This window comes from Arthrobotrys flagrans (genome assembly GCF_004000055.1).
Source record: "Arthrobotrys flagrans strain CBS H-5679 chromosome Unknown unitig_9, whole genome shotgun sequence".
NCBI classification, from domain to species: domain Eukaryota; kingdom Fungi; phylum Ascomycota; class Orbiliomycetes; order Orbiliales; family Orbiliaceae; genus Arthrobotrys; species Arthrobotrys flagrans.
The window spans coordinates 1,278,323-1,417,421 of NW_027137551.1; the positions used below are offsets into that span (position 1 = coordinate 1,278,323).

General features: G+C 45.3%; 36 protein-coding genes across 37 annotated transcripts in view; 16 read left to right on the forward strand and 20 right to left on the reverse strand.

Moving 5' to 3' along the window:
* Positions 1-2,400: 2,400 nt before the first annotated feature.
* DFL_005742 (uncharacterized protein) lies at positions 2,401-3,686 on the reverse strand (the record flags this gene model as incomplete). Its single annotated transcript, XM_067635048.1, has 3 exons — positions 2,401-2,808; positions 2,875-3,268; positions 3,412-3,686. The coding sequence occupies 3 exons, from the start codon at positions 3,684-3,686 to the stop codon at positions 2,401-2,403; spliced, it is 1,077 nt and encodes a 358-aa protein (XP_067489518.1).
* A 1,215-nt stretch (positions 3,687-4,901) lies between these two features.
* DFL_005743 (uncharacterized protein) lies at positions 4,902-5,335 on the forward strand (the record flags this gene model as incomplete). The annotated part of the gene is made up of 2 exons (XM_067635049.1): positions 4,902-4,909; positions 4,993-5,335. 2 exons carry the CDS (start codon positions 4,902-4,904, stop codon positions 5,333-5,335), a joined length of 351 nt encoding a protein of 116 aa, XP_067489519.1.
* An 863-nt stretch (positions 5,336-6,198) lies between these two features.
* On the forward strand, positions 6,199-6,801 carry DFL_005744 (uncharacterized protein; the record flags this gene model as incomplete). Its single annotated transcript, XM_067635050.1, has 3 exons — positions 6,199-6,498; positions 6,558-6,576; positions 6,647-6,801. The coding sequence occupies 3 exons, from the start codon at positions 6,199-6,201 to the stop codon at positions 6,799-6,801; spliced, it is 474 nt and encodes a 157-aa protein (XP_067489520.1).
* Positions 6,802-7,224: 423 nt separating this feature from the next.
* Positions 7,225-8,879, reverse strand: DFL_005745 (uncharacterized protein; the record flags this gene model as incomplete). Its single annotated transcript, XM_067635051.1, has 5 exons — positions 7,225-7,948; positions 8,025-8,288; positions 8,362-8,464; positions 8,528-8,592; positions 8,716-8,879. 5 exons carry the CDS (start codon positions 8,877-8,879, stop codon positions 7,225-7,227), a joined length of 1,320 nt encoding a protein of 439 aa, XP_067489521.1.
* Positions 8,880-10,292: 1,413 nt separating this feature from the next.
* On the forward strand, positions 10,293-12,644 carry DFL_005746 (uncharacterized protein; the record flags this gene model as incomplete). The annotated part of the gene is made up of 4 exons (XM_067635052.1): positions 10,293-10,340; positions 10,424-10,483; positions 11,079-11,097; positions 11,161-12,644. 4 exons carry the CDS (start codon positions 10,293-10,295, stop codon positions 12,642-12,644), a joined length of 1,611 nt encoding a protein of 536 aa, XP_067489522.1.
* Positions 12,645-13,272: 628 nt separating this feature from the next.
* Positions 13,273-14,271, reverse strand: DFL_005747 (uncharacterized protein; the record flags this gene model as incomplete). Its single annotated transcript, XM_067635053.1, has 1 exon — positions 13,273-14,271. The coding sequence occupies one exon, from the start codon at positions 14,269-14,271 to the stop codon at positions 13,273-13,275; it is 999 nt and encodes a 332-aa protein (XP_067489523.1).
* A 5,201-nt stretch (positions 14,272-19,472) lies between these two features.
* On the forward strand, positions 19,473-20,032 carry DFL_005748 (uncharacterized protein; the record flags this gene model as incomplete). The annotated part of the gene is made up of 4 exons (XM_067635054.1): positions 19,473-19,488; positions 19,563-19,677; positions 19,783-19,878; positions 19,945-20,032. 4 exons carry the CDS (start codon positions 19,473-19,475, stop codon positions 20,030-20,032), a joined length of 315 nt encoding a protein of 104 aa, XP_067489524.1.
* Positions 20,033-21,236: 1,204 nt separating this feature from the next.
* On the reverse strand, positions 21,237-22,437 carry DFL_005749 (uncharacterized protein; the record flags this gene model as incomplete). Its single annotated transcript, XM_067635055.1, has 3 exons — positions 21,237-21,947; positions 22,028-22,193; positions 22,421-22,437. 3 exons carry the CDS (start codon positions 22,435-22,437, stop codon positions 21,237-21,239), a joined length of 894 nt encoding a protein of 297 aa, XP_067489525.1.
* Positions 22,438-22,827: 390 nt separating this feature from the next.
* DFL_005750 (uncharacterized protein) lies at positions 22,828-24,026 on the forward strand (the record flags this gene model as incomplete). Its single annotated transcript, XM_067635057.1, has 4 exons — positions 22,828-22,884; positions 22,942-22,990; positions 23,169-23,696; positions 23,758-24,026. 4 exons carry the CDS (start codon positions 22,828-22,830, stop codon positions 24,024-24,026), a joined length of 903 nt encoding a protein of 300 aa, XP_067489526.1.
* A 695-nt stretch (positions 24,027-24,721) lies between these two features.
* DFL_005751 (uncharacterized protein) lies at positions 24,722-24,990 on the reverse strand (the record flags this gene model as incomplete). Its single annotated transcript, XM_067635058.1, has 2 exons — positions 24,722-24,892; positions 24,955-24,990. The coding sequence occupies 2 exons, from the start codon at positions 24,988-24,990 to the stop codon at positions 24,722-24,724; spliced, it is 207 nt and encodes a 68-aa protein (XP_067489527.1).
* A 388-nt stretch (positions 24,991-25,378) lies between these two features.
* Positions 25,379-27,223, reverse strand: DFL_005752 (uncharacterized protein; the record flags this gene model as incomplete). Its single annotated transcript, XM_067635059.1, has 5 exons — positions 25,379-25,419; positions 25,496-26,004; positions 26,061-26,435; positions 26,490-26,584; positions 26,786-27,223. The coding sequence occupies 5 exons, from the start codon at positions 27,221-27,223 to the stop codon at positions 25,379-25,381; spliced, it is 1,458 nt and encodes a 485-aa protein (XP_067489528.1).
* Positions 27,224-29,064: 1,841 nt separating this feature from the next.
* DFL_005753 (uncharacterized protein) lies at positions 29,065-31,323 on the forward strand (the record flags this gene model as incomplete). Its single annotated transcript, XM_067635060.1, has 5 exons — positions 29,065-29,241; positions 29,313-29,603; positions 29,657-30,752; positions 30,816-31,066; positions 31,135-31,323. 5 exons carry the CDS (start codon positions 29,065-29,067, stop codon positions 31,321-31,323), a joined length of 2,004 nt encoding a protein of 667 aa, XP_067489529.1.
* Positions 31,324-36,971: 5,648 nt separating this feature from the next.
* Positions 36,972-37,997, forward strand: DFL_005754 (uncharacterized protein; the record flags this gene model as incomplete). Its single annotated transcript, XM_067635061.1, has 3 exons — positions 36,972-37,376; positions 37,429-37,516; positions 37,609-37,997. 3 exons carry the CDS (start codon positions 36,972-36,974, stop codon positions 37,995-37,997), a joined length of 882 nt encoding a protein of 293 aa, XP_067489530.1.
* Positions 37,998-38,141: 144 nt separating this feature from the next.
* DFL_005755 (uncharacterized protein) lies at positions 38,142-38,791 on the reverse strand (the record flags this gene model as incomplete). The annotated part of the gene is made up of 3 exons (XM_067635062.1): positions 38,142-38,479; positions 38,543-38,674; positions 38,737-38,791. 3 exons carry the CDS (start codon positions 38,789-38,791, stop codon positions 38,142-38,144), a joined length of 525 nt encoding a protein of 174 aa, XP_067489531.1.
* A 506-nt stretch (positions 38,792-39,297) lies between these two features.
* On the forward strand, positions 39,298-44,590 carry DFL_005756 (uncharacterized protein; the record flags this gene model as incomplete). Its single annotated transcript, XM_067635063.1, has 9 exons — positions 39,298-39,586; positions 39,662-40,291; positions 40,357-40,386; positions 40,544-40,573; positions 40,628-40,829; positions 40,913-41,467; positions 41,533-44,070; positions 44,329-44,435; positions 44,508-44,590. 9 exons carry the CDS (start codon positions 39,298-39,300, stop codon positions 44,588-44,590), a joined length of 4,464 nt encoding a protein of 1,487 aa, XP_067489532.1.
* Positions 44,591-48,342: 3,752 nt separating this feature from the next.
* DFL_005757 (uncharacterized protein) lies at positions 48,343-49,041 on the forward strand (the record flags this gene model as incomplete). The annotated part of the gene is made up of 1 exon (XM_067635064.1): positions 48,343-49,041. The coding sequence occupies one exon, from the start codon at positions 48,343-48,345 to the stop codon at positions 49,039-49,041; it is 699 nt and encodes a 232-aa protein (XP_067489533.1).
* Positions 49,042-52,957: 3,916 nt separating this feature from the next.
* On the reverse strand, positions 52,958-57,770 carry DFL_005758 (uncharacterized protein; the record flags this gene model as incomplete). 2 transcript variants are annotated; one of them, XM_067635066.1, is made up of 2 exons in its annotated part: positions 52,958-56,681; positions 56,743-57,770. In XM_067635066.1, 2 exons carry the CDS (start codon positions 57,768-57,770, stop codon positions 52,958-52,960), a joined length of 4,752 nt encoding a protein of 1,583 aa, XP_067489535.1. The 2 variants fall into 2 exon arrangements, with proteins under 2 accessions (XP_067489535.1, XP_067489534.1); XM_067635065.1 differs by lacking the exon at positions 56,743-57,770 and having other exon boundaries at positions 52,958-55,402.
* A 559-nt stretch (positions 57,771-58,329) lies between these two features.
* Positions 58,330-58,572, reverse strand: DFL_005759 (uncharacterized protein; the record flags this gene model as incomplete). Its single annotated transcript, XM_067635067.1, has 1 exon — positions 58,330-58,572. The coding sequence occupies one exon, from the start codon at positions 58,570-58,572 to the stop codon at positions 58,330-58,332; it is 243 nt and encodes an 80-aa protein (XP_067489536.1).
* A 1,575-nt stretch (positions 58,573-60,147) lies between these two features.
* Positions 60,148-60,492, reverse strand: DFL_005760 (uncharacterized protein; the record flags this gene model as incomplete). The annotated part of the gene is made up of 1 exon (XM_067635069.1): positions 60,148-60,492. One exon carries the CDS (start codon positions 60,490-60,492, stop codon positions 60,148-60,150), a length of 345 nt encoding a protein of 114 aa, XP_067489537.1.
* Positions 60,493-61,335: 843 nt separating this feature from the next.
* DFL_005761 (uncharacterized protein) lies at positions 61,336-62,084 on the reverse strand (the record flags this gene model as incomplete). Its single annotated transcript, XM_067635070.1, has 2 exons — positions 61,336-61,771; positions 61,834-62,084. The coding sequence occupies 2 exons, from the start codon at positions 62,082-62,084 to the stop codon at positions 61,336-61,338; spliced, it is 687 nt and encodes a 228-aa protein (XP_067489538.1).
* Positions 62,085-65,812: 3,728 nt separating this feature from the next.
* On the reverse strand, positions 65,813-66,493 carry DFL_005762 (uncharacterized protein; the record flags this gene model as incomplete). The annotated part of the gene is made up of 3 exons (XM_067635071.1): positions 65,813-65,919; positions 65,974-66,098; positions 66,174-66,493. 3 exons carry the CDS (start codon positions 66,491-66,493, stop codon positions 65,813-65,815), a joined length of 552 nt encoding a protein of 183 aa, XP_067489539.1.
* A 4,985-nt stretch (positions 66,494-71,478) lies between these two features.
* On the reverse strand, positions 71,479-72,253 carry DFL_005763 (uncharacterized protein; the record flags this gene model as incomplete). Its single annotated transcript, XM_067635072.1, has 4 exons — positions 71,479-71,573; positions 71,672-71,680; positions 71,743-71,867; positions 71,946-72,253. 4 exons carry the CDS (start codon positions 72,251-72,253, stop codon positions 71,479-71,481), a joined length of 537 nt encoding a protein of 178 aa, XP_067489540.1.
* A 3,119-nt stretch (positions 72,254-75,372) lies between these two features.
* DFL_005764 (uncharacterized protein) lies at positions 75,373-75,930 on the reverse strand (the record flags this gene model as incomplete). Its single annotated transcript, XM_067635073.1, has 1 exon — positions 75,373-75,930. The coding sequence occupies one exon, from the start codon at positions 75,928-75,930 to the stop codon at positions 75,373-75,375; it is 558 nt and encodes a 185-aa protein (XP_067489541.1).
* A 3,572-nt stretch (positions 75,931-79,502) lies between these two features.
* On the forward strand, positions 79,503-79,949 carry DFL_005765 (uncharacterized protein; the record flags this gene model as incomplete). The annotated part of the gene is made up of 1 exon (XM_067635074.1): positions 79,503-79,949. One exon carries the CDS (start codon positions 79,503-79,505, stop codon positions 79,947-79,949), a length of 447 nt encoding a protein of 148 aa, XP_067489542.1.
* A 10,257-nt stretch (positions 79,950-90,206) lies between these two features.
* DFL_005766 (uncharacterized protein) lies at positions 90,207-91,371 on the reverse strand (the record flags this gene model as incomplete). Its single annotated transcript, XM_067635075.1, has 2 exons — positions 90,207-90,367; positions 90,489-91,371. The coding sequence occupies 2 exons, from the start codon at positions 91,369-91,371 to the stop codon at positions 90,207-90,209; spliced, it is 1,044 nt and encodes a 347-aa protein (XP_067489543.1).
* Positions 91,372-96,220: 4,849 nt separating this feature from the next.
* DFL_005767 (uncharacterized protein) lies at positions 96,221-100,412 on the forward strand (the record flags this gene model as incomplete). The annotated part of the gene is made up of 5 exons (XM_067635076.1): positions 96,221-97,172; positions 97,235-97,264; positions 97,354-98,043; positions 98,101-98,433; positions 98,488-100,412. The coding sequence occupies 5 exons, from the start codon at positions 96,221-96,223 to the stop codon at positions 100,410-100,412; spliced, it is 3,930 nt and encodes a 1,309-aa protein (XP_067489544.1).
* Positions 100,413-101,660: 1,248 nt separating this feature from the next.
* Positions 101,661-104,669, reverse strand: DFL_005768 (uncharacterized protein; the record flags this gene model as incomplete). The annotated part of the gene is made up of 6 exons (XM_067635077.1): positions 101,661-102,198; positions 102,397-103,108; positions 103,159-103,482; positions 103,634-103,972; positions 104,032-104,134; positions 104,187-104,669. 6 exons carry the CDS (start codon positions 104,667-104,669, stop codon positions 101,661-101,663), a joined length of 2,499 nt encoding a protein of 832 aa, XP_067489545.1.
* Positions 104,670-105,430: 761 nt separating this feature from the next.
* Positions 105,431-106,430, reverse strand: DFL_005769 (uncharacterized protein; the record flags this gene model as incomplete). Its single annotated transcript, XM_067635078.1, has 3 exons — positions 105,431-105,805; positions 105,879-106,209; positions 106,276-106,430. 3 exons carry the CDS (start codon positions 106,428-106,430, stop codon positions 105,431-105,433), a joined length of 861 nt encoding a protein of 286 aa, XP_067489546.1.
* A 2,264-nt stretch (positions 106,431-108,694) lies between these two features.
* DFL_005770 (uncharacterized protein) lies at positions 108,695-109,268 on the forward strand (the record flags this gene model as incomplete). The annotated part of the gene is made up of 2 exons (XM_067635080.1): positions 108,695-108,886; positions 108,942-109,268. 2 exons carry the CDS (start codon positions 108,695-108,697, stop codon positions 109,266-109,268), a joined length of 519 nt encoding a protein of 172 aa, XP_067489547.1.
* Positions 109,269-112,076: 2,808 nt separating this feature from the next.
* On the forward strand, positions 112,077-113,654 carry DFL_005771 (uncharacterized protein; the record flags this gene model as incomplete). Its single annotated transcript, XM_067635081.1, has 4 exons — positions 112,077-112,605; positions 112,812-112,980; positions 113,146-113,197; positions 113,283-113,654. The coding sequence occupies 4 exons, from the start codon at positions 112,077-112,079 to the stop codon at positions 113,652-113,654; spliced, it is 1,122 nt and encodes a 373-aa protein (XP_067489548.1).
* A 1,409-nt stretch (positions 113,655-115,063) lies between these two features.
* DFL_005772 (uncharacterized protein) lies at positions 115,064-116,631 on the forward strand (the record flags this gene model as incomplete). Its single annotated transcript, XM_067635082.1, has 4 exons — positions 115,064-115,546; positions 115,612-116,094; positions 116,154-116,210; positions 116,272-116,631. 4 exons carry the CDS (start codon positions 115,064-115,066, stop codon positions 116,629-116,631), a joined length of 1,383 nt encoding a protein of 460 aa, XP_067489549.1.
* A 2,919-nt stretch (positions 116,632-119,550) lies between these two features.
* On the forward strand, positions 119,551-120,970 carry DFL_005773 (uncharacterized protein; the record flags this gene model as incomplete). Its single annotated transcript, XM_067635083.1, has 2 exons — positions 119,551-120,314; positions 120,373-120,970. 2 exons carry the CDS (start codon positions 119,551-119,553, stop codon positions 120,968-120,970), a joined length of 1,362 nt encoding a protein of 453 aa, XP_067489550.1.
* A 1,318-nt stretch (positions 120,971-122,288) lies between these two features.
* Positions 122,289-122,835, reverse strand: DFL_005774 (uncharacterized protein; the record flags this gene model as incomplete). The annotated part of the gene is made up of 3 exons (XM_067635084.1): positions 122,289-122,342; positions 122,395-122,477; positions 122,550-122,835. The coding sequence occupies 3 exons, from the start codon at positions 122,833-122,835 to the stop codon at positions 122,289-122,291; spliced, it is 423 nt and encodes a 140-aa protein (XP_067489551.1).
* Positions 122,836-128,648: 5,813 nt separating this feature from the next.
* On the reverse strand, positions 128,649-129,264 carry DFL_005775 (uncharacterized protein; the record flags this gene model as incomplete). Its single annotated transcript, XM_067635085.1, has 3 exons — positions 128,649-128,741; positions 128,814-128,880; positions 128,942-129,264. 3 exons carry the CDS (start codon positions 129,262-129,264, stop codon positions 128,649-128,651), a joined length of 483 nt encoding a protein of 160 aa, XP_067489552.1.
* Positions 129,265-132,699: 3,435 nt separating this feature from the next.
* DFL_005776 (uncharacterized protein) lies at positions 132,700-134,130 on the reverse strand (the record flags this gene model as incomplete). The annotated part of the gene is made up of 3 exons (XM_067635086.1): positions 132,700-132,864; positions 133,015-133,744; positions 133,826-134,130. 3 exons carry the CDS (start codon positions 134,128-134,130, stop codon positions 132,700-132,702), a joined length of 1,200 nt encoding a protein of 399 aa, XP_067489553.1.
* Positions 134,131-138,216: 4,086 nt separating this feature from the next.
* Positions 138,217-139,099, forward strand: part of DFL_005777 (uncharacterized protein) — a gene marked incomplete at both ends in the record, with an annotated part of 1,307 nt that continues 424 nt past the window's right edge. The window contains 2 exons of the mRNA XM_067635087.1: positions 138,217-138,971; positions 139,028-139,099. The exon at positions 139,028-139,099 is cut by the window's right edge and continues 424 nt beyond it. Coding sequence (XP_067489554.1) covers positions 138,217-138,971; positions 139,028-139,099 — 827 coding nt within the window. The remainder of the gene's footprint in view (positions 138,972-139,027) is intronic.

A 139,099-nucleotide genomic window follows, 5' to 3' on the forward strand; every position in this document is an offset into this window, starting at 1 on the left:
TGGATTCATCTCAAACAGATATGATCCTGTGATAGTGCCTGTCATGATTCGTGACGATGTGCAGCGAGGCCGAAATTTCGCTGTTGTTTTTCTTTTTCATCACCAGCCGTGTTTGCATGAGAAAATATGCAAACTTGCAAAAGTGAGAATTGTGCCTTCCAATAGCGGGTTCATTTTCTAGGATCTTTCAGTCGAAAATTGTTTCTTGTGCCTTGAGGGGCTATCATGTCAAAAGAAGGGTTGTGGTGTGGTTGCAGGTCGTTTGGATCCTTCCGTAGCTCGAGAAGCGAGGCGCTAAAACTTCACGTATCAACATGACCAGGGTACTGCGAAGGCCTGCAAATCAAAAGTTGAGATGGTCTTAACCATCGGATTTTCTGCGGTTTTCGATGTCCCTGGCATCTCAAAATTCAGAGACGAAGAGGAGGAGAAGACTAGAGGTCAGTTTAAATTCCGAAATCCCTCGCGAGCGAGATACCAGACAATTATAGACGCTACAGAGAACAAAGTGCGACAAAAAAATTTTGTTTCTGAAACTCTTGCTCGGTAGGATGGTAGAAATGCAGCGAGTTCTTGTGATTAGATGGTATCAGAAACGACATTTCCAACAGGTAACGGGCAAACCAAGCATCCCAGATAAAAGATCAATGTGACTCACGGGAATTCACTTTGCACAAATATATCTGCAAGTGTATGCGCACCGCCATCCGGGGAAGCAGAGATGCTATACGCGCGGGAATCTCATTAGCTACTGTCCGGATCAGGGCTAGGATCTGTGGTCAGGTAGCCTTGTAAAGATATTAGTATCTAACGACTTCAGGCTTCATGTGGATCGAGTTTGCATCATCAGCTTCAGGGTTGCTTCTTTGAACCCCATCACTTTTTATGATAATTGTCGTCCTGACAGGTTTTCTGGATGCAATCTTTTGAGGGCATGATATATATAAAATAAAATAAAAACGGGCAGAGGCTTTCCGTCAAGTCTCAATGTAGGGATATCATAGAGCAAAAACGGCCTATCGTGAGGCTATGATATTGTTCGTAGTACTGGTTTTGCTTGATCTTCATGGAAGTTGCGCGTCTGTTGACGTATGAGCGGCAACTAGTAACTCTGGAATATTTGATGTAGATTTCCCACGAGCCGCCTGTCCATATCTGAGACCACCTGCCCGAAGTCCGACCCTAGTGCGTGCATGGTTGGCAAGACATGGGTCAATGTGTAAACTCTGTTACCAACTTTAATCCAACGATAGATTTTAGTCGGGATTCGGATGATGATCTGAGCTAGAAGAAAATTCCAAAAATCTGGTGATCATATTAGTTTCATATGACATTTATCATATCGGTCTCTAGATTCGCAAAGAATTTGTGAACGTTTCTTGTCAGTATATCGAATGTTCTCTATAGTAAAGCAATTCCCAATCGTTCTTTAATCGGTGCTTATGCGACCTACTTCACTCTTCCAAACTGCGCGCTCGAGCTCGAAGGCCTAGCCCCTTTAATTGAATCGGGCCCGCCTCTTGATCGATTGCTTTTTCTCAAATTCTCGTGAACAACCTATTTCTAGAACGGTGCACCTGCCCTCTTAATAATCTGCCCGACTTTCTCTCCGATAACTTCGGCTTCATGCCCGCAAGTTGACTAGCTTCGCGCATCTGCGGTTGCTTATCCATAGTAAGATAATTGGAGTAACCAGCTCATCGACACAATCAGGACCCAAAAGTATGCACATAACTGGGCGGAAAAAAAACCCCCCCGGACGGACTTTGGTGATACCAACGATTAATGATTCCCAGATACACTACATGTCCTCAAGATCCCTACATCCTCTAGTTACATCTAGTACTGGATTCGAGGCTAATCTAATACCTCGATTGTGTGAGTATACACATACATGTATACCTTGAGCTTGATACGTTTACTTCAAAACAAAACAAAAGGCCTTCAGGATAGATTTATGAAGAAATAGAGAAGTTGGCCAACATACCCGAATCTAACCCTCCTTGGTGACAAGGTACAACCTTATATTTATAAGGCCGGATCCTGGTAGCCCCTCCCAAATTACCCTTTCGTCTCGACACGTTCTTACACAGCACAATCTCCACCTTCATACGTCACAAATTGCAAGGCATCTATAGCATTATCCGCACCACACCATGCGTTTCAAACTTTTCGCCAGAAACATTAGCAGTAGCCCTAAATTAAATTTTCGAAGTATATACAATGACATATCTGTCCTCAACATCTAGGGTGTATTCTGTTATATATATACAATTAAACCGCACCGAACCGCCTGATATCGGTCGATGGCTAACTTTTCTTTAGAACGGCCTTTCTTCCACCCTAGTAACCTTACCCCGCAATACGTATCCACTTGATAATAGAGCTTACTGCTTACGCCTATGAAGTACATTGAGAGTAGTAGTCGTTCAAAACCTTACATGTATACCCACTAACGCAAGTAGTAGCGCCAGTATATCCAATACCTCCACATTGTCCCCATGCACCAACAGTACCAGTGCCAGTAGACCCAGTAGTAGTTTGAGGGGTTGTAGTTGTTGTAGCTAGAGTAGTTGTGCGAGTTGTGGTCACCAATGTGGTAGTTCTGGAAGTTGTTGCAGACGTAGCTGTAGTCGTAGCGGGTGCCGTAGCACCTCGGACAGATGGAGCAAATGAACTTGCGGTGTAGACTGATCCAGTGGCTGTTGCAGCTGTTTGGAGAGGGGCTGCGGCTTTCGACCAGACGGGACCACCCGGGGCGGTATATATCCTTTGACCTTGGTTGATTTGGTATAGAGAAATTAAGATCTGTAAAGGGTTTTTTTTTAGCTTTGAGTCTTTTAGTGTATATAAGACCGAGTATCAAGAACATACACCATCTCTGTCATTAGGATCATAGGCACCTGGCAGCGCTACACCGCTTGGGCTGTCACTTCCGCCCCCCGTAACTTTCAAATGCACACATGACGGATAGAACTGGGCGCCGTTAAGTTCGGATGCGACGTGCAGTCCCAAAATCTCATGACGGAGCAGGTACTCTCCGGACGAAATAGTTGGCGGAATAGTGACCCTCCACCAAGCTCCTTGGCGGGCAAGATAGTCAGAACCCCATGGTGGGTTTTTAGTAGAGTCATAGCCGAATTGATCAATCTTGAACCAAGGGGATCCAGTGTCACCCTTAAAGCTAGCGCAGTTCGGTGTGCACTTAGCCATATATGTCATGACAGGACCGGAATGGGATGAGCCCCATTGATCCCAAACGAGCTTCCTGTTCATTGCAGCAGTTTTGAGTTAGCACAAATGAAATACTTTGCTACATGGGTGGCTAGGTGGACTCCCATTGCACCCCGATTTTGGAACCGAGTATATAATATAGTGTATCGATATCCAATAGTCGAAAGTTTCACTTACAAGGTATCTCCAGCCGCCACTTCAATGATCCCAACATTGGCCGGATTGTTCCCACCGTTATTACAAGTGATATTAGAGCTCTGCATCCCTGTGACCGGGCCGTTATCGGCGATAGTTCGGTCATATCTTAGAGGAAGCGGGCTGTAGTACGGATCCGAGAATGGTTCCCATAATCCGTAAGCGATACCTTTATGGTCAACATATTTAAGGTAGCCGTGGGCGGAGACCGAGCCGCTGAGGGCCAGCGCTAGAGAAACTGCTGCAACCGAGCGCATCTTAAATTGAAAATATAGACAGAAAGAAAGAAGACGGTGTTGGGAGAAGATTATATTAGTTGAATCCAGTCAATGGAATCGAATGGGTGGTGAAGCAATACAATTCCACCACGATGCGTGGGAATAGAGGGAATATATACTTCAATCAATCTCCGCTTACTCCTTCCTACGAACTGATTCACATATTGGCCGCCTTCGCGTCGCCAAACCTGGAGCCAAAGATTGATCAAATGAGTTAAGCGGACCTCGTCCCCCGTACCCATGCTTGTGTTGACAGTGGGGCGTACCAAGACCAAGGTTAACCAGCCGAAGTTGTTCACATGGCTTGCCATCGACAATACCCTTGTTTCGTCTATAAATTTAAATTGAGAGGCGAATCGTGGAGCCGTCACACACTCTCTACCCTCAAATGTCGCTACCTCGGGGCGTCATAGCCCGAGCGCGAAGCGGGCGGTTGTGTCTCGAGAGGGTGTGTTGCTGTTACGCAGTCTGAAAAGGGAAATCGAATGTTTCAGGGAGCTACTTTATCGGGCCGCCGTCACGACAGCCGAACATTCCATAGCAGGCTCGAAACTATAGTTTTCGAATCTGGTAGGCATTTTTTGGCTTTGGATCTCAAAAATCTGGCCATCTGAAAGTAGCCGAGTCATGGTTCCGAGAACAGAATTATAAATTCCGTGGGTTTTAAGCTAATTTAACCAGGAGTCGAGCGACGGAACAGGGATCGAGGATTTGGCAAGGAGGATTTGGCAAGGAGGATTCCGTCGGTTCGTAACTGCAAAACCCGGATTCGACATGCTCTTGAATTACGTGCTAGATACCTATGTTTGTTTACTGTATCTACTTGCATACATGGAAAAACAATCGATTGAGAAATCGAGGGGCAGTTGCAGTAGTGCTGCAGCACGGGGTTTTTCATCCCGTGCACAGGTTCCGAATGCTTGACATCTGAATATTCTTTTCTGCTGACGTACCTCCCTGAAATTTTGACAGTCCCCTAACAGGATCTATATACCTCTTATAACCCTGTTTAGAGCTGTATCACGAGATTTTAAGATCGAGGAAAGGCTAGTCGGGCTTTGGGTACGAATCCATTGACGATAAAATTTTCCCTCAAACAACGGCTAACATGCTCGTTTGAGGACTACGCAAGAAAACGTGAAGGACCCATGGCATTCCACGGGCCTAGATAGGTTGCCCTTGCGCGCTTGACCCATGGAACCGTCAGAAGCTTTTCAAAACAAAACCGTTCCCTACATGTATCAATGTCATAACCGGCTGGTCATTATACTAAAAATGAAATCAGTGTCGACGTTCATCGCATTAGGTTCCATATCTTGGCAACTACCAATGCCATTCCTGTCGAAGGTATCGAAGGTGTCATGGTAGTACAAGGTGGGAATGCTGGTACTCGTTTCGGAATGTTTTTCAATCAGATCAAGAATGTCCTCGAAACAGCAGCCGAAGAAGAAGAAGAGAGTGCGACCGAGACCACTAATTCCGAGGACGGGGCCGGGGACTTGAATGACAACGATGCGTCCGAGGCTACCGAATCTGTGACCATTGTCGCGGAAGATCTTACTGAGCCTTCCGTTCTAGAGGAAAAAAGTGTAATCATGGAAACTATTCCTACGGCCCCGAACTCATAATGCCGGGCTTGAATATTCTATCCCCGCAACGAATTTCACTGCCCTCACCGGTTGAGCAGGCACTAGATGCTGTAGAAGAGGTTCTAGAAGGACTCAAACATACTAGATTTGCGGGGGAAACCAACTTGAATGTGTATGTATTGCCCCGACTTATTTCCATGAAGGCTCTAATGATTCATTGATAATAATCCGTCCCATAGAATCGAAGTCGATTTCGCCGATAGAGTACCAGGTCCCCCTTCGGGACTACCTAATCTATTCTCCATGCTGGAACCAATGATCGAACCTACTTTGCCAAGAATGAATGCGGGGGGAGCCATGATGATTGAAATTATCTAAGAAGATATCTATATAGGGATGGCCTTGACATCTCATATCTAGAACAGGGCCTCTTTTTTGAAGGGTTTGAGGATACGTACACTTTGTGTTGGCCGCGTTGGAGAATTTCCATGCGCCTGGATTTATTTTGTCATTATGGCTCGGTGTTCTAGGCTAGCTCGAGTTCAGATTGTAAATGGTTCTTGTATGCCTTTGCTAAATTAGATTTTTCATCGATGCCACAGGCCGAATTAATCAAATCATGCCTTGATGTTTCGGTGGGGGAACCTTCAAGAATCCAAGGTCGTAATCCATGCCCATGTTCTCGGCAGGTCGCATTCTATGGTTTCACATAATTCTAAATTAGATACGGGCAATCCCGAGCTCTGTTGCCCTTGATAGTTTCCCCTTCTCCTCATCCAGAAACCAGCCTTTTTTTCGCACCGTGATATCGAAGGTTTAAGCCTCAAGTATCTCACCGGAAGTTGGCGCTCATAAAAGCCCGATATCTGTCGCAAATTATCATCGATCACGAAACACAAAAAATGTCCGCCAAGGCTGTCGACCAAACCCGCCCTTCCGCTGCTCAAATCATATCTCCCGGTCAATCCACACCGTCATATCCAGACGGCGGGTACTTCTCCGTCAAATCCGCGCCCGTAACTATCAACGCTACCAAAGATCAAATCCTCACCGTCCTTCTCCGCTTTAGCGCATATCATACATGGAACAACTTTATCCCTCAAGTTACCGATATTGTTCATCCTTCGGAGACAACACCAGGATTAAATGAGTCGCCGCGGGATCCCGATTTGGGAGTCGTCGGCACTTCGTTCACATTCCAAGTGCGCATTTTCGCCTCGCTGCCGTTCATTAAAATTCCGACTAAAGAGACGATAACTAGGATATCAAAGACCGAGAATGTATACATGGTATCTTGGTATTCCGCAGAGAGCGGCGCCGAACGAGTGCATCTTATCACCGAGGGAGCAGACGGTTATGGCACATGTAAATATGAGGCGTGGGATACCTTTCAAAAGAGCTTTGGATCGGTAATCACACGGTGGGTTTTGGCGCCGGCGGTGAAGGGTGGGTTTAATGAGTGGTCGGCCGATTTGAAGAAGGCGGTTGAGGGACATAACTGGTAGAGCGGGAACTACGGAACTGGGTTGGAAACTACATACTGAGATTCTGAGCTGGCCTCAGGCAAGAGGGGAGTCTATTATACACGGGCGCAAAGTGTCCTCGTCCAAAATATGGAAGTTAGTAGTTTTAGGAAGGGTTGGACGGTTCGGCGGCTTTGAAATGTTCATACCCCTATATTAATTTACATAATTTATATTTTATTGTTACAGTCAGATGATATAAACAGATCCACCATGACGTTTACGAATGGAAGGGACCTCTGATATGTAAACCTGCTGGCGGTAATCGAAAGCTAAGCCATTCTATCCCGAAAATTTCCTGGGGTATACTATCCTACAGCCTCATGATAGTGCTAAAGTACATATGCTGCGTGCAATTTGCGTTATCCCGACTGGATCCAACCCTCTATGTTGATGCAAATGAATCTAATTCGTCCAATCTTGCTCTCCATCGTCATGCCATCTCATCCCACCTGTCAACAGTGGCGTCTGCTCTGTGGATCTGGCAGGACTAGTACTACCAGTCTCCGCTCTATGGTCGCTAATATCGCTACTAGTCTCCCAATCTCTTCGTCTACTCGACCAAACCATCCAAGCCAATAGAGTATCTTCCACTCCAACTACAAGATAGTCTAGGTATACCTGCGCTCCAACAACCCACAGCACTGGCAGATAGAAGTTTATATTTTCGTATAACCTCTGCCCAAACCATGTCGTCCATACCGCCGCTAAAAGGACCCACTTGACTGCATTAAAGGTTAAAAACCAGAACTCCATTCTTCTGGCTGTTGCGAGGTCTGCATCCTTCCTAGCCAGATTGTTACGTTTCCCGAAAAGGATGGTTCCGGTCAATGCTATCTGTGGGATTCCTTGAAGAAACGCCAGCCCCGCTGTAATGATGTTGAGTCCGAAGCTCCAGGCCTCCAGAGAACCCCAGTACGACTCATTGACAGCAAACAAAGGGATGATATAAGAAAGACTGATGGGCAGTATGCCTGCTGATGCTATGAAGCAGATTGTGGATATGAAACCAACGCCAGGTGTCCATGGTGGGTATAAGCTGAAAGGTCTGGAGAGGGCGAGCTCGCCTGACGGGTAGGAAAGAATATGTGGCGTATGGTCGTTATGTTTGAAGAGGAAGACAACCGTACTATATCACACCAAAGATTGAGTTGCAAGGGCAATAAAAGGGTAGGATTGCCTGGTATTTGACGTATTTAACATACCTGATAGCATTAGATCCCCATAGGACCGCTGCCTGAAGCACTACTAGCATGTTCAACATGCAGGACGGTACCGATAATCCGGAACTCTGACAACATTCCGTCGCCGCAAAGGTGTAGGGTATTGTGAGTGCATTACCCAGATTTGCAGTGCAATATAAGAATCGAAGCAAAACTGATGTGGGAGAGATCCCGGATGTGGACTTTTGGTGGGAGATACGGACGCATTGGATGATATCCGGGATTGGTATTAAGAAGAATGTAATTCTATTGATCGCAATTGTAATAATGTGAGTATGCGGCACTAGATAAATAAATGGGATTCGACTTTTGGACATACAATTGAAGGATAAGTGTTGGAGAGTTTGGGTGGATTTGGTCACATAACTTGTGACTACTGTGGAACATTTTTCGCGACTCTTCGACGTCGCGGATTAATTTACCTAAGTTAAACTTGACTTTAAGTATACGACTTGTAAACTGGGGTTTAGAATTTGTTAACATGCATTCTTGCATGTATCGAGTTTCCGCTGTTTGGTCGCGTGGACGGAAGCCTGCCGGAATTTGCTGACTGTCCAGCCCCGAGACCTCGACCTCGACCTATGCAGGTTACCGAGTGCAAGCAGGATGCCAGTGCCCAGATAGGGTAGTAGAACTAGGCAAGTAGACGGTTAGATGAACGGCCAACGCTTACAAACCGACGCGCCGTAGGTTTACGAGGTCTAAGGGGTGTTCGAGAAAGAACTTAAGATCCCATGAGATTTCAATCACTGCAAGGCCGCGCTGGCCGACCAGCAGAAACAAGTCGCATTGCATTTCACAGCTGTGCATAAGGTCACATGATCCAGGGGCTTCCATTTTCGGATTTCCAACAGTTTCAACACATAATCATGAACTCTCTCTTGGTTTTGCATTTCGTGTTGCGTCTGGCGGTGCAAGACCAGGCTTCGTCTTTTCAATTATCACAATCGACTTGCAGTGAACATCAGCGAATCTGACTCCGCCGTATTCAAGCAAGTGACCGAATTTTCTGTATATGATCATTTGCGGTGAGCATATGGTCCGCAGTATTAATACATATCTTAACTCGTGCTCAGCTAATAATCAACTGAGCTCAAGGGTGGACCCATGCCATGAAGGCCATGGAAGGTGTACTTGCGGGGTTTCTTCGGTTTATTGCCAAATCCTATTGTTCTACCAGAGTATCCGCCGTGCCTTTAGCTTTCGTGATTATTTTGTATGCAGGCAGCTTGTCTCATGTGGAACTCATCCCTCCCAAATGGCCACTCGGAGTCTTGCTTAGGACGGAGCAAAGAACCGAGACGGCTCATTGGTTCAATGTAACGGAACTCTTTTCACATGGCGTTGAATATATGCAGTGGCCGTTTCTCCTCGAGTTCTGCAGACTTTCCTGTGAGGCGGTATCCAATGGTTCTAGATGCTCATCGTCTCCCGTAGGCGCAGGCTGCAATACCCCGCCAACGCCACGCTAGTACTCGCACATGCAATAAACTATCCGCAATTATGTTATGAAAAAGGGTCGGGGGCGATTGGGCTTGATAGTTCCGAAACATTTATCGTAGGAGCTGCCGGGCTCTATCGATTGGATCGAGCTTGAGCTCCAAAGTCAGGTTATGGCTCCGCAGTTGCACTCACCGCGTTGTGTTGCGGGGGACACAATACCTGCTGCGGCCCTTTGCTTTGCTCAGCCTCCGCGGCTGTCAAAACCTTCCCATCCATTCCCTGCCCGCCAGCGAACAGGCATCAATATCCCAGAGGGATGGTAACAAGTATTAGGATTATCGATTCCCACAACCATGAATATTCGTACATGTCAGGCCGGTCGCATCGCTAGGCGATTGTTATGACCGTGATCCCAACCTTTTTTGTTTTTTTTGCTAACTTCACGACTCATTAGGCTAGGTCTAATATTCATGCGACTCGTCATCGTTCCTCGAAGGTATCCACAAGATAGCCGTGCTCTCGTTGGTTGCCTTGTCACAGGCAAGCATCTTTTCTCTGGCACAGAAGTAGCTGGCTAGCTGAAGCTCGAAGAATTCGTATCACAAAAGACGGAGCCGCCATCGCCGGAATACGCATCGAGCTGTATCAATCGTTCATTGCATCACTATCGATTAATTATTGTCAGTTGATTTGAATGTCAGGCTAATTGCCAAAATTCGCCTTGAAGGGTGGATGCACCTGAAGCAGCCCCAAATGATCTCATCCGACGGTGTGGTGGTGCGTGTGGGTGTTGGTGGATGCTAATCAATGAATTCCTGTCGCATATCCAAATTTTGCGATAGCACATGCTGCTGGGTAGGACAGCTCGTTAGGACGAGCTTAAACAGTTCAATCGACTTTTCGGCCTTTGCTAACAAAATCCCGTTTAAAACTTGCAGCAACATCGCATGAAAATGGGTGGCTTAGTCCACGACGCTACACCAAATTCTAGGGACCGAGTTCAAAGATTTTTGCTGGGGACTTGGATGGGTGGAACTTTCCGCTCACTGGCAGAGTCAGCCCTTTTTTCTGCCGGACCACACATAGCCTCATTTTCCCTCACTTGAACACCAAAGTGACCAGGGTGTTTGGCAAGCTTTCTCTTTCCTTCTTCGAAATTTGTATGAAGGATCTGCCAAGACTCTGTCTGACTAGCTCGAAAGAGTAACCTTGCACAAGCCCGGGCGGTGGTCTCGAGGTTTCGTTCGAGGTTCAAATACTGGCCGTGATCCTTCATTGTTGCGGCTTATTCTCTTCTCATCCATCAAACCATAACGACTATTTTGGACCCGATCCTTCACTTCACAAATATTGGGTGACAAGCAGTCTGTGCGACCGCTAACTCTCCGTTACACCACTGGCAAGAACAAACATTTTTGCCTTCGCCATTGCCCATTTCGGCTACATTAACGTCGGCTCTCGGAAGCCTGCTTCACACCCAGACGCAAGACATCGGCGTTGCTTGATTAGAGCCCCACTATCACCAGTCTAGCTTTGTTGTATAGAGCTCAGTTTCAGGCATTATTTGGAGCTATAACTGTGCCCTTGGAATAGGTTTACATATCTTTTCTTAGTAAGTTCATACAACAAAAAAACTTTAGCTTTCCGAAATTCAATCTAACACCGATGTATAAAGTTAGAAAGCAACAGCCAAGGGCGGTGCTTTATAGATCATACAGAAGGATACCCAGTCTACCTATCAAAATGACGAGCCATAAAGATACTCGTAGCGATGTTCCTACCGAACAATCCACCTCATACTTCAACGCCTCTTACTTTCCGGAATCCAGCACATACATCAATAATGAGGTGGACTTTAATGATGTCTTCAGCCATTTCGACGACGGAAACATCGCCGCTTTCGCCACCCCGGCATCCTATGATAACCTTCGCAGGCAGACAGCAGCGGAGAAGGGCACGTCGTCCGCCCAAGGGTTGATTTTGGGGAACTCCGATGCCCTATACCAACCTTACTACCCTACCAACGAAGAAGTGCCCATTACTGCAGGTCTTGGTACGGATTTGATCAACTGGAAGCTATGCTCTCGGAATAGTTCCAGCTATACCGGCACGAGGTCACAGACTTCCGGCCAAAGGACCTCAAGGCCATCCAAGAATGCGCAGACCCCGCCAACTATCTGCGAGACAGCAACCATCGTCAATGGCGGACAGGCCGAGTTCGAGAACGAAGATATCGATTTGGACAAGGCAGCAAAGGAAAACTTCGACCATCTTACTCGATTCAACAAACAAAAGAGTATTATGCAGCACGTCGACACGACCATCCAGTCTAAATCTTTCGAACAATATCCAAGCTTGCAATCCACCAAGGTGTTCTTCCCTAACTGGGAGATTGAGGCCTACCACCATACCACCCCTATCGACGTTGGAGCCATCGACAACATGGGTCTCCACTTCGAGGTGGACGCCGACTCAACTGTCAGCAAGTCGCAAACTCAGTCCTCGGTATTCACTGGCGACCACCGCCGGGCGGCCGGAACTGCTCCATCGGTGACTAGTTACACCGAAAGCAGCATTGCCGACTCCACCGTTTCCGAGCGATTCAAGTCTCGTATGGTGCCAACAAACTATACTCGCTATCTCGAAGATGATGCATTCACCTATCACTCCGGATACTCCGGCCACGAATCTATGTCTGCTGCCGAATACGCTCAAATTTCCATGGTTCCACCAAATCTGCAGTACGCCTTTGACACTGCTCTCGAACAATTCAATGCTTCACTCTCTCCTACCCAGCCAATGACCAGCATATCGCAAGTTGGGTATCCTCAACAAAAACGTACCGCATCTCTTTCCCCATCTCCACAGCCACCAAAGCGTCGTCTAAAGAGGGACCATATCTGCCCAACTTGCCATGCAAATTTCACTGAAAAGACCAATCTCACTCGTCATATTAAATCTCGAAAGTGCACTCAAAACGGCCCAGACATGTTTTACTGCCCAGTTTCTGGATGCACCCGATTTTACGAGGGCCGCAGCGATAACCTCAAAGCCCATATGAAGCGAGTTCACAGGAAGGAATGGGCCAGGCTCAAGACCTTCCAAGGAGACTGGAAGGAGAAGAGCTCGCTGGCGGGACACTTGTACATGCCTGCTTAAAAGGCCCTTGAATTGGGATATATACATGTGCATGCGAGATGATACAATGACAATGACGGATACCTAAACAAACGACATTTAGATTTTTTGTTTTGTTTTGTTTTGTTTTTTTCACGCTATCGCTCTTTACCCATCTAAAAGAACAATGTCTCATTTACAGTTTTCGCTTTGCTTTGGAGTTTCACAACATAGGCGTTGAGGTTTGCGGTTTCAAACGTTTTTCTGAATGTACTAAGGTATTTAGCAGGTCTCTTCTCTCTGGCGACGATATAAGCTTTCACTTCTTTTCTTTCTCTGTATATATATTATATTTCCTTTATCTGTTTTATCTTCAGTGCTTAATATTCTATATAACCGATTACCCACAGGCATATAAAAACTTAAATTAGCTAAATTTATCACTATTGAAGATCTGCAAAACCGAGTCCGTCTATAACTAAGGTAACTATTACTACTTGATTATTAAAACTTTATTGTGCTGGCTTAAGGCGTGGCTTAAGACGAGAACTAGAGTCGAATGCTAGATCGAAATTGCAGATATTAGGGACGGTTGAAAACGCCTGTTAGACACGCTGATAAGCAAAAGAAAAACGAGTCTGGCGACCCGGCGAGACCAAACGAACCCAATTTAGAAGAAAATCTTCAAACCCCCGTCCAATTCTCCCAACACTTCTCCGATTTCCTGGTAAACTTTTGCCCCCAATTTCTGTCCCTCCTCGCTGGTCACTGTATCAGCTGCCCTCTGCACCTCGCAGCTGCCGACATACTTCCCATGTGCTTCTCTCCCTGCCGTCGCAGCCCACAGATAGTTCCTACTTCCCTCTTCTGCGGTCCTAGCAAATATCCACTTGAACGCTTCGACAAACCACCTCACCGGCCCTGTTTCCCTGATCAACTCGCTATGGCACAGGCCGGGGTTAACACAGGTAATCACGACCTCTCCTCTATAATTCCTATCTACCCACTTCGAAAGCTCGCGGACGAAATAAATTTCCAACAATTTGGAAGTCATGTATTTATCCATTGAACCACCTGTTTCCTTCTCATTGTTCATTGCTTTCAAAATACCCAACTCCTGCCCTACCATCTTTCTTTGCTTAAAGTTTGCCCAGTAGTGTGTATCGCTTGTGACAATGACCAAGGTAGGCATTAATGTTGACGCGCTATCGTAGCTCTCCCTGATCTTCGGTACCAATAGCAATGATAAGTATGCCGTGGACAGAACATTCACTTGCAGTGTTTGCTCCCATCCGTCCTTGGTTACTGTCCAATCCATAGCGTTGATGCCTGCATTCAAGATCACAATGTCTAGCTTTGGTACCTCCGCGATAATCTTATCCGCAAACGCCTTGACAGATGCGAAACTAGAGTAGTCAACCGAGTATAAAGATATCGTGGTTTTGCTTTCTGGTTGGGATTTTAGAATGTTTTCTTTGGCGGCTTCGCCTTTGGAGAGGGTGCGGACGGCGATAATGACATGGGCGGCATTGAGGCGGACGCAATGTCTAGCGGCTTCAAGGCCGACACCTGTGTTGGCGCCCGTGATGAGGATGGTTTTCCCGTCAAGAGGTGCCGATGGGACTATGAGGTTTAGTCTTTGCTCTTTGAGGAAGCGGCCGACGCCCATTTTTCCGGTTTGGGTAGCCATCGCGGTGGAAGGGTCTGAGTGCGTTGAGGTTGTTGCGTTTCTTTGTTGTGTGACCTGAATGTTGAGTGCGAAGTTCAAAGCGCGAAGCTTTGGACGCAAAATCTTGGGGAAAGTCTCGAAAAAAAAAGGAACTAGGAAATTATTGTTCTTAGATAGATCTGAAGCTAAGGAATTGCCTTGTTATAGAATTGTGCTGGTTTCTTACTAAAAATTCCAAGTCACTCGAAGCTTGATCGCATGCATTTATAGTTTTTCATTTTCGTAGAAGGGCGTTGTTCGCTCTCGGCTTTTCGATGTTTGCCAAATCGGTCGTATCGGGTAGTTTTTGCGGGTTTTCACCGTTTATCTCCAGGTCAGGGCTATTGCATCCAACTAATCTGAGTGGCTACGTGATTATCGAACGAAGTCCTCAGTGGCGCGGGAGCACGCATGTACGTTTTTGGTAAACGGTATTGTGAATCTTTGTCATCAAGGTACATGTACCCTCCTGAGTCCTTACTCATGAACCGTCTCAGGCGTGGAGGCTTGTGTGGGCCGTGAGGCCGAATCATTCAAATTTCGCATAAGTTACACAGATTCCGATACTAACGTTCTAAGTACAACGAACAGTCTTGTAAAATGGCTATTTAGACGTAGATGTAAGCTCTAATATATATGTACTTAGGTAATATATATATATCGACGTATTGGCCCAACAAGCCATAGAATGTCCAGTTCAAGTCGAGCACTTGCACAGCACTTCATTGAGGCTAGAAATTTCCCAACTTTGCAAAAATCAAGATCGGGATATCTTGAACCGGGTCGGGAGAACACTATGTCGGCGGACCAAGAATTTCAAAATAATGAATTCCTAGATAACCAGTACTCGTGCAACTTTTATTACGCATCTCTTCAGCTGAAATAGAACTTCAAGTGAAGTCCTATGATGAAAACCCCTGTTCGGATCAACACATTGCAGGAACCCGCCGTTTGATATTGTTTACCATTTAAGGGAAAGCGCGGTGTTGGCGGGGTTGTTCGCACGAGTATGCCCCTCCGCTAACCATCTTCGATCTAGCTTCAAATTTGCAAAGCTTGGAATTCCGCAGCGCTAACACCGCTTCTAATTCCGATGCTTCGAAATATCCGAAATCGATATCGTAGTAGAAGCTCGAAGATGCATATGCTTTGAGACCTTGGCCGACCTTTGAGTTGCTATGATACTCTAAGCCTTCACAATCAAGACACCTGCTATACATTTTCAAAACCAACCCCGCAAAATCTTACCGTTGCGGCGACTCCAAGAATTGTGAACTACCCCTCTTCGCCCATAGCTAATTTTTCCGTGGCGTGACAAGAAACCGTTAGGCAAATGTACATACATGTCCACAGAAAATCGGGTTTCTATTCGACTACATACCCGATGCTCGAGTTTTGGAGTCTACGTGGCAATGCACAGTCAAGATCATGAGCTGCATGATGGAAAGGTGAGTAGGATAATCGAGTAAAAATGCAACAACCTTAAGGCTGTAAGAATTTGGCATGTTTATCGATAGGTTACTACTCTGATCGGGCTTCCCTTGGGCAGTAGAAGAAGTATATCATGGGGATTCTGGCTAATGTCATCGAAATTAAGATTCGGTCTTTTCTCTTCGAAATTTCTTTTATTCCCTTTTTTTTTTTTTTTTTTTTTTTTTTTGGCGATTTCTGTGTAATATTTTCAATGGTTACTGGTTTCTAAGGGAATTGACAATACTGGAAGTCCCTCTCGAAAAGTGAACATTTTTCCGTCTGTGCGTGTGTGCTTCGAGTGTTTCTGAACCAGCAATCCGATCCCAACTATTGTCTATATTGCCTTATTTTAAGCTTGGTATTATTCCGCATACCACACCCGTGCTTTCAGAGATCTAAGACAGCTACGTAGAATTGGAAAGTGAATTATTCGCCGTGGATATCGAACAAAACGTTCTTGTGTCGTACCAACGTACACACACAGCACTGCCAACACCAAATGTCCTATAAATGATTGAACTTGCAGCTTGACGCAGCTGACTACAATTACGACCTCTGAACAATGTAAAGGCGCTTCCTTCATGAGTTGTCATGCATAGGGTTTAATATTCGTGCTCCATAGACCCGGCTTCCGCCGCCGAATCCAAAGGTCCCCATATCCCACATCGTTTGTAGTGAATTAATTCTATAAATCCCGGCATATCTATCTCCTAGGGTATAGTCTTTCAATAGCATCTATCGTCGATATTTCAATAATTAGTCAAACTCCACAATCAAAATGCCCACAACCGCAGTATCCAGCCCGGCAATGGCTTCACAATGTTTAAATAGTGTAGGTATTCCACAAGCAGGGCTGTTGAATTAACAATGGTCCATATAAATTAACTCGCAATTTGGATGCGAAGCCACTAGGTGGACTCCGAAAATCAACAATTTTCTCAGCAGCTGGGAAACTTTCCGCTGTACTTTCATTGGCTGGTCCGATATATCCCCAAGTAAATAAAGAGGTAGAAAGAGTATGGGGGCAGAGGGTTGAAAGGTTAGGGACATGGTGGGCGTGTGTTACAGCCAAAGTAAGAATGTTCCCTTCGATAAGATTCCCAGTCAAAGATTCCCCTCAAAAAGCGATATTATAGACATGGGTTAAACATTTGCTAATTTGCGATCGTGAAATGTAGAATATTCAAAATAGTGAGGCCTGCCGAAAGCTCCTAGGTTTCGGCAAGGAACTCGTACGCTTCGGCCGGATCGTCGTACTTGTTCCAACCTTCCTCATCACAGTCGGAATGTTTAGCCTTATCTTAAACATATTTTCACTTTTGTGGGTACTTGGGAAGCGCATGCATACAGAGGCGGGGGCATCTACAGTACCCCAGGAAACGCCATCCCGAATATTTCCAGTGGAACCAAGCCCGAGAGTGGGGAAATTTCAGAGGCGGCATTCCGCTGCTTTCTGATGTAGTTATATGCATATCTGGCGTTATTACCATGTTCATGGGCTTTTCTTTTTATCAGGCCATCCTCCTATCCTGAGGTGGCTGCATGGGAGTTTATGGGAAGGTATCTGTTGGCGGGCGGGCCTGCGAGATGGAACACGATTAATGAAATTGATTATAATTATCTGATACCCTAAGATCTTGATAATTCTCAAAGCACTGTAGGCAGCAGAGCCGTAGAGTATCACAGGAAACTGCTCCAGAGTCGTGCATAGAATGAAGTTATTTCCCTTCAGATTCACAGATATATGTTAACATGAATCTGAGCTAAGACAATCGAAGATGTGGTTATTGAAAGCTTGCCACACTATCAATCTCTATACTAAGCCTCTAAATTCCTCGTCGATTGGCCCGGATCTTCAACACCAAAAACGCTACACAGTCTTGGGGTTTCAAAATTGATTACTAGGAATGAATTTCGACACTTAAAGGTCTTAACGTCGAAATTATTTTTGAGACCCAGCCATTGCCTAACACTTCATATGTGCATGTGTATGTGGAATTTGATAATAGCGGTATATGATTCCATGGTGTCGTGTGGGCCATAGGTGGTGGCCGGTGGGTGTTGAACATGCAAATGCACGGACGTGTAGTCACAAGACTACGTGTCAGTACTGATATCATTGATGTATCTCATATTTTTGCTTCTGAGAGATATCTATCCGGGGCCCCGGGTGGTCAGAGTCTCGGGTTAACACTTTTAAGTCCGCAGTACCGAGTACTTACATAGTAACTAAGACCTTTGGCAGAATGAGAGTACTGGTTCGCCAATCAAATTATGAGACATGGCGGCAGAGGCATTTGTGTGGCATTATATGGGGGCCATTTAATTAATCGTTTTCGTGACTACAGACTCGACTGAACAACAAAAGCATGAAATATTTCCTTTAGATTAACGACAAACTCTTGGATATGAATTTCAATAATGATTAGGCTCTATTCCTCTCTATTTAATTGATTAGAAATGGGGCCTTGATCGGTCAGGGTTACTTGTCGTTCAACCTCGTTGGGCTACTTTATGTCGGCCCAAAACACAAATCACTAATGTCGAAGCCTCGGAGCCATTGGATATACTAATAATAAAAGTACTATAGCTGACCCCGGGGAAGGATACATGGCAATTTTGTATGCAAGGCTTCCAAGTGGGGCCCCGCCCTGCAGATTACTTGCCTGAAACTATAAACGGGAACCCCACTGGTCACCACGCTATCGTTTTTCGGGGAAGCTTTCGAATTTCAAGAACACTCCATAACATGGGAAATAAGCTCGGCAGCGTCGATTAACTGAGATCATATGCTCCTTCGATTACTCATTTAACTTTCAGACAAAATAAAATATATTCATAGCCTACGTGGCAAACTTCCATCAAGTCAATTAACCTCGCTCGAGCTGGGTTTTGAACCTAAAAGCTAGCGCGGATTTGTGTTCTCGGTAGAATAGCTGAAGCCAAAGTTTAGGCCCGCGAGAATTCACGACATTTCGAAAGTGCGTATGCTCGTTACGATATGAATTTTCCAAAGTAGAGAATTATTATACCAATTCGGCTATGCTCTTCAAGCAGCATTTTCGTAAAAGAAAACTATTGGTTATCGATCTATCTGCTACTGGATACATGATCATTTGCTCCACCTTCACCCGGTCCAGACGTATATACGCACATATTTACAGCATGACAACTGTCAAACTCCCACAAACTTTAACTAACTATTACACCAACGTGGCCGGTCATATTCTCATATTTTAAGGCAAATGTAAACGAGTTAGCATTATTCTCCAAAGCCCCTAAATGCTGAGTTGTCATGAATTTGCTTTTACTACTTCTTCGAGACCGTGGAGCACTTATCATCGGTGTCTATACGGTTCGGTACCGGGCCGTAAATATGAATTCAATGTATAAATGGACTGCCTCACGCCCAGTTCGATTAGGGTTTCGTGTTAGTTTCATTACTTCATCAATTCATTTGCTATAGACAGGCCAACCATCCGTTCTAAATATTTAATCCTCAAAAAAAAAAAAAAAAAAAGAATGGCGAAAATTTGGACTTTCTGGAGATATCTTCGGTGGGGAATAACAACTATTGCTGTCGGACTTGTAGTATATTTCATAGAGTCACAGGTCCGCCTCTTCCAACAAAGGCAGGAGACGCGCCTACAAGTGGAAAAGAGGAATGAAGATATAGATCTGTGGAAAGAATGCTCACGAAACGAGGTAGATATTTCATACATCTTAAAAGAGGGTCTCTTTTCACATAGATCCGCTAACCCTAGACCTCTAAACCTTAGATTATTCGGGCTTCCGAGCGATGCCAAAGGGTCATAGACGGATCATGCTTCGATATCCGAAATTTGACGGAAGTGCAAGGGAACCAACTCTGGCTGGACAAAATGATGCTCAAAAGTAATCAGTTTCTCGAAGGTATGGTGCTTTGTACACACTCTGGGATTAAATGACCACACGAAAGTCTTTCTTGGAGTTTTACTAAGGTAAATTGCTATTTCCTAGATCACGCACACATGCTCGCAGAACACCCGTCAATTTTGCTGATCCGATTCGCGGAATGTGCTGTCTTGGTGTACTGTGCTTTTCGTATGGTCCAAGGTACCAAATTATCACGATCAAATTCTTCTAAAAAAGGGAACGAGACTGAGGCTAATAGGAAACTAGAGATGGCTGCAGGGATAGAGGAGCAGGTATCTCGCAGAGTACGAGAGCAAATGGTCGAGAGAGAGAGAGACCTGGATTTCAGGATTGAAAAACAGGTGCAGGCACGGGTATCGAGAGAGCTGCCTTCACGACGAGACGAAGAAAGAGCTTTTTTTGCCGGTCAACCATGGCCGCCAGTGCCAGAAATAGAAGCACCGAGAGCACCAGAACCGGAGACAAAAGCCGTGAGAAGGGCGTCTAGAGCCACGGCCAGGCGTTAACTCAGGCTCTTGGCTTGCGAGCTTTTGGCAGAAATACCAACATACCAAGCGTTACTATCGAATCCAAGGAATCCTAGGAAGCTGGATCCTAGATATTGACTTACAAGATTGTTAAATTTATATGTAGGTTAGAATTTTGGAACACAAATAAACTACAATATATCACCAAGAAAAACCTAAGTACTCGAGAATCTAGATCATGTTATAATATTGAAGTGTTTACAAGCCGTGAGGGACCTATCTTTATGAACTGAACGAGGGGATAATTACTTGGGAATCACTTGTACTAACTGCAGCTCCCGGGTATTGGAATAGCTATTCAGCCCTAATACCTCACTTCAACGAAGTTTCAGGGAGACGAACAAATACAATTGGTCCATTTCCCAAGCCAAGTCCATAAAAACAAGCATTGTTCCATTGAAACAATGACAAGCATACCCGTGCAGCAAGGCTGGCTTAGTAAAGTGACGGCTTGACACATGCATGCAAGGTAGCATTAGCTAGCCGTCCAGCTTCAAGACAGATTTGGTCTCATGTGCATACTAGCGAAAGGAAAAAACGTCTAGGCCAATCCTAGTGTCTGATGTGAGTTGCCATGCATAGGTATGGTCGGGAATTGCCTAGTCGGGGCCGTCCTTTGCGTGAGAATTTTTGAAACCAGGTAACCGTTGTCGTTGTATGCATGCTGTCGGTCTAGATGTCATGTTGTAGCGTCAAACGGCTTGAATAATGAAGCTGAGAGTTGATTCATTCATATAAATGAAACTACAACCCCCTAGGCCTGTTTCGATGTTCGGAGGCTATGATTGCTTAGCTTCGTAGTAACGATAATAGGAAGATCGAATCAATCCCCCTGGGGGGATTGAGTCGGATTAATGTCTACATCATGATGTTATTGTGTGCCTCGCAAGCAAAGAGGCCGTTAGAATGCCTCATATTAAAAGCCATTGTCTCATTTCTAGAAATACAAGTTGACGTGTATCATAGCCGCATCTTACCTCTAGCTAGGTACTTACTTGTCTAGCCATTTTATCACAGCGCCTGAATCCCATACCTGTCAAAATCAAATCCTTCCAAACTACCCCTCGTCTCACCCCACCCATCATCTACTTTCCTCAAAACCACTCCTTCCTTAACATCAGTCCTACCACTACTCCTATGTTCCTCATCCAAATGCTTACCCTCTCCGGTCAATCCCGCCAAAACCTCCCCTTCCTGTCCATTATACTGTTCCCTCAACCCTTCATGTGGAATCCATACACATCTCATACCAGCTCTTCGCCCAGCCTCAACACCAGGAACCGAGTCCTCAAACACCAAACACTCCATCGGCGATATCTTCGTTGCCAAGATTTGATCCTTACTAACACCCTTCTCGAGCATATCCTTCTCCCTCCTAGCATTTATCCTATCCAAAGCCAACAAGTAAATATCCGGTGCTGGCTTTCCACGGCCGCTTTTAATCCTTGGGTCGTCGCCTTTAATGATCATCTCTTCGGCAAAGTAAGAGAACAGTGTTTCTTGTAGGTGTTTTGTCTTGAGGTTGTACGAAAAGCTATTGGATGAGGTAGCGAGGGCGATGTATGGTTTAGACGGGGAAGTTTTGAGAGTGTTTAGGAGGGAGAGGACACCAGGGAGGGCTTGGGTGGTTGGGAAATAGGCTTCTTGGAGGGTACGAACTTCGCGGAGGTAGTCGTCTTGTGACAAGGGGAGGTTGGCCCAGGATTGGAAGAGGTCATAAGCCTGTATGCGTATTCAATATCCGTCGTCGGCTCATCAGTCATAATGCCTCACAAAAGACTAAGTGGAGGTCATAAACGAACCTGCTGTGTCGGACGACCCTGTAGCTGAGCTTTTATGGACCAAGGCAAGCGGCCTTTATTGTAACGGGCGAGAATCTCATCGGTAACTTTGGTGTAGATGTCCTCGGAATCGATCAACAGACCATCCATATCAAAGATACAAGCCCGAATGGGCGGGAACTCGAAGCTGATGATGTGACTTATAAGCATACCAATGATATTAAAATCCTTGTTAATAGAACCTTGTCGAGGAAAACAAACGAGATAAAGTATTAAGCGGGGAAACGAAACGAGCTATACGCTGACGATAGATCGTGGGGATTTTGGTAATTAAAGAAGCGAAAAGAGGACCGACCACAAGATCATGTGGGATCCACAAGGCGAACAGGTGCTAGGTGAGCCGACACAACTTACGTTTCTGCGTGCGCCATCGCTGCTTATTCTTCCTCCCCAAAGGCTTTCTATTTTGTATTTTTCTGTTTGTATGTCTGCTTCTACGATCTAATATCTAATGCGATAGCAAGACCAACAGCTGCATGAAAGCTGTGACCCGAAATTCTTGATATGTGCCTTTGGCGAAAATTCGTGAAGGAAAAGACTCGAATTCTGTCGGCTGGGGATTAAAGGATCCTTGCGGTAGAGCCCTCGAGCGAAGCTCTTCGAAGCCTAGGGCCGATGTCGTTGTATAGAGCCTTGTGTTGGCTGAAAAAACCTGTTGATGAACGTCGGTAGCCCAAGCCGGCGGCTTCCTCCCGAAACAGAACGGCTGGGGTTATCGATAAGAAAGGGGCTTTGGAGCTCTTTCCCAACAGCTGCTCGGTATGGATGATGCCGTAGAAATACCGTTTTCCAGCGGTGGATTGGATGCTTGCAAGTTAGTGCGGCAGGGCTAGTCCTTCGAGGTTAGTGTAGAGAATGGCTTGAGCGCATCGCAGGAATCAAATGTGTTGAGCCGACGTCGAACGTCACCGCACGTTTCCAGAGGTAAGGCTAAGTTGCCGTCGTCGTTTCCATTCATCTCCATTCCATTTTTCAATCATCCCATCAACCATGTCCGAAATACCTCCAAATCTCCTCCTTAACCCTCGTGCCCACGTCCTTAGCTCCTCGACGGCCCCTCTCTCCACTGTTCCTTCCGCTCTAACGGTAAACGAACCTGTAGACCCCACCGTTCGCCTCTCACCAGAGGAAGAACAAACAAGGCTCTCTGCTGCCCTAGCCGATAAAGCCACCGGAAACACTCACTTCACATCCACTCCACCGGACTACGAAACTGCCATTTCATACTACCGTTCCGCTCTTGAATCATGTCCGGCATACTTGACCGAACACACGACAATCCTACACGCGAATATAGCAGCAAGTTTCATTAAGCTTTCGAGATGGAAGGAAGCCGAAGAAGCGGCAACAGAGAGCTTAAAAGTCAGCGGGGAAGATGACGATGTACTACGGGAACGAGAGGCGATAAAACGACAAAAGGAAGAGAAGGAAAGGAAGGAGAAAGAAGGCAATAGCATTGAAGCTGGGGAGGGTGCCGGGATACAAGATACTTCCGATGGACGGATAGAAGAAGTGGGAGACGATGAAGAGGAAAGCATAGAGTGGGGTAAAAACTGGAAGGCCAGGCTACGGAGAGCAAAAGCAAGGGAGATGCAGAATACATGGCAGAGTCTTTCAGGGTCTCTCGAAGGTATAGTTCCTATTGTCGGTTCCTGTGATGGGTCAGGTATCATTAACTAATAATTTAACAGATTACAAAATCCTTTCCTCTCGCTCCCTGAAATTCCAGTCCATTCCTTCGATCGACCGTAAAACCGTAGAGCAGGCCTTGGTGCGGATCCCACCTATCCTCGAGGAGAAGAAACAAAAGGAAGTAGCAGAAATGATGGGCAAGCTAAAGGGCTTGGGAGATACAATACTTAAACCCTTCGGGTTGAGTACAAGTAACTTCCAAATGGTGAAGGATGAAAAGTCCGGCGGCTATAGTCTCAACTTCCAGCAGAACTCGGGAAAGAAGTGAAAGGCTATCCGGAATCGCGGTCGGACAACTATTCATGAAGGACGTGGGTTGAGATAATGTTGATATTGACGACATCTCTTAAGTCTTTCACACGCATTGGGATACGTGGGATGGCCTGACATTGAACTAGCTTCTGAAAAAGATCAAGCATTCATGTTGTTGACATGGAGTTCTTATTGGGATATCTAGCTAGTACTTAGACTATTTTTGACTGCGACATCGTGGGAAATTTAGCATAGCGAGGAAGATGTCGGATAATAGGCATATGAACTTCATACATACGAACGGTTTATCCGCTTTAAACTAGTCTCGTTTCTGGGTCTCCACTGTTCAATCAGCGATCCAATTGATAGCAATGATATATAATCCCATTCCCTTCTATCGCATCTCAGACCCAAGCCATCTCAATCTATCGTACACCACCACCATCACAACTTCCCAACCTCCACCGGCCTCCGATGTTCGATATACCGATACCCTTCAGCCACAATACTCCGCCCAGAACCCTCGCCCGGCTGTTGCTGCTGTCCTACCCCTCTCTGCGACTGCAAAGACGGCAATACTAATGGCTTACGAAGCCTTTCGGTGAAAAATACGGGATGTCGAAGTGATGGGTTATACAGTGGATTTTGGGGCAGTGACGTCATTTTTGCCTTGGAAGTGAGGCTGACGACGCCTTTAACTGGTGTTAGAGCCTAAGACTTAGGAATGGGGTCTTGAGCAGGCGATTTCGCCGTCGTAGTCGACTTTGTGTCTATTGTGGTTGTGGTTGTGGTTGTAGCGGATGGGGAAGACGATCGGTTGTTATCAGGCGCGGTTGATGAGGTTCGGGTGGTTGTCCGTGGTACTTGAGGAGTAGGTTTTGGCTGCACACACCCTCCTTATTAGTCAACTCCTTTCTAGCAAACCACCATATACGAGAACCTACGATAGTCGGCCGGTGAGGCTGCAGCGACGAGAACATTTGGCGATGTTAAGAGGAAAATCTGGGGTTGGAATGTAAACTAAATGGCGTGAGGTTGTCGCATCCGAAGGAACGAGTAGCTCCCTAGTTGGCTGGTAGGTTTGAGCCTCGGCCCGTTACAAGCTTGGCCTCGCGTGACAAGGCCTGTGCACTCTGCATAGAGAGCCAACTGCCTTCTTAATATGAACGAATGAAGGAAAGAATGAAGGAAGAAGCCTTTGGCTCAAGATTCTTTTTTTATTACAAACAAGGTATTGTCCTCAAGATGGGAAGACAGAAACGGCTTTTGCCATTCACAAGTCATTTTTCTATATATTTTGCCCCATCGCTCCGCCCGCACACGCTTGCTAGCTATAATAAAACCCCCACATTCAGAAATAAAATCTACTTAGATTTCGCCGTATTCCTTGACCTTGGTGGTAGCGCCAACTATAAAATTGACAGTCTTGTTAGCCGCGATCCAATATTTGAAGTATTAGAGAGAGGCGGGGGAAGAAAAACTTACGCAATGCTACCGGAACGATCTCTGCAACGCCCATCTCTGGTCCGTACACCTTGATATCTAGCTTCAACTCGTCTCCTGCAGCCTTGATATTCTTCAAACCTTCCTGGAAATTAGGACCGGCTCTTCGAACCCAGATCTTGGTCTTGTGCTCGATCAACTGCGGTGCGACTTCTCGCAACGCCCTGATCACACCCTTGAATGTGGATGCGACGTTTGTGAAGTTGGCGATACCACCGCCGATGAAGAGGACCTTGCCTTCCTCGCGCATAGGTGAGCGAAGGAGGAGATCGATGACTGTGCGAGCATAGTGGAAGGTCTGGGTTTCTGTAGGAGCGCCGGAGTATTCACCATAGTTGGCGAGCTCCTCGCCGAAGCCAGCGGCAGCAATGGCATCGGCATAAACGACAGAAGCACCACCCCCAGCTACGAGAGTCCAGATACGGCCATTAGAATTCAGGACTGTGAGCTTGAGGGAGGCACCGGTTTTAGCGTCTAGGGCAGCGATGTAACTAAAATCTCATGTTAGAACGGTAGATCCATGATTCGGATGGTAATAAAAACTCACGCTTCTTCCTTTGATAGCTCACGTCCGAACGGAGCTGGGAACTCTAGTGGTGGACCGGCATCGATAGCGACCTTTCCACCGCCAAGAGCCGCAGGGTTGATGCCCAATGCAGCAGGACCTCTTGCGATGGCCCATTTCGCACCACACTCGAACTCGGCGGTTTGATCAATCTTGGCCGCTAGATCTAGGAAGTGAACAGAGGCCGAAGTAGCATCCTCATTGGGGATAACAACCAATGGATTTATTTCGAGGTACGTGAATTGAGAGTCAACGTAGACGGCATAGAGACGGTTGATGAAGTCTACTAGGACGTTGTGGACGAATTCGGGGACATCTGGGAGGAGAGTAGATGCGATTTCTTCGTTCGAGGGATATCTTGAAGCATCATTAGCAGGTCGAAACCCGAGAGCTGGAGAGAGATGTGCTTACTCCTTTAGATCGACTGGGATCAGGATCTTCTTGGCTTTGGCATCGACATCACCGACATCGACACCTCCTTCGTGTGTGAAGAGAATGTAATCGCCCTATTATCTATTTGTTAGTAAGATGGCTCTCTCTCTCGTAAAGATATCGTAATATATCTGCATTGTGGACCCAGTATAGCCTAAGGATCACCAGGGCCCCCACCCTGCCCGCCCTAGCTTCCCTTCGTCCGGCCCAGCATTTTATATTTTAAATATCCATCGGTTCTTCTCTTTCAAAATGTCAAAATTTGCAGCTCTTACCTCTCTCAAACTGTGAATATTCACATAGTATTCCTCTTCCTGCTTGTGTGGTACGAACGGCTCGACAAGGAATTGTCTCAGTGTTCCCGTCACGGACTCAACCTTCACCGGCTTTCCAGCTCTCTCCAAAACCCACTGCCTGGCATCTTCCCAGGTCTTGTTTAGCGCCAGAAGACCGCTCTTACCCCTTCGCTTGATTAGCTGGTCGGGCTTTGCAACGAATCTGGCACCGGGAGCGAGGAGCCACGGGTATGTGGCCTCTGCAGTCTGAAGAACGGACTCTGGAGCGACATCCTCTGGGAAGTATAAGGAAGCAAGCTTTGGAGGGGCATTATGTGGTGGTGGAGGAAGGGTGGACTGGGTGATAGCTGGGGCGCGGGTGAGGTGGTAGTTAAGGATGGCCTTGCCGTCGGCCTCGAGGATGGATTTCGCAGACATGATGGAAGAAGGACAGCAAATAAGTTGAGAATAAACCTGTGCTAACGGTCCGTGAAGCTCGATTGAGGGTCAATTGGGAGGAAGTGGTGATGTTGTTATGAATGGAGAGGGAAGAGGAGGTCGACAAGGTTGGGTTTCGAGCTCGTTTTGTTGTGGTGTGGTGGAGGCCCACTTGAATTCAACTCCCAAGCTAAGTAGGTTTGGTTTGAGCCAACAGCACACTGCAAAAGCCCGTCTACGAAGCCCAGTACAGGATTTTTATGAGATGATGAAGATATGGGCTCAAGATGGAAGGAAATAAACTCTCAAAAGCAAATTACGGGTAAAATGGATATATCACGGCCTTTCAATGCCTTTGCTCACGATCGGAATTTCTGGATCCCCATTGGAAGGAGGATACGGTCAACGTTAATGTCAACGTCCCCACGACTTCGGAGGCCGACCAGCTCGAAAAACGCCGAAAACGTCTCGTCCTTTTGCATGATACAGAGAGGCCAAATGAAGAGAACAAGGGTGTCTCTGCGCGATCGCTGTCTTCTCCTCTCTTTTTTTCCCCCAACCTGTTCGCGAGCGAGACGTGGACTGCAGCGGCTTTCCTTCGTCTTCTCCACTAAGGAGTGGACTGGTTGTCTTAGTGTCTCTGGATGAGCTAAGATTGTTGAAGCTCCTGTCCCCAACAGCGCGGCCCATGCACAGGTTTGTGTACCTGTCTTCTAGCAGTCGGGCCCGGACTGTCCGGCCTCACTTTGGGTGGTAGTGGAAGTGGGTACATGGGCAGACCCTGAGCCATGTTCCGCCACTGGCTGGGCGCTTTTGGGCCGAAATATCTGCCCCAACATTTCTCAGGGACGTCACCGCGAGACCGAACTAGAGCATCAGATATCGATATCGACGGCGAGAAAAGAGCATAAACATAGGAGCGTCTTTTTCTCTGGTCCTTGACAATTTGCCATATTTCCATATCTTCAGCTGCTAGCGTGCGTATAGCAAACACGCCTTTGCCTTTATGCCTTCATGCCTTTAATCCTGGGAGTCTATTGAGTGCCCAATCGAATCATTCATCGTTTGCATTTGGCAAGAGCGCATTCGTCGATATCCACCCTTGCTTTTTTCTCCGTGGGTGGGCATTATCCTGGCCGGCAATCGAGACGCACTAGCTCCAAGCTTGCGACTTCGCTGGGAAAAAGCTCTCGCGTGTCCATCCCGACAGACTCGACCGATATAACCAAAGCAATTAGCCTCAGCTTCTGAGGGGTTACTGTCAGTCCTCCTCTAATTCATCCCATCATCGACCTTCTCCTCCTTCCTTCCTTCTCTCTTTCTTATTTTCTTCTCTCCCATCCAATTCAAGATACCCTCATTGCTTTCACCGGTTGTGTTCAACGGCAGCTCCCAGCAGAGTAAGTTCGTTCTCTTTGGCAGCTCCCAGCTTTCTTTAGTTGGAGTTTGCGTGCATTTTGGCTACTCCAGCAGACATATCGTTCCCGATTCGACTGCCGGTAACATTCGATTCTGCCTGGACCGTCAGGCCATCTTAAGACTTCGAGGTCTTTTTTCAGCCCTTTCGGCCCAATTGAATTTTTCATTCGTAGCTGTCGATTGGAGGTGGTTACTGGCTTTTCATCGCTCGAGAGGCAGCTATCTGTCTGTGGTTGTTGGGAGCGGGCAATTTTGTTGTGTGCTGTCTCCACAACACCAAAACTCACTCCTGTCTGCCGTCTCCCTCTGTCCGATGTTCCTGCTTCAATTCTGCTTCACGAAAACTACCATCCCGGCTTCAAAGCTAACCGCTACCACTACAGACCCTTTGAATACATCTCCATATTATCTATAGACTCAAAATGCCATCTGTGGCTACTCTCGCTCCAAGCTCTGCCGCCAATGGCAGCGGCAAGCAGCTCAATGCCAACGACAACATTGCCCGCTTCTCCGCCCCGTCTCGTCCGAGGTCACCACCAGCAGAGCATACTCTGTTCCATCCTAAGACGAGAGCTTTCGTCTATGGTATGCAGACCAAGGTAAATACTCTACACTGCTATTTTGCGATAAACTGGAAGTCTGGACGACGAGTACTGATGTTCTGCTATAGGCTGTTCAAGGTATGCTCGACTTCGACTACATCAACAACCGAACTACTCCTTCCGTAGCTGCCATCATCTACCCATTCGGTGGCCAGTTCGTCTCCAAGATGTACTGGGGAACCAGCGAGACCCTGCTGCCCGTTTACCAATCCACCGAGAAGGCCATTGCCAAGCACCCAGAAGTTGATACTGTCGTCAATTTCGCCAGCAGCAGAAGTGTCTACTCTTCTACTCTGGAATTGATGGAGTACCCACAGATCAAATGCATTGCCATCATTGCAGAAGGTGTCCCTGAGAGAGTATGTACCGAGAACTTCTAAATATGGAGGAGCCATGCTAATAGACGTCACAGAGAGCACGAGAAATCTTACACATTGCCAAGAAGAAGGGTGTCACAATCATCGGCCCGGCCACAGTCGGTGGTATCAAGCCCGGTTGCTTCAAGATTGGTAACACCGGTGGTATGATGGACAACATCGTCGCATCGAAGCTCTACCGTAAGGGATCCGTCGGCTACGTCTCCAAGTCCGGTGGTATGTCCAACGAGCTCAACAATATTGTTTCGCAAACCACAAACGGTGTCTACGAGGGTGTTGCCATCGGTGGTGACAGATACCCCGGAACCACTTTCATCGACCATATGCTCCGTTACCAAGCCGACCCAGAATGCAAGATCCTTCTACTACTTGGTGAAGTTGGTGGTGTAGAAGAATATCGCGTCATTGAAGCTGTCACCGAAGGTCAGATTACCAAGCCAATCGTCGCTTGGGCTATCGGTACCTGCGCAGATGTATTCACTACCGAAGTCCAATTCGGTCACGCTGGATCCCTTGCCAACTCTAAGATGGAAACGGCAAAGGCTAAGAATGAAGCCATGAAAAATGCTGGTTTCTACGTCCCGGAGACCTTCGAGAAGCTCCCAGAGTTGCTCAGTGAAGTTTATCAGAAATTGGTTGCCGATGGAACCATTGTTCCGGAGAAGGAGCCAGCCCCACCAAAGATCCCAATGGACTACAGCTGGGCTCAGGAGCTCGGTCTTATCCGAAAACCTGCCGCTTTCATCTCCACCATTTCCGACGATCGTGGTCAAGAGCTTCTCTATGCTGGTATGCCAATTTCTGAGGTCTTTGCTGAGGATATTGGTATTGGTGGTGTCATGAGTTTGCTGTGGTTCCGAAGACGTCTCCCAGCTTACGCTTCCAAGTTCTTGGAAATGGTTCTCATGCTTACTGCTGATCACGGTCCCGCTGTGTCCGGAGCCATGAACACCATTATCACTACCCGTGCTGGCAAGGACTTGATTTCGAGTTTGGTGGCCGGTTTGTTGACCATTGGTGAGAGATTTGGTGGTGCCCTCGATGGTGCCGCTGTGGAATTTACAAACGCCGTTGACAAAGGCCTCTCGCCAAGAGAGTTCGTCGACACAATGAGGAAGCAAAACAAGCTGAGTAAGTTCAATCGCGCACAATCCATTATTTGGTTCAATTTTACTAACGGAGCCCTCCCTACAGTCCCTGGTATCGGTCACAAAGTCAAGTCCCGAAACAACCCCGATCAACGTGTTGAGCTCGTCAAGGAGTTCGTTCGCCGCAATTTCCCAAGCTGCAAGATGCTTGACTACGCTATTGCCGTCGAAACCGTTACTACCTCCAAGAAGGATAACTTGATCTTGAACGTTGACGGTTGTGTTGCTGTCTGCTTTGTAGATCTGCTCAGGAACTGCGGTGCTTTCAGCGCCGAGGAGGCAGAGGACTACCTGAAGGTGAGTTGAATGCGTCCTATATGCTACGTCTTTTTAGTGTGGCCGTAGCACTAACTCGAATATTATAGATGGGTGTCTTGAACGGCCTTTTCGTTCTCGGCCGAAGCATCGGTTTGATCGCACATCACTTGGATCAGAAGCGACTGAGGACAGGATTGTACCGCCATCCATGGGACGATATCTCTTACATGGGATTCGGCACCGACGGTGTTGCACCTGGTGGCGCGAACAGAGCTATGGTTGATGTTAAGAAATAAATAAATAAAAAATTCATAGCCAGTTTAGGTAACAAGTCAGCGAAGGGTATATAAAGTACTTTTTCTTAGAGGAAAATGAATGACTTTTTTCAGGGATTTTTGGTTCTCGTTTTCAATCGTAAGGGCAAGTGTGCCGGCGCTAGCACTTTTTTTTACTTTTTACTTTGTGGGCCGTAAGGCTGGTTAGGCGGTGTGAATATATGTATTTAATCAAAGGTATAAAAGAAAGATTCCTGCTGTTTGGTTTTAATTTTATCAAATGAGAAGTATTCGGACCGGTAATATATGACTTTGATTGAGCTAAATGCACTTGCCAGAATACCCTACGATAAACCGGTACAGCAGTACTATAGTGGTCCTGCAAATCAAAGCGATAGACTGTAGATCTATAGAGTTTGTGGATTTAGGTATGAATGTTTTCCTGAGCAGTCGCTAACCTTGGCCTTGGAAAAGGTCCCTTGCAGTTGGTTCTACCTATGTCTCAGGTCAATCATAGATTAATACATGATGGAAGTCCCGCTAAATTTTAGTATAGTGATAGCTACATACATTTAGCTCGAAGATCAGGAGATCTGCGACTTGTAAATATAGAAGGCCGCTCTGTAACATCAAGATGTTACACCCACGTTTTCCTGCTATTGCGGATATAAGTTGGTTTATCTACCGATCGAATCCTTTGTTTATCATTTGACAGATACGACGGATACCGTAGTCTCGGACAAGCACCGTATGAGCAGCAACTCCTTTTTTTCGAGAGAGATTGGGTATAATGTAGACTTGTAGTATCGAACTGGATATAAAATAGCCTCGAAGTCAGCCGTCAGAATATATAGAATATCGTAATCCAATTTTGATATGTTAAATCTTGATAAGAAAAATACAACTAGTTAATAGCAAGATTGTATACAAAATGCTGTTGTATATATTGGTAAGAATCCAAAATTACGAGTATTCATTAATCTATAAATCTCAGGGCGTGAATATTTTTGAGAGCGATTCAATAGCGGTCCCTTCAATTTCCTAGACATACTTCAGGAAATCATGACGATCACTCTTGCGCAGCTACAGATTCGTGATAGGCGACGCCACCATCATTCCTCCAAGCATCATCTTCATCCCTCTTCCATTAGGTTCCCTCTGACCATATACCGTCCTCGCAGTGCATTTTGGTACTGAAAGCAGTAATTATTGCTTCATAATCGGACGTCAAGCTTAGTACTCTGGTCGGTACCCATATATACCGCGTTCGGCCCACTCGGGAACCTTCCGGTCCCCAAATCTTTACCACACATCCAGAGTGCCATGTCGCCAGCACCCCAGGCTGGTGTGTTTGCTAGTTATCGGGGTTGTACCCCGGCGCCCTCGTCCACGGCAAAGAAGTCCAACAATAGTTGCTCGGACCCTATGGGGCTTCGTTGTAATGTATTTTGTTCGTCACGGAATCGAAGTATGCGTAGATTGGATCCAGATATCTATGCGATTCATTGTAACCTCTTGTTATGAGATCATTGCTAGCTGGTCGCCATATAGCATAGTTGGTTTCTAGTGGTGGAATCGCTACTGAAAGCGAGGTATTTAGGATTTGTGGTGGCTCCGGTGGTATAAAATAATCGATACATTGGATGTCCAGAGGGAGCTAAGTATTCAACTACTGTCTTAGTAGGCGCAGAAGGACTAATCACCGTTGACGAAATAGATTGAGTGATATTCCAAGCGTTGGATGACGTTGAGCGCACGACACGTTGGTCGAAGGTGACCGGTGCCAACAGTAACTCAACAAGCTTCTCCATTCGTCAATTCTGTTGTGGCAGTTGTTACAGACTTTGGCAGAAGATTGTGCCTTGTAACTGTTGGTTCATCACCAAGTCATACGTATAAGACGCATCGGCTGTGATAAATCCGTAATAATCTTCCGAAGGGTCGACGACAGTTGGGTTACCTTGCATATTCAGAGCGGTAATCACATCCCATTGGCAGGCAGGGTCTGACCCATCTGTTATACCCCAGTATGCTCCCTCTCGTCGCAAGCCCAGATACCATAATCGGCCGTTGTGTTGACTGTGGTATTTAAGGACAGCAAACCAGAATCACTGATGTAAAATGAGAAAAAACCATCAGTGTCTAAGATCTCGGACGCCTGTTTCGATCTAATAATCGTACCGCCAAAGGTGGGGATGTCGATCGATGTTGTTTTCGATCCAACGATGCACATCCTTGTAATATTCCCTCCCAAACCGTGCCATTCGCCGGCAACATAACGGGATCCATAAATTGGAGAATAAAGATGGCCTTCATCGCTAAGGACCTATAGCAGAGTTTCGATTGAAATAAGTGACCCAAAGGTTGTTGGTAAGTAGCTTATGACTTAATCATCCAAAATTGATCAAATACAGCTCTGATGTAATATATAGCAGAAGATATTTCTCCGTCTCTTGTAGAGATGATTTTGATCGAAGAAGGATATGGCCGGTACTCTGACACTGTAATTGTAGCACCGGAAGCATCAGTGGTCGAAGTAGCTGAAGTGGTACCATCAAGGACACCAGCTGTCTAAAATGCCGTTGTAGTAACTGCGAATACCAGTAGTTGATGAATTTGTGGCAATTAAGAAACTTGAGGAGCCAGAATCAGTCTCCGTGCTACTATAGAAGTACTCGCGATACTCATCCCAGTGTTTGAGGAAGTGGTCCTGCTTGTAATAGTATTCCTGGTCGTACTGCTTCCCGAGGTGCTAGTATAGTAGTACCTGATGAACTGGTACGGCGAGAAGTCCGGGATCCAGTGGTAGGGGTAGTTGCTCAATCTTGTGGATTATAGAGATCTAGTCCAGATGATGATATGGACTATCAGTAAGAAATCCCTACCAAATCATGAAATATGTTCTCCAATCGTCAAAAACTCACCGACGGAAATTCCAGTTGGCAGACTTGCAGCACTGGCAGCCCACAAAAGATATGGAAGAGTATTCACAGCTGCCCTGATGCAATCGCTGGTGTCTGGTACCCCAAGCGACAAATCATACATGTAAACTTTTTGTCCACTAGCTGCTGTTCCGTCGGTTGGGCAGACGGTAAACCCGAGAATGACCTCTCCTTCACTTGTTTGTACTCTGATGAAGAATTCGCCGTCAATATCTCCAAACCAGCCTTGAAAAATGGCATCCGAAGGGACTTGATCTGAGACAGAGACAGGAAGAAGGTCGTTGAATCGCTTCCCCAGCTTGCGGCTGGTAAGATTTGTCGGCAAGGAAAAGTATAGTACTTGAGGCGTATTAGAAAACCCCTGAAGAACGGAACTTGTATTCAGAGAAAGAACTAATAGGCTGCTAGCAACATCGATATCATTGCCGTTTCGGTCCAGAACGAAGGTCACGACGCCACCGTCGGAGTCGGAATTACTTCCGTCGGGGACATTTGCTCTAAAGGAAATTTGCACCACTATAGGACCAGATGCAGAAACAGGTGCGCCAGCGGTTGGCAGTGGACATCAGGGGAGATGGTTAACTACAGTCGAAAATATAACATCTTTCACAATCCACGCCTCCGTTGTGGTTAATGTGGTCAATATTGTACTCTGAGAATTCGTAAGGCTAAAGAAATAGAAGAAAGGAAATAGGATAAATGCCTGGTTATACGCCATCAGCATGCAATTTGAGAAGCGCGCCATATTGAAAGGCTATATGATGCCGGTGTAAAATACCAATACAACGAGTGTTCAATAAAGGGTAGATTATAAAGAGCATAAAGGTCTATATGTACAGGCTAAGAGAATATCGAAAGAGGCCACCAGTTAGATATCCGATAAATTCACTTTATCCCAGTTCTGAACAGCTGGATGTTGTCCCGAAGATAGCGCTGTGTCTTTGTGCTGGTCCCTTGCTGATAATCAGAACATCCATGCAGATACTCAGTCCCTGAACATTACTAATCAAATGTCATCCATTGTCACTACCTGCAGCAGCCATCGGCCGCCATTGGTTTTCGTTGACTGTCATTGGCTATCACTGACTGTCGTTGGCTATCACTGACTGTCATTGGCTATCACTGACCGTCATTGGCTATCACCGGCTGTTACTGGTTGTCAGAGTGTGCGAACCTTTCTCCAAAGTGGTATATCAGTGCGTGGAGGGCACGGCTGTTGTATACGACTTGAAAATGCTTTTATGCAGTTGCTTATCGCAGATTGAATTGTCCATTGTTCTGTGGTCTGCCGCATCGGCTGTGTCGGGCCGGGTAAGCCGGCTCGTAAACTCGACAACACACGCTGGTCTCGTACCTTTTGCCCAGGTGATGAACACATGTTGCATTTTCTGTGTTGGCCTTGGCAACACAATGGAATTCCGGTTTGTGGTGTATTAGCTAATCAAGGGGAAATACAACGAAGTCAACACTACTCGTTCCTGAGTTCCTTTCCCAATGGAAGCAAGTGATCTGGAGGGACGAAACTAGCCTTTAACAAGCATGTGCTTTCGTATCCCAAATATTTTCTCTCTACATACTGTAGGTATTCTCTCAAGGGCAGGATCCTCCATCGGTATGGAACTACATCGGATTCTAGAGAATAAGGCTTGCAAGGTGAAGTCTTGCATCGCGCATGCAGCTCTTAGCAAAGCTATCGATATTGTATTGCTAGAACCTCGCAACAGTGCTGGTACCTTGCCACTAGTACTTCTCAACTAGCTCTTCTCGATTAGTACTTTTTAGATGGTACCTGAATAGCAAACCACCGAGTTCATCGAAGTGTGGATAAAATACTTCCCTAATTTCATCATGTAATGGGATCTTACCTTTAAATTCACGAGGACTGTCAAATTCTACCCACTCTCAACGACAGCTGGTATCATTGCGGTGATTCGAGCTATCAGCGCCTGCTAGAAAATCTATCCAGGCGTTAAAGACGCTAAAGATGACATTGAAGAGCTCGAAAAGGAATTTACCAATATCGCGACACTTGTTAAGAAGGTTGAAGAAGGGTTTATTAGCGACCCAACCATCAGGACCAAGACACCCTCTCACAGTCGGGCCCGTCATCTTTAACCATTAAGACCGTTCTGGTAATTGACGCACTGGATGAATGTGATCGTGATGCCGATCGGCGACTTGTAATTTCCTTTTTGGCCCGCTCAAGGAGGTAAAATCTGTTGTAGAGAGGGCGTTTTCCTGACGAGCAGGCCAGAACTACCACTGCGCCTTAGTTTCCAAAAATCATCAGGAGATGTCCTCCGAGACACGATTTTACACGAAATTCCTAAGGTTGAGGAGGATATCGCTCTCTTTCTGAAAGTTGAATTTACGAAAATACGGACGTCCCATTCACTGCCATCCCAGTGGTATGGACACGAGGTTATTCGCAAACTAGCAAAAATGGCCGTACCTCTATTTATTTTCGCTGCGACAGCTTGTCCATTTATAACCGACAGCGATCCCAGGACCAGATCAAAATCGTGATGCATGGGTTATCAATCGGATTGGCACGCATCACTACTGGAGAGGACCTACCTGCCGATTTTACATCAACTAGCCAAGAACGCCTTCTCGCGCAAGACTCTAGGAACAAAATTTAGACCAATAGTCGGAACGATTATAAATCTCGCAAACCCACTTTCGGTCCCCTCGCCATCAAAGCTTTTGGCCATCTCAGAAAATAAGATGAACGCCAGATTAAAGTCTTTACACTCTGTAGTTGACATGCCTACGCAAGCTAATCCGCATGCTCCTGTTCGGATGTTTCACCTATCCTTTCGAGATTTCCTCTCCGATCGGCTTTATGACAATCACGACCTTGATGGCTTTTGGATAGACGAAAGAGAAGCCCATAGGGTTATCCACAAGAAATGCTTCGAACTCATGTCAAGTCCCGAAGGCCTAAGAAGGGATATTTGCAACTTAAAAGCACCAGGAATGCTACGAGTCGACATGGACGCGAAGCTTATTGAGCAGCATCTGGTACCAAAACTTCAATATGTTTGCTGCTATTGGGTATATCGCTTGCAACAAAGCGCGGATGACAATGGCCCAGCGGACGAACTTCTCCGGAAACACACCTTTCACAAGGTCAATTTTTTATTTATTGTATTTATTCGAAATACTTACTAGCTCTATTTAGATTGCGGGGGACGAAGCTACATTAGCTTTAGTTCACGACATAAAGCGACTAGTGAGTCAAAGCCAAAATATCATCAGTACATTACAAGGTCTATTTTTAATTTAGAAGTAGTAGCTCCAGGGGCAAACCAATTGCGGCCTCACATCGAAGATCGGTGGGATGCCTTGTTACAAACGCCAGGGGAGCATACGCGCCAGGTTAAAGGAGTCGCATTCTCCGCCGACGGTAAAACGCTGGCGTCAGGGCCGTCCGACTACACAGTTAAAGTTTGGGATACGGCTACTGGAACTTTGCTACAGACGCTAGAACATGCACAATCAGTTAATAGAGTCACATTCTCTGCCGACGACAAAATGCCAGCATCGGCGTCAAATGGCTGCACAGTTAAGGTCTGGGACGCGGCTACTGGGGCCTTGCTACAGACTTTGGAACGCGCGAGCTCCGTCGATGATGTTGCACTCTCTACCGACGGCAAAATGCTAGCATCAGCAGTAGATGATGGAAAAATCAGAATTTGGGACGTAGCTAATGGCAGTTTGTTGCGAACATTAACGTACAAGTTCAAATAAAGAATATTGCACTGATTAATGATAAAACGCTAGCATCGATATCCTCAGATCACATGATCAGAATTTGGGATGCGGTTACTGGAAATTGCTGCGGAGGTTGGTAGGATATATGAGTTTAGTCAACAGTGTCGCATTTTCGACTGATCACATGGTTAAAATCTGGGGCCCGGCTACTGGAGCTTTGCTAGAGACGCTGGAAGATGCAAATTCAGTTGGCGACGTTGCATTCTCTGCTGATGGCAGAACACTGGCGTCGGTGTCAAAAGAGTCTGGAACGCGGTACGCGGCTACAGGGGCTTTGCTGTGGGTGCGAGAAGGACAAGTGGGAGGCCGGATTGGCTGTATCGCAATCTCTGCCGATGGCAAGACGCTGGGCTCGGGGTCAAGTGATCCTACGATCAGGATCTGGGACGTGTCGATTAAAACCTCGGTGCGGACGTTGAATGACCAAATGGGCGCGGTTCCCAAGGTTATATTTTCGGCTGATGGTAAATGCTAGCGTCAGTGTCAGAGTATAGAACGATTAGGATATGGAACGCGGTTACCGGAGTTTTGATCTGGGCCTTGGAAGAGTTTACAGACATTCTTGGAGGCATTGTGTTTTCTGCTGATGGACGATACTGGAATCAAAATCTGGAATGTGGCTACTGGTGATCTGCTGCAAACATTGAAAGGGACTACAAGTGTTTTGTTCTCAACCGATGGCAGAGTGGTCGTGTCGGCATCGTCTGCAACTCACGTCCCAATTCATGAAATTCGTTGCCATAGCTTTGAGAACGACAGGGGAATAACATGATTCTACCCCATCCGTCGCACAACACATTTTGCTTTCAATCTGAAGAGGCTTCACCCATAATATTACAGAATATTCAAATAGGATAATCCGTCACAGCTGCAGCAACATGTACAGCCACTGTTTAGGACTTTGTACCGTCACTTTTGAGTGGTTGCCATGGCTGTCTGCGTTGTGGCTTGCTGCAACGGCGAAAGGCTGAATATTTTAACCCACCAGATAAATGTACGAGTGGGGTTGTGGATTCAATCGATTTTCCATCACTCGGACCAAGTATTTCTCTGCCTTGATTTTTACCAACTATGGATAAATCGAGTGAAGATAAGAAAAAGTATTATTTTCGAAACATTCATTGAACCTTGGCAAATTTATTCTCCCGGTTGATTTAAATCCCCTCTCTGCACTTGTTGCTAACGCCTAGTCTCTTTCCCCAGGCAACTTCGCCATGAGGAGTACACAGTGGGATGGCTTACTGCCATACTCTCCGAGCAAATTGCAGCCAAAGTCATGCTTGACGAACAGCATGAGCAGCTTCCGACGAAGGAAAACGATGATAACACCTACACCCTTGGAAGAGTTGGCATGCACAACGTCGTAATCGCCCGTCCAGCTGGATATGGAACGAACTCCGCAGCTAATACGGCAACCAATATGGTACGGACGTTCCAAAATCTACGCTTTGTACTTATGGTAGGAATTGGAGGAGGCGCACCCGGGCCTCCGGTCCCTGAAGATTCACAAGAAGAAGATATTCGACTTGGAGACGTTGTTGTCGGGTTTCCTAAAGATTCTCATTGTAAGGATCATCGGCGAACCAACTAAGATTACCAGAGGCTTAATGCTACCACTGACACCCCTTGCCTTCTTCCAGCCGGTGTTTTGCAATATGATATGGGCAAACTCGAGTCTTGTGAGCAGTTCACCATTAAATCGCATCTAAATAAACCTCCAAAGGTTCTCTTAACCGCAGTGGGAACACTGCAATCAGAACACGACCTTGAAGAAGACGAGATGGTTCAATACCTCCAAAAGGCCCTCGAGCGTATGCAAAAGACGAAGAAATTAAAGGCGTACCGCTTTCCGGGCCGGGATAAAGACCAGCTATTCAAGGCCGACTATCATCATTACGAAAATAAAAGGGACTGTTCAGCGTGCGACCCAAATCAGAGAGAGAAGAGAATTGACAGAGAGACAGATTATCCTGCCGTTCATTACGGGCTCATTGCTTCAGGGAACAAGGTGATGAAATCAGCTCAACAACGTGACGAACTGCGAGATAAGGAGAATGTGGTTTGCTTTGAAATGGAAGCCGCTGGGTTGATGAATAATTTTCCTTGCCTTGTGATCCGAGGTATTTGCGATTACTCTGATGATCACAAGAGCGACTTGTGGCAACCTTATGCTTCGCTTGTTGCTGCTGCCTATGCAAAAGACCTCTTGAGAGTTGTTCAGCCGAAAGAAGTTGAAAACACGAAAGCAATAGCTGAAGTTATTGAAGACTGTAAGTTGATTCGAAGTTGGAAGATTGTTTCGATTAGCTCATGCTAACCTTGAGTCCTTAACTAGTACGTGATACCGTGCATCAAATGCAAAAAGGTGAGTAGGCTCTCCCTTTTATTCCGCTGTCGACCAAGATTAGGTATTAAATTTTGAGCGAATACCATTACTACATCTTCGTCTCTCCTCCCCTAACGTGCCTTGTACCATATACAAACATCATGCTGGAGAAACTGTGCTAACGAATTGCGAGCAGTTACGGAGCGTATCGAGCTTATGCAACAAGGTATGTGTTACCTATCCTGATAAGCTATTTGAAAGCCCACTAAAGATTGATTAGACCAGCAGCGTGTCGAAATCTTGCGGTGGCTGTCGCCTTTAGAGCCGTTGAAACGGCACCAAGACGTGCGATCTACAAGAGTTCCGGGCACTGGGCAGTGGCTCTTTGAAGAGCCCAATTTCCAGGACTGGCACAGCGGTACAAATACGAATCGTGTTCTTTGCTGTTCTGGCATCCCAGGCGCCGGAAAAACAGTTATTGCGTATGCTCGTTCACTCCAAACCTTTCTCCCCATTCAACTTCGGATTGATATAGTACTAAATCAACAGACATTGGGAAACATAGCTCACATGTTATTGATTACCTCAAGGAGCCGCCTGCGGACTCAGAACTGAAATTTGGCCTTGCATGCGTTTATTGTGATTACCGTGATCAAGCGCTGCAGACTCCGATAAACATGATGGGCAGTTTATTGGGGCAATTGCTATCAACTCTGCCATCTCTTCCAAAAGAGGTTATCCAACTTTATGAGAAGAAACACAAACCACTTGAACAAGGTGATGTGGAGGCAATGCTACTCCACGCTTGCCAACGCTTTAACCGGGTCTACATTTGCGTAGATGCCATCGATGAGTGTCAACATAAAGAAGGTTTCCTTGAATCCCTTCGAAAGTTACTACCTTCGATTCAGCTCTTCGTCACTGGTCGACCTCATATACCGGCCATCGTTGATCAGTACTTTGTAGGAGCTCTCAAAATTACCATCGAGGCCAACAAAAGCGACATCAAAAAGTTTGTCGCAACGAAGATTGATGAGGACTGGGCCCGTGATAAATACCTCATGGACGAAAAATTACAACAGGAGATTCTTGGAAGGATTGGAGCAGCGTCTCAAAAAATGTTGGCTACAAATAGTTAATCTTTCCGGTCTTAGTGTTTACGTTGCTGACCCGAGGAACGTTAAGGTTTCTTCTACCGGCTTTGCAGATCCAAATGGTCCTTGAGGAACGAACAAAAGCAAATCGGCGCTTAGCCCTCGACAAGCTGCCCACAGAACTTTACGAAGCCTTTGGAAATACTATAGAAAGAATCAAACGACAATCCCGGAGCTCTTCTGCTTTAGCAACGGATATCTTGATGTGGACATATCTGGCAGAAAGGCCATTGCATGTCAACGAGCTTTTTAATGCTCTCGCTGTCAAACTAGGGGATAAGAATCTTGATACCGACCGTTTCCCGTCTCGACAATCTTGGCTAGATGGTTGTCTTGGCCTTGTTATCGTAGATGAGGAGACTTCCACTGTTCGTCTTGTTCATTTTTCGCTCCAGGAGTATCTGCATTCACGACGCGAAGGTTTGTTTAAAGACGGACACGACCGTATCGCCAAAACATGCTTGACATACCTTTGCTTTGACAACATCGCGGCCTCTCCTTCTGTGGATACGGAATTTAAGATGTTGGAGAAATTTCCTTTCCTCGACTATGCAGCTTGTCAGTGGGGACATCATATACGCAAGGAAATGAGTCTATCAAAACAATCAATAGATCTTTCGGTGTCCTATCTACTCCAACCGCAGTTAAAACTGCGTTGCAGTATTGCCTTTTTGTCCCGATTGCTTGGGTCCCGATACTGGGGTGCGTCGAATCGTGAGAAATTTTTAGAAACTTTCTCTGGCCTACACGTTGCTGCATATTTCGGTACTCACCTCGAAATCGTCAAGCTCCTCGTCGGCACGGGCCGAGCGGACGTCGACTCGAAAGACGATGTCTACGGTCGGACGCCGCTGTCCTGGGCTGCAGGGAACGGGCACCTCGAAATCGTCAAGTTTCTTGTCGGCACGGGCCGAGCGGACGTCGACTCGAAAGACGGCGACTACGGTCGGACGCCGCTGTCCCGGGCTGCAGGGAACGGGCACCTCGAAATCGTCAAGTTTCTTGTCGACACGGGCCGAGCGGATGTCGATTCGAAAGACGATGTCTACGGTCAGACGCCGCTGTCCTGGGCTGCAGGGAACGGGCACCTCGAAATCGTCAAGTTTCTCGTCGACACGGGCCGAGCGGATGTCGACTCGAAAGACGATGTCTGCGGTCAGACGCCGCTGTCCTGGGCTGCAGGGAACGGGCACCTCGAAATCGTCAAGTTTCTTGTCGACACGGGCCGAGCGGATGTCGATTCGAAAGACGATGTCTACGGTCAGACGCCGCTGTCCCGGGCTGCAGGGAACGGGCACCTCGAAATCGTCAAGTTTCTCGTCGACACGGGCCGAGCGGATGTCGACTCGAGAGGCGAGAGCGGTCAGACGCCGCTGTCCCGGGCTGCAGGGAACGGGCACCTCGAAATCGTCAAGTTTCTTGTCGACACGGGCCGAGCGGATGTCGACTCGAGAGGCGAGAGCGGTCAGACGCCGCTGTCCTGGGCTGCAGGGAACGGGCACCTCGAAATCGTCAAGTTTCTTCTTGTCGACACGGACCGAGCGGATGTCGACTCGAGAGGCGACTACGGTCGGGCGCCGCTGTTCTGGGCTGCAGGGAACGGGCACCTCGAAATCGTCAAGTTTCTTGTCGACACGGGCCGAGCGGACGTCGACTCGAGAGGCGACTACGGTCGGGCGCCGCTGTTCTGGGCTGCAGGGAACGGGCACCTCGAAATCGTCAAGTTTCTTGTCGACACGGGCCGAGCGGACGTCGACTCGAGAAACGACTACGGTCAGACGCCGCTGTCCCGGGCTGCAGAGAACGGGCACCTCGAAATCGTCAAGTTTCTCGTCGACACGGGCCGAGCGGACGTCGACTCGAGAGGCGACTACGGTCAGACGCCGCTGTTCTGGGCTGCAGAGAACGGGCACCTCGAAATCGTCAAGTTTCTCGTCGACACGGGCCGAGCGGACGTCGACTCGAGAGGCGACTACGGTCAGACGCCGCTGTCCCGGGCTGCAGGGAACGGGCACCTCGAAATCGTCAAGTTTCTCGTCGACACGGGCCGAGCGGACGTCGACTCGAGAGGCGACTACGGTCAGACGCCGCTGTTCTGGGCTGCAGGGAACGGGCACCTCGAAATCGTCAAGTTTCTCGTCGACACGGGCCGAGCGGATGTCGACTCGAAAGATAAGGTAGGTCGGACGCCGCTGTCCTGGGCTGCAGGGAACGGGCACCTCGAAATCGTCAAGTTTCTCGTCGACACGGGCCGAGCGGACGTCGACTCGAGAAACGACTACGGTCGGACGCCGCTGTCCTGGGCTGCAGGGAACGGGCACCTCGAAATCGTCAAGTTTCTCGTCGACACGGGCCGAGCGGATGTCGACTCGAAAGATAAGGTAGGTCGGACGCCGCTGTTCTGGGCTGCAGGGAACGGGCACCTCGAAATCGTCAAGTTTCTCGTCGACACGGGCCGAGCGGATGTCGACTCGAAAGATAAGGTAGGTCGGACGCCGCTGTCCTGGGCTGCAGGGAACGGGCACCTCGAAATCGTCAAGTTTCTCCGAGGTCGCCAAGTTTCTCGTCGGTACGGGCCGAGTGGCTCGAGATATGAGGACGGTGGGACGCCGCTGTCCTTGGTTGCACCGATGAGGCCCATCCACACACACCCAGGAGAAGCTCATCTCCTTATATAGCATCTCAAAAAATTCTAGAATGTTCCTTCGTACGTCATCTCTGTCAGCAAAGCTGTTTCATTTCAAGTTGATTTACAATAATATGGCGAATTCTGTTATCAGTAATATTAATGACGTCATAGATATCTTCATTTTTATTCTACAAGTAGAATTTTGTTGGAAGCAACGATTAATAAGGATCTCGCCACGCACGCTTCTAGAAGTTTCCATCACGAGAAACCAAATGGAATTGAAATGAAAGACATTCTGAGAAAGGGTATAGGTGACACATACTCTGACGGAAATTTCCCAGGGCTCCCTGGCTGATATACATACATATCATGAGCAGGCCTTCCTCATCCGCTCGCATCGCTCACGCGAAAAGAGGATAGTATTATTAATATTATTAGAATTACTCTATTCGCTGGATAGAGAAAATTATGAAAGATCTAATGTAAGACTCGGTTGAGATTCGGTAGAATACTACTATCTATAGTTGCAAGTTAGAATAGCGCTGGTGATAGTTCTTTCATTCGAGCAGCGCTATAGCGAGAGGCGAACACAATTATTTATGACAAAATCCTTCCCTTTACAGTAAATATTGAGCCCGCCAAGGAAATAGATGTGCATAAATGTACAAGCGGGTTTGCCGGCATATAAACGCGTAATAGCCTAAAACTAACCAGGCCTATTCACTGCAACGATGGGCCACTCTATATAACCATTTATTGTAATAATAAATCGCGATAAATAGCGTTCGTAAGTTCATAAGATTAAATAAAAGAGCCAAAATCATTGCTATCCTAATCAGGCCGAATAACGAAGCATCGCAAATCCTGCCTAGTTTGTACTCTCGAGAAAGCAGTGTGTAGCTGACCATGTGCGAATTTGTCTCATGCCCGGACCTTCAACGGCGCGGATATAGAAATCAAAGATGGGGTGTGCAATTATAACCCCCTTATCATGAGTTGTACAGAGTAGGCGGTAGCCTAGCTGCCGGTGAACAGAATTAAATTACTGATATAGAACTTGAAACGACAGATGAATACAACCTTACGCTTTTGTTACGGGCCGTAGAGAAAGGACACGGGGGTAGTCCGGCTATTAATGAATAAAAGCACTAATATATCATAGAGACGAGAGAAAATGAGTACAGCTATACACTTCTACTATGGGCTGCACAAAAAGAGTGGAAAGGAGTAGTTCGGTTGTTAGCGAACAGAAGCGCCGACCTTGAAGCGAAAGATAAATGCATTTACACACTACGAGCCGCAGCGAAAAGGTATGAAAAAGTCGTGAGTCTGCTGTTAGACGGAGATGCGGATGTAAAAAATACTAAAACTCGGTCGCACGCCATTGTCGCAGGTTGTACAGGACAGGTCTGAGGCCGAGGTTGTAACCTAACTAGTTCCTGATGCGTGATGGGCAAGAGGGCGGGGGTTAGTAGTAAGTACGTAAGATTGTTCTAACTACCTGGTGGGCTTAGGCACCAAGCTAAGTAACCGTACCTCCCAGTGGTAATATAATAATATCATCAATTAGGGCAAGCTCGCGGCGTGAATAAATAAGCGCACCACGACGGAAAAGCGTAGTTAGTAAACAGGTGCACTTGTCGAGAGAGGAAAAAGGGGCTAACATGGGTTCAGTTAATGTTAACCCCAGGTGGTGCAAAAAAGCGGCGGTAACTACCTAGTTTTAACCTGAAAAGCGCGCCAGTTAGAAGACTATGTTACTACATAGTTTTTAGTCTCAAGTTATGTTGGTATTTTTTTTCCCCCCTCAATGCTTTAACTAGGGAGGGGGGATTAATTGAACTGCGGCTCCTCGCTTTGTGATACTGTCTGGTACATTTGCTTTTTCTTCCGATTGTTTCGGAGTATCACCATAGTCTGGCAGGTTTCACGGGCGTCTCCTCGATAAATCGACGGCCTGGCCGTCAAAACGTTCATACTGCAGCACAATTGTAAAAGCAACTCATCACTAGCGCCATCCAGTTAGTACCCAGTCCATCGGAATTCCATGCACTCCCAGAAATTTCCGTGGCCGAAAACTGCTTGTCCTTGCTCATAACCACGAGGAAAGTTTTCACTTCTGGTAAAAATTGCGTTAATTCGAAACACGTGATTATCTCCAACTGGATTAACACCAACTAGTTCTAGATCCATCCATATTATCTTGTGCTTACTCCTCACCTCGCAGTGGTCTTTAATCTAATGTCTTGCTACAGTAACACCTAAGGTACCAATCACGCTTATTTAATATCATATAGAGTGTTCAACTTCACTCTTTTAAATATTACAAGCTGTTTTGACCTTTGATTATTTTTTTAATTTGTGTTATTGAGGTGCGTATGTGAAAGGGCAGGCACTACCACGTAAGGTATGTAGGTCTCTATAGATGTATCACTTGGTGATTGTTATTCTGGTATAGAGGTGGCTCTACGAGGAAGGTATAGGGGTAGCGAGTGCCAAGGCCTCGCTCCCACCTGCCTCTATAATATGCGTTTCAGCAAGTCACTGTCGTCGACAACGGCCTTACTAGCCAGGTCAGGCCGCGAGGCTGCTCATTGCCTGACTTTTTTGGAGTGCTCTGCAATATCAACGCTTTTTCTAACATTTATCATTGCCTGACTTTTTTGGAGTGCTCTGCAATATCAACGCTTTTTCTAACATTTATCATTGCCAAACGAGGATACCTCGTACCATCGGATACCATTGCGCTGGAGCTGTCGCTGTGTTCGAATTCTATCCGCTTTAAGAGCCATCCACCCTTAAAGTCCAACCTAGTGCGCCAATTTTTGTCGTTCGCTTTAAATTTGAAGTCCAACATTGTTGTTCAATATCGGAGTCCAACTTGCAATCTTGGTCGTCCATTGGGATTCGCAGTCTAGTTTTGTATCCAATTCTGGAACATATTGTTCCCAACTTCATAGCCCAATCTGTAATCCACCTTTCTGTGTATACTCCAACATCGATGCCTATGTCGCAGCAATGGCGCAATATGCAGTCGTAATTCCCGTATACAGCTTTATGGTACATAACTTAACATGGTATAATTATTTTCTCTAAATTAATTCAACAGAATTTCAAAATTATAACTACACCTGGTAGTTCCCAAACTTTTGTATCCGACACTCCACTTATTGGTCGGGACCTCCTTCAATGCTCGTCGGCTGTGCGTTATTAGTGTGTTATCTTTGACCACCTAACAGTGCGCCATAACTACCAAACACCCTGCTAATTCTGCTTTGCTAAACCGCTAAACCACTAGATTTGCTAAGCAAGACTAACCCGCCCAAAAAGTGTTCAAACCCACATTTTTTTTGCCCACAAAAAATCATCTAAACGGCGTCCTCTGAGGTGGGAGCTCGGACTAGAGTTTTATCAGAAATATGGTCACATGATGTTGTTATTAGTGTGCGATTAGTCCATCGCATGTAATCTAAGAAGAACAATCAACAACACGCTCGAGTGAAACGGAAACCCCAAGTGCCAAGAAGCGAATCCTCGGCCTTGTGTAACACACCCGTTTGCAGGAATCTAATGCTGCCTGAATCTGAGCGGGGTGACCCGTTGGCTATTTCGCCCCCCCAATTTTCTGACGCGGTGCTCCATCACTACTGACTTGTGCCTTCCTCCTTTGATCCTATAGCTTCAGCTTGAAATACAAACCTGCAGCATACACCTAAGAGTCCATTCCACTCGGCCGCGAAATTATTAGCATATACAATGCCGCCTCGCCAAAGTTCTACCTTGAGTTCCGTGATAACGCCCGAATCATGCAAGTTTTGCAAAGCAGCCTCGGTAGTTAAGGGGTACTCCGCAATCCTGCACTGTTGCATCTGCGACGAGTTCTTCATTCAAGAAAACACGTACGACAGCCATAACGCAAGAAAACACGGTGGAAAGGCCCGTGAACTCCCCACGGCACCATTCACATGCGTGGACTGCCAGAAAGGGTTCTACGATGAAGTAGTCTTCAACAGCCACCTGGTCCAACATGAGGCCGTGCGTAGGCATGTAAACTACTCCGCCCAGAAGGGTGTCCCAACAAACCCGAAGACCAAAAAAATATATATCTGCCCAGATTGTGGTCGGGACTTCGCCTCAAGAAAACTCCGGAAAGCGCATCAGTGCCCTTCTTTATATCGCTGTCTGGGCGATAAGTGCTGCAAAACGTTCAAAATGCTTAGAGGATTGGTGGATCATCTCGAGAGTGGTAGCTGCAAGAGTGGATTCAATCGAGATGCTATAAATCGATTGGTTTGTGAAAAGGACACGAAGGGTTTGATTACAGTACCAGGTGCTCTACAATTACTTGGGCGTCCTGATGCCTCGGACTCTGATTTTGAGGACGAGATGGCGAGCCTATCGTTAGACGGCTCAAGCTGGGGCGTTTTAACCCCCGCAGACAATGGTAGCGAGATATCATTTGAAATGATCTCAAATGATTGCCGTGGACTCGACGACAACTTCGACGTGGTATCATTAGCTTCGGATTACTCCAAATTCACCCCGGGTTCTTCCGGGTCCTCGGTAATAATCACAGAACCGATAAAACCAACACAGTGCTATATTTGCCGCAAAGTCTTCAGGAAGGCTTTCGATTTGAAGCAACACCTAGAATCGCCGACGCACTTACCGAAGCTGTATCACTGCCAGTTGCCATTCCTCGAATCCGGATTGCAGCCGGTTGGGAAAATAAGGCAATTCAAGACATTGAGTGGATTGGTAGCACATATTGAAACCGGTGGATGTAGAGGAGGGGACGCGACCTTCGAGATTGCTATCTCTACGTTAGGTAGACTAGCTAAGGAGTTTGGCTTCCCGGGTATGGATAAAGCGGTGAAGCAGATAGGCGGCAGACTACATAGCCACTGCTAGTCATTTCGGAAGGTTAGTCTAGCCAGCTATGAGGCAGGTGGTTGAATTCCCTAATACCCTTGATTACTCCAAATAATATACTAGGCGCTCAGATGCTAAGATGCTGGACCTTCTACAATGCGATCTCATCGCAAGTAGACCTGAAGAGTTGACAATACAAAGTTGAAAACATAACCTGAGTAAATGTGTTGGGTGGGTAATTCTTTTTTTGGCTGGCGCCTGCGTACTCTATCTGATAGTCAAATTTAAAAGCTTCAATGATAATTAATTCACATGGTCCCAAAATTTGCATTTGTATTCATAGTGTATAACGGAAACAGAACATTGTCTGCATGCGTCATCAGAATTCTCTCAAAATTAAGCCTTTGACATTGGTGAGAGGTCGTTCAAGGAAGGAGCATTAAAGTGCCATAGTGATTCAACATACAACTATGGTGGAGGAAGCAATTATGGGTTCCTATGAATTGTACATCCCTCCGGGCTTCATGTATGCATAACATGATGTTAAGAATGTGGGTAAAAGAATATCAAGCATAAAGAGTTTCAACGAAAAAAACGTACACAATTACGTATTAGAAGAAACTTTTGGGAGGAGTTTGCACGCTTTAGCGAGCAATACTAGAAGAAACCCGGTGATAGAAAAGTCGGCGATGCTTGAGCTAGGATTCGCGCTCGAGCGCCGCAGCGAGGAAGTCAGTGAGGACGATACGGCTGGCAGGTTGAGAATTCTTCTTCTTTACATTACGTTGCATGGGTGTACGTAGTAATGAGACCCCGAGGAGCCTCAGGGAGTTTGAATTCAATGCTACGGAAAGCATCACCTATCTCTCGAAAATTTTTGTATAGGCCGTCGGAGTTTCTATTAGATTGATTTTCGAGTAGATATTTCTTATTGTTGAGTAAGAAAAAAAAAGGTTCGATCCGACTGTGGCGGCAAATTTGTCGAGGGTATTGGGTTGTGTCGCCCAGGATTCATGCTCGTAATCAATAATTTTAGAACAGCAATCAAAAAGTTTTGATAGATGATGAAGTCGCAATTTGTGGGTGAAAAAACGTCGCTGTTCCTCTTCATTCGTTCCATCAAGGTTTTCAACCTCACCGAAAACCATCTCCCTAACCTAATTTTTTAGTGCCGAGACTGTTAGATGAAACGTGTTTGGGTATCCCGTTTTTGGAGGGTTAGGGGGGCATCGAGAGGAGAATGATGTGTATTTGCCACGGTTGTGCTGTGCGATAGATGAGACCCCCCGGCTCCAAAAATAAAAAATTCGCAAAATCCCAAAAATCAAATCGAAACAACAAAAACAACACTTTCGTAACTTCATAAAGTTTTGGATTTTATAAATTTCATAACGTTTATAGGCTTCATAAACTTTGCAGATTTAAATAATAAGTAAATTCAGTTATATATATATATTTCGAACTATTATAGAATATATGGATAATAGTAAAAACTAAGAAAACAAAAAAAAATAGACTTAACGTAGTGTAAGAGCACAGATGCGTAGGCTTGCGAGTTAAAGGTGATCTTTCATATATTTAGAGATTATCGAACGAGGAGCTATCTACAGGACGAAATCTGTCTCTATATATACACAAAGTCCTCAGCATAAGGCTGCGTATCGAAGCGTCAGGCCGAGGTTACTTGAGGTCTCGATCCGAAGCTTTCGGATCGTGGTGTCGGAACTCGTTGTTGGCACTAGGGCCTGTGGGGCCTGTGGGCCGACGCTCTTGTGTTGACCTTGTTGTATTTTGCGTAGGCACGCGAGGCTTTGCGGCTTGACACGTAGTCTTATAGTAACTAAGTACAATAAACAGGAATGTCATTTATTATAATATTATTAATAATAATAGCGCGAAAAGCAAGAACTTAAAAAATCTATTAAATCATAAATCTAATAAAGTCGAATAAAGTTTATATCTTATTAGTACATTAGAAAGAATACTGATGGTGTATTCTTTCTTCTTCGGATCTCCGATTAACTTAACATGAATAGGTACGCGAAGTGATTAGCTTAATGTCATTAACGCATCTTTTAACACCTCGATATACAGAGGAATGAACAAAATTTTAAAAAAGAAAGATTTCGTTGCAGGTATTCGCAAGTGTTGTCGTGAGCTGAGTGGCAACTTAAGAAACGACATGCGAGGAGGGGTAATTCCACCTCCGCGCTTGATTACTTTTAATTCACGTTTTGCTCGAATCCGCGTTTTGAAGTCAAGTTAACTATAAGCTTCAAATTCTTTAAATTGCTAAAAAGGGCTTCTTCTTCTTCTTCTTTGCTCTCAGGCTGAATTTCGTTGGACAGACGGCTAGGATCCATTGCTATACCAAAATCAAACTCAGCAGATCGTGCCCATGGCTAATCATTAAATCTACTATATATTATTGTCTCGCAAGCCAAAATCCCAACCTTCACTTTTGTGTATTACCAGTTAGAAGTGGTCAATGGAAACGAAATATGGAAGGATCTGACCGTCGATGAAAGCTTTCGTATTATTCGATAAGTTCTTTAAATGTGGCGAGTACGCAGTATTAAAACGTGATGTTCTGATGCGGTTCGCAAATCTCCCAGAGGTGTTTTCTAGTCTATGCTTATGATACAGGGCTAGATAGTAACTGTGTTGAAGAAGGATTCCAAGACTACGAGACTAGATTACAAGGCGGTTAGTCTCGAAACCAGACGCAGTACTACTTCACAATCTAAGGGCGGCTTTCTTTCAGGTAGGGGACATTGAATATATAGGACCTTCAACCCACCCTGTCGACTACCTCACAATAAGTCCAGATCTGGATAATAATTGTATCTTGAGCTTTCTATTAACACTACCGGTCAGCAGACCTCGAACCAACACCGGCTAATTATACCACTCCCATACAGTCGAGAACATTCTTGTTACGAGACTGTCGAGTTCAATACTAGCGTGGGTAGGCCAGCAGAAGGTGTATTGCTACACATATTGCGAATGCAGCACTCGAATTGCTTTGTGTCAGCGATTCTTCAGTCTCTCCAGACTATAATCATATAAATGAACCAACCCTCACCTAGTAATAAAAAACAATCAGAGAGGTCGGTTGGGACACAGTTATCAACCTGAGAGATGGGCTTGTTGCCAGCTCTATAGATAGAGCTAGTACATGGCTACGACTTACCTACCTGTGAGCTGCCCATGGACTGTGTTGGCATGGTGTTGCTGCGTTGTGTATGTAGATCTGTTTGGAGATCCGATAGTCTGTGACAATGCCAGGGGCTTTGGAAACTCGGCATCACGGTCACCGGCGTGCTTTCTGGGTCGCTAAGGTAAGCGAGCCTCAAAACCACAAACAATTGTTTTCGCCTGAAAACCCCAGAGTTCACAAAGCAACCTCAACCTTTTTGTTTGACGCACCACCACCACAGCCTGCCCGTCTACCAGCCTACATGTAAGCAACCTGTTTACCTGTCTGTAGACCATATGCAAGTAGCCTGTCAGTGTGAACTACGCGTAAGTAGGCTGGCAGGTTACTTACACGCGTGGGTTGACAGGTTGAGGTTTTGTGCCAAGCTTGAGGTTTTCGCCCAAACCACACCTGACTACGCGTTCATCTACCCAACTAATCAACGGCATAGTTCGCGCTACATTCCTGAGACCTGGGCTTGGGTCCTAGTCTGGGGCTTGGATCCTGGCAATTCATAATTACTGGTGAGCTATTACTAGGACTCTCGGAATGGCCAAGCATGCGCATGTGAACAACTGACATGGAATATTGGGGATATCGAATATTCCTTGATTTATAAGAAATGCACCATCTTAATTTAATTTTCAATTACTCCTACAACAGATATATTTCCCAGGATTTGAATGGCTGTTCAAGCCCTCTATCGACAACTAGACCTCCAAAGAATCCACTAACTGATGGTTTTCCGAAATGATATTAGGCAGTTGGATTGTTGTCATCGCGATCGTGACGCCAATTATATGGGTAGTGCCATCCTCCCAAACCCAGATTATTGAAACCCAGAGGATATTTCCCCATATTCGGTGGCACCGTCACACCTGGCTTTCCAGAATTTGCCACGGGTTCAGCAAAACTTCCCGACTTCGAGGATGAGGCGCTGGTAGCCCTGCTCTGAATGTTCGGGGCCCGCACTTGGTGAAAATCGTGGGTGTCTTGGATCCTTCCCCAAAGTCGAGAACCAGTATAGCTCAAAGCTCCCGCAAACATCGTGTTCATGAAAATCTGGCTAAACGATGGTGGCTGACGAGCTAGAGCCGTAGTAATACCGGTTTGCGCTAACCCTCCGAGCGCGCCATATACGAATCTATTCTGTACCCATGGAGTCGTTATCCCAACAGCGCGAAAAGCTGGACCGGCGAGAGTGGTTGTGGCGCCGGCTGCAAACCCACCAATGAAACTTATCATAGCCATTCTCGCGGTAAAATGCTGAGCCATCATATTTGTCTGCACGAAGGCTCCGCCCATGGCGCCAAAGCCACCGGCTACTGCTGACATCGTTGTGGTCGCAAATGTGCTCGAAATAGAAACATCCAAAGCACCAGCGATCACTGTAGCAGTACCAGCAGTAAAAAAACTTATGGCCACCGCGGATGCCGTCCCGGTAATCATGGCCGCGAGCCTTAAATTTCTATTGTGGCCAGATGGATCTATAAAGTTGATTGGATCACCTGCACAGTATGCATATCTATTTTCCACATGCTGCGAATCCTGAGAGATGAAAGCCATTGTCTTGGGATCGTAGAAGCGAGAACGTAGGTACACAAGTCCAATGGATTCGTCGAATAGTTCCTGACAAAATCCAAACGAGTGAGGATCAACTTCCGCAGAAGCACTGAGCTCGCCATATGCTTTATAATCCAGTGCTGTGGCTTTGTCTTCTTTTAGAAGGAGTGCGGTTGAGCCCTGCTTCTCAAAGTAGTAAGTTGCAGGTTTGGCCTTGTCATAAGTAGCGATGATGTGGTCGGAATCTGAGAACAGTGATCTAACTGATTCATTGCTCTCTTTTGTCGTCGAAATGGCGTTTATAGATGCGTTACTGTAATAGTATTTTGTGTTTGTATCCGTCCGATCGTTCGCGGCGAGAAGACCATCCGCATGATATGCGAGTGAATTCGAAGACCCTTGTGATTTAACCCCAACGAGCCTATCATACTGATCAAACTCGTATTGACGGCCATTTCCATCGGAGACGAGTCTACCTTGCGCATCATAGCTGAATCCATCGTCGGTTCGCTGATTTATCGGGTTATAATGCATAGTAGTAGTCACACTACCTGTTTGAACCTTTATGATATTGGAGTTACCATCATATGAATAGATTGTGACAATTGTCTCGCCGTTGGTTATAGTAGTATCCTCTATCACTTGTCCGACGCCATCGTATAAGAACTTGCGGACTTTGTTCAGTCCCCCGTGTTTTTGCGATGTCGATGCTAAGCTCTCAAGCTGACCGAGGCTGTTGTATTTATACTCGTTGCCCAACAAGGTATCTCGGTTACTAGATAGTACGAGTTCCTTATTGATTTTCCCGAACCCATCGTACGTGATGTTACGTCGGTAAGAGATCGCGCCTGTCAGACTAGCACTCTCTAGGCGTCCACGTCGGGGCCCAGTGGTACTATACGAGTATACGACCGTGTCATTTTGACAGGAGCGGCTGGAAATATGACCCGCGGTATCAAACGTGATGGCTCTTGAGACGCCAAAGACATCGATTTCGTTTACCACTCGGCTGAATTTGTCCAAGACGTAAGTCTGCTTTCGGTCATTCCCAAACAGAGCTGAGGAGATTGTGCCGTCGATGGTGTACTCATATTTCTTGGAACTAGTCCCTTGTCGCACCGATGATACCGTGTTTTTGCAGAGGTAGGTATACGCGGTTGGCGTGTCCGAGCCGGAGATCTCAATCTTGAGAGCTTGTCCGCATGCATCATGAGAAATAGTTTTGATAGATCCTCCTATGTCTTCTTGCTTTACCATCCAGTTGTTCTCATTATACCAGTATTGTTCGCTTTGACCAAGTTGATTTCGATGCTGGATCAGTCTGTTGTTCTGATCATAGATATCAATCGGTCCGTTATATGTGAACTTGGTTCCGTCGACATACGTCGTTTCCTTTGTGTAAGAATAGACGTGTCCGAAGATGTCGCGCGTATAGCTGCGGCGGAGAGTGTCAGGTGTATTCTGGTTGTCGGGTCTGTAACCATAGCTGGTTTCACAGGCTATAGTCCCTTCAGCGTCATATTCCTTGACTGTTTTCTTACGAACATCGGCTGGTACGTTACCAGCGAGAAGCTTGTGAGAGAAAGTTTCTTGCAATTCAAGGCCAAAACCGTTGTAGATATGATTTGTTATTGTCATATAATCTGATTCAGTCGATTCTGGGTGTGTTTCCTGACTAGTGGCTTTACCCTGGGCATCAAGAAAAATTACCTGATGAAGGATCCCATTCACCGATTTCTTGACCTGAAGGCCAGCACCTTCGTAGGTATATTCTAGGATGTTGCCATCTGGATCTACCTCTTTGAGTGGCCGATTGAGAGAATCATAGTCGTAGGTTGTACGTAAACCCAGCATATTTGTCGCTTCCTTGACTCGCGAGCGCATGTCGTAGCGTTTGGTGGATATTTGGCGATTAACTGAAGCTGAATATGATTGCGTGGGGTCCCCGTTGTCGGAAACCTTAATAATGCGGCCCAAGGCATCGTAACTAGTTTCTTCCACATACTGAAGTGGATTAGTTTGAACCACTTTGTTTCCAGCATCTCCCAAGGAATAGGAGAACCTAGTTTCTTCACCAAGTTCATTTTTGGAACTTATGATTCGTCCTGTACTATCGTATTGGTGAGATTCAGATTGGTTTAACGGTAGTGTCTTGCGAATGAGCGGACTGGTGAAGATTTTGGTGTTGTATTCCATTTTTGTTGTATAGCCCAATGGATCGATGTGGCTCTCAGTAAGAATACCTTGATTAAATTGATAGGCAAAACGCCGGGTGAAGGAAGCAACAGAATCACTGGGGACAGCTACTCCCGGACTCCAAGATGTAGTTTCTTCACTGAAACGGCCATTTTCATCATACAGGGATGTGTACGTCTTCCAAGAGTTAAGCTGATCCCCGGTAGATTTCCGATATGCTACCTTTTTTGTAGCATGCGCTCTCTCATCTGCTGTTAAGGTGTACAGCGTATGTCTTTCAGAACCAGAGACCTCATCCCGAATTACATTGGATTTCTCCATTTCGATATGGTACTTCGTGGTGGCCCACTCCTGGGTCGTTGTACGTACTGTCTGTAGCTGATTAACCGAGTCCCAGCTTTCCTCCTTTTTGGAAGTAATGTTGCCAAATTCTGAATAGGACATCGTGGTGCGTGCCAAAAGGATGTAATCTGGGTTGGAGGCATCTTTGGATCTGTTTCCAAATAGCTCCATCTTCACATCTCTATCGTAATTAGTACTTTTGAGGGGTACATCACTCTTGACTTCGTATTCGTATTTCGTTTTCAACGCTTCGCGAGGCTTCCCGCCTTCGATGATATAACTGAAAACGGTAAGAGGGAGGTGCAAATAACCATATTCGGTTTTTGTTAATGCGATAAGTTTTCCATTCTCATCCATGGACAGGACCATAACGTCGTAACTATTCATTCGTATGCTTAGTTCCAAACCATGCGGTATACGCAAAAATGCTGGAAACTTACATGTAGCCGGTGTGCCCGCTCTCCATCAAGCTATCTCTGAGTCCACTCATCGTATAGTTTGCACCGGCACCAGTGTATGTGAGTCCTCCTGTGTTTTGTCCAAATCGGTAAATTGTGTGCTTCAACAACTTGGTATTGGCTTGAGCACTGGTGTCTAGGTAGTAGTGATGTTCAACCGCTGGCAGATAGTGCTGTCCGTAGTTTTCATCGAGGTATAGTATTGATGTATATTCGAATCGGGACTGGAGTTTGGTTGGATAATTGATGCTCGAGATGACTAGTGGATTCCCTTCGACTACTTTGATGTATTCGAACGAGGTTATGTTTCCGATAGCATCTATAACCGAGTCCAGGGTCGCTAAGTTGTAATTTATAGTAATCTTACTGTCATCAGGACGAGTTATTACCATCTGAGACCCTGGTTGATGCGCGAACGTGATTTTTTGCTTCCATGAATCTTGGATGTACGCTAATAAGGCGCCTTCGTAGTAGTGGTAGTATTGGTAGTTGCCGTAGACATCCGCGTGCTCCAGCAGGTGACCATTAGCATCAAAATAGTCATTTGCTCCATCAATGTACCGTAATTGGTAGTGATACTCGAGGCCATAGCCTGGTTCGTCTGGTTTAATATTGGGCAGTGATAATGGAGGACTGATACGTTGGAAATTCATTCCATGATTATTGATATATTTCAAACCGGAAGGATAGTTGGAAACATCTCTCCACAATGGGTCTATCACGTATGTACGACCTTTAGTGGTAAGCGATAAACCGGGTACCACAAACGGGATATCTAATCCCCAGCCGGGTGGCAATCCAAAAGACCCGATACTGCCTGCATTGTAGAGCAGCTTTGTCGAAAGATTGATACTTTCTTTAATACCTCGGAGCTGGATCAATGGTATAGAGAATGAGAGAGTACCAGTGTTTGGGTTGACGGATTCATTGCCACCTGTCAGATTAGTGAAGGCCTGTGAGCCTTTGTAGTTACCAGAGGCTGCGTTTTCGGGGCCGTTAGAGCTTGCCATCTTTTCTTAAAATAGTTTTTGTGTTGTGTGTTATAATTGTGCAATTGAGCTTTGAAAATGATGGAGAGGATGGGATTGGTTAATGTTAGCCCTCGTTCTATTCTACACAGCAGAGAATCCAACCAAAGGGGGAGCTTTTGTTGCTTTTATAGATTCATGGACCTAGTGGTATCTACGTTTCAGGGTCCGCACGCGCTGCGCATATCTATACTGCAGGTTTAGACTTCTCTGCAGCTCTTGATGATTTCGGATCTGTGCCGCGGTATTGTACCCGCGGCAAGAGATAGCTGAAGTATTGTCTCTTCTTTTCCTTTTTCTTTTCCTTTTCTTTTTCATTCTTGAGCTCTCTCACAAAAGCGGGGATGTCTTCATCCACGTGCACGATATCCAGGTTCTCGTCCACTCTCCTTTCTTTTTCGAATTTCAGCTTCTCAACATCGTGACAGTCATAGTAATAATTACCTAGGTAATATTATAATATAAAATGATTATGATTTATGAAGACGAGGCTTTCAGAATCTGCTAGCGACACATCAGTGTTCTCGAATAATCTGTTTTCTTAACACATCTTATTGATGTACGAGAAGATGGAGAAGAAGGCTATAAGCTCGATAAGGCGTGCTGCACAGAGGAATAAGATTTGTGCCATGGGCAGTGACTTGTCGTCTTCGTCTGTGTCTCCGTCGGAGACATCGCGGCTTGTGGCCAGCAGCAGCGGTGTGTCCTCGTTGATTTCGTTTTCCGCCGTAAGGGAGGCGTCCCCTGGGGTCCTGGAAATATGGGTCGTCCGATGATCCGCCATCGTGATGTCGAGATGTCGAGATTTCGAAGTTCAGGTAGCCTGCACCGCGACGGTTCGCCGCGATCCTTCCAATATCCTGTCCGCGCGTTGTCAGTGTGGTTGTCAGAAATATGGCCACATGACGTGTTATTAGCGTTGTTGTTGTATGGCTCCAACGCATGTAATCTTAACAAGAAAAATCAACGAACACATAAGATTCTGACAGTGGTTCGAGCTAGTCCTGTTTCAGCTTTGCAACACGCATCGAAGTGTTGCGCTCGATTCTTGATCGCATATCAATCGATGTGGCATGGGAAATGCCTGGCTTGCGAAATCCTCCTATTGTATGGATACGTATCTACCATCTCTTAAATCGAGAATCTCCCCATAAAGGCCCATATATGGTTGCCGGTGAAGCCGGGGCATTTGCTTAGCTTCGCCCTGCTGGAAATATGCGCACGAAGTTGAGTCTATTGGTGAATATCGGCCACCAAAGGGTGGTGAAAAGAATCGGCCCCGAACCAACAAGTTTCCAACCGTTGCAAAGGCTATCTGGTTGACTGGTACTAAAACCAACAATTCTCAGATGGTCCAGTGGTCAAGATTTCCGCCTGTCATCACGTGATGTGCTCGCGGACGACCGGGGTTCGATTCCCCGTCTGAGAGTTTTTTTTTTAACACATTTTTGTATTTTTTGTTCGTTTTTCGTTTTTGGAACGAACATACATGTTTCTGGTTACAAGACTCGTTCTCATATCCAGACTTGTGCGTTGCAGACACTCATTGTGTTCGGATTGTTCCAATACCACAAATACCACATATAACCACATATATTATGTAATTTGGACTACGGAAATGTAGTCATTGCATAATCATTGCAAGCACAAATAACCTAAATATCGGTTTGCATCATGGATCGGACTGTTAGCCCCAGTCTCCGTTACTTCAGAGCTCTCGAATAAACCTAGACGACTCAATTAAACCCTTCTGAGAAATCAAAATGTCTTCCCAAAACATCGATCTTCAACACGAAGGCCCTCCTCTCCTCACGCGCGGTTTATAAGTTTAAATCCTTTCAAGGCGTACCCAACAACCCCACCATTTAAAAATAAGAAAAATATAGTAAATTTTTTCGTTGCTGTCTAGTCGAGATTCGATTAGATCAAATATCGGACTCCGACTAGGACAGGCCATGAGGAGATCTCGGCAATAATCGCAACAGCAATGAACTCTAGTTCCCCCCAGTTTCTATAAATCTCCGTAGCGTAACGGGCATCTGGGAGTTTGAGCATATCTTTTCTATGCCCCGCTTTCTATATTGGCTTCATCTTAGCCGACTAGTTCTTGCGATATAGAAATCTGGGAGACCAAGGGTTCTATACGTACATACAACGTTACGATCTCTATTCTATATAAAGTGCGTACGTAACATGTATTCACTTCACGACTATCTTCGGTGTAAGTGTCGTCGTTCGTCTCTGCCGAGCGCCGATCAAGGAAGGAGAGGGCTCTGCGGATGAGTGGGGGGTGCTATTAGGCGAGCGCAATCTCTCCGGTGACCTATTCCTTCCCTTCTCCTGCTTTTTCTTTCGTACTCTACTCAGTCTTAGATTTAAAAGCTGCTCGCTTTCTGATGTTATCTCTAGTCTCGGCTCCCACCCCTCCCTCATCAACTTCTTCCGAATCTCTAATATGCTCTAGGTCAGCTACTGCCGGTTCTCTACCAATTTCGAGATCGGATAATCCCGGTTCTTTCTCGTGGGTCTGTTCAAGTTCTACAAAGCCCCTATGGGGACGGACAAGTTTTCGTAGCTCTTCTCCTCCAACATACAAATTCGCGAGATGTGACGGACTTTCCGGATAGACCGCGCTGACCCTATTTGACCTCTTCTGACGAAGCGATATCAGATCGTTGTATCCGATAAGATATAACGTCCCCATTTTATATGGATGCCGGTCCTAGAGAACCATTGCGAGAAATCAGCTAAATACGATAATAATTTATCGGCGCAGGACGATAGTATAGACTAGTTGAACCTACCCCCAGGTCCGCATCAGCTCCCCCTTCAGGCTCTCCGGATTAGTATTATCGTAGAAAAAACCACACGAACATAATCTACCCTCTCCAGAACGGCCGATTGTGTCTGACATGCCGATGCCCCAATTCAATCCCGGCGGCCTTCCGACTGGCGGAAAATGCCCGTACTTAGAGAACAGTGCGACCAATGAATCCGTGGTAATGGTAGTGTATATATCGGAGTATTTTGAAATGAAGCCGGTAGATGGAACTTAGTGTTTCAAGGGCGAAGTTCTCGCACGATGCGGTGATGAGCTCAGTAGTTTAACGATGAAAACTAATTGGACATTGATGTTGACATTGATGTTTTGTCAGGCACCTGCGCGGGTTTGCGTTTTGGTGTTGTATTGCTATTTTAGGTTAGACGATCACTGTAAATCCAGATGTCCATACGAGCGAGTAATAATTTCATTGCGTTTTTGTGACTTTTGGATAGTTATCTCTGATTAAAATACAATTCATGCAACTAAATATAAACCTATTATTGTATACTATGTTAAAAAAAGAAGAAAAGAAAAAAATAAAATAAAAAATAAAAGAATATCATTACAATTCCTCAATCAAAACCCAGCCTTCATAGATCATAATCGAGTAAAAGCAGGCCAGCCGTGGTGCCGTGAACACAAAAGGAAATTAGTAGATATATGGTACCAGTTCTTCCTACGTGTATTGCGGTGAGTTTAGCTAAGGCTGATTCCCAGAGAACCTTAACTTATTACGATGGTGACCTGCGAATAGGCTGTCGTAGTTGTAGTTGCGGAGCTGGTCTGGGTCAAAGTAGTTGTGATCGCTACAGTGTTTGTGATTGTGAACGAAGTTTCTGTAACAGAGGGAATAATGATTGATGAGGTGATTGGCGCGACAGTCTGAGTCACATAGACTGTGCTTGTAGTTCCCGGCTCTATCGTGAGGCAGTTGCAGGCACTAGAAATTCGCGAGGGAGGGTAGGTGCTGGATAGAATTCGTTCTGATAATGGTGTTTTTGTGCATGTGCGCTTGTTTTTTCTGAAAATAATGTATGTCTGCGTTCGAGTTACGGTAATCGTGTTTGTGTTCGTGATGGTTGCGTAGTTGGTATTTGTAATTGTGGCTGTCTCTGTGAAGAGGTGGGTCGAAGTGGAAGCCGATACTTCAGTTGTAGTGCTATACGAGCAAATTAGTATACTATGAAATAGGAAGAAAGCTTAAAGTTTATAGAGCTCTACATGGTTGGTGTAACAGTCTCTCCTACAGTGACGGTCGTGTGGGCCTTTCCAAGCCAACTGCTGCAAAACTCCAATCCTTCTTGTAGGTTTCCTTGGCCCCGAATAAGACGAAGCAAGTTGTCGGCATTGCAGGAGGTGCGTTCTTCTAGTTGAGGACCATTGTATGCTCCCAGGTCTAGGATTGCAGCGCCATTGACGGCAGAGCCTAGCAGGAGGGCAGAGAGGAAAATGCGTAGGAGACTATAAAGCATTTTGAGAGATGGGTTCGAATATTCGATAACCAGCGGGAACAAGTCAATTGCAAAAGTCGACTAAAAATCTATGATCTGAGTCTACACAAAAGGAGGTCAGGAGATCGAGGTAAAGGAACAGGTCCATCTATTTAAACGAAAGCATCGGGAGTTATAGCCGAGGGCAGAAAGTGAATAGAACTCCTTATTAGGGGTGATATGCATGGCCTCCCGATTAATATCATGCACATGTATAGCCAAACATAACATTCCACACGGTCACAACAGGGGATTCGCAATCGCAATCTCCACTATCCGAAAATATGGTCACAACTCAGTCTTGGCGTGCCTATTCCGAAGCGCGAAGCCAATAGTTGTTAAGTATTTCGCCACAAGATTGTTAGTGGCTCCGCTGCGGCTGAACACGAATCGTAAATATCACATATAGACTTCAAGTAATGTCCGGATTTCCAGTTGGTGTCTAGACTCCTTGCATCTTAGGCACTCCGATCAAAAAGTTTGTTGTTCATGACTGCAGCTGGTACACCGACCCCTCGGAATCACCGATATCTAGTCTTGACGTAAACACCAACGAAGAGTGACTAAGATGGAGCAATTGAGTTCGCAACGTTGGCCGGCTGCGCCCACGCTATTCATTGTGTGACCCACCCGTTGTTTAATTAAACAAACACCAGTCGAAGTAACGTTTTATAGCTGAGCGATAACATTAGCGCACTCTCAGCTACAACCTGAGAGGCCGAGGAACTACGCTAGTGAATAAGTGAGCTCTTGATCGGCAATGTATTCCCAAAAAATCTGCGCGCCGTTGCCACCGCGCGCACTGTCCTGTGATTAGTGGCTATTGCTTGATAATAGTACAGAATAAATTTTTGCGGCGTTGTTCTCCGACGGGGTCTGGGGGGCAAAGGCTTTGATCAGCTAATGATTGAACTTTCAGGGCCTGGATTCTAGACTAGATTTCTACTATCGTTGACGAACTTGAAGTCCTCGGGCGAGCATTGCTGTCCTACAGCTGAAGCAGAACGCCTTCGTGGTATACTACCGCGAGCCGATCCCTGCGAATTAGGCTGGAACACGAACACCGTACTGGCATTGCGAGCCTACAAAGAAATTAGTGTTCCCGCTGCAGTCATTTAGTGAATTAATCATATTAAGAGTTTATGTAACATACCTCACGCGCTCAACAACGATATTTGTATCTATGCTAGCCAAACATATTAGTAAAATTCGTTCAGAGAGCTAACGAAGTTTCATACATACTGGATATACAGATTGCGAATGAGTACAACAGGATCTCCTTTTACAAACCCTAGAGAACCAAGTGTGTAGTGATAACGGTGGCGAGAATGGTTCACCAGTATTTAAAACAATACCACAAAAGGCTGGGCTACTATAAAGCAAATGGGAAGAAGTCGTACAAAGGTGAAGCTCTAAAGCCTTTTGTCAGGGGGTGTTTTATGCAACCCTTTCATTCGTAGCATGCATAATCAGCCACTTTTCTCCCAAAAGAAGGCTGTGCAGCCACGACGTGTTGCCATCGTACCATTTAACAGGGTGGATTGTAGACTATACTGTGGTTCGGTTTTCTGGTGTGCATGTGCGTTGATTCTATGCAACCGTAATCGGGTTGCTAACATCTAGACTTTTGGTATATATTTTCTGCGCCATCACAAGGCGGATTCCGTAATTGAGTTTTATGGTAGCCTTCATGTAGTAGATCAGTTATGCCTTGGATCCAGTCTGAAAGGATTCTTCGGCTCTGGCATTTTACCGTTCACCTCGATGCCAACTTTAGCATCGCTTCGACGACGATCTACATGGCTCGCCTCAGCTATAAATTGCATACCAAAATAATCTGATTGGAGGTGAGTATAACGGAATATCCTTTATAAACTCGGAGAAGTGGGAATATTTTAAGCAAAACAGGTAGTTATTTGTATTTCAGGCTGTACAAGGTGGGGTGCCAATTTTGTCGGGCCAGGCAATCTTTCTACGTGTTGCGCCAAGCCCCACAGATGGTCCAGCTAAGATTTCCGCCTGTCATCCAATAAAATGCTTGCGGACGACCGGGGTTTGATTCCCCGTCTGAGAGTTCTTTTTTTGCACATTTTTGAGCGTTTTTCGAACGTACGGGACACAAATGTTTCCGGCACATTTTCGGAAACTAACAAACTAACAAACAAACAGTTCTGCGTTTGTGTTGCATGATAGATCCCACAACAGAACACATGTTGGATGTCACAGTTTGGTTCAGGAGCTGGTAGCGGGGTATTCGGTGCTTATGATAGTATACTCAGTCTTATATTCCTCAGAAGATATAGAACTATAAATTTTAGAAGATGTAGAACTTGTCAAGCCCTGCAGACTATCGCTACCTCCAACCGAGCTCGTGCTCGCACTGACAAATAGAGAAGTTAGAGAAGACGCATACCAGACGCCACCATCGCTAAAGAATTCAAGTTGGTAAAAGTAGATAGCAAAGGGATCCCAGCATCAGTATACGTTAGAATATGACAAAGCGTCTACGGTTGTGGAAGATATATAGGTCAGTTGACTCTTAAATCAAAAAAGAATAGTTATTAGTCACGGTTAGATAACCAGCCTATCTATTCTATTATAATTCTAAAAATTAAATCTTTCAATTTTATAAAATCTTATATACTAATATAATTCTCTTCAATATAAGTTTCCAGGAATTAAATAATATTAATTTTTTTAAAAGTAGTAATTTTGACTAATTTTTGTCAAGCTACGATGTGTGTCTAAGCTTGTCGTGGGTTCTTGAGGCGTGATGCGGCGTATCTTAAGTGGTAGAATCAACTTAGATTATCCAGTGCCGATTCAAGTCGTCACTGGAGGGTGGCTATATATACACATTCTATGTACATGAGGTCGGACGTCCTACCGCGAGGACTGTACAGTTCTGCTTATAGCTACCTATCTCGAAGTTTGCCGGCGTCGGCAGTCGTTCTTGCGCTTTCCTTTCTCGGAAGCTCGTGTGTTGTCGTGTGGTACGTCTACTAGGAGAACGTCTCCTGACATCGGACGACCGGGACGACATCACATTTTTTTCCTGATGTAGGAATATCAAGAATGTGTCAAAGTAGAAGGAAGTCAATCCACTGAATAGCTGCCAGTGACTGAAAGCCTCATCACATTCAAGTGTCTAGAGTGCCCAAATTAGCTAAAAGGAACTTGACTAAGTGGAAGATACGCTTTCGTAGAAAAAAATTATTACTTAAAAGTTAACTAAAAATTTTCACTGCCAGTGTTTAAATAAAGATTATCACTAAAGAAATGTATTAAGTTCCATAAAATAGTAATTACTAGGTTTGGATTATGTTTTCATTCAACTTGAAACTTTATTAACTTTCTACATCAAACAACTTGAATATTAATTCAGTTTTATACTATCATTATAGTTTGACCATCTTCAGCTACATACTACCATTTGACTCCAGCTATAATTTTATATACAACGAGTAGGTACCCTGGTTCCGATTCCTTTGAATCCTACTACATTGTTTTCCGCAAACGTATAGTTTTACCAAAGTTTACTACGAGCAAGTCGGTGCTTCGTCAGGTGGAAAGAAAATATAAGTCTTTAATTAACAATAATTCTCGTGTTTGCGCATCTATTATAAGTATTGGAGAAAGAAACAAGGGAGTTATGAGACCAAGGCGCGAATATGCACTGTGCTACTTGTCTATATCATGGTCATATTTATTTACCATGCACCGAGATATTCTCTAATTCGTTTTCGCAAGACTTGAACTCCTTCATTACGTTCGTAAGTGAGAGAAAGCTGGGTCAGGGCATCCCTGCATTGAGGAACTAATCAATTGTTAGTAAATTAGAATCCATGATATTTAAGAGCAGAATTCTTACGATTGAGAGTATAGATTGTATCCTTGATGGGGATGATTGTTTGTAAACGAACGCCATCGGGAAATTTTAAAGTGCTACCATTAGATGCAGTGGCATTGTACATCCTCATTGGGCCCAGTTGCACCCTATGTCAAACGATAATGTTAGTGTTCGGGCTTTTGCGTATTCGCTAACTAGGCTCGAATGACATGAAGACTTACTCGGTATTAAGGTTTTTGATGTCGGTTCGAAGGCTATTGACTTCCGTTCGAAGGCCATTGACTTCCGTTCGAATGCCATTGAGATTTCTATTGACTTCCGTTCGAAGGCTATTGAGATTTCCATTGAATTCCATCCGAAGGCTATTAAAATCGGTTCGGAGACCATTAATCGCCTCCAGAAGTATAGCCGAATCTGCCATCGCTGGGATGTTCAGAAGGCGACGCAGTTCTGTCGCTACAGTTCCGATTGACGTGGTAATTTCTCCTAAGGCACCTACCATCTGCTCGATGTCTGGTTGTTCGTTCAAATTGATCGCCATACGACACCGACTTGGCGGAGTTAGCTTATACTAGGCCACATTTGGCTATAACGTAATATAACACAAACAACAACGCCTTAGACTTACTGGTACAATGATTCACGGGCTGGGCACGACAAGGAAATCTAACGAGGACAAGAATTAGCAACTGGTGCAATAGTATACGAGAAAGCAAGTAAAGTAAATAGTGATATGTACGGAAGTCTCTTCGCTCCCTTGTAGTGAACGGCAGGCGACAAGAAGGCGAGGGGGAATCTAGTCGTAGTAAATATTGGCAAATCTTGTATGAGAAGGTAAGCAGGGTGAGTAGTAGTACTCACGGATATTGTGGTGGTTGATTGATTGATGGATGATGGGTGGTTGGTGGATGGATGATAGCTGATTGATGGATGGATGATGGGTGGTTGGTGGGTGGTTGATGGATGGAAGTATTGCACCGCTAGGCTGTGGTACTCTGCATTTTATTGTCCCCAAAATGATGGCTGCCGTAGTAACCATTGCCCCTCAGCCGAAACCAAATCCTCACAATTACAAAAAAGATTTAATAGGGTAAGATTATATTCGACCCTAAACAGCGCAACGACACAGCTGGTGTGCATCTACGAGAAATGGAAACCACTTCTCGGTGGAGCTAGATTTTTGTCCAGATCGTCGTAGATTATAGAAGCTTATCAGGCGCAAATAAAGATGTTACAATCAAACAGGCAGGCAGTTTAAGGGATCATCCACACGAAGACACTCCTACAAAGCAAAACGAGCAGATATGTGGTCCGTAGGGGTCATTCTTTTGACCTTCTACAAGTCTATCGGGCAACAGCCGCCTCCAACGCAAGGTTCTTGGTCAGCGTATCACGACAAATTAGTGAAAACTGCATCCAGTCCTTCGCAATCCCCACTCTCTGATGGCATAGCCAAAACTGTTGTCTTGAAATCACATAGGCGGCTAACAGCGACTGAATGCTATAGGCCCTGCAAAAAACGTGCGCAATAGATTCTCCGACCCGCTTCAAACCGGAGCACTATGTTGAAGACTTCCCCTCGGCATGGGACGGGTCCCTTGATGAGCGAGGTCTGCCCTCTACGGTCGAAGTATCAAGCGGTAGGTGTCTTACCCCAGTTGGCCTGCTCCATTAGCATCAATACATTCGACGCCGGCGGACCGTGGCAGCGGCGGGAGCACTCGATCAGCATCATCTCCTACAGGTCTGGAGGTACAGTGCAGCGCAGAGAGCACCCGAAGCCTTACCGAATCCCAACTCCGGTTTAACGACGCGCGCCTACCTCCCACTCTGCGTCCGATCTAGAGACTGCCTCTCGCTGATTTCATCGGTAGTTGCGACTCTGCTTCTCCTTGAGTAGCGCCGCTCCCTGCAAGTCTGACAGGGGATGGTAGCAGTGAAGCCACATGGAGTCACAGCCCAGCTAACTATGACAGCGAGGGCCTACCTCCTACCGACGAGATCCGTAGCACTAGCTCCGCTTCCCCTCGACTACCAGCGTCCTTTACAAATTCGACGGTGGATAACAGAGAAAACACACAGAGTCACAGTCCAGCTAGCCCTCCAGCACCGATCGAAGATCGCCTAAGTTTCCTCGGCAGTAGAGGGAACGGTAGAGCCGGCTTGGTTAATTCTCAGTACAGCTCCCCTAAGGGCAGCAACCTCGCGGCTGGTGCTAATGTATATACCAGTCTTCACTGCGAAGGTAAATCTCCAACAGTAGCGCGTGCCGCATGTTCCTCCCTCGGCGGAGGCCTGTATGGCAGCGGCCCCTCCAGGGCACACTACACGACTCGGAGTCCCCAATAGCAATAAAATCGGAAGCCTCCCCAGCTGCCGGTGATGTTGGAAACAGCCTTCCTCTCGATAACAACCTCCCAATCTTGTGACGGGAATCCTTTTATTGGGGTTAGCGATAACTTGTACTTCTCACATAGCCTCTGGTCTCGTCATGCGACCCAAGGTTCTCTAACTGATAATACATTGGAAGGATCTCTAGCTGCTGCTAGTATCGAGATTGTGATTCCTGTACCTAAATGTAGTCTTAACCGTAATAAGACTTTTATTGAGGTGGGCAATGATTTACACGACCCGCACTGGGTGTAGGCTCCCCAGAGGAGGTTGTAGTATCTAATGCCAATAGCGGCGATTTCGTGAACGAGCCGGCGCCGATGCGCCAGCAAGACCCAGAGCCTCGTAGAAGGCGCCCAGTTCCAGAGCCACACGGACGGCTTAAACTCGAAAAATTCGAAGATGAATTAGTCGCGATAACGCCGGGCCCACCGGGAGGTAAAGAGAGGAAGAGCGGAGAGGAGGAAGGGGGGGACTTTGTAGTAATTTGTTAACAGTGCTGCCAAAGATGTGCAGTCTTGTTGGGTTATACCGTCGGCTTGGATGTTTTTTTTTTTTACAGACTCAAGAATGTATCTAACGTCTCGATTGATGTACCATTATATCTTCTTTGACAGGAATCAATAATTAAGTAGTTATATAAGCTGTTGAGTACTTAATATTAACATCCACGCCATTCAACTATGATACTTTGCGCGGCCTGATCTCAGACACGACTCCAACCCCACCCGGTCACCGAAACCTGAGTTCTACGAGCCGCGGTCATACATGCGATCCCCGCCACCACGGTAATGGGAGCATCATCCAACAGATCAGTGGTAGTACCCATGATATTCTCCAATCACCTGCGCACCTCATACCCGAACTTAGGCTGTTATATACATATAGTTTTGTTGAAGTTGGAGAAACGGAGGTTTGGGTACACTATATAGCGCGGTCGCCGCTGGGGTCCGGACACTACCGCTTCGTGCCTTCGTTGCAAAGAGCCAGAAACCGTAATATCAAGTAGGTTTTGGAGACACGTACATAATGCAATGCACCCACCAACAGAGGTTGGCCAGCAAAACGCTCTTGACGATATTTTCTTCCAGCGATCATGTGTGTGCCTCGAGGGGTGGCGTACTGATATCGTGGGGGTATATCGTAGGCGCCGGATACAACGATATATTGGTCAACATTGACGATGGTAGCGCTCGATCTTCCGAGGCGAGTAGTCTGCAGGGAAAATATATCAGCACTTAATCCAAATCAACTGGCGAAACTTTTTCGAAAGAAAATACCTACTAACGGCTCCGGATATACTGAATTGGCGTTTCGGACGCGGCGAGCCCTTCCATGTTGAATCTACGATTGTTGCTTAAGCGACGTGTGCAAACGACTACGGATAAACACACTGTGGGTGCGAATGTGCCAGTCAAATGAAGGAACCTCAACCTCAAAAAGGAGAAAGAGAAGCATAGTTTCGGAGGCTAGTTCTGCTAGAAGACAAAGGTTAGGTGTAAGCATGGTCGTAGCGTCTATCGAAGAAACGCAAAAGAGGCATGGAAGTCTACGACCGTTCAAGAGGTTTTCTTTCCTTCGTGAAAACGTGTTATTCTATGACTTTCGTTTGGGCTACCGATAGTCCTCGACATTTCGATGATGGTAAGCGGTCGCTATTGAGAGTTGGGCGTGGCACGTTGAGGATGGGACTTGGGAAGGATCGTGGATTAGCAGGAGGAGTCTGGCGAGAAAGCCTTGCATGATATGGCAAGTGACTTAGAAATCGATCGACGAATTTGAAAACTAGGCAGACAAGTGGGGAGAGAAAAGGGTTGAAAAATTCTCCTGGAGCACACCAATCAATTCAGGCGTAACAAGGGATTCGAATATGCAACTATCTGAATACGGACAAATCTAACAAATTATTTTTGAAAATTTCTAACATCCGGGTACATGTTTGCTGTAGCATACAGATACCAAATATACAAGGCCAACGCTCCAATAAACTCGGCTTTCTGTCTTAAAGATATTTCTATTGTGTAAATTTCGATAGGCTAGTTGATACTGACGCAGAAAATATACGTTTTCATTGCTCGAAATATGATGAAACAGCATCTTCGCGTCCGTGTTTGTCACGGAGATTCTCATGGGATGGTATCTGAGGCCGTACCTTTCCATGATTGAACCCCTGATGGTTAAAGGGATATTGATTTTTCAATGCGGGGAAGGGTAAAAGGTGATGGGTTTTATACTTTGCACTTCTCTTGCCAAACTTTTGCCGGACAATTTGGTTGTCAAGCGTAGCCCTTGATATCTACGGTACATTGTGGATATTTATGGTGTTAATTTAAAACGCATCATATAACAACAACATTTGTGCACGTGGTTCTAAGCCTTGCGATCCATATCGCGCGTGAACGACATCTGAAATATGAAGCGAAGACAAAATATGTTGGGAGCTACGTTTATATTCTCCCAGTTATATCACCTGCCAACCCAGGTACAAGTTCGTTATCACTCCGCTCGCTCTATATTAGTACATGAAGTTTCGCTGACTCTTGGATAGATCTATATTGTTGCATTTCTCCAGAACATGCTTTGGTCGGCCCAGGTCACCACGTAGGAATCGCACTGCCGGTATACCTAGGCATACCATAACTATTGGGGCCATTTGTCGCCATTCCGGGAGCTCCAGCGGTTAGAAATCGCAATCTAGCGGTTTTCATATCGATTTCCGATGGACTTGAGGGGCCGTGGCCGGTTCAGGACCGACTTAGCTGGGAATGAATGATACTACGCCGTCCGTCAAATGCTGTCTTAGCTATCATGTTATGCCTATATATGGCCTACCTACTGTCGCTTTCTAAAATGTGGACCCAATGGATATAGGCAATTACCCCGTTGCGTAGCCGTCTCACATGAAATTAATGGCAAGAGGATTGATGCGAGGGCCCACACGGAAACAAGTATTTAATTAACGATGATTCTAGTATTTGCGCATGTGTTATCGGTGTTGTCAAAATGAAGGAGGTAAATTGGAAGGTCGATAGTTGAAGCTATCTTTGTAATTGAAGTGGTGAAGTGTCTGAGTGGAGAATTATTTACATGAGGGTAGCCTGTTTAAGTAGTAGGAAGCATGATCACGTGACGACGTCACATGACGTTGTAAAGCTTTCGGGGAGTAATAGTTATGAAACCGAGGCGCGAACATGCACTGTACTGCTTGTCTATATCGTGGCCACATCTATCTACCATGCACCGAGGTATTCTGTTATCCGTTCTTGTAAGACTTGAACCCCTTCACGACGATCGTAGGGGAGAGAAAGCTGGGATAAGACGTCCCTACATTGAGTAACTAATCAATTGTTGGTAAATTAGAATCCATGCTAGTTTTATACTTAAGGGCAGAATTCTTACCACTGAGGGAATGAATTGCAACCTTGTTGGGGATGGTTGTTTGCAAATAAACGCCATCGGGAAATTTCAGAGTGCTACCGCTAGATGCCGCCGCATTGTACATCTTCATTGGGTTCAGTTGTACCCTATGCCAAACGATAATGTTAGAGTTTGGGCTTTTGTGTATTCGCTAACTAGGAGGCTCGAATGACATGAAGACTTACTCAGCCTTAAGGTTTTGAATGTCGGTTCGAAGTTCGGTTCCAAGGTTATTGACTTCTGTTCGAAGGCCATTGACTTCCGTTCGAAGGCCAGTCATTTCCGCTCGAACGCCAGTGACTTCCCTTCGAAGGCCATTGAAATCGGTTCGGAGACTATTAATCGCCTCCAGAAGCATAGTCGAATCTGCCATCGCTGGGATGTTCGGAAGGCGACGCAGTTCTGTCGCTATCGTTCCGATTGACGTAGTAATTTCTCCTAAGGCACCTACCATCTGCTCGATGTCTGGTTGTTCGTTCAAATTGATGGCCATACTGACGCCAGCTTGGCAGAATTAGCTTTTACTGAATTGTTTTTCGAAGCTAAGCCACATCTGGTTATAACGTAATACAACATATACAACAACTCCTCAGACTTACTAGTACAACAATTTACGGGCCGGACGACAAAAGGAAATCTAACCAGGGCGAAGATTAGCAATTAGTACAATAGTATACGAGGAAGCAAGTAAGGTAAATAGTGGTAGGTACGGAAGTCTCTTCGCTCCCTTGTAGGTGACAGGAAGGGGGGATCTAGTCGTAGTAAATATTGGCAAACCTCGGCCGAAACCAAATTTCCAACATTGCAAAAAATTTTTGATAGCTTAAGATTATATCCATCTCTAAATAGTGGACCACTTTCGGTTGGAGCTAGATTGTCTCCGGATTAGCGTACATTATAGAAACATATCAGGCGCAAATGATTATATCCAACTCTAACTAGTGCAAAGACATGGTTAGTGTGCATCTTCACTAAATAGAAAACATTTTCGGTTGGGGCACCTAGACTTTTCTCCCAGTTAGCGTAGATTATAGAAACTTCTCAGGTGGGCTTCTAATTGTGAGTCAAATTAGTGGAAGGGCAAATATGGCTGTACGAAAGTCGATCTAGATCCTATACATCCATTGTGCCCCGACCTAGGCCCGGCGGCTTATACTCGATTTAAGATAGAACAATAATATTAGAAAAATATATAATATGCGATCTACCATTGAAGGCAGTCCCGGGCGCGGCGGAAGTGTTGCAATGCTTACGGGTTTTCAATAACGAGATTTGGAGCAAAGCTACGTAGGTCAAAATAAAGGGATATGAGGTTACCAGAGGTTATTCCTTCTCGAATGCCAAGGAAACTGCAGTCATGAATCGCTTTCTTGAACATATACTCTCTTTCGAACCACCGAAAGACCAGAGCATCGGTGCGGCCGAGATAGGTGTTTTATGCATGTACCAAGCTCAAGGACATGATTTGTCGGAAACAATTGAAACCCGCCACCCAGAGGGGCTAAGTTCTAGTCTTCTTGTTTCAACAGTCAGGGAGGTGAGAAGGATATCATGTTAACCTCTTTCGTTCGTTCTAAGGAAGAAGGTGGATTTGAGTTCCTGAATGATCCCCACCGATGATGCTGTGCTTTGAGCAGATCGAGGTAGGGACGGATAATTGTCGGTGATTTCGATGGCATCCATCGGGTTGTATGCTTACTTGGAACCCATCTCTTTTAAATCATGTCAGTAGGCTAAGTATAAAATAGGTCTTCGAAGGCGACCCCAACGACGAGAATTCAAAAGGGCCAGATTCAAAGGGGATCTCGAAGAAGAAAGAAGGCGAGTAGTCGAAGTCAAAGGTGGGTGAAGTTTCTTGGCCCCTAAAGCGAGTTGAGGATAAGCCTAATATATGAGATAGAGCAAAAATTCCGGTGGTAAATATCGAGGGCTAGCCCAACTCCTAACATGCCACCGATGGAACCAATGCGGAGTACCCGAGATCTCTGTTGACCCAACAGATCGCGAACCCTGAGGCCACAGCATCTAGCGTTGCAGAAGTCTGGACCACAAGCCAACCTTTTATTTGGGTACTACTAGAACCCGCAAAAGAGGAGGAATTCGGTGCTTGGTAAAGACAAGAGGTTCACCGCCGGCTAGAGCTTAGCATGATATGGAGAACTATTCCGTTCTGTCGTGCAGGTCTAGGTGACCTAGATACCCTCTGACGGGATTATGTTTCTTTTCGTTTTCGGTTTCTTTTTTGTTTTTCTTTCTTTGATTAAGTGAAAGAACAAGAGGGTAAACTGCTGTGCTAGATAAGGTGCTGAATCAAATCTATCGTATCGTTCATCAATTTCGCACAAAGCGTAAACGAGTCTTCGTATGTTGTTTACCTTTGGATTTCAAAGGTCTGCACGTAACATTTGTCAAAGGGGTATACTACGATCGATGACTGCATGTACATGTAGATATTCGGATCCAGGGCCTCGACATGCCAACCCTGGTATGGATGATGATACGGAAATGCGGATGGATGTTCTCATATTAATTGATATGTTACAGAATGGGACGTGCAAGTTCGTGAAGGGCATCAATGTTACGATGTAGACAACTTTCCAGAGAGCCGGGATTTACTCGGGTGTTTTTAATGTGAGCGTCATAATTTTACACCTGTCAAAAAATCAAGCTTCACCGATTGAGAATCCGAAACAGTTTGACCTACCCATGAATATCTAGTTATCGTTCGGGTCATAGTTCGAAACGGCTACGTTTGGAGGTCCAATGAGAGTATTGGTCCAATGAGAGTATTTGCACCCGCTATCGAATTTCTGAAAGTAAGACTAACTGCTAGGCGAGGAGGGAGGAGTGGAATGTCTTCGGTATCGATAGGAGCCAGAACTTCTTACACTTGGTAGGTAGAAAAGACACAAGAACCGGTGGCCGCATAAGGCCCACAGAGCGATGTAACTAAACCCTAAGAAGAAAAAAAAAAAAGGGAGAAAACAGCGTTCTTAAAACCTAATTTCAGGCATCACAGACACAATGTGCTGACAGGACTCGAGTGTTCAACGCCTTTATATCTGGCAGCTATATTGGTAGCAGAGTATCAAGGGTACTTGAGGGGAATGTAGAGACGGTATTCAACCGGATCACACCACCGTCGGTAGACTTCCTGTCGGCCCGGAGGTCATTGAGGTCGCTGACAGACTTTGTCGAGTTGAGGTTATCCTAACCACAGGCATCAGACCATGCACTACCTATTTCTGGAAAATCGATATCAACTTACGTGGATTGTTGACCCAAAGCAGTATGTAAATAGTTCTTCATACGGCCCCGCGTCACTCTGGTCCGCAGGAAATTGTATCGTTTGAGCAATGAAACCAGTTTGGGCGACATGGCTAGCCTCGTTTATCCTATTATACAATCCGTTGTTCCGGGCATTTCTGAAGAAGTTTTTTGTTGTTTCCGTAAGCTCTTTGCTCTCTGTTAAAATTTTGATTCCCGAACTGTAATATTCCCCCTTTTGAATTGATCGTCGATAGGCGATATTCATGAGAGTCCGTAGATGAAGATCCTGGAACCCGCTCTAACAAGTAAAGTTAGCTATGAGCGGTGCAAGTAACCAAAGTTTCATTTTAAAACGTCAACCCTCTTCGTCAATGAATCGATTTTGGCATTCAAAGCGTCCTCCCGCGACACCGTATCGGCCTTTAAAGACACCATATCGGCCCTTAAAGTGTTCTCCTGCGACAATAACTTTTCATTCAGGTCTTGCACGAGTCTCATGACCTCGCTAATGCCCCCTTCTGGAATAGGTTTTCCGGGGTTTTGGGAGGCAATTGATTCACGGTTAGATTTGGCCTTAACATAATTAGCGATTGTTGAACTTTCGAGTAATGAAGCATTAACACCGACCTTGGAGGCCACCGTTAGAACGCCACCTAGCCCATCGAAAGTTTCGAGCGTCATGCTGTGAGCCTTTTGCGTAGTTTTTGATAATTCATACCCGATTTTCGGTCTGTGATACTGGGAAATGCGTCTCGTATGCGACCTTGCCTTGTTGGTGTCTTCAGGGTTTGCCCCAATGGCAATGCAAGGTCGCATACGAGACGCATTTCCCGATATCACAGACCCGAAAATCGGGTACGGATTACCAGATACGGTAGTAACTGGGGCTACTCCGGACATCTTGTATGCTAGTTTTATGATGGTTTGCACTGTAAGGGCCTGGGGATGGTTTGGGAGTGGGATGGAGTTTCGAACAAGTCGCTGAGCAAATGAAAGCTACTTAAGGTAGGGCAGGTTGGGCGGTGAAAGGTTGGCGAAATATGCCTGTCCTTAATTATGAGTCAATGGTCAGAGATCGGAGGACACGTTTGATGTTGCGAGGATTATCGCAGGATCGTGTCTAAAAAGTTTTCCGGAATGGGGATCATATCCGCGATCTTGCTTGGGTGTCATCCAACTTACAGGGTAAAAAACTCCTGCTAATGCTACTCGTGTAGAAAGAAAGAAAGGAAGGAAGGAAGGAAGAGAAAAAAGGATGTTCTCGGCGTCGATGCCCATCTAGGACATTCACCTGAGCCTGAGGGCGTTGAAACCTGGGCCTTGGGTGTTGGAACCTGAGCCGGTGAGCTCGGCATGGAACTCGCGTGACTTTCAGGATTGGAGCTTGGACTTTGACATCGCTCACACTCTTGATATAACAGGGCCTTTTGCTTTTCTGTACCACCGTGTCCTTTTATTGGTGGTTGCGAGATAAGAAGGTCCTCGGGATATCGATTGTCAGTGGAGTAGAAGGTACTCATCCCTTAAAGCGGCCTCAACAAGGTTCTAACACTTCGTAATATACAACATCAACTCTACATTATTCTAGAATTCGGAAGCAACGAGACTGCCCTTATACAGCCTTGACGCCATTGTGCTGATTCGTCAATATGTATCATGCTTCGTGATACATAATGTCCTTTGCGAATAGATACCTACCAGCCCGGTTGGGGACTTATCCTTCGGACCCTTGGCGTTGCGACAATTCCTTTAGATCCTTCAATACGGGAGAGTTGGGTTTCTTTCAATCTCCCATAATCATCATCATCATCATCATCATCATCATCATCTCCACCTTCGCTTCGCCTTACCCGACACGCCGACAAGACTCCTAGCCTCTGAAAGTTTTAATATGCCAATAAACCTAGAAACCCCGAAGTTTACACTTGGCTTGGGAGGCGATATGAATAATCGCATACTTATCAAGGGCCGGAGTATACGAGTCCGCATATATACTGCTAGGTTCGTACATCTGGTGCTACCAGCTCAAAGGCCATCAGCTTGCATCTCGTTCAGGTTGTATGCGCATTTGATTAGCGTCGCCGGTCTTACCTATCACTGAGATTCTAGCTATTCCATGAATTTAAAAATTCGGAACTAATATATAACAAAGTGCGACATTACATCGAGCCACACACGCCGGTACCACGACCATCAGAAACACATGAGCAGTTAGTTCGTCTGCCAGCCGCCTCATGCGACGCGACTGAGATACTCTTTACTATCATCAGGGTTCGGTATTTTTCCCACCGGTCCGATATGCGTCGACTGCGGCCGGCACCTGTCTTGTCAAGACCCGCCGTCGTATGGGGGACGGAACACAACATCGGGTTCTGACCAGCTAGAATCGTCATCTATGCCTAGTGTCACTCAAACTGTGACCGCTTCGTTGAGTCCGGGACCAGCGTTGCTATTATCGCCAGGGAGATCTAAGGACACAAAAACCTGAATCAATGCATTGGGTATGGCAATGTTATCTCAGTATTTCACCCTTGTAAAGTGGAAATTCGCCTAGTATATCTGTTTATTTTGTATGGAGTTTTGATGGTAGTATTTTTTTCTTTGCTAGTATAGTAGGAAGGTTTTTAGCAGCTAAGCATGCTCGAGGCTTAGGTGCGAGACATAATATCCATTCCTTCGCACTATCCAGTATTATTACAGATGAACGCCGTTCTATAGGTTGCTGCAGGAAGGTAAGGGAAAACGAAATTTCCATCTATGGTTTCTCCGTCAACTAGACACCCCCCCCGTCTCGGTAAGCTTGAACCTCGACATGGTGCGCAAATGCAGCCCGAATGGACTCCCACTCTGATGAAACTGCCTGCATCGTTCCTCGCGTAGATGGCTCCGTAGATTTTAAGGTCTTGATCGTTGACCAATGGTGATGCGATCTTGTGGGTTAGCCGGAGCGTGGGTGAAAACTTTCGCAAGACTTCTCTCGATCGTGGAGTGACGCAAAACAAATCCTTCGCATGGATGACCATTCTGAGGAGCTCCTTGATTCCAACCAAGGCCTGTTTTACGGTTACGACTCGATTACTCAACTCTGCGAGGATCTTAATCGGATTAGCTGGCATCACACAACTTGGTTCTATGACGAGCGCACGGGATGGGGGGGATGTTGCGTTTCCCGCTTGGTAGCACTTGGGATGTATGCGTCCCCGAATGTGAGTCGACAACTGTAGGTGAGCCATTTGATTTTGGACAGACTCTTTGGTGCTGAGACTAATCATCAAGGCGAAAGCTGTATGGACTTTAGCGGTTATCTGCTGCTCGGTATTAGGAGGGATGGACGTGAAATACACAAAAGCCTTTGATCCAATTGTTGGAGAGTGTTGAATGATGTAACCAAGGCCATTTGACGTAACTCTAGGAGTATGGAGGGCTTCGTAGTCCTGGCTTTGGAAGATGTAGCACCGTAGTAAAGGTGACGGTTAAAATACGAGGCTCCCCAGGTCTTATCGAGAAGAATAGGCGAGATAGTTGACGGAAACGGCGACATGAACGGCGAAATCTTCCGGGGATGGCGTAGTCGTCAAAATGTTTGAGGATACTGAGGTGGATTTCGGTTGGGAGAAACTGTAAGAAACCATCGTCGAAGAAGCTGGCTGGGATGCGAGATTTTCGACGTTGGATGGCATTTCGGCGATGTTGAATGTCCGTGGCCGGCGGACAGAAGAAGATTTGGAGAAGCTGAGATTCAGAGGAATTCAAGAAAGGGAAATACGAGGCGTGTCTAGTGATTCTAGCATTCAAAGCGACCTTGGTTCAAAAAATGTAAAGGCTGTAAATATTTCGGATGCGGCAGGTATACCTGGTATGTAGCTGTATAGGGCTCTGCCCTGAATCCACGAGTGTGACCAGCACAGAACTTTCCAGTAGCGTGACATTGCATTATTTATTGCGTGCTCCTAGCGGAAGTCGATGGATGAAATGAGGTATGTACGGCATTAACATAGGCCTTGAGCTTAATGACGAGACTGGTGGGTTCTCCAATGTAAATCTTTCTCCCAAATACAACGCCCCCGCGATCCCGAATGTTCCACACCGCGAAACATCTGCAGCTTTCTAGAATCTTGCATCTACAGACTCTTTATTCCCTCTACCCCGGTTTAGATGTAAGTCTGTTATTTGAATCTTCCCCGACGCATAAATGCAATAGACTCGGTCTCGGTCGTTACTAGAAATGGTTTGCTTGAGATCAAGTTGCAATGTTCCGCTGGCGAAACTCCATTGCAGACTAACGTCGCCTCCCCCAACTACCTGGGCACGATTGAACCAGATTTCCGCTGACCTGATCACGGAAATTTAATTAGAGAAACGAGGACGCGCAAACCGGCTGACTCCCAAGACGGTTCCAGCCCAGGACGCCAAAGAAAATAATATCCGTTATCGACTCTCAGAATTCAAAATCGGTCTCTGTCTCATTTGCCATGGTGGAAAATACAGAAGTTTCGGCCTTGAATATCCGGCATACTTTTGCCAAAGGTCAGAACGTCCGAGTCCAAATTAATTCGAGTTCTATCGATGGATACCGGCTTCTGGATACTGATGAACCTAGTATTTCTATTGATACTAATTCTCCCGTACGGCTATTGTCGCAGGAATTCCCCGACACAGGAGCATTCAAGATTCTGGCGCATGTCAAAGCAAACGGAACGATTACGATGCGTATACAGAGCATTACCAAGGACAGCCTATTATGGGAAGACCTTAGTTCGTTGCTGCAAAAGCTACAAGGATCAAAACCACCTGGTATCCCAGAGCTATCGCGCCCAAGCAGCCAAAAAACGCTTCAGTGCTGGGCACGATACAATTCTTATGTCGAGTATCTCCAAGAGAAGGCCGCTGCTCTCAACCGAGAGCAGAAGAAGAGGTAGAAAATCTTAGATTAGATATTCGCAGGCCAGGCAGCCATTAGATGGCTGAACGGCCAAGATCCGATCTAGTGTTCTTGCATTTCCCGAAGCACTGACGCACGGGTATAATTCTTGAAGTATTGATGATGGCCAGATCTCCAAACTGAGATTACCAATGGTTATTGGGTACAGGGACACCTTTGGGCTCCAAGCGCTCCCCGGCCATGCAGGAAAGGGTATTCACACACTCGGGTAAACTATACCTAACCTTGGTTCGGCCTAACACTGAGGAGAGGGAAATCGTGAAGAACATACGTTCTAAGGTTACTGGAGACTCCCCGGCACATTCAAATCATAGATGCAGGTTAGTTTTCAAATCAAGAATCTTGATACGCTTGGATATAAAACTAAACTTCGAATAGTATTCGAGCGGTAGCCGGTTGCCGCGACTATAACATACAAAGGCCGTAATTACACGTCTCGCAAACCACATGGATGGGAATTTTGGACTATCATTTGGTTCGTTGGCCTGTGCGGCTCCAAAAGATATTAAAAACACCTACGTTCCACCGGCAGAGTCTGTATTGAGAGTATTGGAGAACTACGGACCGGACGAGTGGCAACTCAACGCCGTTCAACATTGCTTGTCGTCTGGTATTCCGGGTGGCTTCTGTATTACGGCAGGCCCCGGTGGCACTGGTAAGACGTACACGATAAGTGCCATCTTCTCAGCTGCCAAATCAAAGGTCGAATTGTGGTGGTCTGTACGCCGGTTAACCTACCGCTACAACAGATTCTGAATGCTATACATACGGTAGCCTCAGGGGCGTAAATAATTTATATACAATCTATTCGCGCGGCCGAGAAGTTTAAAGTCACAGAATGCAATCCTCTGTGGAATACTCTCCAGCATTATACACCGACAGCCCATAGAAAGCGCTGGGTTCGCAAGAACCCGCAACATCCCCTCTCTTAAGAAATAAACGAGCTCGTGTCAACATTAGAAGGTGGCGAGATTATTTATTTTAATGATGATATTCTTGTATGGAAAGGAGTAGATCGAATGATTTGGTTGGGAACAAGGGTTATCATTGGTATGGTAAGCATCGTATAAGAACAACAAGTGCCTAGCTGTTTCAAACCAAAAACTTTGATATTTGGATGAGGTTTATACTTCAACGTAAGAAACGATCCTAGCACCTTTAGGGGAGTGTGCAGAGTCTTTTTCACTCGTGGCTTTTTCTGGGGATAGATTCTACTCCATTTGTGAGGATATTATCACCCGGTTTTCTTTACCAGAACGAATGGAGCAAGCAGGCTGGCCAGCGGTACGCTCGAGGTTTAATCACCGCATGGCTACCCATCGGGACCAAAGAGCGGCGATGCGCAGCACCATCTGGAGAACTCACCCGATGTTCTTGCGTCGAAAAAACCTTGCGCCGTGCTCCCGACTCGGATTTTTCAACACCCTCATCCGTTGGTCCGGTTAGATATAGTCGGTAAAGAGCGAATGGTCGGATATGGAACCCGTGTTAACGAAAAGGAAGCGGAGGCCGTTGTGACCTCGGTTTAATTTCTCGCGTCTGAAGGTGTCAAACTAACGAATTTGGCGGTGTTGACACCGTACACGGGGCAGGCAATGTTGTTAGATGGGAAGATGTAGAATTAATGCCCCGATGCTAAGGTTTCTTCAACCCAGGCCTATCAAGGCGAAGAAAACGATATACCGATAATTATTCTACTTCTTGGGCGGAGTAACCAAGATAAGAAAGTGAGCGTATTGCATCTAATATGCTAAGCCTAACCTTATACATTTATAAAACTAATGTTGATCGATTGATGTTTACATGGGGTTTATAAACTCCCCCATCGCCTATACAGCATCTCTCGTCTATGATGGGCTAATGTTTCGTTATTAGTGGTAACAGTCACATTTACTCATTATAATACTTGCATTTTGCAAGGAGCGGGAGCCTTGTATTTCCTTATTCGTCAAATTCAACTACAGGGTGTACTTTGTGCCTTTTGAAGTGATTTCCCTATGTTCACATTAGTACATTGACTGTCTAAAATATATAAGCGCGATTTCAGCCAGGCTTAACGTAGATTGTAGTTAATGGGTGACACAGCTCCGAAATATATAAGTAGGTATCTCTCCACCTAGACAAAATTGTACTACAATTTTAGCGAAAGTGGCCCTATGCAGCAGACCAATGTTACACCCTCAAGATGGGGAATTGCTCCGCATCTGAGTGCATGGGCACCAATCTTCCCGTAAAACACCATATACTATCGCCCCGCGCCCATAGACATAGTCCAGCGCGCCGACCTCGACCTCGACGAGGGGATTTGATATGCACCGTATGAAACAGAGAAAGTCTATGAATGTGTATCATTTTTACACAGTATAGCTGGCATCAAATTGTTCTGTTACATATAGTGGATATTAGCCTCGGGAGCAGTAGTGCTACGCAGGCATAACCTTCCCTACTATATTACTGGTGTTTCTAGTCGTGGTGTTCTAAATGTCTCAGCTGCAGGTTTTTGTGATCCCGTCACAGAGGCGTACAAATGCCAACCTACAATAGCATAGTCGTTATACCTAGGCACGGGGGAGACAAAAAATCGGTTTGTGATTAGGGTATCCCGTGTCTGCAATTTGAAGAAATAAAACCATATCTTAAAGCAGAATACCGGCCATATCCTTGGGACTTTTGTATCTAGCTAAAGGACGCCATTTTAATCCACCCGCAAATACCTCCGAGAACAATCCTCTTAACGGAAGCACAGGACTCCCTTAACTACCCAGCGCCACTGTATATCCGCCCCGGTGGATTCTTAAAGCGTATGTGGTCCCCTAATCGCATCTATGAAATGTTTTGGAAACGGAGCTCCGATATTGTACATTCCCTGAACCCTTCTCCTGTATACTGTACGGATGGATATATTGATTAGAAAGAGGTGCGCTTCATATGCGGATGGCGGGTTTGTGGTGGCGTATAGGTGCAATACTCACTGAAGCCAAATACGAACGGGGCAATGGAGTCATTATCTAATGTATTCATATGCCCGTACAACCCGGATGGAAGTAAACAGGACGGAACGTAATACCCTGAAACACATAAAACTCTGTTTTCATAACTAGGTTTCATTCATACAAATGGCATACAGTGTCAAAGTCCCATGAAAACAACAAGTTATATGTGGTATATATGATATATCACACCTCTGTGGTCATCTAACGAGGCGGAACGAAAGTGCCAACCTTTTATCGACCTGCCACCACACTAACCGCATCATCTACCCTGAATCTCAACACTATGATTGAGGAAATAGCCTATAGCCAGCATCATAAAGAATTTTTTCAAACACTATCCAGAGCCTTCCATTAAATCCTTACTAAGTGTGTATTGAATAGGGTCAGGTAATCTATTTACAAACTTCTGATCTATCATACTCCAATAATAGATCTGATCTAGTACTAACCATATTAAACCTGTGCTTACCCCACCCCTTCGAGCCAAAGCCTCACTCTTTTCCTCTTGCTCCATTAACTTTCTAAACACAAGAGATCGATAATATAAAGCTTCCCAAATTAGATAAATTTTATATTTTCGATATCGGAATTCAGCATCTACACTACGCCAAGGGGCAGGCGATAACTTAAATCTTTCTGCTGCGCTATTTTTATACATAATTTTTTCTTCGGCATCGGCAGGGCCCTTTTGGAACTCTTGATAAAGACTCTTAAAGAGTTCGTACATATCGGGCAAGTTGCTATCAAATATTTGACTGTAGGAGAACGGAGCACAAGCCTTTTCAAGTTTGATAATTCCGGGAGCGGTGAACGGAATTTTGGCTCGTTTAAATTCTCGAATGAAAGTTGATGCGACGGAGCCCGGGTTTCTGGACTTTGTGGCATGTTTTGGCATAGCGAATGGCTTGTGGGAAATTCCTCTAGAACTAAACGTGAGGGGGTTAGACAATATTGTAAATATGGTCCCTTGCGAAGTAAGGTGCTTTCGCAAAAGCATCGTATTGATTTTTATTTGAGATCACTCCGTACCGGGGACAAATTTCCGGGCTAGTGGGTGAATAAATGGGGGTTGGGGCTAGAAGCGGAAATAGAGGTGGATTGTTGCCTCCAGCGGTACAAAATTTAATTTAATAGTTCGAAGTTGTTGAAATACGTGTACGTATTATAGATATAAAACTTGTCTGTTCTCCCAAAGATTACCTTCGGCCACAGTCTATTTATTCTATTGTACGGTAACAAAATCTTTTTGCAGAGTTTTCACTTGGTTGACGAGCTCTTGCAATGGTGAAACCTTAGGGCCGCGTGTAGTTCCTTTGATCAGCCACTGACTAGTTGGCGCCACCGCGTGGCTTCAATGCTATATTCGAGTCGTGTAAACGGTAAAATGTTATACATTCTGCACATTTGATCTCGTATCAACGGAGAGGAGGTCGGTTTCTCCATTAAACACTCGAGCCTCAAACGAATAAGGCAGAGGAATTACGTGATCATGGAATATCAATTCAAGTGCATTGTTTATCTATGCCCATCAATAAATCCAAATCCCTATTAATTAAGGTTTTGGAGATAAAAATAACCCTACTTCTACCATGGCAGCTAAGTGCCTAGGTATATATCACGCATTATCAAGTAGGATAAACGGTTAAGAACGATCACAGTTAAATCGATGTCTATAAAGTAGCAATTCGTTCGCGATTTCCTCGGATATATTATTCGTGTTTGCAGGGGCCCATTCTACGCCAGGAACTGTCGCCGGTTCTATGCCGGGAGTGTTTCAGAATCTGCGGGTTGGCTGTGGTGATTCTTTGTGACACCGTACATAGCATGACTATGGTATTATGGCGTTCCATAGTTAATCCAAGGTTATGTATTACCTACGTACGTATGCATAACCATACAATTAGTCTGCGTAGTCTCGTAAAGGCGACGAACTTCTGAAACCTCCGCTCTTCGGATTTTTTTATTTTTGTTTAACGTCGGCCGCCCTCGAAGTCGCTTTATCTTCTATATAATAAGTAGGAGGTACTTGCCCCTGTACAAATCTAGAGAAACACTATATATTCGGGCCCACTTGCTTAAATCTTCCCAGACCTCCTGTGGTCTTCTAACGGGGCGGAGCGAAAGTGCCAACCTTTTATCAACTTGCCGCCACACTAATCGCATCATCCCCCCCCCCCCGAATCTCAACACTGATTGAGGAAATATTCTACAGCTAATATTATAAAATGATTCTTTTAAATACTATTTAGAGCCTTTCGTTAAGCTCTTACTAAGTTTATATTGAATAGGGTCAGGCAGTTTATTTACAGATTTTTGATCTAATATATCCCAATAATAAATACCATATAGTACTGACCATAACGAACAAGCCGTTACCTCACGCCTTCCAATAAAAGCTGCGTGCTCTTCCGCTTCTGCCATTAATTTCCTAAATATTGAAGATTAATAATATAAAGCTTCCCAAATCAGATAAACTTTATAATCTTAATATCGCATTGCGGCTTCCTCATTACGCCAAAGAATAGGCGTTAAAATTCCGTTTACGCTTTCTTCATAGAGAATTTCTTTTTCGGCATCGGCAGAGCCGTTTTCAAATTCTCGATTTAAACTCTTGAAGAGTTCGTATATATCGCAGATGCCCCCAATATCAAATATTTGACTATAGGAGAACGAAGCCCAAGCTTTTTCAAGTTTGAGAATTCCGGAAGCAGTAAACGGAATTTTAGCTCGTTTAAATTCTCGAACGAAAGTTAATGCGACGGAGCCCGAGTTTCTGGACTTTGTGGCATGTTTTAACATAGCGAACGGCTTATAAGAGATTTTTCTAGAATTAAATATGACGAGCTTAGACAGAATTGTAAATCTAGCTACTTGCGAAGTAAGGTGCTTTCGCAAAAACATTGTATAAAAGGCAAATAAATGGGGGCTAGAACTGAAAGCGGAGATTCAAAAGGATGATCGTCTCTAGCGATACAAGATTTAATTTAATAGTTCGAAGTTGTTGAAATACGCGTGCGTATTATAGATGTAAAACTTGTCTATTCTTCCGAAAATTACTTTCTGTCACAATTTATTTATTCTATTGCACAGGATACAGAGTGACAAAAGCTTTTTGCAGAGTTTTCACTTGGCTGACGAGCTCTTGCAATGGCGAAACTTTAGAGTCACGTGTGGTTCCTTTGATCAGTCATTGATTGGTTGACATCATCGTAGATAAAAATAACCTTATATCTACTATGGTGAGAATAGGTGGTCGCAGTATTTTATTGCATTTTGTTCTTAACGCATCTTGGCATTCTTCAAGTTGTTCTATAAATTATGTTACTGACGCTCTTTCCATAAATCTTTCCTTTGTCGAACAGCTTTTCCGTTGTTATTCTAAGATGGCGTCTTTATTTTGTTATATATATATTATTATTCTCAGTCTCTCAGGTCTTTCTATGCCTACACATCTTATTCTCTGCATACTTCCTGCGTGTAGCTGATGAGACAGCTAGATTGCTGCTTGGCTCCGAGAGCCTACATGCTCACTTCCTCACACTACCATAATAGCTAAGTACCTAGGTATATATCGCGCATTATAGGATAAGATAAATACACGCCAAACGGGGTCGACTGCGCTGATCGAATTCAAAAATCGAGGCCTTCATACAAGCTGTACAAAGCATTCAATTGCATTTAATATTCGAATGAGAATTTAGTCTTATTAAAACTAGTGACCGGGGTAGGCCCCTGCAGCTCAGCCGTTGTACTCCTGCAAGCCTTTGAAAACTTGTACCTTCAAGCCCTTTCACACACAAATCTCAAAATTTAACTTAGAGATTTTCACTTCACATCGCCATTCACTGGATTTCACACCGGATTTCACACTGGACCTGGACCTGGATTTCACACTGGACCTAGATTACACGCTGGACCTGGATTGCTGGAACTTGATACCTTTGGCAGGCAGGCTGGCAGGCTAGCAGATAGGCACGCGTTTGTTTATCTAATGGTAGTACGCGGGGGCATGTATTCTGTAAATTTAGTGCAAATCGTAAATACCAAATTAAGTAATTTTGATTAGACACATCTTTGGCTGCTTTGGCCGCCCAGAGGTACCTGCCTAGCTACTAGCGTTTTGCGCTAGTTCATACAGTGAATATAACAGCATACAAATTTCTTAAACTTCGTGTTCGCAGGGACCCGGTACTGCCGTTATTTGTGACACCGGACATAGCATGGCTGTGGTATTGTGGCATTCCATAGTTAATCCAAGGCCATACATTACGTATATACGTATACATAGCCATATAACTAGGCTGCGTAGTCCCGTGAAGGTGATGAACTTCTGAAGCCTCCGCCCTTTAGTTTTTTTGTTTTGTTTTTCAACGTCAGCTGCCCTCGAAGTCGCTCTCTCTTCTATTTAATAAGTAGGAGGTACTTGCCCCTGTATAAATCTAAAGAAATATTATATATCCGGGCCCACTTGCTTACATCTTCCCGGACCTCCTGTGGTCTTCTAATGAGACGGAACGAAAGTGTTAATCTTTTATTAACTTGCTACTATATTAATTGCATTATTTATCCCGAATCTCGACACTGATTGAGGAAATAGTTTACAGCTAATATTATAAAAGGACTCTTTTAAATACTATTTAGAACCTTTCGTTAAGCTCTTATTAAGTGTGTATTGAATAGGGTCAGACAGTCTATTCACAGACTTCTGATCTAGCATACTCCAATAATGGATCTGATATAGTATCAACCATAACCAACAAGTCATCACCCCATCTCTTTCAATAAAAGCTGCATGCTCTTCCTCTTCCATCATTAACTCTCTAAATATCGGAGATCGATAATATAAAGCTTCCCAAATCAGATAAACTTTATAATTTTGATATCGATCTTGAGCTTCCTCATTACGCCAAGGAATAGGCGGTGAAATTTCGTCTACACTTTCTTCATAAAGAATTTCTTCTTCGGTATCGGCAGGGCCGTTTTCGAACTCTCGAACAAAACTTTTGAAAAGTTCGCATGTATCGCAGATGCCTTTAATATCAAATATTTGATCGTAGGAGAATGGAGCACAAGCCTTTTCAAGTTTGAGGACCCCGGGAGTGGTGAACGGAATTTTAGCTCGTTTAAATTCTCGAATGAAGGTTGATGCGACGGTGTCAGAGTTTCTGAGCTTTGTGACATGTTTTGACATAGCGAATGACTTGTAAGAGATTCCTCTAGAACTAAACGTGAGGGGCTTAGACAAAATTGTAAATATGGTCACTTGCGAAGTAAGATACATTCGCAAAAACATTGTATAAACGGCGAATAAATGAGGATTGGAGCTGAAAGCGGAGATCGAGAAGGAAGCTCGTCTCCAACGATACAAGATTTAATTTAATAGCTCGAAGTTGTTGAAATACGTGTGCGTATTGTAGATGTAGAACTTGTCTATTCTTCCGAAGATTACCTTCAGTCACAGCCTATTTATTTTATTGTATAGGATACAGAGTAACAAAATATTTTTGCAGAGTTTTCACTTAGTTGACGAGCTCTTGCAATGGTGAAACCTTAGGGCCACGTGTAGTTTCTTCGGTCAGCCACTGATTGGTTGGCATCATCGTGTGACTTCAACGAGTCGTGTAAACGATAAAATGTTATACATTCCGCTCAATTATTTCTTCACACAAATTCACATTTGATCTAATTACCAACAGGAAAGAGGTCGGTTTCTTCATTAAACACTCGGGTCTCAAACGGATAAAGTAGAGGAATTACGTGATTCTGAAATATCAACTCGGATTGCATTTTCTATCTATACCCATCAATAGATCCAAACCCCCGATCTCCTGAACTCTGACTAATTAAAGTTTCGGAGATGAAAATAACCCTACATCTACCATGGCAGCTAAGTACCTAGGTATATATCACGCATTATGGGATAAGGTAAATGGTTAAGAAATATCACAGTTAAATCGATGCCTGTGTAAGTAGCAATTCGTTCGCGCTTTCCTCAGATAGATTATTCGTGTTCGCAGGGACCCGGTACTACCGTTCTTTGTGACACTGGACATAGCGCGGCTGTGGTACTGTGGCATTCCATAGTTAATCCAAGGCTATACGTTACGGATATACGTATGCATAACCATATAATTAGGCTGCGTAGTCCCGTGAAGGCGATGAACTTCTGAAGCCTCCACCCTTCAGATTTTTTGTTTTGTTTTTCAACGTGGGACGCCACCGAATTCGCTGTCTCTTGTATTGAATAAGTAGGAGGTACTTGCCCCTGTACATATCTAGAGAAACACTATATCCGGGCCTACCTGATTACGTCTTCCCGGACCTCCTGTCATAACAAAAAAGATATCTGGTCCTCGAGTGTCCTGTCTTGGAAATTCGACAGTTTGTAAACGGTCTACAAGCCCGTCAAACAAACCTCTACCAGTAGATTTATGAGTCCGTTAAGTTACGGATCACAGCCATGTGGATGTGTAATTTTTACTTGTTTACCTACCTGCCTACGTTCTACACTAGTGTTGTTACTGCGAAACCCACTTTTACACTGATATAATGAAAGATAGTTCTGGCTAGTACCATAGTCCGTTAATACTTTACCTTATGTTACTCACATGCGTGAAATGGGCGTCGCCACGCCTGGTTCTTAGGGGTTACGGAAATTGCTGGGTTTTAGCTACGCACGAGCGCACTAATATCCTGATATCATCTCGAGTACGTCTATTTTATTTTTCGTTTCATCCACGTACGTAAAGAGTCTCAGGCGTTCTCCTTAATCTAATATATTCTGTATAATTTGTTCTTCAACAATTCCTATATCAGTCAGAAGATGCCTCGTAATCCTGATCAAAACCTATGAAAACAAGCTAAGCACAACTCAACACGTATCAAGCTCGTCAATTAGTTCTAGTGACGGAACCGATTAATTACCTCTTCTATCGGACGACCAGGCCGCTTGATTGAATCTACCACCATATATTTCAAGAGGACTAACCCCGACTATTAATAAACCCCAATTAAAAACAAATTTTCACAAGTGACAATGAAACCAGAGTTTGCCAGGCCACAAATAGCCTAGCAGAGGGCCCCAAACAAGCTTGGATCTATCAAAACCGGGGCGTTCCTGGATTTTTGTGCCCCTTAGGCCAGGTATCATGGGTTATTCTATCCGCAGGCCAGCTAACTATTGCTGCACATAATATCATAATGTCTAGCTCTCCATTCCAGCCTCAGGTTCTTCCGCTCCCTCACATCTTCTTGACGCAATACACAGTTACACCTTCCTTCTCCAGGCTATCCTTAAAGCAATCATAAAATTTTTTATCCGCTGTTAAGAATGAATAATTCTTGGCATGGCCCTCACAAGCCAATGCAAGATCAATGCGGGCTTTTAACACATCTTTCCATTCTGTATAAAGAAAACATACGATTAGCTCTTTAGTTCGTCTGATGCATATCGTCGAGTATATTTTATCATCCTATAAATGTTTATATGGGCGAGGAATCCAAGATCCTTGATTAATACTTACTCTGGTGACCTGCTGCCTTGCCAGTTGATCGCTTGCCAGTTGATCGCTTGGTAGTTGATGGCTTGCGAGCTGATGGCTTGGTAGTTGATGGCTTGCGAGCTGATAGCTTGGTAGTTGATGGCTTGGTAGCTGATGGCTTGCTAGATGATGGCTCGCTAGCTGATGGCTCGCTAGCTGGTGACTCGCTAGTTGATGTCTCGCTAGTTGATGGCTCGCTAGATGGTCGCTTGCCAGTTGATCGCTTGCGAGTTAATCGCTTGCGAACTGATGGCTTGGTAGCTGATGGCTTGCTAGATGATGGCTCGCTAGTTGATGGCTCGCTAGATGATGGCTCGCTAGATGATGGCTTGCTAGATGATGGCTTGGTAGCCGATGGCTCGCTGGCTGATGGCTCGCTGGCTGATGGCTCGCTAGCTGATGGCTTGCTAGCTGACGGCTGGTTGAAGATCGATTGATAGGTCTTTTCGAGAACCCTTAGGGCAAGGCTTGAGCTGTCTTCGTCCGAAAGAGGTCCATCCAAGACATCAATGCCTTGGCTCTTCAGATACTCCAGAACTTCTTGAAATGATACCTTCTGTTGAACCTTTCGGCTGCTCATGTACTCAAGAAGAGAATACGAGCTTATCGCAGGGGTGGATTTCTCTACGACATCGAGCAGCCATTTATTGGTTTGGCCCTTGTCAAAGATTCGAGAAAGCATATTGGTGTCTAACAACACCCTGCCTAGGTTCCCGGCATCGAACTCTGCCTTTGACACCGCTTTGCCAGTGTGGCCTACCATTTCAACTGACGCTTTACTTTCAACTGGCGCTTTACTTTGAAAGATTCTGCTAAAGATTCTGGGCCGCAATAGGGCACCGAAGATTCGCTTTGCGGCATACATGTTTGCTATTTTGCCGTTCTGATATCTTGCTGCTTGAGTTATCAACGCTAAATATGTTAACAGAGTATCAATGAATGTGATCACTTTAGGACTAACCTCTCAAAGATGACTACCCACTGTAGGAAAATCCTGATGGGATAAATCTTTAATCGACCGATGGTCGAGCTGGGGGCGGTAGATGATGTGAAGTGCACAAATCTCCCACATGCCTCTGGACAAATGAGTTAATATTACTACCGAATTGTATTTATGTTTGAATTTCCCAAAGCTTTGTCGATCAACAGGCATAGTGTGAATGAATGCTATTTATGGCTGATTTACCTTAGATCTGGAGGGCTCCGGGGCGATGGGGTAGCACCCTGCCCTCCTCGCAACCGGGAGAGGAGGCCAACCTTTACAAACTTTAGTGAATCCTCTTGTTGCCGTACTAAATCACCCGGCTCTCGCCGCCCAAATCCGACTCTTATCACTCTCGCCTTTCCTAATGCTTAGGATCCCTCATATCGTTGTAAACCCGTTTGCCCATACCAGTCGTTTTAAAAGCGATATACATACTGTTGTAGTCCTGAGCCTGGACTTGAGACCATCCATGAGCCTCGTAACCCAGAATATCTATATCTAGGTTTCTATGCCTATACTTCACGTTATACTCAGGGAACTACTGTAGGATCTCAATACCAGTCTAGTTCCTGAAGTCCGGTACTCCATATACCTCTGCACCATTGAGGCATCTCTGGCTTCCGAGGTATTACGCCTTAATTTGCAGCATGCGATAGCAATTTTTAGCATTTTCTCTCCTGTTACCGCCTCAGCGCATTGTCTGATCTTGAAGTTAGTTTCCTCTCTCAAACTATCGTGATAGTTCCTATAAAATCCGAGATTTCACCCCTCGTGGGCTCGAAACTTTTCGACAGTATATATATCAAAACTTGGAGACATATCTTAGTTTGTTAGCTAATTATACTTGATATTTAGGTCTGGCGTCCTGTTGTTCATTCCCGCATTCGCACCTTTCTTTTCGGGGTATCAAGCTTCTTGGTGAAAAAAGACCCTATATGCGCATATATGCAGGCAACATATTAGGAGTAGAATATAGTACAGACGACAGTGGGGAAGTCCGAGCGAAACTTTCGGTACTAGACATATTGTAACAGAGGTAAATTTAGCTATGGTCTACGATTGATCTTCAATTGAGTACTGCAGTTCGTTGGCGAAGGTTGCGCGGGGGCTACAGACGGAATCGATAACGTGGTAAGATGATTACCGGCGGCCTCACTCTTAAAGAAGCCATAGACTGATCTCGTACCTAGCATCTGTGAAGTGGTCAGTGGTAGCCTGATTCTTCAATTAAGCTTGTCGAGGCCAAAGATAAATGGAATGGAATTGATACGAGAAAGATTCCAAAGCCAGGATATACGTACATATATGCGTATCGAATATTATTATTTTAAAGACTTCTATTAATGCTTCAAAATTTCCTTATGCTCTTTAATATGTTCTGTTAGAACATTAGTAGTATCGATTCCCAGCTTATTTGTAGTGTATTTATCTAATACAACATATGGCTTGTCTATTTAAATATCCATATTATCAATCTCTTCAAGTTCTAGCTCTTCTTCTTCCTTTGGTCTCGGCAAAAAATAGCTTCGCTCTTTCCACCAGTTCCGGGCTATATACAGAAAAGAGTAAGAAAATCCTTCCTCTTTGCGGACATCTAGAACATTTAAATTTTTACTATTAATCCGAGTCGCTATTTTAAAGAAAACTTACATACCATGTACAATGTACAATAGAAATTGCTAAAGATGATACATACTAACATCCCAGATAACTGATATATATTTAAAAATCTTAAAATACTTTGTGATCAGGAAAATCGGAGATGGGAGGTACGTTTTTAAATAGGCGATTTTAATAGGCTTGTATTTTAAATATATTAGATTTAGACTTTCTACAAAGGTAGGAATATATTAAATCTATTATTTCTGTCTTATTCACTCCTACGAATTAATCTATTCTATTTTCTGAATAGTTCTTGGGAAGCTGAGTTCCGAAACTCCCTTAAAATAACACGAAGGGTTTTTAGATTTTAATCTAAGAGATAAAATACTATTTCATCTTTATTTCTTCTGGCATGAAAATCGTTCTGAAGTTTTCTGCATTGGCTTGAGAATAAAGGTTCAAAACTTTTGCGGGAACAGGTAGGGGCCTCGCTACCATAACCTCGTAGTCTTTGCTCTTTCAGAATATCTAGGGGAAGCGAACCAGGACTAGGTTGATACAAAGCACTTAAGCCTGACAGCGGCTCAGAACCCACGCAGCAGCACATACTGTTGGAAAACCACAATGGAGAAGTGTAATAAGAGCAATGATGAATTATAATGAAAGAGGGAGATTTTCCCCCCGTATTTCGAGTTTGTAGGCCACGCATCTGCGTGCTTACTTCAGGATTAGTCTCGATGGCTCTTCTTTTTCACGATATACTACCTTCGGCACTTGCTGTTGGATTACGAAACTGTATTCAATGAAACAAATCTCTGTCGTCTTGGACCGATTTCATGCCCAGGCATACGAAGGTGTTCGTAGCCTTGGGCCAAATTTTGTCAGAAGCATGGTCACATAATGATGTTATTAGTATTTCATTGCATGTAATCTAAGAATAATCAACAGAACACGCAGTTTTCTGACAAATTTGCTAATCGTTGCAGTATGGCTCCAACAACTCCAAACAACCAACCAATCACCAACTACAGTGAAGTCAGTGCCAGAATTCTCGAACTCTCTGTAACTTCGCCATCCACTTACTCCTCTGTTACTATTGTCGTAGTGTCTCAGGCACTCTATCCATCGATCCCCGATCATGAATTCAATTACCACGACCGACCGTTCTTCATTGTGGAGCATCAAGATACACACCAACGTTTCAACTGAACTAGAACCAAGCTCTGCCGACACCATAGCTGGCTTCGTATGTTGCGATGGCCTGAGCATCTCTAGGAGCACTATCTTTGAAGATTTGAAGATTGTGTATCCGAGTTTGTACGATTGCCCTGCTGGGTCTAACTTAACCCTATGGCGGGAGCGCGATGACGGGTGGAATTTACGAGTGCCGCCGATGGAGACGAGACATTCGCGACGACAGAAGGATCGGGGCTCTTTTTGGGGCTTGTCTTCCACAATACAAGCTACTCTTCATGCGAGACCATATCCAACAGTGCAAGTGTCACTGAAAGAATCCTTGGTAAACTGCATTCTTCATACTATCCTGGAAGAATATGCTTACGCGAGGTTCACGATTAGCCGGGTGCGCCGTAATACCGTCCCTTACTTTTGATTTTGAAAAGAATGGATACCTACCCGATACTCTAAACTATTACATCCCGAGCGCTCGTTCGTCGAGAACCCCTACACCATCGAAGAAACGTAAACCGACGGAAGACTCTACCTCCCGTCCTTCAATACCAGCCTCGCTAGAGTCACCGCGACGACAAGACCAAAAATCTCGTGAATTTGTTGAAAGCCTCGGTGTCGACACGAAAAGTTTCAAGAGGGAAGTCAAACAAAGCTATAGTGAATGCGTAATTACTAATTCTTTGGATCCTTGTTGTTGGTGCGGGAGAGCCCGGAAGCTGCGGGACGCCAATGTAATATTTAATGGCCTCTGTTTTCCGATACCGTGATTCTTCTACAGTTAGTTGTCCAAAACTTGTCATCCACGAGCAATAGCGAACTTCCGGGATCCTACATAGCTAAAAGAACTAGATTTAGCGTGTCAGGCCACATAATTCTCGGGAAGCTTACAGCGTAATACCTTTCTTTCCACTTCTTCTTGTTCCTTCTGCGACCCCCGAGTTTCTCCAAATCCAATCTGACCACATGGTAGGCTGGTTGAAGCTTCTTCGTTATTGTTGGAGCTTATCTCCCGCCCTTCTTTAAAGCACAAAGTTGTATTATTTTCCAGAACAAAAGTGTCCCCGCGCTGGGCTTTTATTGATTGAGTGGTTGTTGCCACGCAGACAAAGCTTTCTCTGAAAGGACAGAACGGAAGATTCTACCGGAGGGCAGTATCATCTTGGGCATAATCGTTTGCGTTAGGTGTAGGCCCCGAATGAAATGTATAAATTTAGATTGGTTATAGCCCTGAGTTTCCAGCCAATCAATATATCGAAACCCGCGCGGCGTTCCATTGCTAGCAGTAAACATTGTGGGAGCCTGATTGCTCCGTGATTGTTCTTGGAATAGAGAATTTCCTTATTTGAAACCAAGAGTTAGAGGAGTGAATTGTCAAATTGATTTTGGTTGATTGGTGATGATGGATACTAGTCTACACGAAATAGATGGTCCTTAAATAGACACCGTACAGGATGAGGGAAGGAATGTGAACGGCATCATGTTGTGTTGTGGTCACGTGACCGCAGTGAAGCCCGAGCTGCCTTCAGGGCTGCAACAAAAGTGTTTGTGTGCACTGGGTGTCAGAAAGGCAAAGCCTTCGAACCCCAGGGTTGAAAGTCGAGAAAACCATTATTTTCTCAAATCTATTCGAATAATGAATATGCTAAGTGGGATCTGCTTGCGTACCGCTCTTTTTACATTTTTTCCCTACGGCTTCCGCCGTGCCGCCAACCCACCGTACCATATCTTCCTTCGACAAACGCCCTCTTTTAGAACAAGTTGCCTGGTTCGCCGTCTTCACGAGCCAATCGGAGCAAAGCTCGCTGGACCACACAAATCTTCAGCTATTACCGTCCTATCTGACGTGTATAACCCCCCTAGTTAACCTCGCACTAAGTTAGCTCGAAATCGCGAAACAGCACCACCTACACTTGAATCCCGGAAAGTCGACTAGGCTATGGCAGCGAAGCTCAGAAGGGACGATTACTCCGTCGGTTGGATCTGCGCTATCCCAATAGAAATAGAGGCCGCACGCAAGGCCCTAGACAAAATTCACCCCAAGCTTACTATTCCTCACGGCGACGAAAATTGCTACGAGTTCGGTGAAATAAACGGTCATAACGTAGTGATTTCGTGGCTTCCTCGGGCCAAATATGGGTTAACAAATGCTGCTATTGTCGCCACTCGCATGCGAACGACTTTCACAAGGCTGAGATTCGGTTTAATGGTCGGGGTCGGAGGGGGTGCCCCTAGTTCGTCGAATGACATTCGCCTTGGTGATCTAGTGATCAGCCAACCAACGGATCGCTCTGGCGGTGTCATTCAGTATGACTTTGGGAAGGCGATTGAAAACGGTGAATTTAAAATGATCGGGTCGTTGAACGCGCCTCCGGCCGTTCTATTAAGCGGAGTGTCAGCTATGACCGCTATGGATCAAGTGAAATTAGGTAGAAGGATTTCCGATGCGGCGCGGGTGATTGAAAACAAGGAACAAGAAGAAGGGAGCGGAAGATTTTCCCATCCAGGTCAAGATAGTGACAGGCTATTTCGCGGTAACTATCTTCACGTTCCCGGCGAGGAAGGCCAAAGAGATACATGCGATGCATGCGATGCATCTAATGTTATTATTCGCCCGAAGCGACAATACAGTCACCCGCACATCTACTACGGAGTTATAGCTTCAGGGAACCAAGTCATGAAGGATGGAGTTAAGAGAGATAAGATCAGTACCGAAACTGGAGCTCTCTGCTTCGAAATGGAGGCGGCAGGCCTGATGGATAACTTCCCGTGTCTGGTGATCCGAGGAATATGTGACTACTCCGACGGTCACAAAAACAAACGCTGGCAGCCGTATGCTGCGTTAGTTGCAGCCGTCTACGCGAAGGAGTTACTCCTTCAAATACCGGCAGGTATGGGCACCTTGTGGTGACAAATTATATGTGATTGTGCTAAGCAAGATCTCGATCTATAGCAAGCAAGGATGAAACCGAAGTTAGTGCAGGTACAAACCCCTCTGGATTCTCCCGTTCGGTCTTATCATGCCGCTTTATGATGCGTCAGACTAACACACGCAACCTAATAACTTTCAAGGCCAAAAGATAATCAAGGAGATTAATTTTGTTGTTCCGTTACGCATACCGTTTCCTCGGAACCCCACGTTCGTCGGGAGAAAGGAAAAGCTCAGAGAAATTCATGAATATTTCACGAGAACAAAATCTATAGGCATACCACGCATCTTTGCACTTACCGGCACCGGCGGGATGGGAAAAACGCAAATTGCCATCGAATACGCTTATCAACATTATGGTGCTGATTATACGGGTGTTTTCTGGGTGTCCGCAGTAAACGAAGACACCACGCGAACTTCGTTTATCGATATCATGCAGTGTATCGTCGAAGAGCAGGCGAGAATAATGTGGCCGGAGTCCACCCCTGACTACGAAATAGTCAGCCTGAAACTCGGCATACCGGGCCTAGTCGATAGCAGAGGAAAAGTTACCGCCGATTCAGAGACTATCAGTAATATTCAATCAGCCTTATTCCGTTGGCTTCAACTACCTAGTAACAATAAATGGTTGTTAATCTTTGACAACGCGGACGACCTGGAGGATGTTGATCTACAAAAATATATTCCAAATCATGGCGGCGGGGCTATCCTCATTACTAGCCGCAGACCGGAGTTTTCGCACGGAGCGGAACAGACAGATCTGGGTGGGCTGGATAAGGAGAGCGCGATAGAACTTTTATTAAGTTTGACGCATATACCTGATTCTCGAGAAGGTATGGCAGCAGCTAACACTACGACCCAAATATCATTCTAATTTTTCTGTCACCCAGCCGTTGAAAATGAGTTGATTGCTCTCGTCGAAAAGTTGGGTTTCATGCCTCTCGCGATCAGCCATGCAGGCTGTTTTATACGCCAAACGAAAGTTTCATTAGGAGGGTATCTGCTGCATTATGACACAGCTTTCATGGACGCGCAAGCAAGAAAACCGAGATTCGGGTGGAATTATCGGAGCGATACGGCTTCAACAACCTGGGAGATATCTTTCTCAAAAATTGAGGAACAGAATAAAGAAGCTGCATTGTTGTTACTGATCTGCTCATATCTCAATTACGAGGAGATCTCTGAGGATTTATGGGAAGATGAGCAGCTCGACAAAATCGAATGTAAGTACTTCTACCCGGGTCTTATGAATATCATAGCATTAATATTTCGTTTAGTTGAGAATAGGATTACGCTACTTGCTTCATATTCGCTAGTGAAAGTAGTCAGCTTGAGAGCTTTCTCTATCCATCCCGTCGTACATTCGTGGGCACGAGAACGTCTACAGCAATCGGAAAAGCTCCCAGTTTTAAAAAATGTTCTAACAATTCTCGGAAAAGCCAGTCAAAGGCAGAGTAAATTACGACAGAGTAGTAAGTGGGACGCGCGTGAGGAGAGAAGGATTGCATCTCATCTAGGATATCTTCATCGATACTTCGAGCCTAGCTTCTCGGAAATTTTTCTACATGACGAAAGGGCCGGAAACAAATATTTATTTTTCGCATTCGGCAACATGGCCTTAGTCTTCAAGAACCAAGGCAAATACGACGAGGCCATGCAATGGTACGAGCGCGCGCTTTCTGGCAAAGAGAATACATTAGGCAAAGATCACCCATCAATACTCAATACTGTTAACAATATGGCCTCAGTCTTCAAGAACCAAGGCAAATACGACGAGGCCATGCAATGGTACGAGCGCGCGCTTGCTGGCAAAGAGAAGGCATTAGGCAAAGATCACCCATCAACACTTGATACTGTTAACAACATGGCCATAGTCTTCAAGAAGCAAGGCAAATACGACGAGGCCATGCAATGGTACGAGCGCGCGCTTGCTGACTATGAGAAGACATTGGGCAAAGATCACTTATCAACACTTAATACTGTTAACAACATGGCCATAGTCTTCGACAAGCAGGGCAAATACGATGAGGCCATGCAATGGTACGAGCGTGCGCTTGCTGGCAAAGAGAAGACATTAGGCAAAGATCACCCATCAACACTTGATATTGTTAACAACATGGCCATAGTCTTCGACAAGCAGGGCAAATACGACGAGGCCATGCAATGGCACGAGCGCGCGCTTGCTGGCAAAGAGAAGACATTAGGCAAAGATCACCCATCAATGCTCGATACTGTTCACAATATGGCCTTAGTCTTCGACAAACAAGGCAAATACGACGAGGCCATGCAATGGTACGAGTGCGCGCTTGCTGGCAAAGAGAAGGCATTAGGCAAAGATCACCCGTCAACACTTAATACTGTTAACAACATAGCCTTAGTCTTCAAGAACCAAGGCAAATACGACGAGGCCATGCAATGGTACGAGCGTGCGCTTGCTGGCAAAGAGAAGACATTAGGCAAAGATCATCCATCAATACTCGATACTGTTCACAATATGGCCTCAGTCTTCGACAACCAAGGCAAATACGATGAGGCCATGCAATGGTACGAGCGCGCGCTTGCTGGCAAAGAGAAGACATTAGGCAAAGATCACCCATCAATACTTGATACTGTTGACAACATGGCCATAGTCTTCGACAACCAAGGCAAATACGACGAGGCCATGCAATGGTGCGAGCGCGCGCTTGCTGGCAAAGAGAAGGCATTAGGCAAAGATCACCCATCAACACTTGATACTGTTAACAACATGGCCATATTCTTCGACAAACAAGGCAAATACGACGAGGCCATGCAATGGTACGAGCGCGCGCTTGCTGGCAGTGAGAAGACATTAGGCAAAGATCACCCGTCAACACTTAATACTGTTAACAACATAGCCTTAGTCTTCAAGAACCAAGGCAAATACGACGAGGCCATGCAATGGTACGAGCGCGCGCTTTCTGGCAAAGAGAAGGCATTAGGCAAAAATCACCCGTCAACACTTAATACTGTTAACAACATGGCCATAGTCTTCAAGAAGCAAGGCAAATACGACGAGGCCATGCAATGGTACGAGCGCGCGCTTGCTGGCAAAGAGAAGGCATTAGGCAAAAATCACCCGTCAACACTCGACACAGCTAAGAGGCTACGTATTCTGGCAGAACAAACAAGCGCACCAAACCAGCCAAGAAAACGGCGGCATATCACTTGCACTATCGCTTAGTTATCATTTCGGCTCATAGGGATGCTATCTACATAACTATTCATTAAACGGAATAATTCAAGTGGGTGTCAACTAGAATAATTTCATTAATTAGTTGTAATTGAACTAGACAGGAGACAGCTGTATGAAGCGGAAAAGCGGATATAGACGGCTGAATTACGTAGTACATGATTCTTTGTAGTTATGCTACCTGTGTGCCTAATAATTCTGTACAGGATGCTTGCTTACACAAACCGCGATGCCGCACAATTAATAGGACATACTAAATAATAGTGTTGGAGAGGGTGAGTCTTATCAGGCAGTTGGATCGTGAGGCGGTTATCCTATCTTCGCAGAACTCTCTGTGGGGCCGTTGAGGCTATTCATACGACGCAGGATTTACGCGGCGTAGGAAACCTCCACGTGACCCGATTAGGTAATCCTGCGCGTATATAACGAAACCCCTGGGCAGTATAAACTTACGTTTCATTTTCATACTGTAACAAGCTATATCCCCGGATGCGGCTAAGTAATCATCGGCCTTCCCTTCTCGTAAGTCTCGCCCTAGAGAACAATTCAACCGCATGCGAAACAACTAATATATTGCAGCCTCGTTACCCTTTGTACTAAATTGTATTTGATCATCGATACAAGGTCGTGTGCACTTTTGTACTCTGTTGAAAGACGAAAACATATCTGCGCTATATGCCAGACGGTCTGCAAATCAAGCAATGGAACGAAAAGGGTAAAGTATCGCGCTCAAAGGGAAAGTCCAATGTTGACAATTACAACACAAAAAATTACAACCAGAAAACCGGCAGGCTGATTTGCTAAGATTTCGGCCTGTCATTACATGATGTGCTCGCGGACGGCCGGGGTTCGATTCCCCGTCTGAGAGATCTTCTTTTTGAATATTTTCTGATTTTGTTGATGTGTCGTCGAGATAATATGTTTTGAGTTCCTTGTCGAACAGACTCGTTTTTGCCAAGCCATCTCATTCGAACTTTCCCAGACCTTTATGACAAAAAAAGCAATTCAGCCCGCCAAGTGTACATGAGCGTTGTATGTATGAAATCAAGTGTTCCTAATCGAAATCCTTCATCCGTGGCATTAGCAAATAAGAAATATGAAAAGAGCCGGAAAGCCAATCAGATATCGCACACAGTGGGTATACGCTCGATATCGGAGCTAATCAAGATTACGAAGCGCTTCAAGTAGCTCCGGCATTTTACTGCTTTGGATACGGCGTGATGGCGCAAAGCCGTAATCTCAAAGTGGCGAGTACGCGAACTCGAGCAAAGAGGAAGAAACTAGATATTGGGGTTGGTGGAGCTGTACATAGGACATGTGTATATAAGACTGTGGCGAAGAAGATGAGGGAGCGGCTTGAGGCCGTTGCTTTGAACCAGAGTTAGGCGAACAGAAGAGCTTGTCGAAATATTCAAGATGGCAAGATTTACTAACCCGTATAGATGAAATGCTTGCAACTTCTTCATGGCGGCAGAAGCTCTCCACATGGCCGACATTGCTGACTACATCCTTGACGTTATTGGCCGCGTCTTCTATAACATGATCAGCATCGCTTGATACATCCTCTGTGGCGGTCTCCACCTCGCTGGCCGTATCAGCAATATCTTCGGTGGCATCTTCGATGACTTCCGCAACCTTTTCGACGCCTTCATCAATGGCTTCCGTAGCCTTCTCCACTCCTTCGTCGATGGCCTCAGCGGCTTCCTTAACTTCCTTTGCGATATCTTCTGCGATTAGAACGATTATTGCGCCAATATCTTCCAAAACTTGCGGAATTCTTGATTATTTCCACAGCTCGCTAAAGGTTGCTTTGATGAATTGAACAAGATTGAAGTTTGGCTGCCAATTGATATCGATATCTTGGCCCAGAAACTTGCTCTCCACTTTGACAATGATTGGCGGACCATCAGAGATCGACCCAGAGAATTCAATCTTGGTGGTATTGATGAGTTCGGCTGCTGCACCGGCGATCTACTTGCCGATGTTGAGACCGATTTCCAGAATATCTTCAGCGAAACTTGGTGAATGCTCCTCAACTAGATTGCAAGCTTGGCGAGCAAGTTCGACCTCGGTTGTATTGTTCTGGGCTGATCTTAGAGCTTCTTCGGCGGCCTTGAGAACCTTGTTCTCAGTGCAAGTACCAAGACCAGCGAATACTGCTTCCGCGCTTGATACCATCAATCGAGCCGTGAGTTCTCCTGCCTCAAGTGCTGTCCAGGCTAGAACAAATTCATAGAGCTCGGTGGAGCCTCGTTCCGCAGAATAGAGTTTTTGAGTTGCCTCTTCTATGTGCGACTTCTGAGCTTTCTTGATTTGTGGGGCTGTGGTTTGTGCAGCATCAACACCGTCAGCGGTTGATTGTGCAACCGATTCGAGCTCCGTCTCCGCAGTTCGGATGGTTGCTTCCGCCGCAAGGGATCCCGTACCTTGAATGAGCAGCTCCGCTGTAGAAAGGACACCTCGGGCAACTTCCAAAGCTGCATTAGCTGCAACCTGTTCGGCAACCTTGGTCACCTTCTCTGCGACGAGGTTAGGCATGTCCCATATTGGAGCTTCGCTAATACGACGGTCAAGATCTTGGACATCGGCATCAATAGCCTGGACTAGCATTCGAACACCTTCGGCATTCTGACGAGCTGCTTCTGGATCAGATCGGGTATTGCCAAGGTGGTTTGCGATGCATGTCGCTTGCGATGAAATTCGTCTTGTGCAACACGGATGCTCTCGTCTCGATCACGTTCTACACGAGCCAGGTTGGACTCTGCTGAGGTGATTGCTACGGCTGCGTCATGGCGAACGCGATTCAATTCAGAAATAGCTTCCGCAACGAGCTTTTTGAATGCAGTTTCAGCTTCTTTGAATTTGCCCTGCGGGTCCTTTCGATAGTTACCAGCAGTGGCCTTGGCTCGCTCGAGTTCTGCTGTAACAGTATCTCGCTTCTTCTGCCATGTTTTCTCGGTTTCCTCGAGCTTACGCTGCGCAACCCAGTCATATTCTCTCTCCTTCTCGGCTAGCCTTCTCTTTGCCGCATCAAAGTCGGCATTCTCATGCACGAGTTGATCTGTTTATCGAGTATGTCCACAATATGCTCCATGATATGCTGCTCCGTAAGACCATATACCGTGGAGTCCGCATTCGCGAGCGACTTCCAGTCTTTAAAGTTGATTTCGCCTACTAGCCTGGCTTCCAGTTTGAATTTGAACCAGTCCGACAGTAAAACATCGACCCAAAAGTCAAGCTTGGGTTTTGAATAGATCTCTGCATCAAGTCGTATCGCCGCTGATAGACCCAAAGCTCTACAGCTCCGTCTATCAGAAATTTCTGCTTCCCGGAAGAAATCTCGAGATGGATGATGGGATCTGCGCCAGCAGCGCCCTCAACATTCAGTGGACCGAGATCGAAATGCTCAATTGTGGTCATGATCTTGACCATGAAGCCAATGGTACAATCGAACTTGGTCTTCTTTCCGAAGATGATCACATCATCCTTCAGAAATGCACCTGGTGGGTAGTGTGTCTCTGCGATCGAAGCACCCGCCGACGAGTATAAGTCTAGCTTACTGAAATCAGCAAGTGTGGGCCCGGTTTCGGAAACTCATCTTCTCAAATACGTGATGCAAAGCCAACAACGTCAGAAATACCGAGGTCTCTGATAGATGCTGCGAGGATTTGCCCTTTGGGATTCTGGCTCAACTTCATGGCAACTTTGGCTTCCTTTTTACCAATCATGAGCTGTCCGGCTAACCCAAAAGAACGTGGCATATACGATGCCGATTTCGAGCGCGCAGCCTCTGACAATGACGGTCTCGCCAATGCCACACGGGTTCACCCAATCGCTGATCATCTGCGCATACGCCGCCGCGCCAGATATGCCGGCTTTTAGGTCCAATGAGAATTCGAGTGGGTCCGGCTGAGTATCGACTCTGACGTTTAGAAGGGCTTTGAGAACGAGTTGAATATCTGCACCCTCTTTCGCAAACCCGGGAGCAAGCGGAAAGGTGTATGCACGGCCCCCAAACGATATAGTCCTCTCGCCTGATAGTATGAGTCCTAGACGGAGACCGCCTTCACCGTAGCTTGCCGATAAAACCATTCCCTCGACGCTTCCCCGCATGAGGGACTCCGGTTGAGGGATACCGTCGATAGCTGCGCACAACTGTATACCCTTTCCGACAGGGTATTTGAACTTATCGTACGAGCCGCTCGGATTCCCCTTGTTGGATAAGTGCGAGGCCTTTGACGGAGACATCGAGGAAAGATCCTCTGAGATCCTCATTCAGTTTGCCATATCTCCTTGGACCTCGCCGTATAGCTGGCCGTTGGTCTTTTCCGTGAAAAGGCCGACATTCATCGAGCCCACAGAAAGACCATTCGCCGGTGGTGGAGAATTTAGTAGCTCTGCTACAAGAAAAATAGTTCTTGCTCCCGATAAAAAACCTAGCGTTTTCGATGGTGATTGCGCCAGCGAAAGCAACGCCTGCGGAGGAAACGAACAGAGAAAAAGAGTCGAAAACCACATTGTGATCAAAGACATCGAGATCGAAACCGCTGGTCTGTTGGAATATTTTACTTATATCTTGCAGACTTAGATTCCCAACTTAAGCTTGCAGAGAATAGTCATCTATGCGTGAAACAGTCTGGCCAATATAAAGGATCGTCTGCACACGTATGACGAAAGGCATACCTTTGGAATACGAGCCCGAAGTGCGAACCATAGTATTGTTCAATTGTAAAGCAGCCTCTAACTGGAGATAAATATCCGAGGTAGATGATGCTTCCGACAGTATTCCAGTAAATTTCACCTCGGAGAGCTAGACAAGTATTAGCTATCACGCGGTGAAGGTGACCATTTGGGGCCCCTGGGGTCTTACCGTTAACCCTTTTATCCCAAAGCAATCTTTCCAGCCCTCATCGGTCAGCGACACGAAGAGCCCATACTGCAACTCTACTGTACGGAACTAGTACTCGGCGTTCAATGGAAAGGCAGGTCCCGGTAGCGTTAGGTTGACTCTACCAAAGAAGCCTTATCCGGTATGAGCTCAACACCGACTTGAGTAAACTCGAGAGCATCAAAGATATCCACAGAACAGTTTTCGAAGGATCCGCGCAAGACCAATCGTGGAGGAACAGCCAATTGTGTCCAACTCCTAGCGGCACCGAGATGTGCGGAAACGTGAAAGGCTGGCATGTCTTGATTGAAAAGTCTATGATAACATCGGAGGCAAACTGAAGAGGCCCTTTAAAGATAACATCCGCCTGAAGGTATAGGCCGCTCGTGTGGAGGTAATCCGGAGATATTGCAGCATGGTAGAGCTGAGGCTTATCGAGAATGATGGCATCAAAAGCACCGCCCTTGGCATCTTCGAAGATAGTGCTTATAGTAATCTGTTCAGTTGCAAGCATGATAAGAGTGGGGATAGAGTTCGGTTGCGGTACCTCAGAAGGTCTGTAACCTCACTGGTATATTTCCGAAAAGATCAACGTCTCCGATGATGGCGAAGGCCTCACCCAACTGGAAGCTATCCACACCCGAAGGAGGGCCTAAGTAGCTGCTTCCACGCTGGTCGAAAAGACTTTTCCTCTCTGGACCTGCCGCTGGGGTGATAGGTGGCGTCAAGATGTTTGGTCTAACATTGTATAGTCTTGATGTGGGTTCTCGAGCCTTCTCTACAGCCGAAGGAGCGATAGGTAGGGTGGATGACGATGATTTGTCCGAAGTACTTTGTGGTAATACCACGAAGCTGCCATCCGCTGCGATAGTCGCTACGACTTTGTTGCGGACCGCCAAGCTGTTAAAGTGGAAGCCTGATACAAGTCGAGAACTTGTCAAGTTTTTCGAGGGTTCTAGTGCTTACCAATGTTGCAAATCTTCAAGGGTCGGTGTAGGTACCGCGTCGGGGGTACGAGCTCGTTTCCCGCCCGGGAAATCTTGAAGAGGTGGATTCGGCTTTTTGAGACCTGTCGCTTTTAGGGTGTAATCCAGGACTTGATTTCTTAGGAAGTTTTTCATAGATCTGATGGGTTTTTTTGTGGATTAGCGAGATCGCTTTGCATCCACCTTGTCCAAACCAATCTGAGATGGAGGGTGGGATTGTTTGAGACATCCAAGCATGGTGAGGGTGGCAAAATCGAGCACCTTCTCTCGTGACTCTAGAGGCTTAACTTGGGAAATAACGCCTAGGGTGGCGAGAAAAGGCAGCATATAATAGAAAGGTAAGGTATCGTACGTTTCTCAGAACTCGTATATACGTACTGGGGATAGTCGCGATGGCTGGCAGAAATAAAAGGGTCGTCAATGTCACTATTTAAGTTAACAGAGACCTTAGCAATACAAATGGTACCTTAATGCCCATCCCAAGCAAGCTGATGTCTTCGTCGGCGATCGATGTGAAGAACAGACTCTATGCTTCAGATTGCGATAATTAATCCTTTTCAAAATGGGCAACGGATGCGCCATCTGTAGAATGTCTGCTATGTCCGAAACGCCATCTTCGGCCGCAAGATAGTGTATCCTAGCTGAACATACACAATATTCAGTAGAAGGTATATGCCAGCAGGCGTTCGAAGTTCGCGACGTGACATTTCGATAGATTAACTTTGACGGACGGACGCAAAGATCCGAGTCATCTAGCGCTGGAATGCCGCTGCATGCACAATGAAATTGCCACCTCAAATGCCAGGGTGTGGAGGGCTGGATGCAAGGGTGAAAAGAATATGGACCATCATGGCGTTTCGTCTATTGGTAGAATGGAAGCAAGAGGGGTGCAGGGTCCGTTGTTTGATTCCTGTCCAGGTACGGGACGTTGGCAAAGGCCACGCGAGCTGTCCCTGATATTGTTCTTGGACAGGCTTGTACTGCGCCCAAGTGCTTTCAGCCAGCCACAGGCCCTTACCGTGCATGGTCCATTGCAACGTATTTTGGAGTGCGAAACAAATCAAACGCAACAATTGGCCAGGACATCCACAGCGCACTTGTTCGCGTCCGGACTTTGCACTGCCGGATATGTCTGCCACTTTTTCTGATCTTGCATAATGAATGAGTACGAGTGCACCCTTTGTCGTCCTATTCCTCCCACACTAACATAGCTGCCGATATCATATACTTCAGATTGTCATTTGAATCGGTCCTCTTCTTTACATTCTCCTTCTTTATCATGCATATCCCAAACTGTGGTCGTGAAATCACCTCCTTTACATCCTCCTCGTTCGCCTTATTTACCAAACACCACAAGCACGAGCGACTCTCGCGCAAATGGGGAAAGCATGGAAGAGGAAGTACCCCAACCACGAAAAACGAGAAAGCAATCCGGCCCTGTGAAATGGGTCAAAAGTACCGAACCGACCTCAAAAGCCAAAGCTCTGCTATTCAATCTTGTTCTTGTTGACCAAGCCAAGAAGCCGAACACCAGTAAGCATGCACCGCTCGAAGGGCGGCACCTCCAAATATTCAGCGGCTCGATTTCAGAACCTTTCGATTCCCTCGACTGCAATACATAGTAGCACTGGCAAGAAGCCTAAAGACATAAATAGTATCGTCTACGTCCCAATGTGCTCCTTGTGGGCACTAACGCTTAATACAATCGAATGGCCGGAGCAAAGATGGTATGTTTGATCAAATATCAATGATCCCCCTTCCTGCCAGGTACCGTAGAACTGATCACGCCGTTGATATAGCGATCTATGCGACCCTAAAGCTAATATGGTACCGGATGAGCCTTCAAATCTAAGAGGATGAACCTTCCGTTCGTTAAGAAGAGGAAGAACAGTCGCGAAGACTTCCGGGCGTTTGGCCAGGATCTTTACGTGTCTGTACGAGATGACACAGGTCAACTGACTGTATGCTGACTGAGAGAAGATTATAGGACGGTAGAAGGTGCCAATAGCATCGAAAATGACTAGGTAAACGCCATCAATGCGATTCCTTAGGGGGGAGGTTCATTCAAAGCTGTTCGTTATCAATCAGCGCCCGCAGGCAAACTACTTGTAAGGATAACAGCGACTTGGGAACACCGATTCAAGTTTCGGGAGATAGGGATACAGGATTTCTTCAAAGATTTCATCGATAAGATTAACAAGGAAGAGACAAGCAATAGGATTACAATCAAGTTGACAAGGACGAGCAGCTCCCTGCCGGATACTCATTTGTAGGTCTCCATCGCCCACAGCGTAAATGTCAACCATGCGAAGAGTGCTCACGTTTGACAATTGCAGCTTTCCGAAAATCCGCTCGGCCCGTACAAGACGTATATCAGCGAAATTGGTCACCATGAGTACATGGTATCCTCACTGGCGGACTGCTTCGCAACACCAGATGAGGACAAGGTTGCTTTGCGGAGAGGCTTGGACATTCGATCTCTACCGATGAGCAAGTATTTGGATAAAGACTCGATAACATGGGAAGGTGATCGTAATAGACAGCCACCTCAATTGAACCGGAGCAATAAGATTATTTTGAACCGCGGACGAGTAGCCATATAGCCCAGGAGTTAGTTGTCCGTTCATGAGCTGACCCGTATTTCAGGCAGAACTCAACGAAAAGAGAAACACGGCCGGAGGGATGTCGGAGGTGAAAATGCGCAAGAACGGAGGTCAAGGTTACCAGCTGACTACTATTCCCGACGACCCATTAACAAGATCAAAAATCGAAAACCCCATGGGCGAACGAGCCGGCGGCTCGGTTCAGAAGGAGAGAATGGGCCAGGAATCGGCAAATGTCGTAAGTGCACCTCGACCAATACCAGAAAGGGGTTATCTTGCTACACGTCGCCAACCTAACTCTGCAAGATCGCGAAAACACCTTGAGATGGAGTTGGATCCTTCCTACGACGAGAACAGATCATGCCGATGAAATGAGAAGCAGGTGGCGGATCGGAAGAGAGGATTCTACGACCAGGAGATACGAAACGGTTGTTATACTGCCGAGGTATGAGAATATATTCACTTTCCGGTCCTGCTCTCGGACTCCCTTGCAAATTTGTGTCATTTTCCCCCAACAAGTACATATATGTGTGCTAACTGTCCAACAAGTGGCTCCATCTCTAGGGTAGTCTACTTTCAGTTCCGTTACCGAAGCCCGACTACAAGAAGGAGACTTTTGATCCTCAGTCTACAAGCGGTCAGATATTCGAAATTTAATCTCAGGAACGTCAGAGACCAATTCCGCGACGATGAGGTGTGTACCACGACGACGCATCGATTTCATCGCCTTGATCCCTTAGACAGCTCACATTGGGCGTTCGACATATAGATACGAAAAAGCATGGCAAGGACTCTTTGGAGAGGAGGACAACCTCAACGAGAAACCTTTTGAGCTACGCGGATCTTTAACCACGACTGGTCATCCCACGCGACTGATAAAATCTACACAACCGAATGGGGTCGCGAATGCAAATCAAAATAAAATTAAAATAATACTACAAACCAAATTCGAATTCAAATGGAACGGCAAATGCGAACGCGAACCCACGACAACCAATGAAACCGTTGAAGAGTCAAGAGCTCGCTCCTTTCCTCCACGATGTCATTCTCCTCTCCAGCCGTTATGATGTCCAGTCCATACCAATGGGTCCCAACGAACGTGAACTGGCGTATAGGTTTTGATGGATGCGCTATCAATTCGACTACCACGTCAAGTTCGACGCCCCGGTCAGCAAAACCCTAGGCGTGCCTTTTCCAGAATGCAAAGTGCGGTTCTACCCGTTCAGGAGGATGCTCTATCACAAGGTCGGACACGATCTAGATTCGCTCTTGTGGAAGCGCATGCTAAGCGAGGCGAGGGGGGAGACCCGGATTGAACTTAACGGGACTAAACTTATTAGTCAAAATTCTTCCAGAATAGCCTTATGAGATTGTGAATGTCGATCCGACCGTAGGGCCGCGAGGAGCGCCAACAGATAAAACAAGGACTCCAGCAACAATCCACCAGTCAATACGAGTTCACTGTTCCCACTCGGAACTTGTCACGAGTATCCTTAATTTCTACAGCCAACTATTGGTTCTTACCGGTATTCCTAACCTGTATATGTCGCCGATAAATACACGGCAGTAGGTTCCGGTTTAATTCTACCGAAGCTAGGCTCTCTATAGTAAGGCTGTCTATCCGCAGGTAGGCATCCCGGATAGACCCAAGTTGCGTAAGTTTTTATTTCTTAGTAAACTCAGAAAATATTTTGTTATGTTATGGAAGGATATTTGGTGTAGTAATTAGTGAATTGTTTTATAAATTGTTGAAAATAATCGATATGCTTTTAGAGATGAGAAATCCGGAAAGCCTTCTTTGAGAGATAGCCATGATGGGGGGTACGTGATCATAAACCAGAAGAGGGAAAACGTAGCCAAATAAGTACGTAAGTTAACCGTAGTTGTGTACAACGTTTCAAAGGGTAGTGCGCATACGACGAACAATTTCACCCATGGATATTAATTCCACATGCAATCATATGATGGAGGGAATATCAAAGCGATAATTGGACGATCTGCAATAATTAGATATGGGCGTGACATGGAGTTGGATCTAGATTTGGAGACTTCTTTCGTTTTCCGCCGATCAAAGAGCCTCGACACCGCATTATGTGGTATTTTGGGAAACAATACGGATTGTTAGAAGGGGCCGATTGTATGCGAGACGTCAACCCCAGTAGAATTCAAATAAATGCGTTAGTATTATTAAAGTTCCGATAGCTTTCCACAATTCGATCCGTTTCGAAATTTTGGCCATTGATTCATATCTTTGCTCCCCTATTGTAGCGCACGTGGTGTCTTCTGTTACTGGCAAATGTCGCATGGTTCGCCTGTAGCCGATTGATAGGCGAACAATTGCCGATATCGTTATCGGATCGGTAAGATGTAAATATATCGGTCACGCCCAGGTGAGGCGCCAACCCCCCCCCCCCCCAAAAAAAAAAAATTAACACCGAATTCATGAATGATATAAAGGCTTCACGCCAAACGGGGTTGACCGCGTTGATCGAGTTCAAAAATCCAGGCCCTCATACGTGCCGTACGAAGCATTCGATTGCATTCGATATTCCCATTAGAATTCGGTCTCACTAAAACTGGTAACCGGGGTAGGCCTCTGCAGTTTAGCCGTTGTACCTTTGCAAGCCTTTGAAAATTTGCACTTTTAAGTTCTTTCACATAAAAACTTTAACATTTGGTTTAGAGATTTTTATTTTATTTTGCTATTTATTGGACTTTGCACTGGATTTGACACTGGATTTGACACTGGATTTCGATTTCATAGTGGATTCAGATTTTACATTGGATTTAAATAATACGCTGGTAGGAAGGTAGATAGGTGGGCATATGGGCACGCTTTTGTTTATTTAACAGTAGTATGCGGAAGCATGTATTCTATAAATTTAGTGAAAATCGTAAATACCAAATCAAGTAATTCGGACATATCTTAGCCCGCCCAGAGGTACCTCCCCAGCTACCAGTGTTTCACGTTAGTTGATACAATAGCATACAACTCCATTTAAATTTTCGTTTCAGCACACCGCTCGATGTGTTATGAATTTTTGCAAGGGCTCAGTTCCATCCGTACACTTTTCTGAATTCATGAAACGTCATCCGCACCAAGGTCGATATTGCGTCGAGGATTACACCCAGGCATCTGGTTCAGCTATTCCGAATTTCCAATTTCACCGTATACGAAATGGCCGCGAATAAAGAGCATCCAAAAGATAGGAATACGGCAGAAACTTGCGAAGCCGTAAACACTCGCTCGCAGTCTCCACGAATATCATTAAGATCGGCCGGTTCTAGTACAGGACATGAAGAAGAGTTTTTTCGTGACGAAGATCGGTCGATAGGGGTATATGGAGCAAATAGGCAGGTTCTCAACCCCGAACTTAACGTGGACGACGGGTTCTGGGCTCCTATACGTTCCGACTCAGCCGCCGCAGGGGTTTGGAACGCATCAGAGGAGGCTATTATACGATTCCTTGATGAGAGGGCTTTGCGGTGGAGTACCCTGCACCTCGGAGTTGTCAATAATTGCACTGCAGTCGCAATCATTTACGAGAGTGGCGGCTGTTGGGAAGAAGACGGAATTGTCACCGGGTTGCGGAAGAGCCTCTTGCCGGAAGGTCTTTTCTCGAAAATCAGATTGCTCAAGCCCAGAGCAGCTAAAGGAGCGGCACTTGGCTCTGCAAGCTATGCGAAGCAAGCAGGGTGTGGCGCTCGTATAGGCGTAGCAGGGGTGTGGTGGTCCGCAGGAACTATAAGCGGTTATCTTGCAACCGAGGACAAAGAGGAAGTATATGGGCTTACGTGCCACCACGTCCTATTACCGACGAAGCCAAATCCGGGTTCTGAAAAGAACAGCAATCGGTGAGTAATACTTTGCTGCATGACATATAAATTGCGTACTAATGTATCGTTCAAATAGAATACCCGGCATTCCTTGACAATGCTGGTGCTATCCACGAAGCAGCATCCCCGGGTTCAATCAATCTTGCGGTTGTACAGCCTCCATGTGGATACCACAAAGCCACCGTCGATTCTTTGAAGACGATGAAGCAGGAGGCAGAGGAGCGTTTAACGGGAATCCAGAACAAGTACGAGATCCTCTGCGAACCCGCCCCGCCTGCATCCCTAAAGCTGTAGACCGATAAAATCGTGACATTAGAAAAACATCTGTCACATATTTCCTAATTCGTGAGAGACTTCGAGGAAGTCGTCGCTACCTCGGGGTATAGGGTTGAGCTAAATACCGAACATAGTTTAGACTGGGGGATTTTTCGAATTCCTCAGCACCGCGTCCGTGTAAACATGGTGAGCCTGTCGCTTCCGCCAAACCGAAACGAGTTTGCTAAGTGAAACAATTTGCTGATTGTACTGATTGGCACAATATTAATAGGTTGACACAGAGCCCGATAGGGATGGCCTCTGGAAGTCCTTGAGGTCCGCGCCATGCCTCCAGCCCGAGATCAACGATCTGGTCCTAAACGTGGAGGTCGCTAAGATTGGGATGAAGACCGGTATAACATTTGGTCGAGTTAACGGAGTCATGGATCCTATCAATCTCAAAGAAAACGGGCGACGGACGGAGGAACAGTGTATTGTAGGTTTGGAGAATTGCGATAAGCGGTTTTCATCCGCCGGAGATTCAGGCAGCTTCGTATTCAACAAAAAGCTGCAAGTAGTTGGGATATTAACTGCGGGTTGTGACCACTATGATAGATTAACGTATATGACTCCTATCAGACTTGTTCTGGAGGATATTCGGTAGGTGATGGGGAAGAGTTTCAAGCTATTCATGACCGAGTAGCTAGATGCGCACATAGCTTTCGCTTTGCGTATATACCGGATAAATTATGTGTGTTTTTTTGGTTTTAAGCAGGAGACAATAATTTTAGATGGATGCGAGAATATCGAATACATTCGCTATCCAGCTAGCCTTCACGTCTAGATTTGTCAGTCGTTTTAAAATGCAGTACAAGATATATCTATATGTAGATAATGCGTATGCCCTTACATTATAATTATAACCATAGTATGTATAGACAATGCAAGGTATGAGTGAGCATAATGCATCACTTCTTAACGGGTGAGAGGTCCGGATTGGACCCGTGGAATTCGAGTGTATCTGATTTCTTGCGCAACATATTCACCTGACTGCGAGGGCTAAGGCAAGTCACTCACGTCAGTATATAGTATTCGATCATGTGGGTCTAGACTAGAGCTTTCTTCGATTGCGCGAGATCTTGCGGATGGCAGTGGCTTGACGGATGACAGTGGGAAATGCGCACCGAGGCTGCCGTACCATTCGATCCTTGTTCGTTCATGGCCGTAGTAGGTCATTTTCGTAGGAATAAAAGGAACTTGAAGATGTCTATTTTCGTTCGGGACTCTTCTTTCGGCGGCGGCCTCCTCTGCGGTCGCGGTCCCTAGAAAACCGAATGTTTAAAACATGTTAGATTGTTGAACCAACCCCTGAATTTTATTTTTTTGAACTTCGCAGGTCTTGAAGGTAGATATGCATGTATGTGTATCTACGTTTATAGTGTTGTTGCAACGGTTGGGTGAGCCGTCCAGGCTGGTCTCGTCCCCAGTCCAGGCCTCAATGCGACGTTTTGTTGAAGTGTCGATCTAGTCGATATGCTATCGAATAAGAGTTGTGATCATGTGATCCTTGCGCTTAGAAAATCATTATGAGGAAGATTGTGAAAAAGATGAGTGAACCTAGATGCTGCGCTTAGTACAAGGTACTGATTTGGAGGTTGTTTCTCGTTAATGCCCCCGCTAGAGGCTTGGGCTTCAGCTCAATGCAATGTGCATACATGTCGCTGACTTCGTCAGTCCCAATGTGTATCGTACTGCATTTCATACGCCCCGTCAACAGGGGCTAAGCCTTAATCACTAGTTTCATACCAGACTGACAGCCTATCACAACTCGATATTTTACTTTTGTTTGACTAATTCTCTTCAACTTTCCACGATGAATTTAATACCCATGAGAACACTAATCAAGATTACAAGGTCAGCTCACGTTAGCATCCGACAAATTTGGAACGCGCAACACAGCCGCAGCTTGGCTTAATCTTGGCGACCAACAAGCAACACAAGAAGGACCCTTGAGACGAAGTTTGGTTGTGGGTAGTCTGGCTGCGCGTCGTAGGTATATAAAGTGGTGACACAATGCCTAGTTATAGGTACGATTATTCTAAGACAGGCGATCATTGTCCTACGTCAGTGAACACAATCTACATCACTTGCCACGAAATGTATTCGAGTCTCAAGCTCTCCCTCTCAATATTTGGGCTGCTGACCCCAATCCTCAGCCATTCAAAACCAGTACCCCAGCGGGTCATCGGCGTCTCAGGCAGTCCAGAGCTGATTTGCTCCCTGAGTGCCGCAGATCGCAGTACATGGGATAACAGTGGTGCTTCTGTCTTTCTTGACAATTTTGTCCGAGAGCAAGGGGTTAGGAATTGGGCCAATAACCTTGATCAGAGAACAACAGCGGGAGGGACGATAGCGGACTCGAATTTAGATTGCACTGATCTTCGGACTGGGAACTGCCGGTCACCGAATGTCCTTTGTACTCAATTTACACCGCCGCAGGTTTCTTTTATCAGAAATGCGATGTTTACTTGTCATAGTTTACTTCGGGCTTACCAGGTATACACCTCTATACACACATCCGCGATTTATTCTCCTTGACACGAATGCTAAATTAATTCAAGGAGGAACTCCAAGACGCAATAATCAACGAAATCCTCATGGCAGGTGGCTTAGTCTCGGACTTCGGACAACCAGCGGAACAAGGCTACAGCATCTTCGGCGTTCTAGCCGGAGCATTCACCATTGCAGCCGCTGCTGGTGCTGCAAACCCCCTTATCGGCGGATCTTTAACCGCAATAGCTGGCATATTCGGCGTACTAGGATCATTCCCCGATCCAACAGACGCAGACAACCTCCGAAATGACATTGATGCACGGTTATCGCAGGCATTCACGGCTTCTCGAGATCAGGTCTCGACGTTGGCGCAGACGATATTTGGAGGGGTTGATGATACGTCATTGCTTGCGAGACTTTCGCCGCCGGCGTCTAATGCGGAGACTACGGATGTTGGGAGATTTTTCTCAGGGGGCAGGTTTCTTATTCCTGCGACGGTTAATCTTGATATGGAGGTTAGGGCCGTTGCGGATAGGGGTATACGATTGGTTGTAAGTGTCCGATAAAGATCTGTGAAAGCGGATGTTCAAAGGCTTATAAATGATCATAGAGGCAAGCACTTGTTATCCGTGCCCTTAAGACACAAGGTTACTTTGTTTGGATCGATGTAAGTTCACCCAAGTTCCATATTTCTCGCTTAACAAGAGGCTTACAAGATGCATCTATAGACCGGCGCAACCACTTTCGAAGCTTGCACACCAACAGGCTCCCGTTTCATGAACGAAAAATGCTACAAGATTGTAAAGTTCGCAGATGGCCTACAATCCCGAATCCAGGATATTCCCGCCGATACTGTCTTAAAATTCGGCAATGAACAGTATAATATCGTCATCGAGGATTTTTACAACAACGCGGAAGCTTGCCAGAATGCGAACCCGAATTCGGATGGACAGGCTCAGTTTGAGGGACTCCCTCTGGACGGGAACTTGCCCCAGTGTTTTTTCAATATGAGGGTTAGGACGGGGATGAGGTGTATTTTGTGTCAGATTTCGAGCTGCGGGGAGTTTATATTGGATCAGTGTCCCTAGTTAAGGCATCCAAATGCGACTTTTGAGTTTACGGGATTTTTTCAAAAGCTTATATTTTCGGGAGTTATTGCGGGTCCCCGAGTTTTATATCAGGTACATTTGCACTGAGCCTAAACGTTTCTTTGTAGATTTTGTTGTCAAATATATTAAAGTTGTATAATCCAATTATCAATTTTTCGGGTGGTTCAAACCCGTTAAAAATGAAGCCTAGCGGAGCGGGACGGGGGTACGAGTTCGCCTGTTTCAATATCTGTCCATGTGTTGGCCCCGACACGCTCCTGCGCACTCCCGCTCCACGAGCAGCCATCAAAAGAATCACTCAAAAAATCTACAAGACGATTACAAAGACGGCTACTAAGACGGCTACAAGATTTAAAACAACCGTTACCACTATGACGGTCATGAAGACAACCACCGAAAATAACAAAGTGATCATACCGGAGCCCAAACCTCCGACCCTCGTATAACCGTGGCGGCGGCGGCTATGGTTACTAGCCATACACTATCATCCGCGAAAAGTTCTTGAAAAAGCATGTCAGACTGGAATATCAGAAAAGGACGGAGGGCAAGAGCCCGTTGTTGTTGCATGTAATACGGGCAGCCTCGAGACCAGGAGCAGATGCGGGACACGTGATGTAAATTTAATTTGATTTTCGTGAAAAATACGGGCAAGTGCCTTTCGAGATTCTGAATAGGATAGACCAATTCGATATTGCAATACGAGTATTTGCCAATTAGAACCCATGGCTTAGAATATCTCAAAGTATGAGAGTGATTTGCCTCGCCGGTGCTTATGCTACTGCAGGCAACCCTCGAGGACGGCACCACGACCATATTATTACTAACATAGCTTTCACATCATAGAATACATCGGTGCACCTCTCTGGGTCTCGATCTTCCTTCTAAAGTACAAGCTCTTAATTAGTAGTTTTCTTTTAATCGAGAACCCAGGACGTCAGGGGCGCCAAGAACAACTCCGATACCGGCTAAGATGATTTTGATCGCGAATTAGTCTTCTTTAATACAAATTGTTCCTAGTATGCAAACGGTAATAATAATAAAATCAGAATAATCTTGTATCTATTGTTTTTTGGTAATTATAATCTCAATGTGTCAAATTTACTTGTCGGCAACTATTTTGGAGATGGAATGCATGCCCGTCTGGAATAGAGGGGCTTATATCGGCGGACTTGCCGGTACTATACGAATTATATTCCCGAGCCAGTCATACCGATGCATAAATATATATCATCATGAAGAAGGGTCTAGTTAATGTACAATTATCTTTTTGTTGTTTCTCGCGATGTGGGTTTCGTGCGTGTAACGTCGAACCCACACGGTGGCGTCAACCAGCCTGTGGCTGATCGCAGGACCTACACGTGACCTTGAGGTCTCACAATTTCGAGAGAATAGACAAGTTCTACATCAGTTTTCCATACGTGTGTTTCAACAGTATTTATATTATACCCGGATATAGGCCAACGTAGGAATTGCACAAGCGCCAACTTCCACCGCTCGAGGGTGATATATCGAATGGTAGTATGACCCCCTAGTCGTGTATTGGCGCGACAATAATGCGTTATACCCTTAAAAATTACGTTTTCCTGGCCATTTGAGCACCATGAGGATGGTATTGAGATGAGGCGCAAGTGAGTATGCCGATATGCTGGCGGCTGGCCTCGAGACTACGACCCTTCTATGGAGTCGCAGCACTCGACCGATTTGTGTGTTGATGCATGTTTGTCTTAGATTAGCCAAAAAGGTTATGTCTGTCCTCAGCTCGCAAGTAAAATCCTCAGCTCAGCCGTTTCTGATGTTCTTTTCTAAAGTTCATTAGTTTGCCGGTAGACTTGAAGAGGCATCTGATATTCTAGCTCTGTAAGGTGTAGCCGCAGTTGAAAAGACGGACAATATAACCGGTCTGAATGATGGCTTTCCGTGGTTCGAATCCTCCCGTGGGCAATGATGTGATTAGAAGAACGGTAGCGTCGTCAAATCAAACCCAGGATGCAGGTTGGATGGTGTCTCGCTACATTCGATACTCGTTTCAAGAAGACATAAATTGCCACTCGCTTAACGTGCGTTGCGTCGTACAAGGAGCAGAACGTCCAAACAAATAGCGCACATGCGCGCATTTGAGTTCGCGGTTTAAGCCATTGAGGGTTAGATTGAACTTAATATATTATCAAATTCGATATAGTATCCCGATACGCTCCTTGTAAGCCATTAAAGTACATATATCCGAACCCCCTAGATTAGGATTGTTCAGGCGTAACGAGATTCGCTTGTGGCCAATCTCTGCTCCACTTAATCCTGTTAGCCGAGAAGGCAGGGATTTCCATATGAAAAGCACATCCAATAATTCTATTGGTATTTCGAACGCTATATGGAGGTCGTCGAACCTTAAAAACATTTGTGTTCGGTGGTTGCATGGTCTGGTTACCTAGGTACCTTTTTTTGGGTGTACAACACAAGCTCCGTGTTATTTTTGTTTTGCTAGCTGGGTGATGCAAGTTTCTGCTTTTTCTAATACAACTAGATTTGAAGACTCTCGATGCCTCTACAATCTTTGGTTAGGAGACTATATCCGCGCGACGAGATTCCCGATGATCTATATCAATGGTGTGTTCAACTTAATTGTCAGTCTGAAGCGGCCCATAATCGTTCAATGGGCGAAGCCGTGGCATACAACATCGAAACCGCGACAATGGGGTCTTATCAGACAATGTCTATATAAACCTCTCATGAAGGTCGATGAAAGCACTCTTTTTTCATCACCACGAGTGCTTCCAGCGGCTCCTTGGCCATAACTATTTAGCAGGACTCTACTGCTTGTGCACTCACTGATCCAGTCACTCTTTGACCGCGTACTATTCTCTCCTTAAGCTTCTTCAAATCAAATCTAGACACTCTTTCAAGATGCATTTTTCCTCTCTTTTGACAACGGCCACTGTTGCCCTCGTTGGGCTCTCAGACCTCGCATCTGGCCACTTGGTCATCATGGATGCTTGGGGAAGCAACCAACCCAAAATCCACGGTTACGGTCTCGGATTCAGTCAGAAAAATGATCGAAAGGATCCGTTCGGGCGCATTCTAGATGTACCAGTCTTCGACCGAACGGTCATCCACGATAGAAATAACGCCACCTACCTTCAGAACGGCTGTGGGTTCTCGGGCAATAGCGTTGGCTTTTGGTACAAAAATAATAAACTGGCAGAGTGGAACGCACAAAAGCGTAAAAAGTTCTTTTTCGAACACAAAGCTAACCCGGTAGCACGTATCATCGTGCCAAAGCATGTCGAAGCTCTGTCTCTCCAAGAAGGTCAGGGGAGGACCAGAAAGCGCTTTAACGTCGACAAGAGTACGGTCAAGACCGGTATACCCAAGGTTGCCGCTGGGAAAACCTTGGTAGTTTTAACACGTACACTCAAGGGCGTTCCCAGACTACTCAACTGCAGAATCGACTACAAGGGTACTGGGCAATCCTGGACTAGACAGCTCAAGAACATCGGCTGCGCCCAGCCTGGTCAGGTGGTCACCCCGGGGTGTTCGCCAGCAAAGCTCAGCAAGGTTTTCAATAAATTCAAATTTCAGCTACCGGCAGACTTGAACTGTCGCGGGACTTACGGACCAAAAGGTGGTGTTAAAAACATCTGCATAGTCCGCTGTCAGGAAGGTTCCCTGTAAGAACTTACCCAAGTGCATTCTCAAATCCCATCCTCTTAGCTAATTCTTTCATAGCAACGGACCATTTGGTGGGTGTATTCCTATCCAACAAAGAAGACCAGCAGCTGTTAAGACAGTCGTGGTCACGAAAACGGTCAGCGGGAAAGTCACTCAGGTCACTCAGTTTGTCGCAAGGACAACCAAGAAGCTCACCGTTCAACCAGTGAAAACGGTTACGCAAACTGTTGTTGATACTATCACACAGCGTCCTCAGCCGACCAAGACTGTGACCGTTCGGGTTATCACTGTTACCAAACTTCCTTATACCTATACCGTCTACGTTAACGGCAAGCAAACAACTACTAAAGCCACCAAGACGAACCAAGTCGTAACCGAGACTATCACCATCACCAAGACCGCAAAGCCTGTCATAGAAACTGTTACCGTCATCCAAAAAGATGAATTTGAGGACGAAATCGGCGGCGGCGACGACATCGATGACAGCGATCCGGATCTTGAAGATCAGCCTGAGGATGACTCTAACGATATCCCTATCGATGCAGATGACGAGGGACCTAAAGACGATGAGGATGATGGTGAAGATGATGATGCTTCGTTTGAACTTGACGAGGACACAAACTACTATCGGAAGCTTAGGTTCCGTCGAAACTAGACGCTCTAGCTTAGGCTGGCCTCGGAAACGAGCTGCCAGAAAGCGCCAACTGCTTCGGCCGTTGCTTGTCAGTAGAGATCCACCTATAGTAGAAAGAGGAGTTTCGGAAGCCGATTGGTCAGAATTTATTTATGATTTATATATCCAGATTGAGATAGAATATGCGAGATAGAATATGCGATTGAACATTGAGCTTTGAAGCACCCGCTGGGTCTGCAGAATGTAATAGATCCAGGATCCTTGTTCGGGGCCGGGATAACCAATTAGGACGGGCTTCGGTGCTCCCATTTGTCTCTGTCGTAACGACACTTAGCCGACCAGTCCGTTTGCTTCATTTCTCATGAAGGCTTTGAATGAATTTACGCCACAAAGGGGGTGCTGGTTCCGATATTTAGCCTATGGCGTTTTTTATCTTGGATTGAGCCAATTTTAGAGTTGAATTGTTTGGCCGGTGTGCCATAGGGTGATACCTGTATGAGTAGGGCTGTAATTTGAACGGTGGCCTGGTTTTGGTGGCGTGTCGTTTCTTCATAATACTTGATCGATGGATGGCCGAAAAAAAGCTGCGTGGTGCTTTCTATGGTGGTTTTCCTGCCTCGAATTATAAAGGTATTGATTCTACGTAAGGTACATAGAGATAACTGACAAGCTGGCTAAACGGATATAAGGATCGGTTGAAGAACCCAACCCGGTTAATTCGAAGAGTTTACAATCAAGCTGGGCCTTGATGGTGTGGATGCCCGGTACTGAGAGCATGCTACCCTTAGTGAAGTGCATCTCAAAAGTACCTGTATTGCGTCGTCAATAAGGTCTATAGATATCAATGGCTAGTGGCCGTTTCTTTTGTTACAATCGCGCACTCTATTGCACACGGATATTCACTAGATCGCCAATGGTTGTTGGTGATAGGTGATGGTTAATTCAACATTTGTGCATGTTTTTATTATTAAAGTCGGTTGTTAGTATTTTGATATAAATTATACATATTTACATTGATGTAAATATTTTTGTGCAGTCTAAAACGTTGAAGGTTGAATGATCATAGTCGATTTCTGATTTACCAGAATAAAGATAGTAGTCTTGCTGTGAAAATTGTTTCGTTTGAAGAATAGTCACAGGATTTTCTAGTTGGTGTACAGGATTAAGTCTAATTAAAAAGGGTCTGAGTAAGACAACGACGAAGAAAAGAAAGAAACGCGTGCAATGTTCCGTGGAGTTTCAAAAGATTTCTACAATTGCCATGTGCTCGTGCTCGTAAGATGGCCCGGCAGCTTGTAAGCCTATTGTATCCAAATTTCGGTAGCATCGAAATAATCGTCTACAAAAGGCCGCCGAGAGCAAGGCATGGAAGACCAACGTTGAGAATGCCGTTCTGTAAAAGTTAGCATCAAATCGTGCGATGTTGATAAACATTGAATACATACTTGGGTGGTACCACTGTCCTGGCAGCAGGCAACGTTTTGCTTGCACTTGTTGTTGAGGAAGTTGTTGACGGGGACGAGGTTGACTAAGTCCAGCATTAGATGAGACTCTTACTTAACATGACTATTTCTGGAATATATGTTCACGGTAGACTTACCAATTGGGATACTGATGTCGCTGCACTTTCCGAAAAGACCAACTTTGCCTAGGACATTTTGAACGTTCAATCCAAGCAAGCCAGCAGCGTCCCCTTGAGCGCTCTCAGAGATGTCGACATCATTGCAGCAGTTGAGCTTCATATCCTTCCCACAAGCCTTGTTTGCTTGAACCATGGTGACATCGTTGCCGGCTGGAAAAACAATTCCTTTGCCAACAGGTGAGTTTGGAAGAGCAGTAGCACCGAGGGTGAGAGCGATGAAAGCGAAGAGAGTGGAGGAGTGCATTTTGTAGAATGAAAGTTTTGAAATAGCTGTAAAAGGCTAAGTAATTTGTATATTGGTAAAAGATTGGAGGTTTTATTGCAAACTGGTGATTGTTTGAACAATTAAATGCTTGGAGATGTTGATGATGATGATTTGAATCCAAGGTGGGTGAAATAGGTAGGCTTATATACCCGTTCGTTGGCCAGAAAGGAGTACACAATTTCGATACTCTCCAGGGTCACCGCCATCAAAGCCTGGGAAAAACTGAGATAGGCGCACGATCGAGAGGCTATCATGAACTTCGTCGCAGGTAGAATACAGGTGGAATACAAGCGAAATACAAATGGAATGTAAATGAAATGTACATGAAACGCAAATATTGTACAGGTAGAATATCAGCGGAATTCAAATGCAGGGTGGAATCTCAGGATAATTCGAATGCAAGGTGGAAAATAAGTGGAATTCGAATCCAAGTGGAATCCAAACGGAATTCAGGTGAACTACAGTTGAAATATAGCTAGGTGGAATGCATGTGGAATGTATGAGGAACGCAGGAGAACCTAGTCGAAATTGGTTGGATTCAGGACCATGTATCAACCATATTCTCCTCGGAGCATTCGCCTGAAAGCTTTGTAATAAGTAATAAATGTATATTTCAATTTGTTAAATCCTGTAATTCCTTTCATTGCAAATTGCCTCTACAGGATAGAGTAATATCTTGCATGCTAGAATAGTTTCGAGGCCGGTATGTATGCCAACACAAAATCAGATAGCTGATTTTTCGCGTAGGGTTGTGAGCGTGAGTTTGTCCGCATTGGCGCCAAGGTATTCCGTCGGAGGATTTCCGATTCGTCGTCAACAACCGCTGGCATAGAAAAGTCAAAATGTTAATGTTTGTAATAATTTGATTCACCCTCTTCACCCCCGAATACAACTATATTTCGGATCTGATGCCTGTGAAAGTAGTACGGTTTTGCTATAGGACGAAAGATTCGTCCGTCTAACACATTTCTGTAGTTTAACACATGTTTGCAATGTTCAGCAACTGAAACACAAAAAGGTTCAAAAAGATTCAAAAAGATCCAAAAAAAACAAAAAAAGTATTTAAGGGGCGATCGGACTTTGGTGGTGTGGAGTTAACTAAAAATTTGTGTGTGCTCGTTATCATGTCGATACTAGATAGACTTGTGTTGATGTGGTGCATTTTTGTGCATTCTAGGACATGGCTATGCATGCTGACGAGACTAGACATGGGTCTGAAAGTTTGTGAACCAGGTCTGGAGAGTTTATGCTAGAAAAGATATCTTTGCCCTTGCAGGTTAGCGATAAAAATGTTATGTTAGTCTGGTTTCGATACCAACCAACAGTTGCCTTGACTGGTACACATCTCTGATTCCAATTTGTTAGATTGATCATGTTGAAAAAGATATCGAGAGTAATACAATGTCGGAGTCCAAAGTAATTGACACGCAAACGAACTAGAATGAGATATGTGCGCGTACGTTATGTAATACCATCTATTCTAAGGAAGGCAAAGCTAGCATGTCACTTTCTTAGGAGGCCTTAGAAAGCAAGGGGCAACTTCCTTTTGATAGCCAACTACCTATGCCTTCCTAGTGAAGCCTGGAGATTCCAGTAGGAGCTCGTAGGATCTAAGAGAGCTAGTAGGAGTGACGACGCGGAATCTACATGACGTTCGAACGTTCATGGTCACGTGGTAGGCGTTCGGTCAGCCACTACCTATGTGGCTTCAAGACGTGGCTAGAACGCCACCAGCTGCGAGCTCCCCAGACTAACAAAACATTATTGTCCTAATACATTTTCTCATAAACATTTTTTTTGAACAGGCAGAAATCTTCCTTAGCCGCTGGACCATCGGTAGGCTCTACGTACTCAAGGAGTCGGCTAAATATTTGAGTGCCCTCTTGATACGTCGATACTAGGTAGTAGACAGATTTCTTTGTTAATGTGGTGCATATGCATTCTTTTGCGCTTTCCAACACGTTAATCTGGCCATAGTCTCGTACCCAGGTCTGGGCATGAAAGTGGTCTAAGACGAAAACTTCGTTGTGTAGTCCAGTAACCGAACATATTTGTTCCTTGTTCGATCTGGCGAGCGTGCGACACTAACAGAAGCCATCGAGTGTCTTTGTTTGCCAGCCGAAAAAGGTTCAAAAAAGTCCCCAAAAGTACAAAAACACACTCAGACGGGGAATCGAACCCCGGTTGTCCGCGAGTACATCACGTGATGACCAGTGGAAATCTTAACATTCGAGGGATCTGAAGTTTTGTGTATGTGTATATCTGTCTTATTGATTGAAAGCAATGTGTTCGGTTTGTTACCTTCAAAAAGACAGTGTATTATTGCTTTACAATACAAAAATGTGCTCTAACTAACAGATTGGAGGTAAACTCTTTGTTGAAGTACAATTTTATGCCCTAATCTGCCGGTTGGTTGGAGCACAGAAATGTCCCTTGTCCAGAACATAGGGCCTCGACGTAGTCGGGTCTGCGTGTTTCGATGGATCTCCTTCTGATGTGAGTCTCTTTCCGCGGGTTCAACCTTGAGACGGCATGCTCATCACGCGGTTGTTGCATTTTTGCTCTCAACACAGATGTAACCTCTCCCTTTGAAACTTCTCATCTTCCTCATTCTTCCCGTTAACTGGGGTGCCGAACCCCACTAACTAGCGGAGCATCCCAATTCGTCCATAAGCTAAATTGTGTACTCCCGATGTAGTGTTTTCTTCGCCGCTTTGTACGATTTCAAAAACTCTATGCACAACTGATACTCCTATTTCCGAGAAGTAAATGCATGGACGATCACATCCGATTTTGTCATCGAAAAATATATAAAGTGGTGAGATGCATTAGGAGGTGCGCAGGGGAGGCAATTTAAGCCGCTGGGTCCGCGCCCCTGTCCACCAGCAGCTTCACCACCGCTTCGCGCCTTTCTGGCACCGCCTGAGACAGTGGAGACGCCCCATATATGTCCTTAACCTCTAGGTCAGCGCCCTTGTCCACCAGTAGCCTCACCACTGCCTCGTGTCCATTTAACGCAGCCCATGACAGCGGGGTCCCAACATTTCCGTCCTTAGCCTCTATGTTAGCGCCCTCGGCTACCATGGCTGTCATTGATTCCCACAATCCAAAATATACTGCGAAGTGAACTCCTATCATTTCCTGACAAGACAGCGAGAAGAAATTTCTATCGAGATTCATAATCCGGCTGCAGGCCGACAGCCCGATCTTATTTCCCAAAAAACCACTACTAACGGTGTAGCCCCAATTGTAGATATGCCGACATGATATCCCCAGTTCTGCACTGCATAAATATACAGAGTATTCGATTGTAGCATCGTCTTAATATTGTCATCGGTTAAACTAGGAACCGTTTTAAAGATATCATACGACAGATAGGTAACACATTTCTCTGCAATATCAGTTTGGGCCTTAGGAAACCACTTCTTCCACGTTCGTCGGAAATATTCTTGTGTCGTATAATGGACTAATCGAATAACGTTGCTCTCTTCATCGACCGTGACTAGTCCAGCACATAAAGAGATCATCTTTTTAACATTGGGTAGATTATCCTCGTCAAGTATATTCTTGCCGACCTCTATTGCAATTGCATGCTGGAGTTCCAACGGAGTAAGCGGTCTCTCTGCACAGGTAATCCATAATAGAACCTGGTTTACCAAGTTTCTAGAGCCTGAATTGTAAATCTTGATTCTCTCCATCGTATTTTCGTAAGCATGATCATAACCTTCCTCTCTAATCCGCAGCGTTTTAAATTTTATTTTATTTCTAGCTGCTTAGCTGTGGGACTATTTTTCATACATTGAAAGTAAAAAGCCGCGAGAAGAAGCCTGCCAAAGACTATTTGATGAGCATCTTGTACATACATACATACATACATACATACATACATACATACATACATACATACATACATATATGAGAAGAACTGCTTCATGTTGTCCTGCCAGCAAGATTTTAAGACCAACTCCCAATTGTATTACCTTTGCATACTTTAGAGCAGCCGATACTTGCGACATTTTTGTGAATAGATACGCCTCCACCGGACTCACAAAGGCGAATCTTATCTTGTGGAATACCTTATTATTATGCGACTGCTCTGGGCTAAGCGATATAAGAGGCCACAATGGTGGTCAATGCGGAATTGGTGCGAGGGTTGTGGTATGAAGGACACCGTGTGATCCAGCTATAGAGGCTATAAGCTCAGATTCCCCAGTAGGTAGGAGGCTACACTTACAATCCGCTCAAGGTTTTGTAGATCTATGTCCCCTCCATGACGGCCGAATAAACTATAGTAACCCTCACGCTCATCGATCCAGGGATGATGCTCCAAGACATTCCAAGTGCCATGAACGTAGCTCTGGATGCGTCTGTGCTGTTTTATATTAGAAATAATATTAGTGTTAGGTATACGAATTACTTGCGTTCCAGCCGAGTAAGAGATATCGGGGATGTGGAATCTTTTGGGCTTGTTTGGAAACAGCAGCTATATGATCGCCGATATGCGGCAGCCGGTTGGGATGTGAAAGTAGTATAGCTATATTTCGTCGTTGGTAGCCTGGAGTATTCTGAATTGTGATAGGATGGGTAAATCTGATTCTCATGTAGAGGTCATGATCGCCCGTAGTGGAAGTTCTGCGAGTATTATCAGAATCGGATGTCAGGGTATGCGTATCGTGGAATTATCAATTGGAAGCTTACATACAACCTAGTTCCACATCTACCGGTGCTCTTGAGAGCCTATGCCCTTGGAATGAGAGACTACCGGTGTATATGTCCATGGCGTGGTCCAATTTGCTTATCCGGGTGGCTGGAAACAAATTTCGAGGAACACGGGATGGCCACTCCTACAACGATTAGCAAGCGACGCCCATAATATGGTGCTATCTCAACTTTCATACTTTGCTATGATCTTGATCGTTATTGGGTTTGAGTCGTAGCGTTTTACAATCCCTGCGACAGCTAATTCAACGGCTAGCGTGGACTTTATTCTCTCGTCTTCAGGGAGTACGCCTTGAGAAGTGGGGACTAAGTGAAACGGATCCCCACCTTTACTGTATCCAAAAGATACGACATCCTAGAAGCTCGTTAGACTAATTTTTTTGAACGATGTCCACACCTCATTGTTACCATTGAACTTACCTTGGACGAACAATAAAGAATAGCCTCTTATTTGGCATTTCCACTTTGTAGGAGTTTAAAGGTAGCGTTATTAAACAATGATTCCAGAATAATTTGTACGCTTACATCGACTTTTATAATAGCAGTGCATCGTGGATGTAAGAGCACAGATTTACCAAGCTGTGTCTTTATATATATACGGTATTCTTGATGTACGCCTAGTTACGTACCGCTGACGTTTTGGCTCAGTGGTGCGTGACACTTACAGTGGAGAACATTCACGTTGAGCTACGCTTTACTGCTAGATTTGACGGAAGGAAGTTAACGATTGAAGCCGAGAACCAAATTTTGTCTTGTTTATAGGTTAGGAGAGTATTCTGTGCGACTTTCTACATAGCCAAGTGAAATATCGGTGGGGCCCCGAGTAGTCTCGTGGAGATTTGCATTTCGATATAAAATATACTAAACACTTCAAAATATGAAACCTTTTTTTGTACATTTAAATTTCCCTTTTTCCCTGTTTTTTTTGTTTTTTTTTAAGTTATGGATACCCCACTTCGGACGCTTTTAGAATCCCATCCGGGTCAAATAGCGACCAAACCCAGCTAGCGCTATAGCTCACTGTGAATATACCGCTGCGATTGACGCATTCGGAGCGAATCGATTCAGACCAGTTAGTGGGACATCTTCTTGTCCATTCGGACGAAAGTGAACAGCATCTCCTCTGGGATCTGTCTGGAGGAGTGGAGCTGCTTCATGATGATACGCTAAAAGTATAGTCAAAATTAGTGAATATGTTTACGACCAGGTAGTTCACAAACAGCGTGATGTCTGTATACCTTTGGCTGTTCTGGGTTCCCCTTCTCCTCAACGCACCACGCAACAGATTTGTCCATCTTCTCGATTCTAAAAATCCGATATAGTTCAGCATCAAAGGTGGGAGAATTTTCCAAGAAATAGACCTTACGTCGCAACATCCTTCCCTTGCTGAGGCCTAAACGTAACCATCCACTCCTCAATCTCCTTCTCATTGAGCAAGAACGCATAAAGCTCATTTTTATGGATTCCCACTGGGCAACCAAAGGCCTTGAGACGACATCCCTTATCCTTCTTCTCAAGGATCCACTTTGGGAATTCAAAGCTCTGGTTTGGAGGGAGGGAGAAGACGGGCTTTGGGGACAATGTTAGTTCTTCGACGGGGTAGCGGCCGATTGGTGGGCTGTTGAGGCCTTCGCCGTGGTAGTCGAAGATGAGGTAGATGCCGTTTTCCATTGTCATTGTGGACTCCATTTTTGTTTGGTGCCGGATAAGGGGATTGGTTTGTTGGGTGTTTGGAAAGTTATGTGGTAGTGGATAGTATACTAGATTGATTGGTGAGTAAGTTGATGTGGATGATTTAATTTGGTGCGAGGATGGCGACATTAGGTCCTATTTATAATGTAATTGGTAGACGTCTGGCTCCATATACGATGCTGGATCATTGCATCTCAAGTACGGGGTATTCCGAGCCGTCTCTAGATCTATCGATATTCTTACGTTTGCTCTGACAACTTGATTAACATCTCAAAAGATTATGTGTATATGTACCCGCTCAAAATCAAAACCACCCCAAGAAGAATATCCAGCTAGTAGGAGTCCTGTCTATCGACATGTAATTCTATTACTATGTTGCTATTGTATTAGTCTGTTTCGTAAACATTGCCAGTACATCGTCAACCTTTACGTTTTTCAATTTATTTTGATATAGGATTATTGATTTCTTCTCATTCCGCTAGGATCGTACAAGGAAAACCTTGTTGTAAATTTACGTAAACGGCCTCTTACGCGGATATATATCCCATGATGCACGGTGGCTACACGTTTATCACGACGGTGTTGACGTGTGGTGCGTTTATGAATAATGATTATCCTGTGGAACTTCTGTTGGGGAAGCCATGTATGTACGTAATGAAACAATCGAGCCAGGACTCCCCTGCAGGTTGAAGCTAACGGCTGGAGCCGAAGTGAAGTACATATCTTGCCAGTACAAACCTCCTTCGCGGTCTATATACAATTGTAGACAAAAATATCTTCAGCCTTTAAACGAGTCCTTCTTTTTAGCTCAGAACCATTCAAAGCTTATGGACGTAGAAGCTAGAACATGTTGAAATCGATGGTATATAGAGTATCTTTATTACTTGATTGATATATGATCGAAGCTACCATACGGCCATTATTTATATATGCTAACCAAGGGGTCCACTAGATTGCGGAAATTTTATTCAGTGAAATCTCTCGGTGAGCTCTCGCATTAGTGAAACCCACTAGTCACGTGTAAGGTGTGGCTTCACTGGGTGGCTAGGGCGTTGTATTCTGGCCAACTTTGTTGCATTCTGCAGAAATCAACACACCTCTTGAAGCCGCGGGGTTGTGCACACGCACCTTCGCCATGCACCATTGACCTCAAACAGACCCTCCAAAAGACAAATTAACTATCCTCCTGTCCCCAAACGCACCGTTGCCACACCGTCAACCCACCCTCATTCCACCCCACAACCACCACGATATCCTCCACCCACCCTCCCATCTGACAAAGGCCCTGGTCTCGCACGAGCTTCTCAATCACCCCTACAGAGATATACTACATGATTCTATCTTCGCTATTTGGGAAAGGGCTGAAAGTCATCAAGTGAGATGGGAGAGAGAGGCCGAGTGGCCTGCCTCAATTCCGTATCAAGTACTACTCGAATGCACATTTAGAGTTCTCTCAACAACGAAAAGGAAAATCAAGAAGAAGACATTCGTGAGCTAGACCAAAACCACCACGAATTCAGAGATGAAACATCCGACGACGGCGATATGTATGAACCTGCCAAAGATCAAGGTATTCGCTGGCTTTAAATTTCAAGAATACAGCGCTAACTTAGCCGTCTATCTAATGTTCTCATAAATCCTGTACCATGCTGAAAGTCTACGCCTAATACAATTTTGTACCCTACTAGCTCCCGTTGTGTCCGGGAGATCCCGTCAGTTGCGTCGATAGGATTACAATGTCTTACTATGCGTATGTACAATCCTCGAGGCCGAACTATCGTGATCCTTCTGGATATATCTCCATATGAACTCTTTCAAGCCCCCTGAATCCCCAACCATGGATCTGATGGAATATATCAATAAAGCCCCCTGTCGATAATCTAACCATGAAAATATCAAATATCGCCCTTACAATCACTCCCATACTGCTGTCACTCCTCCCCACGGCAGCCGGTCAGTCAAATAACGCCAACACCGCCGGCAGTGCACCCAACAAACTAGCAGGCCCATACTCCTCTCCCTTCCCAACCCCCACCACCCCTGCAATCCCCACAGCAAATGCTTTCCTCCCTTATTGCTCTAACAAAAACTGCCAACTCACCGACTCAAACTGTCTATGCAAAAACCTCTCAGCCCTCCAAGATACCATCTTCTGTCTCGAAAAAGGTACAGGCTCAGACGTATGGCTTTAGGTATTCGGAGCGATCTGTGCTGACGCTGGGGTCCCCCTGCCGTCTACTTTTACCAGCTTGAATTCTTTGGCGATGGTGGCGTCCGGTGTGCGTCTTCTCTGACTTCTCTATTTGTCAGTGCGAGTACGAGCTCGGTTGGAGGTAGCGATAGTCCGTAGGACTCGACAAGTTCTACATCTTCTGAGGGATATAAGACCGAGTATACCACCATAAGTGTTGAATACCCCGCTACCAGCTCCTGAACCAAACTGTGACATCCAACATGTATTCCGTTGTGGGATCTACCATGCAACACAAACGCAACACAGAACCGTTGTTTGTTTGTTTGTTAGTTTCCGAAAATGTGCTGGAAACATTTGTGCGTTGTTTGATCTATCGCGAGACGGATTCGTCCGTCAGTCCAAAAACGTTCGAAAAACATTCGAAAAACGCTCAAAAATGTGCAAAAATGTGCAAAAAAAGAACTCTCAGACGGGGAATCGAACCTCGGTCGTCCGCGAGCAATTTGTTTGATGACAGGCGGAAATCTTGGCCATCTTAATTTCTTTTTTTAAAGCTGACATTTCTGGGTATTGGTTGGCAAACAGAACTTTTTGTTCAGAATAGAACTTGTGTTGGTCCTACTGTTGTATTGCACGCAAGAAAGTATCAGCTGCTCTATTAGGTGTTGTATTAATCTTTCGAACTGGCAATAAAACATAAATGTTCTTGTCAAACATAAACGTTCTTGTCAATATGAGTACATCGATTGATATCCATAGACCGATACCTGTCAAACATACTGTTGGTCCACATCGAACTAAGCTAAATTGCGGGCGTAGCCACATGCAGAGCCCCACGCAGCGAGGGACGACTAGCAGCCTCCCCAGCTTCTTAACAAAGGAGGAGATATTAGGTATATGTAAATCAAGGATTTTCATATGGGAGATCCACCATAGCTCAAGGCGTAAGATAATCTTATCGTATCCTTGACCATGCACGGATTGAAAACGATTGCAGATTTCGAGTTGTCCCCAAAGGCTTGTTCTCATGTCGACCGTAAGGCTCGCCGAAGGCTAATCGGATCAAATGCCGAACTTTATCACTATTGATACACGTAACCTATGTTTAACCAGTTTATATCACCATCCAAAATCAAACCTGGTATATTTTTATTCTACATATTTTGTTTGTATAATCGCTAACTCTAACCTTTGTGATTAAGGAAAGGATTGACACCGTTGTAGTGCTGACTTTCGCATTATTCCGGCGGATGAGAAACCCACGCGTGGTGTCGGTTGAAACTACCGCCTAGACTAAACGACCAAGGCAGAAAATCCCCCAGAACATTTTCCGTCCAACGTATTCTATAATCAGACATATGAGGCCCTTCGAATTTTGGAAACGTTAAGCGGAGGGAGGCGGCCTAGAGAATTATGATATCGATTAGTAGATTTAATGATGATTGTGGAAATGTTATTGGCTATGTTGGGTGTGAGTGGAGGTGGGTGGGTAGGCCGATACGTAAGTAGGGTAGGATGCGAGGAGAATAGTTAGCAGGGCTTGCCTCACTCACATCGCTCATATCATCCCTCAAATGTATGATTTTTGTCTTGACCAACTCTGGTCTCAGAATCTCAAAATGCTCGTCAAATGCCCATTTCGAATCTCTTGTCAGAAAAAACTTTAAACTACGTAAGCTCGCCAATTGTATTCTCCGCTCCGATGCGATGATACCTTTAACTGGATGGGTGGCCGCTGCGTACGCTGCAAGTTGTCGGATCCGACGCTCGTCGCCGTACCTGAAGGTTAGAGTTTTGATTGAGGCGGCGGAGGGGGCGGGGAGGACGTGGGAAAGCGAGAAGAGGAACCAGTCGGCCCCGAATTCGAATAGGAGGTCAAGAGTGAGATTCTGGATTGGAGCGAATTGTTTAGGGTGGGTTGACGTGGAGTTGGAGAAGAGTTGCTGAGGAATGTAGGGGCCGGGGGGTTCGCAGAGGTTGTTTGTAAGGTAGAGGGTCAAGGTTAGGGATTTTAAATATATGCAAGTGGTGAAAACATTGGCGAGGGTGTCGATGAGCGGGCCCCGCCTGATGGGCATGGGCCTCCTGTTACCAATTGTGAGGGATGTAAGGTTCGGGAAGGAGCTTATGAGGATACTGGCGAAGTTCGAGAGGGAGGTGGCTGTTTCGATGGGGAGGCCATTCGCTAACATATCAGGATTTGCGAGAACAAGGTACGGGGCCTTAACTATGACCTTGAGCTGCTTGCGGCTGGTTAGTGGGTAGACTTCCAGGGTTAGTTGGCTAGTGGGGCGTGCATCAGTAATTGTTTCACAGTCCTGAATCCTGGCGCGGCGCATCCGCAAACTACTTAAGCACACTTACTTGACGAATTTCCCATGGGTTTTATACATATCTAGTTCCTTAAATGCGCGATTAAACCCCGTTGATTTACTCTCACCGTGTCGGCGGAACCTCATTATGTGGTCTCGCCGAGACCAGTCCCAGCTGTCGTACAATTCGACATCGCACTTTGAATACAGCAGCTGAGTTATGATGGTGTAGAATCGGCGGCAGACTCGACCGATGTGGACGGCCCGGCGGGATTTGATGCCTCTTTTAGCGCGCAGGGCCTGGCGGAGGATATCGAAGAGGATCTCATTGGGGAGGTCGAGAAGGCCGGTGGGCATTGTGGGAAGATACCGATGTTCCCGGTAAGGAATGGGGATGTTGGCGCGTGCGGTGTGTGGTATTTTTAATTTGGTTGCGTTGTGCGACGAGGGTACCATATCTGGAAAGCATCGACGGAAAAGGGGAACTCGGAGGCTCCGCTAGCGATTCGGAACGAGAGAAACCTTCAAAATCCTAATATTATCCTCTGCATAGCTCTAGTTTTTCTTTTCTGCCCTCGGCTTCATTATGTTCCAGCGGCCTAACGAAAGAGGATTCTTTGGCACAGCACGCACCTATTTTTGGCAAGGGTTTCATGGTGTACCCACTCGGCAAAGGATTAAGGTTCCTGCGTTCTGAACTAACGTAATCCACCCACCTGCGAGATGTACCCCAACGCGAGATGCTAACCGTGTTGGGATTGAGTGGTTCTCTTCGTTAACCCTTTATCCCCTCCGAAATTTCTATCTTCTGTAGATTCGTTCTTCTCTGTATTTATCATCGAAATTCATTAATTTTTGCTCAAAGCCTAAGAGTGGGTTCTTTAAATTTATCGAAAATGCCATCGATTCGACGTCGTAACATCGATCTGAAGAAAGAAGAGAGAATTCGTCTAGCATTAAAAGCGTTGAAAGCGGGAAAGGTGTTATTTCTGAAGTATATAGCAGAGAGTTATAGTATGCTAGTATTGATACTGGGATATCGATTTGCTGGCCGAACCGCCTGGGGGAATCGTTAGTTTTAATATAAACAACTACTTATCTAGGCTGAAGAAACAGTTTTAGCGAAATATATGGAAAACTTATGGAAGTTCGGGTTCCCCTCTAACTACAATATCCTTCGAGCTATAGCAGGGAAAATGGCAGGTAGGTTAGTGGGCATAAATTAATATTATAAATTTTTAGCACGTTATTCTCAATTGACGACAGTCCGCAGTCGCTTATTGGAGTTGAAATGTGGAAAGGCGAATGATGTCGAATCGATACTGTATTAGTTCTGTTTTTATAATAAAATCGTGAAAACTTATAAGATTTTGAACGAAAATATATGGAATATGGACGAAAAAGGGTTTATAATTAGGTTTGGAAAGCTTGAAATCATTATAATGCCTATATTCTGTAGAAAATAGCGATTCTATGCTTATGATGTTATTCGAAAGAGTGTGACCATAATCGAGTGTATATCAGCGACAGGAGAATATTGTTTTTCGCTTGTTATTTATTCAGATAAGGTTCATATTCTCAATTAACACTGTAATTATAAAAAAAGAGAAAGGTGGCTCTGGGGCACTAGTGATAAAGGCGTAATAAACAAACATCTTTCTTTAGCTTGGTTGGAAAATTGCTTTTAACTTACTATCGTTCAAATCGCCGAAGGCTTAAAACGACTATTAATTTTTAACAGTTACAGATCTTACATTATTATAGATTTTATTGACTTTTATCTTAAAAATAAAATTATACTCTTCTATTTTTCATCGCATTTTATGTATTATCTTTAACTTCTTGACATCGGACTCTTCAGCTATTACGCTATTACTTATAAGAGAAAGATAAACGAATATTCACATTTTAAAGATGTAGCGATTGGAAAACCTGAATTTAAGAAGCTTATTAATATTACACGTACTAAAACGTTCACGAAATACCATATTATTAACGGTTGAAAGGGAGCTGGACTCGTCCCCTTCAATGCTTTACGAGTTTTAAAGAAACTGCCTAAATTTCAAAAGAAAGATCACATCGAATTGCTGCGTGAAATTATTCTAGAACATAAATTACAGTTGCTGCAAAAGTCTAGTGTCCAGCTGTTTCTAACGCTTTAATACTCACGCACGCTGCAGACTTATATCGATATAGTAGATGCATTAACTGCGCTGCATTTTAATTCTCCGCTATAATAGCAATATAATAAAATTATTAAAGTTGTAGTTGAATCCTTCCCTAGGCATAAGGTTCTCGAAGTAATTAATAAAAAGTTAACTAAGATATTAAAAACGAAACGGAATAAAAAGGAAGGGGGTAAAACTCATTTATCAAAAGCAAAGATATTAACGGATGCTGAAATTAAGGCAGCTATCAAGGCAGTTGAAAAGCGAGTAGCTGCTCGATTTCTGGGGATATCTTTATAAACTTGTAGCGCCGATAACAGGCAGCTTGATTATGCCTAGTAGTTTTGGATCTGGACCCTGAAGGATTAGTAGCACCCGGGGGGGGTTATGGGGGTGCCGGAACGAATTGCGTTGTGTTATTACATTTTTTTACTTTTTTCGACGAAAACCGTCGATTTCACAAATAATTTATTAATTTTTTTTAATAATAATGTAAAATTAGTTAATTAAAATAGTTTTCACCACCATTTTCACGTTTTCGAGGTCCCGGAGGCATTAAATTTTGAATTTTCGGTGAAAAATAGCATCTCGCGTTGGGGTACATCTCGCAGGTGGGTGGATTACGTTAGCACTTAATTGTGCATGTGTCTTCACTAATCGTAAAGTTGGCTTAATTCTTCGCTTTTCGGGTAGGATATTTTCTTTTCATTGTTAAAAAAACCACATGTCCAAAAGGTTACAAGTTTGATGTCTTCGGAATTAGCTGGCAGTCAACTTATCTGATATCCATAAAGTATGTAGAGGTGAACTAGGTTTCTCCATCCATCCGCTTGTACTGAATAGGTGGGTCCCACCCTAGTGGACCGAATATAGTCAGATGGGCCGCTAAGCCGGTGGCGAGCCGTTAACGATAGTTGCTAGCGCTGTACCAGTGTCGATTAGGGTCGTTCTTCTCAATTCCCGAAACAGCCAGAAGAAACTTTTGCCTATAACATCCGTAATAAGAATTATTTAAAGTCTTACGCCGGTTAATGGCTACCGACGCAATTACGCTACGATTTCGTATATCTGGCCCCAATATTGACTAGTTTGATATATATGTATGGCATGTTACTATAATATATCCCGATGGTGGGGCAACTTTAAACAAACTCCATCGAAAGCGCCAGGCAGGCCTGAAGATTTCATAGATTAAGGACCTTTTTGTGAAGGGGCCTGTGAGCACTGTCCTAATGTGCTTTTACTATGATAGGTTTCAAATAAAACAGGGAATTCGCAGGTAATTTTCAAGCACGCCTGCCAATGCGTACCTGGATGTGTATCTGGAGTGGCCGTTATTGTCATCATCTCTAAGACGTCGGATCCTGCACCCGGTTTTCGTAATACTAAGTTTACTCGTGCTCTAGTTGGCGACTGTTGCCGATGCATGGACCTGGTGGGCCAAGAAGAGGAAGTCTTAGCTTCGTGCAAAGAGCTTCGGACCCTTGATAGAGCTTGACTTTCTTCGAATATATCCAAGTGTTATACACTTCTGTAGGCTAGATCCGAGACTATCTCGCAGATAGTAACTTACAATCGATGTCTCGGTGAACTGACAATACTTAGGATCACTAATGCGAGCAGGTTTTGATAGGATCTTGAATCGTTCTTAGAAACGACGCTGCTTAGACCTGGTGGCGCTACAGTAGCAATGTTGATTGACCTGGATAGGAAAAAAGAGATTTTTTCTGATGTTTGCATGCGAGAACAGTGGCTTGAGATCTCGAATTTATCGCTAAAATGCTGCTAGATTTAACATAGGACGTGTAGCTTGTGGGTCAACAGAAAGAAGAAACACCCCTAACTTCGCCAAAGACTTACCTTATCACGGTATCAAACAATTGTACAATTTTCAAAAATGGAGCTACAATCCTGATCGCTAGGTATAGGCGATGGGCGCCCTCGACATGCAGTTCGTGACCATGTTCTCATTTGGCATGCCAGCTAACCTCGAGGCTATAGATAAGCATCTAGTGTTCGGCATCACATCGATTATTTGGATATCCTGCATATAAAAAGGGCTTCTGGAAGCCGTTGAAGAAGGACTTTTCCCACCGCCGCAGTCACTGTCGATCCAATTTGAAGCCTACTAAGTAGGTGCCGCTCATTTTACTGCTTCATCCATTAAGCTCTGAGACACTTTCATTCATTCTCTAGACTACTTTCACTTGTTCCCTCCTCTATTGTCATCCTTTTGCTGGACTGAAAATCCCAAACATTCTTTCAAATCATCAAGATGCAATTGTCAACTCTCTTTACCCCAGTGGCCATTGCTCTCCTGAGCATCTCTGAACTAGTATCTGGCCACGCTCTTTTCGTCGATGCTTGGGGAGATGCCGGTCCCGGCTTTCACGGGTACGGACTAGGATACATTCAAAACACAGCAAGAAATGGTGGTAGCTTAGTCCCTCATCAGCTTGATGTACCGGTCTTCGACGCTAGAGTCGTCCACAATAAGTGGAATGCAAACCGTACTCCGTACGGATGCGGTATCTCAACCAGCTCTCATGCGGTCTGGGTGCAAAGGAACAATGCTGCTAGATGGGCTCACATTGCAAAGAACAAATTGGGATGGGAATTTCTATGGGAAGCAGGCGCCCCAGCGGGTGCGAGGATCGATACTGTGTGGTCGGTTAATAATCTGGGTAATTCGGAAGGAAAATCAAGATACGATATTGCTCTTAAAAAGACATTCAAAAGTGGTATTCCTAAGGTTAAGGCAAATGGGAAATTATATATCACGGCTTGGCAGGTCAATTTGGATGGCGCTGGTCCATACTCATGCCAGATTGACTATAGAGGCCAGGCGAATAGTTGGACAAAACCTTTGAAGATGATTCGTAATTGTCCCGGCGACAGCTTATCCAGACATTGGCCGGGTGTCCTGAAGCCATGCACTTTTATCGTGCAATTACCCGCCGACCTGAAATGCGGAGCAAAATACGGCAAGCATTCAAACATCTGCATCGTCAGATGTGAGAACAAGGCAGAGTAATCACTAATCATATTCTCACACCTCATAACATAATTTGCTAACTAGATATTAGGAACGGCCCCTTCGGAGGATGCATTCCTGTCCAACAACAGGAACCTCAAAAACCTAAGCCGAAACCTGTGAA